Raw genomic sequence first — 121092 nt, 5'->3', positions numbered from 1 at the left:
CGCAAGAAAAAAACACGTCCGTTCACTTGGAAAGATGATTGGATATTTTATTTGTATTTTTATTTATTTTCTATTTTTAGTGTGGGTACCAATTAGTATATATAGTTTTATATATTTTAGTTCGATTTATCAATAATCAATTTTTGCGGACATGTAATTATGAAATATCTTACGAACTATTTCGTAATCTCATTATTTCATTTAAGTCCTCTTTTTTGCTTGGTGTTTTTCCTGTTAACTTTGAGCAATCAAGTTCTTCAATGCGAATACCGTCTAAGGTTCTTACACGACTAAATGTTACTTAAGGTTGTCCAGCAGCAAACAGGCGTGAGCCTATATAAATAAATGCATGATCAACTGCACAACCTTGTATCTTGTGAACAGTCGAAGCCCACCTCAGGATTAATGGGAACATCCGTCTGTCAGCAGTTCCATAGCCGTATTTTGCTAGAAACTGTAATGATATCTGCTTAATCAGGTGGATACCATTTGATCCGAAATCAACACGGACTGATGGAATATCCTCCGCGTATAGTTGGCCTCTGCGAAAATTTGGCCATATTGCCATTCACTAAACCTTTCGACACGTCAATGTTCGACCTTAACGTCACTTTAGCTCCTACAAATATTCTAAGTTCCCCTCCTGTCTTGTTAATATCATTAGGTATCACAGAATCTAATTCCTTGTTACCTAAATTTCGAATAGCATCAATGAGTTGGCATGCGCAGATCGCGCGCTAGCTCTGTCTCTCTTACTCGCTTACGGAGGATCTATAAAACAATTTATCAATCCTGACGATCCTAATAAGGAAAATTTTTTATCAAATATTATTGCATTGTCATCGGTCTTTGAGAAGTATGCAAAGTTTCAAATTTATGAAATAATTGGAAACCCTTGAAAATAGTGTTCAAAAATTCCGTTACGTACATACATACATACATCCCGAACTAATAAAAGCGTGTTATAAATTAGCTCACCCAATGGTTTAATTTGAAGCACGCCTTACCATTACAAGTCAAAAACTCAGTTTTTACGCTTTTTTGTGGCAATTTCCTCGATTCCTTACACTTTGACCATTCAACCTCTATATATGCATTCAAGAATATGATCAAGAATTCAGTCGCTGACATATTAGGATCATTCTCTATCCACCTAAAATTATCAGTCGTATAGGAAACTTCTGTCTTAGATGCAACACATAGTGGCTAAGTCTTCCGTTGTTTTTTTTAGTATTCCATATAAACAATTTAGTGGCTACGGTAATTACGTTATGAAATGAATACAAACCAGAAGTCGGAGCAATGGGAGTTGAGTATAGTAGTCCCTCTGCCTCTGTGGAAGCTTGGTTCGCAGGCTGGACACCGTATAATAATAATAATAATAATAATAATAATAATAATAATAATATAATGTACCATACATGGTATGTTCTCCTTCTAAGGAACACCTCAGAGAAGCAAGGATCCCAATGCAGTCAGGCTTCAGGAAGACCAACGAATGGATCTACTCGGATAGCCAAGTGGCTATTCTCACATTTTATGTCTAGTGGCAGAATGCAATATGACCCTTACAGCTTGCTTAACGCAATGATATTCAAATAACTTGGGACACAATGACATCGAAGGAAATTAAAAGCAAATAACTAGCCTGTATGAATGGTATACTGAACTCAGTAAATTTAGTCTATTTGGATCCTTATCCAAGACCATTTTAGAATAACAGCCAACAAAAAATTATCAAGAAAGAGCAAACACAGGAGATTACAAATATTGGACGAAGAATTTAAATTGGTTATCATTAGGTTCGCGATGGTTATACCACCTGGAGTCACTGCATAATTTTTGTATGTTTTAAATCTCGTTAATCTTAGGATTTTTCAGATGGTGAGGCTCAAATAGGAAGCTGGATCTAATTGGAGCATCTAGAAAGAGACCACCATTATACCTACCTACCCTACATAAAAATCAATGTTATTACTTCAAAGTCGACTTTTGATAGTAAGTATTAATTTAATTGGAATATAGTTGCAAGCTTATATATAAAATTGGTTTTGTAAAAATTGAGAAGGAATGGCAACCCTAATTATTATGAAATTAATTAGGTGCAGTCGTTGGCCCTTTGCCCAGGAATACCACGCAGCTCCTGGTTGAGTGTTCGTAATAATGGATATTTGCCACAACCGCAGTGACCGTGGAAGTCGTCTAGATCGAGTGCCCATATCATACCACCCCCAAGGTTCAGACGCCTTACAAACTGCGCTTTACGGCGAATGTCCGCGACGTCGTCATAGGAAACCCACTGGTCGGCTTTGTAGCTATATGGCCCAATGCGGCCATAGTCGTCTCTTATCACGGTCCATCCTCCGTTTCCAATTTTTTCACAAATCTCATAATAGGCAAGGAATCCACTTGCGCGGGAATATGTGCCCGCCTGCCCAGGCCCAATAGATTTGTCGTTTAGAGCTCTGTTTTTCTGGTTAGCTAGCGAAAAGGACTGCCCGTAAAGGGGCATGCCCATAACAAGCTTGCTTGCGGGAGTACCCTGGTCCAGCCAATAGTGGATGCTGAAATTGCCATTAAAGTTTGGATTTTCGTCGCCGGCGATATAGTACAGTGGAGCTACGTGGCCGGTTTGCTTATCCCAGTGTCCGTGAAAATCATACGTCATAACGGAAATCCAGTCAAGGTAGCGGGACAATGTCGGTACATCGTACCCAGCATCGACTACCGTCTTACTGGGCGAAACCGCCGCTGATAGTAATAGACCCTTTGTTTGAAAAGCTTCGAATAATTCTTTTACTAAGGCTACGAATCCCTGTTTTTCTAATTGAGCGCCCTTGGAACAATCAACCTGCCAGCACACAGGATACTCCCAATCCAAATCCAAGCCCTCGAACCCAAATTTTTCTAAAAATCTTAAGACGCTTGCGATAAAGCGCACTCGAGCTTGGGGATCAAGAACAAGGCGCGCATATTTGCTGCCCAATGAGTCGTTCCACCCGCCGATAGCCACCGTCACGCGGAGGCCTTTTTTCTTGTACTCCACCACCCGCTTGTAGAACTGATTATCGATGTCGGCCCATGAGTCGTGGGTCTTTATAGTCAATGAGTGACTGTCGAGTACTGCGAACCCATAAATTATATGGGTGCATAAGTTGGAGTCGATATCCTCGGGAACGTACTTTCCCTGGCCTGATCGGTACCATGCCCAGTTGGTAAAATAGCAGATAACTTTGAAATCTCTGTCACTACTTTGCGGCAAAGAAGTTGGCTTCTGACCCGAGGTGGGGTTCTTGCTAGGTGGGCTCAATGGTTTTTTAGTTGAATCGGGTTTTGAGTCGCCGTTGGTGGGCTTCGGGCGTTGTGCTAATAGCATTTGACTAAGTTGATCCTCCCGTACTGTGCAATTAGCTTTGTTTGACCAGTCGCATTTGTTTTCGTTCCAATACAGACCTGTAGGGCACCTGAAAAGAAAAATTTACAAACACAATGTATTAAGGAGCTTAGGTCCAAAATTGTTAGCAATCGAAGTTATTTGTCTACCCTTGTCATACCTTTGCAAAATGATTTATGATTTTCGCCAGAAGTTTGTAACACAGTGGAAGCGACAACTGTAAGATATGGCGGGCCGTCATATTATGACTTCACAACGTGCAATTGATAGCTCAAAAACTAAGAGCATCAGAGCATTCTCTGAAGTTTAAGCTTTGAGTTAAAAACACTTTGCAAGGGTAAATAAATTAGACTTTTAAGAAGGTACATAAACCTTTAAACGATGTTCTATAGTGGCGTAACATTAAAGGTAAATATGAACTATTATTGGTATGTAAAAATTAAGATGAGGTTAAATTCAGTTCTCTTCACGTCCCTACGTATTACGTTACAGATGAAGGTAGTAACTTGCAAATATCCTACAGTTTGCAAAGGAAAGTATGTCTATTAAGAGAAGTATACAATAATAGGACAGTAACACTGTATTGAAACCCTAAAACTAAAGTTTAGAATCCATTCGGATACAGAAAATATTTAATACAGTGATTCTTTTCAAAGAATCTACACTTAAATGCCTGTGACTTCATTTTCACAGGCATTGTACCTCTGTACTATATAAAACCTTTTTGTCATCAACCAAGTAGGTACTTAGCTATCAAAGCAGCCGGCATACTTAAGGACAAAACAGTACGAAAGTCAATCTATAAATTCCCAAGACGATCAGTTTTTCAGGCCACAGAGTAGAAATTAGCAAAATCGGGATAGGAAAGAAAAACACTAGGGCAGTTCAGTTTGCGAGACCTAAGAACATTAAATTTTTCAAATAATTCCTAGCACGGATGTCAAAAAATTTGTTAAAGAATGACCGAGCTTATATTCGAAGTAAGGCAGATAAGTGCAATGAACTAGCTAAAGGATGTCCCGACGTTTTGTGCGTCCTTTAATTGTATCGCAGAGCAGTATCAACTACATCACAAAGAATTACATACTACAGCATCTATGAATGGGCATTCTAATGCAGTGATTTGAAGCCGAATTTCACCCAGTAGCATATTAGACCATAAAAACTTCAGCTCCTGGCTCTAATCACCACAGTTATATACTAAAATTAAAAGATTTTTTTTTAACCGTCAAGAAGTTCGGGCAGCGTTTTCTCTCTGTAAAAACAGACTTTTAACGGCTGAATAATATTATATTTGAATTTAATTTAATTTTATACTTGAATTAACCGATCTAAACATGTGAACTTACATGGCAGTTGCCGTGGATATTTTTTACAATGCAATGAACTCATTTTTTACTGAATGTGTTCTGTTTTCTATCCGCCAAACTCTAATAAGTCTCCATGGTTTACTAATAGGTTGAGCCGACATAAAAATAGCAAATTTAGGCTGTACGCTAAATTTTCAATCACCTGTTCATGTAAACCAAAGATTACCTTCCTATTCTAATAGACTCCTCCTAATTATCTTACCATCCTAAGCCAACCGTAGAACTATGCTTGGCTTAACCTTTATTTAAAACCTCATTCATGGTGACGTGGAAAGTTCTAATTTGTTGAGTCAGCTTCTCTTTCACGTACCAAGTAGAAATACTAGATCCTATGTATATACCCTTAGTGTTGCACCACTGTAGAACCTCCTTTGAACTACATGAACCTTTTAGAGTGTTAATTTTCTTGGACGTTGATGCACTAAGGTCAGTACATTCAAGTGGCCCGTATGACACCAGGCACGTGCCTGTTTGGGTTAGGTGTTAGTAGGCGCGATGGAAAATATAGGACAGAATACGAGGAAAATTGAACTACCGGCGTGCTGCCAGATTGTTAGCTTGCATGCTTACTAAGTGTGTTAGTATTAAAGATTTTAATTTGGGAAGGGTATCTACGTTAGAGATTAGTGTGTACAAATCATTATAATTTGCACATAACACTCTAAAAGGTTCATGCAGTTCAAAGGAGGTCCTAAAGTGGCGCAACACTAATGGGATATAGGATCTAGTGGCTCTACATGGTACGTGGAAATTAAGCTGACTCAACAAGTCAGCACTTTCCACATCACCATGGATAAGGTTAAAAATAAAGGTTATCCCTAGCATCGTTCTACGATTGGCTAAGGACGGCAAGTTAATTAATAGGAGTCTACTAGAGTAGGAAGGTAGTTAGTTTGAAAATTATTAAGATCTGTTTGTAAATCCGACTGGCAGGCAACGTCGTTGTATTGCACGCAAAGCTTGACGTCATCCGCGTACATAAGTACTCTGGAGTTAGTCAAGACTTTGGGCAGGACATTTATGAACAATGTAAACAATAAGGGTCCCAAATGGCTTCCTTGCGGGACACCAGATGTAACCCTTAGAACATTGGATAAATTATCCTTAAAGAGGACCTTTTGCGTCCTGCCATTCAAATAACTAGAGAACCAATTAAGAAGATCACTTGGAAAACCCATTGAATCGAGTTTTCTAACGAGGAGAGAATGGTTAACAGAGTCAAATGCTTTACTGAAATCAGTATAGATTACATCTGTCTGACAATTATTATGGAAGCCCTTTATAATATAGGAAGAGAGCTCCAAAAGATTTGTTGTTGTTGATCTTCGCTTCATATAACCATGTTGACATGGAGAAATAACCGATCTACAAAGGTGCTGTAAGTGAGGGGTGAAAATGTTTTCAAATAATTTAGGGATGACCGACAACTTAGAGATTCCTCTATAATTGCTGGCATCCAATTTGCTACCTTTTTTGTGGAGAGGAATAATAAACGATTCCTTCCAAATAATGGGAAAGTGGGAGGTTTCTAAGGACAAGGTAAACAATTTCAGAAGGGGATAGCACAGGGCGTCGGCACAATACCTGAGCACACAGCCAGGAATTCCGTCGGGACCTGGCGAATAAACTGGCTTGACACGATGAAGATCTAAAAGGAGAGAGCTTTCGTTTAGGCTACGACAGAAAATTAAGTTCGATTTGGGTATGTCGTAGGAATAAGTCTGGTATATATACGAAGAGCTAGAATAGGTTGTTTGAAAAAACTGCGAAAATAGATCGGCTATTGCCTGATCATTATTTGCGGTAGTATTTTCAAATGAAAGCGAGGAAGGATTTGTTTTAGGTTTACGTTTAGTGTTAACGAAATTATAAAACTGTTTTGGGTCCTGTGAGAACTGGGCCCTACAACGAGTTAAATAGTTTTTATAACACTGCGCGCTCAGCACGGTAAAGTTTGGCCGAGCTGATAAATAAAATGAAAGGGCAGATTGAGAACCGGTGATTTTAAATTTAGTATACAGTCTAGATTTTTTATTTTTAAGTCGGCTCAACTCTTTAGTAAACCACGGCGGTTTATTCGAGCTTGGCGGATAATATAACGGAACACATTCAGTAAAAAATGAATTCATGGCACTGTAAAAAATATCAACGGCAACTGCCATGTCAGTGCACATGTATAGATCAGACCAATTGAACTCGTTTATAAAATTATTCAACCGTTCAAAGTCCGTTTTGCGAAAACATAGGACTTTATTGGCTGGACGATCAGAAATATTCTGTACGTCACACCCAATATCAAGAGTCACATCGAAAGTTGGATGATAAGGATCTTCGGGCTGCGTCAGAGGCGCCACCCTTGCTAAACTGACTCTCGCAGGATCAGAGACGAAGCAAAGATCGAGCAAGCGCTGTAAGGAATTTCGAACATGGTTGACTTGAGACAGCGAAATGTCAAACAAGCCAGCGATAAAGTCATGTTGTGTAGGTGTATGGAGAGTATTGGTGGAATTATTTGAGCACCAAATAGCACCAGGGATATTAAAATCTCCTAGAACTACCAACTGGTCTCTATCCAAAAGTCTACTGAAAACCATCTGAATAGCGGAAAGGTGATTCCAATAAATAGGAAGTTCCGACAGTGGAGGTATGTAGGAACAGGTAATAAAAATGGAGCTACCTTTGATAGATAGCTTCACACAGAGGAATTCAACATCATTACATTCCTCGAAGGTTAATAATTCTGACGTGAGTGAGGAGTCCACCGCTATTAGAACTCCACCCCCGCGTCTGATAGGGCGATCTAGCCGATATACTGTGAACACAGCTGGAAAAACTTCGGAGCTCAGAATCTCCGGCTTTAACCAGGTTAAGTGCAAATTATAATGATTTTAAGGTGTAGTTAAAGTAGAAGATAGGCATAATAGTTGGTGTTGTCATTCAAGCCGTCAAGTAGCACCGATCTTTAAGTAATATTTATACAACCAATGTAAATGTAATATAAAAGAAGGCATTAGCCACATATATTTGTGGGGATAAATGAGTCAGATCTTTGGGCAGATCGTTAATAAGTAATTTAAACAAGAAGAGACTCAAATGGCTCCCTTGCGGGACGTCAAAGGATAAGTTGAGATCAATTTAAGACCAATCAAAAACCATTGAAAGAGATTAAAAATTTTTGCCACGTTAAAATAAATCCAAACTGTTTTTGTCGGTGACCGGTATTTTTAAAAACATTCAAAGAACCGGATTATGATTATTAATGATAAGGCGATATAGGATACCCATGAATTGAATATTTAAAGGTTAATTTTGGTCTTAGCGTTTGCAATTAAAAGTTTTATTATCTTTTATAAGGTCAAATATGAAATAAGAAGTTTGCCATTTCACTCTCGACCTTGATCAATGGTTTCCAGAATTCAAGGGTTATTTCGGATATGATAGTTAATATAACTTTGTTTTCATGCGCGTTTCTCTCTGTTACACTTTACACTTTGACGATTGAAAATAGATATTTAACAATTCAGATGCAGACTTTTTGGGTATTGATACTCTTATACATATTTTTAGTAATTCAGTCATTCAGTCTTATAAGGAGCCCCCTAAGTATTAAAGGAAAGCTCCCATGTTAGGTAAGATATTCCCTAAATATTCTCTGCAACAAATAACATCACAGTTAGCATACGTACCGATGTTCAACTAATTCTCCATATTGGCAGACATAGTATTTGTTGCAGTCTTGTTCATGCGCGATGTAGTTTTTGCCGTCACAATCCAACGCCGAGATCGGTTGTGTAGGATTGGGTTTGGTCCAAGATTCTTGTTGTGCAACAGTTACGCCGTCTGAACTTGTGGTTAAAGTAGGTTTAATGAATATATTATGGTTGCCAACTGCGGGATTGATAGATTTTTATAATATATAGTGATGATGTATGTTCATGACCACTACTTACTTATTGTCAAAGGGCTCTTTTCAAGCACACACTTGGCATTCGGGCCCCCATATCCACGCAGTACACGGTTAATAGTTTTTAGCAAAGGATACGACTCGCAACCGCAGTCGTTCTTAAAATCATCTAGATCCAGTGCCCATATCATAGCTCCTCCCAGATCCATAGCCTTAACGTACTCGCTTTTGTGTCGGATCATTGCTGCATCATCAAAGGAAACCCACTGATCTCGCAGATAAGCGTATGGGCCCATCCGGCCCCTAGCGTCACGTACGACATTCCACCCTCTCTGGCGAATATATGAGCAAATCTCATAGTACGCCAGGAACCCTCTGGCCCTGGTAGCCTCTCCAGCCTCCCCACCACCATAGGTGGGAGCATTTAGATTGTGTTCATTGGCCTGTGCCAAAGAAAATGACTGTCCATACATAGGCATTCCCAAAACGAGCTTTTGCCGGTCTGCTCCATTCGCTATCCAGTAGTTTACGGAAAAGTTTGCATTAAAGGTGGCTACTCCGTCGGGGTGCTCGTACATGGGTGCTACGTGGCCAGTCTGCTTGTCCCATTGCCCGTGATAGTCGTATGCCATTATGGCAATCCAGTCAAAGTACTTCGATAACTCAGCCACTTCGTATCCGGCGTCGATTACCTTTTTATTAGGAGAAACTGCAGCGGATAGTAGGAGGTTTTTAGGCCGGAAAGCCTGCGACAATTCCCGAACCAGTGCTGTGTATCCTTGCTTTTCATCATCCGTTCCTTTTTTACAATCCACCTGCCAGCAAACCGGGTATTCCCAGTCAAGGTCGAGTCCATCGAAACCATACTTTTCAATGAATTCGATGACATGTCTAATAAATTGTGCTCGGGCCTTCGCGTTTCTCACCAGTCGCGAATATTTATCTCCGGCAGAGTCATTCCACCCACCAATGGCCACAGTAACTTTTACTCCCCGTTTTCGATGCGCCACAACCCTCTCATAGAATTTGTTGTCCAGATCAGCCCAGGAGTCATGTGGTTGAATGGTAAGCTTATCTCGGCTTAGAACAGCAAAGCCGTAGACTATGTGGGTGCACAGTTCTGGGTCGATATCCTCAGGTACGAACTTCCCGCCCCCCTGGCGGTACCAAGCCCAGTTGGTAAAGTAGCAGACTACTTTAAACTGTGTCGATCCACCAGTACCAGTGATCGGGACTTCGGCGGCTTCAATTTCAAAATTAGCTTCTTCGGCGTTGTCTTCTTCGGCCCCATTAATGGCCTCTACCGCCATTTCCATCTCTTCCTGCGTTTCCTCCAATTGACTCTCAGTTCCGATCTCAATTGATGTAGTTCCACCTTCTTCTGAAATGGCTTGTTCCTCCACAGACGCCTGCTCTATAGAAGAATCTACGCCAGCTATTGAGGTTAGGTGAAGTTTAAAACCGGATAGAGAAATGTTGAACTACTTCTTATCGGCTGAACTCACGTGTTGGTTCGTAACCACTTGGCGGTTCCTTTAGAACATCGTGGATCTGTCGTAGCAAAGGATGCACACCATCACCGCAACGATTGCGGAAGTCGTCGAGATCTAGAGCCCAAACCATTCCGCCGCCCAAGTTCAAGGCTCGAACTAGTTGCGACTTTTTCCGGATTATGGCTGGGTCATCAAAGGATACCCACTGTGTTCCCTTCCGCGCATACGGTCCCATGCGACCATGTACATCCTGCACAACCTCCCATCCTTGATGTTTGACGCGATCGCAGATCTGTATAATAGTTTATATTTTGTTATTAAATATTTATTTTATCAATATATAAACGTTTGGTCATATTACATAAAAGCAATAGGGGCATGTCCAAATGTAAATATTGTATGTTATAAAGATTTCTAAATCTGAATATTTATTTAATAGATTATCATAAATTTTAAAACATTGTTTAAAATTCTGTAAATTAATTATTATTCGGGTTATATGGGAATATTCTAAATAATTACAAAGTAATTTTAATTGTGATATAATTTCCTATTAATTTTTCGATCTTTACAATGGCAGCTATAAATTGAAGTCGTGCCACATAATTTAAAAACAAACTAACAATTCTACAATTATAAATAATAAAACGACGAAACTTAAACTTTTTCCTAGAATACCATCATCTAGAATACCATCAACAGCCGTAATGATGTTTATGAATATCGGACAAATATGTACATATATATTTTAAAATTATCTGTCTTACATTCACTACGAATCATAATCATTTACAGTTAACTTTCTACATTATTTTACAAAAGAATATGAGTATGTAGACCAGTGTTGCCAGTCTGTCCTTTTTGAAACTGCTTTGTCCTCAAAATTTTGGAAACATCATCTACCAATTTATTTTTATTTTGTCTTTTTTCATCCTTTTTCTTGTTTTTTAATGTATATGCAATTTATTATTTGTAATTATGTGGCATTGCTTTCATATCGAATTTTCGTCTTCGATAAGCTTTTTTGAAGCCCTGTTTTTTTTTTTTTTTGTGTGTAATCGACAAAACGTATTGGTATCGAGATATTGCGCTAAAAATTTAAGATGTCCAAGGAAATATACAAGCAAAAATTTCACACTTCGTGGTTGCAGGAGCCTTTACTTGCGAATTGGCTAAGTCGCAATGCAACGGATTCGAATAGGAGGTACTGCAAGTATACTTTGAACCCAAAAATTGACATGATTCGCGCACATGCCAAAACAAAAAACACACGCAAAGTGCAGTTCCATTTGCTCAAGAGAACAAAATTTCGTTCAAGCCAATCGCGACATCAGAGTCTCGCAGACAGGAGGGGGCAATGTTTTGTGCACAACATTCTGCTATTAGTCCCGTTGGCCATCTGACCGAATTGCGCCAAAGACCTGCATTAATTAATTTCTTTCATTTAGATTTTAGTTACGTCGAAACAACGCATGTTGCAACAATATACATATATGTATATGTCGGCGAATGGATATACCATTCGTATACCAGCGTATGCAGAATGCTAGTTCCTGGAAAGTTTGTCTTACGCGGAACTTTGGCATTCTTGGTTCTATTCTATGATTGGTCCTCTTAGTTCGTTGTGGCGCGACACAGCTGCGCTGTTAGTTCCCTTTTTCACAGGAATCGTTATAGCGAGGCGGCAGCGTCGCGTCGCTGTCGCCGTGTGTGGTTCGAAGGCAGTTCTTAGGCAGAATGATCGGGCAGTCTTCAGCGATCGTCAGCCAGGAAAGTCGAAACTCACTCCGCTCGAAAATGGAACGCGACCATGACTCGACATCAGAAGTGGGATCGGTCCTCAACCTAATACATTAGTTGGACCATGGCGTGTCATCATCGAACTACCAAATCAAAATTTAATCGAACTTGTGCGAGAAATTAAAACAACAGGTCCTGATGCAGAACAAAGAAAAGCTAAGTACAAAGTTTTCTGGTAAAAGATTGAATAATATTGTTATGTTAAGAGGCATTGGGAGTAATGGAATATGTAGTACTGTACAAGTTCTAAGTAACGTATGATACAAATTGATAATAATTATATTGAAATTTTGTTTTATGTAATAGGCGACGATCACATGCAAAACGATATCGTCATTGGACGTGAAATACTAAAACAGGGTTTTGATATTGTCATTTCATTAGACAAATTTACGATTTCAAGAGCCAAAATAATTAATTTGTGAGCCAGCTGATATTGATACAGAACTTGACAGAGAAAATAAAATAAAACTAAATTCATTGTTGGCAAAGTACTCAAATTGTTTTCTCAAAGGAATTCCATGCACTAAAGTTAAAGTAGGTAAAATGAAAATTAGATTGATCGATCCTAGTAAAACTGTTCAGAGAAGGCCATACCGATTAAGTCCATGCGAGCGATTTAGTTCGAGGGAAAATTGAGGAGCTGTTGAGGTGTAATAATAAGGCCAAGCTGTTCACCTTATGCAAGCCCTATACTGTTAGTTAAAAAGAAAAATGGTTCGGACAGACTCTGCGTTGACTATATAGAGCTAAATTCAAACACAGTGGCTGATAAATATCCGCTGCCACTTATATAGGATCAGATAAAGAGACTTCGAGGAGTTAATTATTTTACGTGTCTAGATATGACCGGTGGATACTACCAAATTCCTATGGATGCTGATTCTATAGAGTACACAGCGTTTGTGACGCTAGATGGTCAGTATGAATTTGTGTCTATGCCATTCGGGCTTAGAAATGCGCCTTCTGTTTTTCAATAATTAGTAAGGCGCTAGGGGATTTTGTCGAATTCTTATGTTATCGTGTATATGGATGATATTATGATAACTACCACAACATTAGAGGAAGCTTTTGAAAGATTGGAGATTGTTTTAAATGTTCTGACAGAGGCTGGATTTTCGTTTAATATTACAAAGTGTTCCTGCCTGAAAACATCGGTGCAATATTTAGGCTTAAGTGTCAGTGCTGGAGAATTCGTCCAAACCCTCAGAAAATTGTAGCGTTAACAGCCCTTATGCCTCCACAATCTGTAACATCACTTAGACAATTTATTGAATTAGCATCGTATTTCCGGCAGTTTATTAGGGGTTTTCGCAGTTAATGAAACCGTTATATTTCTTAACTTCTGAGAAAAATAAATTTAATTGGAAAGCAGAACATGAGCAGATACGGAAGAAGGTTATTTCTATACTTACTGATGAGCCAGCTCTTGTTATTTTTGACCCAAATTATCCAATTGAACTGCATACAGATGCAAATTGCAGTGGCTACGATGCAATTTTATTACACAGAATTAATAACAAACCCCAGGAAATAGAATATTTTAGCAAAACAACTTCACCTGCAGAGTCAAGATATCACTCGTATGAGTTAGAAACCTTAGCGGTCGTAAACTCCATTAAACATTTTCGACATTATTTGTTGGACAGGAACTCTACAGTTTTTACCGACTGTAACTCATTGAAGGCGTCAAGAAATAAGCAAGATTTGACTCCTAGAGCACAGCGATGGTGGGCCTTTTTGCAGTCATTTACATTTGATATTCAATATAGAGAAGGGAAAAGAATGGCACATGTTGACTTTTTGTCGAGAAACCCTATCGCACCAGAGTCCTTTGCTGTAAAAGTAGTTGAAGAGAAGAGAGTTAACTTGGCTGAAATTTCAAGTAATTAGCTAATTGCTGAACAACGTCGAGACTCAGATATAGCCGAAATAGTAAACAAATTAAAAGACTTTTCTCTTGCTGAAGATATTGCGAAAACTTATGAACTAAGGGCAGAAATTCTCCACCGAAAAATTCAGAGAAATGGCAGAACTCGTTGTTTACCGGTGGTGCCGCGTGCTTTTAGATGGTCCGTCATAAACGAAGTCCATGAGTCAATTATGCTTTTAGGTTTCGAAAAGACACTTGATAAAGTTTACGATTTTTATTTGCTTGATAATATATCAAAATACATTAAGAAATTTGTAGAGAATTGCATCACTTGCAAAATGTCGAAATTACGTTCAAGAAAAATTCAAGCTGAACTGCATCCAATCCCAAAAGTAAATATTACTTGGCATACTATCCACATCGACATAACAGGGAAATTAAGTGGCAAAAGTGACCAGAAGGAGTATATTATTGTTCAAGTTGACTCGTTTACCAAGTATGTCTATCGTAGTCATACTCTTAAACTAGACAGTGACAGTTGCATAGAAGCTGTAAAGTCCGCTGTTTCGTTTGGAGTACCAAACCGAATAATAGCCGACCAAGGAAGGTGTTTTACAGGAGCAAAGTTTAGTCAATTTTGTTCTGATCAGAAAATAAATTTGCATTTGATTGCCACCGGTGCTAGTCGAGCTAATGGCCAAGTGGAACGAACAATGAGCACGTTGAAAAATATGTTAACGGCGGCTGAAACGGGAATACAGTCTTGGCAGGATGTGCTAGGAGAGGTGCAGTTAGCAATTAATTGTACAACTAACCGAGTGACGAAGGCAAGTCCTTTAGAAATGTTATTGGGAAAAGTATCAAGGCCGTTAGGATTACTTCCACCTTGTGACATAGAAAACGAAGTTAACCTGTCAAACGTGAGAGCGCAAGCTAAAAAGAATATTGTATCTACAGCAGTGTATGATAAAGAACGGTTTGATAAAAGTAAGGCGAAAGTACGTAGACACAATGTTGGAGATTTTGTTTTACTAAAAAACGAGGAAAGGCATCAAACCAAGTTGAATCTAAAATTCAAGGGGCCTTTCGAAATAACAGAGGTATTAGAGGGTGACAGGTACTTTTTAAAGTCATTAACCAGTAAACGAACTTATAAGTATGCGCATGAAGATTTAAGAAAGTTACCAGAAGGGGAAGTACCCGAAGAGCTGAATGTGTTTGATGACTATAATAATGAAAATAATGAGAATATTGAGAATGTTGAAAATGTTGAAGTTATTGATGAAAGAGAAGTGCCCCAATAAGGGTGGCAAAGATATATTGTACTGCTGGCCAAAGGAAATGGCAGAGTACTTGGATGGTGTAATGTAAGCACAAAAATGAAATGTTTGAAAAGAGAATGTAAAGAGACAGTATCGTGGCCTGAGTGGACGATAATGAGATAATGTAATATTAATGTAAGCACAAGTGCAAAATAAGCTGATGTTTGTTTTGATCATGGCGTGTGGTGCATTAGATATTTGGAATATTGAATTGAGTTAAAGAATTGGATTAAAGAAAAAGAAAAGAAGAAGTCTGTATGTGTGAACATGAAACATAATTTTTGAAGACCTGAAGTATTAAAGAAACCCAAACAGAATGGTAATGTTTATGCTAAAGTTTGTTTTAAGAAAGTTTGATACTATTTTGATAAGTTGACATTAGTTAAGAAAAGTAAATTGGATTACTCGAAATATTTGTTTAAATTAATGAAAAGGGGGCAAAAGAGAAACGTTCAGTTACTTATACACGAGGTCGTGTTAGAGTCAGTATGGCCGTGTCGGCGAATGGATATACCATTCGTATACCAGCGTATGCAGAATGCTAGTTCCTGGAAAGTTTGTCTTACGCGGAACTTTGGCATTCTTGGTTCTATTCTATGATTGGTCCTCTTAGTTCGTTGTGGCGCGTCACAGCTGCGCTGTTAGTTCCCTTTTTCACAGGAATCGTTATAGCGAGGCGGCAGCGTCGCGTCGCTGTCGCCGTGTGTGGTTCGAAGGCAGTTCTTAGGCAGAACGATCGGGCAGTCTTCAGCGATCGTCAGCCAAGAAAGTCGAAACTCACTCCGCTCGAAAATGGAACGCGACCATGAATCGACATATCTATACTATTATATAAAGAGGTAATGTAAGTTTGTTTGTTTGTTTGTATGAATTGAATAGGCTCCGAAAGTACTTGGCAGATTTGAAAAATTCTTTCACTGTTGGAAAGCTACATCATTCCTGAGTGTCATAAGCTATATTTCATTTAAAAAAAAAAATAGGCATCCTTACTAAAATTAAGATAACGTATTCCAAGGTGTTAAAAAAAAAAACAAAAAACTACCTTACATCTACCGCCCTCTACAGGCAGCCAAAGCATTTCCTGTCAAAACATTCAAAACATATTGAAATAAGGAATTGGAGATAAAAATTTTATTTTTTTGTTCAGGTTCAGTAAGAAACGAAGTCATGCCACCCAAGAAGTAGAGTTTGGGTCATCGTAATCGTAATACAGAAGCAAAAAGACGTAAGATTACGAATATAACTGACGAAGAACGGGCCTCCATCCGAGAGACTGAGCGGCTGAGAGCAATGCAGATGCACAAGGAAGAATCAGCAGAAAGACGAGCAGATAGGCTTGAGAGAAAACGATTAAGAGTTAGACAGTCGCGTTCTGCAGCAATCGATTTGATTCACTCTCAAAATAATGAACGCGATAGGGCAAGGGTAGCTGAAGCGCGTTTACAGCTTGCAGAAGATCAGATATAATCCAACTATTGATTACAGCTCGAATCGAATGTCGTTATTGGCCGGATGCATCAGGTCTGCATATACTGTCAGGCCTCTTAGATTGAATCAGACGAAACTTCGGTCCGAGGAATATATCCATTTGCGGGATGCTGTGATGAATGCTGCAACTCTTTTGAAGGATGGCAAAACTGCTCATTCTACTTTTAAACTTCCACTATCCGTCAATCTTGAACAACAATCTACATGTTCAATACGCAAAAATGGACCTATTGGTAAATTACTAAAAGACGCCTCATTGATTATGTGGGACGAATGCACGATGAGCCATAGAGCACATATAGAGGCCGTGAACAGAACCTTACAGGATCTAAGGAACTCCTCTGCAGTCATGGGCGGGATTACTTTTGTATTTGCTGGAGATTTTCAACAGACTCTCCCCGTTATTAACAGAGGCACGCGAGCAGATATCATCAAGGCATGCTTGAAATCGTCTCCCATATGGACTACGTTTGAAACATTAAAATTAAGGACAAATATGAGAGCTCATCTTCATGGAATCACTGATAGCGATTTACCACAGCAACTGCTAAAACTTGGGGAAGGAATTTTTCCAACTCCAAATTTAAGCGGTCATTGTGACATTCTTCTGGATGAGTCTCTAGGCCAAATACTCCATAATTTGGAAAATTTAATAGATTCTGTATACCTTGATATCGAGAATTTGCACGAAAGAGACTTACATTGGCTGTGTTCTCGGGCTGTAGTATCACCTAAGAATGATACTGTCAATGAAATAAATAATCTGATTGTTCAAAAAGTCCCCGGCCAAACAAAAACATACAAATCGATCGACACTGTAACGAATATTGAAGATGCAGTCCATTATCCACAGGAATTTTTAAATTCGTTGAACCCTTCTGGACTGCCACCCCATGAATTGACGTTAAAAATCGGAATCCCAATCATGCTTTTAAGAAATTTAAACCCTCCGAGCATGTGTAATGGGACGAGGCTGCTTATTAAGGAGTTAAAGGACAATTTAATAGTAGCAAATATTATCACTGGCCCAGCAAGTGGTCAACTAGCTCATATACCGAGGATACCGATGATCCCAACTGATCTGCCAATCCCATTTAAACGGCTCCAATTTCCGGTAAAAACATCTTTAGCATTAACAAGTCCCAAGGCCAAACCTTCGAATTAGTAGGGATCGATCTGCGAAATATATGTTTTACTCATGGTCAACTGTATGTTGGTCAATCGCGAGTCGGAGCCCCTGAAAATCAATTTATTTTGCTGCCACAAAATAAAACAACATCAAATATTGTTTACAGAGAAGCACTAACTAAATAAATGTAATGAACTCAATAATTGAAAAAAAAAGGATGAATATGTGTCATATTATTATTATTATTATGAATGTGTTAAAATTGACTAATCTAAATGTAATGTTTAATTCCCGTGCGAAGCAGGGACGGGCCGGCTAGTATATTATAAAGTGTCTGAAATGTATCTTCAAATGATAGGGTCAAGTGCAGCAAACGAAACACGAGAAGATAACAATAAATAAATTGAAATTCAAAAACTATGTTTGTTCTTTTTTTTTTTGTCTTTTTATAAAAAAAAACTATCCGTTTTTTGTCCTTTTTTTTTACAGATCTGTCATTTTTTTGTGTTGAAGCGGTGGAAACCCTGATGTAGACTGATGTTGAGACATGCATGAATTCAATAAGCTTTTAACAACTTAAAAGGCTTCATAGACATTATTAAATTTTAGCCGCCTAAATGTCATACTTAATAGTATTTACGATGTTAATGTAGTTTGTGTGCTTAAAATGGAAAATTCAAAAACCTTTGGGTATGCTTTAAAATCATAAAGGAAACTTAAAAGTATATATAAATATTAAGTTTTTTACAGATCTTAACGTTTTATGTTATATTGAATAAATTACCTCATAATAAGCAAGAAATCCTGCAGCCTTGGTAAATTCGCCAGCATGACCGGGTCCTGGAGCTTTAGCGTTTAGTCCATTGTTACTGGCATTCTCGAGAGTAAAAGATTGCCCGTATAGAGGCATACCCATAACAATTTTTCTTGACGGGGCTCCCTTTGCGATCCAATAGTTTAAGGAGAAGTTCTATAGAATATCAGAAGATACATTTATATTAACTACATTAAATATTAAGAAATGCACACGCCAAATACCAACCGCATTAAAGTGATCAAAGTCATCGTCAGGATGATAGTAAAGAGGTGCCACATGTCCAGTTTTCTTATCCCATTGCCCATGAAAATCATAAGTCATAACAGCAATCCAATCAAAATAACGAGACAGTTCTGGTACGTTGTATCCAGCATCAATAATTTTCTTGCTGGGCGAAACTGCGGTAGATAACAAAAATCCACGGGGACGAAATGCTTGGGAGAGCTCCCGTACCCACGCAGTGAATCCTTCCTTTTCCTCTGCAAATCCCTTGTTACACTCTGTTTGCCAACATACCGGGTATTCCCAGTCCAAGTCTAGTCCCTCGAAGCCATACTTGTCGATAAATTCTAGAGCATGACGGATAAATCTAGCCCGTGCCATCGGACTCCGCACTAGCCGGCTGTACTTATCGCCCTGAGAATCATTCCATCCGCCGAGTGCCAGACTCACCTTGATACCCTTTTCCTTGAGCCCGGTCACTCTCGTATAAAAGTTGTTGTCAATGTCTGCCCAAGAATCATGAGTTCGCAGAATTAACTCAGAGTAGTCCAATACCGCAAACCCGTACACTACGTGTGTGCAGAGGTCTGTGTTAATGTCATCTGGCGTGTAGCGACCTAAGCCCTTGCGGTACCAGGCCCAGTTGGTGAAGTAGCATACTATCTTATAGTAACCATCCAGCGGCTGTAGCACTGGTTTGTCGGTGGGGTAGGTGGGATGCTGAGTAGTGGTCGGCTTTTGGGTGGTAGGTGCTGGCTTTACTAACGCTGGAGGCATCGGCTTCGTGTTTACATCTCCACCCATGCTGGTAGCGGAAATCTGATTACACTTGGCTGCTGCAGGCCAATCGCAGTTACCGATTGCTGTGTTGTAGTGCAGTCCCGGTGGACAGTCTGCCGCCTGAAGACGGTTCCACAAACAGAATAGATACTTGGAACAGTCGCCAGGATAAGAGACACGCACCTCTCCGTTGCATGGATCTTCCTCGCTAGATCTAGTGGCTTGAATAATTCTTAAGTATTTCTTACTTGTTACGCACTGCACGTTTTTAGGCCAGTCACAGGTTTTACGGATAGCATCCCAGTGCAAATCTCCGCCGCATTCGCTTGGCGCTAATACTCCATTTACACAAATATAGTACTTTGCGCAGTTCCTGTGGGTATAGTATTCGCCTTCATTGCACCGTGGCGATGGGGAAGGTCGTGGACGGCGTGTCGTAGGGTTCGGTGGTTTGGTCGGGACATTTCCTGCAACTTGTACTCCCGACGTGGGCTTTGTCGGTTTCTTATTGGGCTTTGAAGGCCTGTTTGGTTTTTCGGAAGTTTGAATAGGGCTGACTGTAGTTGTTTTCTGATCCTGATTCGATAAACATTTAGTTGAGGAAGGCCAATCGCAGCCTTTAGCCTCATTGTTCCAGTGCAGGCTTCCAGGACAAAATTGCTGTCTCATCTCTCCTTTTATAATGCATTGATAGTATACATTGCAATTCTTTGAATCTGGATAAAACTCGCCGGGCTCGCAGTTTGCGGCTTGTACTACCGGAAAGATCTGTGCTTGCACGGGTATAGAAGTATGTGCCGGTTTTGTGGTTGTCCTCGTTGTTTTGCTTGGTCCACTTGCCATTGTGGAGCTCCACCAGTTGGTGCTCGGGCTTTCAGTAGTTGTAGTCGTAAGCCTTTTGGTTGTACTTGTAAAGGACGGCGGTGTTTTCGTTGTAAGAATAGTAGGGACGTGGCTGGCCTCCCAGTTTGGCCTGAATGTTGTGTGCTCGTGATTTTGCCCAGATCCCGCCGAGCCATCGCTGCTGATGGTGGTCATTTGTGGAGGCAATGGAGTGCTCACTGGAGGTGGACGCGTACAGTTCTGTCGTTTGGGCGCCTCTAAATGTAATCGCCCAAGTCCCCGGTTTATGGCCTTCAACAGTGGGTAGGACTCACTGCAGCAATGGTTACTAAAGTCATCTAGGTCAATGGTCCACGCGGCTACTCCGGCAAAATCGTTTTTGACTGCATACCGAGCCTTGGCCTCAACACTAGATGAGTCCTCGTAACCCACCCACTGATCATTTAGCATAGCATACGGACCAGATCTCTTGTTGACATCTCGACCACTAAGCCACTTCAGTGTTGTGACACGGTGGCAAATTTCATAGTATGAAAGCATTCCCGGTTGCTTAGTTGATTCCCCGGCTTCTCCGGGCCCCGTAGCCGGAATCCCTTCGCCAACCAATTTCTGTCTACTTTTCTCTAGTGTGAAGCTTTGACCATAAAAAGGAATGCTTAAAACGAGCTTTTCTCTCACAGCGCCCATTTTCACCAGAAACTGCATTGTGTAGTCTGTGTTGTACTGCGGATATTTTTCTGACGAATGACCGTAAAGCGGACTAACATGCCCTGTCTGTCGCTCCCAAGCTCCATGGTAGTCATAGGTCATCACTGTCATGTAATCCACTATATCAGAAAGGGCTGGAAGTTCATAGGCTTCCGTTATGATCTCTTTATAGCCGGATATAGCTATTCCCAACTGAAGTTTTGGATTAACCCGCAGAAATTCGTTACGCAAGTCGCGAAGCAACTTTGTTAGGTTAGGCTTATCACTGGCAGGTCCCTTGGAGCAGTCACTTTGCCAGCATTTTGGATAATTCCAGTCCATGTGCAGACCGCTAAATCCGTGACGCTGTAGAAAGCCGGCCGCACTGGAAGCGAACACACGCCGCTTGATTTCATCACCAGCCAGACGAGAGTACTTATCGCCACTAGAGTCCGTCCAACCGCCCAGTGCAATCAATACGGGTACTCCTAATGTAACTACTCGGCGATAGTATTGGTTTTCCAAATCCACCCAGGGATCAAAATCGCGAATGGTTAGATAATCGGGGTCCAGCGATGCGAACGAGTAGATGATGGCCGAGCAAAGCACTGGATCGATATGCTCTGGTACAAAATGACCATCGCCCTTTCGGTAGAATGCCCAGTTAGACATGTAGCAAAGAACTTTGGGAGCCATGATGATTTTTTTGTTCTTTATCTGCGCCAGAGCCCCATAGGCAACTTCGGAGTTTTCCACTCCCAACTGTGCTAGCGCGCCGTAAGATAGTTGTTCCTTAAAGGGATCTAGTTCATCGATCATCTCTAGGTGTCCAATATCCACGGCTTTTAAAAGCTGTTGATATGGAGAGCCAGTTCGGAAAGGCTGTGGATGATATTCATCCGATGCTCCGGAAGCAATAAAAGCGGCGTATTTATCGGATATTGTCCATGGATCCGGTTCTAAAAGCTGCTCGGGGTTAATTTCGGTACCCACATCTATATCTCTGACGTAGCTTTCCAAGTTTTCGTCATCATCGAACTTTGGCACTGCTTCTATGGAATCGCGAATAAATGAACGTCGACTTGAAGATTCCCTTAACTGAGTAACGGTCCTTTCATTTAGAGTCGGAACACTTTCTACGGCTGTGCGTAGCGGCAAGAATGTATCGCCAAACGTGTGATGAAATCGACTTAAGGCCCCTACTTCATCCTCTAAAGGGATACTTTCTACAGCAGAGCGGACGAAGGCAGGTTTGTAATTTGGGGACACATGAATCTCTGGTGCATCAATGCGAATGTGTCCGATGACTGCTGATGCGTAAAGTGTTACCCCGAGCATCTATTCAGAAATTTTTTTTTTTTTTTGGTTAGAGGAAAATATACCTTTGAAGTAGTATGAATTATCAAGCTTACTCACCAGCAGTCTACACAGCGTAGCAATCCTACGCATATTTTGTAGCTTAAAATTTTCTGAAAAGAAAATAAAGTAAAGCGTATTGTATGATTTTTTTATATTTTTGTGTGAAGATACAATCAGAACTAACGAACAAGGCTATATATTTTGGGTGTCGGACATGCTCCGCCTGACTCTTGCATGCAAGCTATAATACCAACATTATATTTATTAACACATTAAGCCGATATACAGGTGAGCCTCATCAAAATATTTAGTATGTGTATGGCTTTCCAAAATAATATATTAGATTTTGTTATATTAATTGTTTTATACACTAACAAAAAAATATTAAACTAGTTTAAATTATTTATATATTAAGGGAAAGCCATTAAATTAAATAAATCCATTTGAAATACGGAAAATATAACTTTCCTAACAACAATTAGTACTTTTGGCAAAATTGTAAACTCGTGGTTTTGGGACGATTCACTAGTTTGCTTATACCTTAACTAAAGGCATATTTATCGCAATCGTTCTTGTTACGTACATATTTAATTAACCCATCTGTTGTAAAATCTTCTGTTAATTTGAAGGCCAACTGGTTTGAATATTTATTTTTAAACCTATTGTCTGTGAAGTGAGACCGTTTACATTTTTGGTTCCATTCCAAAAGAAATGCATCGATGTAACCAGGGACGACGCTCAGAGTTTGAAGAGTCAAGACGCAGAAGCGCACTTTATAATTTGCGAGACAATATAGTTAAATAAAAAATGAAGAAGTATTTAAGTGCTCAAGTGTTCATTCAGGGGACGTAAGAGGTCTTTTGACCTCGATTTCAATGGCAATATAATTAAACAGGTATTTCCCCAACACCGTCTAATGGAGGAATGGGATCGAAGTTTATGGTATTACGGCCAAAACTAATTTGAGTCGCATCAGTGTCTTTCAAAACAATCCTTCAGTACCATTCATCAATAGTGTTGTTGATGATTTATTAATAAATGTCCACACAAAGTACTGATGAATTTTACATGGGCATGTCTTAAACTGTCATCAACAATTAATCAACGATTCATCAACATGTTATATAAAATTTTAGGTCGAAAAAAATTGGTTTGGCTTTTTTGTTGCACTTGAAGAATATGATTTGCTGTTAAATGAATAAATTAGTTTGTAATTTTCAATTTAAAGTTTTAGTTTTTCCTCACTGTCGACGATCGAATATTGCTTGTGGGAACTAGAAATGTGGAGCCGTTTAAGGCAAATCCAAGTGACTCTCCACAACTCCTTTTATTCGCAGTCCTAGAGAGACTGGTAGCGCAGGCAGCGCCCTACGTATCAGCTGAGGAGTCGCAGGCAGCGACGTAGAGGAGCGCGGTCAGCGCCGAACACAATTCAAGTCGCAGTCAGGGAGACAAGGAGACGCGGACATCGTCAGTTGAGTCGCACTCAGCGATAAGGAGACGCGGACTGTCAGTTGAGATGCAGTCAGCGACAAGGAGACGCAGACAGCGTCAGTTGAGGAAACCGCAGTCAGCGGTTAGGAGGCTCGGACAGCGAAGGAGCTGCAGCAGTTAAAGCCCTGGGAAGCGTGCGCACCGCCAATTGTAGTTGGCGCGCACAGTGTAGCGTTAAGGCGGCCGCCATTTTGAAGCGGTAAGCCATTAGCCACATCGATCGGGAAGACCCATATAACGGGGTCGGGTCGCTGCCCTTTAACGGTGTCTGTGGGTATAGCGCGAACTGCACGCTGCCGCCATCTTGTAGTGTGCCGCCATTTACAACAATTTCTGCGCAGACAGCACATGGATTCGCTCTACCGGCTGTGAACAACCCCAACGTGGCACCAGCATCGCCACTTGTCTGAGTCCCCACCTTGACGACGTCGAATGGAATCCAAGGAGCATAAGGGCCGAGAAAACCTTCATTTAGAGCGCAGCCCGAGGAGTGGCCGATCTTCAGGTGTGTGTTCAAGAAGACGAAAAGAGCGTATTACTGAACGGATTTGGAGGACAAGCAAAGGTTGTTGAAGACGCTAACGCTCGCAATGCAGTGAAGTCGCTATTGATTCATCCAGGGAACGTCAGCGACGTGAGCAGCTGCGCTTAAGGTTTGGCCGACCGGAGCAGCTACTACGCAATCAGATGAACACCGTGCAAGAAGTGCAATCAATTTCGGAGCACAATCTAGCGAAGATCGTTCCCTTCGCAAACCGAGAGTACGCAAACGTCTTGTGTACCGTTTTGGATGAAGAGGGAAAGAAGCCGAGGCGTCGAGTTCTACATGCTAACATCGACCAAAACAAATGCAATCAACAGGATAATCGGCACAGATGTTGTCTAATCTGTGGAGGAAACACGCAGTTACGAATTGCAGGGAACTTACTGGAACTTCGCCATCGGGCAGGTGGAGCATTGTGAGGAGTCATCGACTCTGCTTCACATGCTTACGAAGTGGGCACATGACTAGATCCTGCAATGCATAGTGGGTGCTAGATTAATGACTGCCCCAAGTTGCATAACCGTCTGCTGCATGGCGCAGAGGTGGGTTCAGTCACCACAACGGAGGGAACCAGCAGTCAGCGGTTTCCAGACGCAGCGGACAGGTCTTTGCGACGAGATGGTTACAGGGACCACGAGGTGAACCAGCAGTAACGCTGTACGGAGCTGGTCGGACGGTGAATACGTTCGCGCTCTTTGATGAAGGATCCTCCGTTACGATGATCGACGACGAACTACGGAGGAATTTGGGAGTACGAGGAGAGTGCCGACAGCTAAATATCTAATGGTTTGGAGGCATTCAGAGAGACCACCAACGTAGTGATTCTGAAAATAAGTTGAGTTGGAAAGTCCACTCGCCATGTACTAAGAAACGTGTATGCCATTTCGAACTTGAGTCTACCGATGCAGACGGTAAGTCGGCAGGATGTCCAGGATGTGCATAAGGATGCGCGTCTGCCGATGAAGCCTTACTGCAACGGGGTGCCGGAGTTGCTCATCGCCTTGGATCATGGACATCTGGGATTGACACTGAAAACAAGGCGATTTGCCAGAGAGGGAAAGTATGCAGCCGCAACCGAGCTAGTCAAGGTTGTATAGAGGACTACTTCGATTTGGAGAAGCTTGTGTCAAAGACACCACGGTGAGAGTGGGGTATCGCTACCAAACGGGATTGCTCTGGATGGACGACCACGTTAAGCTGTCACAGAGCTATGAGATGGAGTACAAACGGCTGGTTAACGTCAAGAAGAAGATGAAGCGCAATTGGCGCAGGAATACTGTCTGATCATCAAGGATTATGTGTCAAAAGGATACGCGAGGCGGTTGGAGCCATATGAGGTCGCGGAGAAGAGTGACCGGATATGGTTTTTGCCACATTTTGGAGTCGCAAAACCAGACGAAGTGTGCCCCGATGAGAAAATGTCGATCCCACGGCTGAAGCTACAGGCAGCACTTCTTGTGCCCCTGATGAAGAGGAGATGCCCAGTGAGTTTGCTTAAGTTGTGCCAAATGATTTTGTTATCTCATTCCAGAGGTTTTCGAGCTTCAGTCGCTTGGTTACAACCACAGTGTGGGTCTTGAGGTTTACGCTCCGGTGTCGTAAACAGAAAAGCATGCTCGAGGAATACGGCCTTACTGCAGCAAAATGTCAGGCCGCAAAGAACCTTGTAATCAGGCAGGCTCAACTTGATTCTTTTCCCGATGAGGTCGATGGAATACGGAAAGGCTGTCCCCATGTCGAGCGATATTCGAGGGCTGGTGCCCTACGTGTATGACCACGGAATTCTGCGAGCTTATGACAGAATTGATGCCGCACTGTGCGTGCTGTACAGTGCGAGGAGGCACGTAATACTGTCACACAGGCACAGTCTTACGGAGATGATTGTCAATCACTTCCACGTCAAGATGAAGCATTAAAACGTGGATGCGGGGATTGCGGAGATCCGGACGAGATTCTGGGTTACGAAGATAAGGCGTGTGATGAAAAAAGTGATCTCTTCGTGCAACGATTGCAAGTTGCAGCGAGCGCGGTCAGTGCCACCGATAATGGGATCTAAAAGATATACTGAAAGCGGGTGGATGGCCATTCAAATACACAGGATTGGACTAATTTAGGCCACTGTTGGTGAATGTTTCCCGTCACAAGGAGAAGCGTAGGGTCGCCTTGTTTACGTGCTTGACGACAAGGGCGATTCACCTGAAATTGGCACATGACCTTTCGACGGATTCCTGCATCATCGCAATTAGGAATTTCATCTGCCGTAGAGGACCAGTACACAGACTGAGCAGCGATCACGGCAAGAACTTCATGGGAACAGACAGGGAGGCCAGACGCTTTGGAGACGTGTTCGAGATCGAGAAAATTCAGAATAAGCTGTCAAGCAGAAGCATTGAATCCATCTTCAACTGCCCAGTGAACCCGTCTGAGGGAGGAATATGGAAGCGAATGGTGCAGTGCATCGAAAGAGTACTGCGTCATACCCTAAAGGAAGTCGCACCAAGTAACCATGTATTGGAGAGTTTTCTTATCGAGGCGGAAAATCTCTTAAATTCGTGTCCGCTTACCCATTTGCCGGTGGAAGTGTGTACGGGTATATTTTTATCGCTATTGTTAACCGCCAAAATTTGCCATTTTATTGTCGTGCGAGAGTACACACACTGCGGTGAGCGCGTGTTAGAGTTAACTGGAATGTAAATTTAAGCTTAAGTTTTATTGTCCATAGAATAAAACGTACGTGCTTCATATCAAACTGTCGGCCTCGGGCCGATAGTCTTACCTTTTGGTTTGACGGGAACTAGAGATGTGGAGCCGTTTAAGTCAAATCCAAGTGACGCGCGATACTCACATAAAACACTGTTTTTAATATAATTCCACAGTCAGCTTTATAATTCCACTGTTTTTAATATAGTTCAGCTGGTTTCCATAAATTCCACTATTTATCATATGCATTTACTGCTGTAGCAAAAACTCTCACACAATAAGAGGAATTTCACAATTTAACGTTTTGCCAGATAAAATACATATATTCATCCTAACTTCTTCAAAATTTAAAATTGATTTATTATATCCTTGCAGAGTATTATAATTTCAGTCAGAAGTTTGCAACGCAGTCCGTCTGTCCGTCTGTCCTTCTGTCCGTCTGTCCGTTTCTACGGAAACAAGGCTCTCAGTTTTGAAGCTATCTGAATAAAACTTTGTAGTTAGCCTTCTATATACTCTCACTCGTATAAATGTCGGAACGGCCCGGATCCGACGACTATATCATATAGCTGCCATAGAAATGATCGGAAAATTTTTACAAAAAAAATTATAACATTTTCAGTTTTCAACAGAATTTAATAAAATTTAAGATATAGTCATTTCATATTATTCTACAATTTTGTGTACAATTTTATGAAAATCGGACAACTATATCATATAGCTCCCATAGGAACGATCGAGAAATTAAGACAATTAAAAATTATAACATTTTCAGTTTTCAACTAATTTTCATCAAATTTGAGATATAGCCATTTTATATTAGTCTTAAATTTTGTGTCAAATTTTATGAAAATCGGACGACTATATCATTTAGGTGCCATACAAACGATCGTTAGATGTGGAGGAAAATGCAAATCAGTGAATGAAAAACTGCAAATATAATATGTATAGGTGAATGAAATGAAGTCATAGAAGTTCTATCTGCAAGGGTATAAAAACTTCGGCAAGTCGAAGTTAGCTTCCTTTCTTGTTAAATTAATTTATTGAGAATGGTAGAGTGCAAGAGATTCTACATGCTGATTTTTACTGATGACAAGCCTATGTGTTTCGGCCTCGAAGATTAAAGAGGATGCATCCCACGGATCTTCCAAGAAGGAAGATTTCATAAACACACTTCAAACTTCCTGCCTACACATTTCTTACATCCTTTAATTCCATTTTTAACCGTTACACTTCTGTAAATTTCCATTGAACTCCTCCCGACCCTATTGTACAATTTTCTACACTATAGTAAAACATACAATAATTCAATTTATTAAATATTAAAAAAAAAAAAAATCAAATGCTTATTTTCAGCAGTTGTTGAGCTAGTAGTTGAATTTAAATGTATATGTCGATCAAATTTGGCGACAATTAAGGTAACATTCTGTTCCTATTTAGCGCCCTTTTCAATGTAGCAATGTAAAAACATTGTGTTTGGCTACAATTTGTTTTCTCACATGCCTTTGTACATACCACTTGCTAGAAAAACTATAAGTAAAGAAGGGGTTAATAAATTATATTTAAATTTAATGGTATATAACGTCTTAACTTCTTCCACCTCCCAGCGACAGAGTTTATGTCGGAGGTTACCGTAATAGTGAAAACTATCGAACTCCCAAAGATCTACTCAGATAGTCAAACAGTCTTTAAATCTCTTGCAACAGCAATGACTACATCCTCATTAATGTCTACATTTTAAGAGGCACTAAAAAGACCAGCAAAAGGCAACAACTTAGGTACCCGGACACTTTGCAATTGAATTATAGGATCGAATTGGAAATCGATCAAGTTCGATATATTTATATTACTATATTTTGGTGAAATACAAATTTTTAAAATATCATATCATTAGCCAAAAATAAAAAACTTTGCGTAGGAAAAAACAAAAAAAAAGTATCTTATTTGATTATAAAACGTGATGAGGGAAAAACGCTTCGGTGGCATTATTATAAAGACACCCTCCACCGTGCCAAAAGTTCTTTCATTTTTGGCTGCTGAAGCGTATTGTTAGTTATTTTTTTACTGGCGTGCTGACTATCGATCTGAAGTATTCGCGAGTGCTTAAAGTGAAAAGAATAAGATCTTTTTTGCAGCTTGTACCGCTCGACGACCCCAAGGAAGAGAGGGGCAGGCTGAGACACGACGCCGGCGCAGCGAGCTACATTGAGCTAAATCCCAGAACAAGGGCAACCCTCATCGCCCCGCTCAGCAGAGCCAGAGAGGGATTATTCATTTAAATTTATGCGACTAAGGGATAATAAGTTGCTGACAATAATCGACCTTTGCGGGCGTAGACGTCGATTTCGGCAAAGGCTACATACTCAGTCTCATGTAATTTGATCGGCCGTTTTGAACTCGCCACCGCGATACGCCCTAGCCAATGTGTAGTTAAGTTGAGCCCTATATCGACAAATAAATGTGAAAAAGGGAATTTTCGAGTTTCGAATTTTCGGAAATTAGAGTAAGAAAGAATAGAAAATATAAGTTAAGTTAATTAAAAAAAACTACGGCAAAGATAATGGAAAAATGACTTATATGTAAATGAGGCAAGGAGGATTATTAATTCGTTGTATTTCTGTCTATTTAGAGAAAAATCAGACTAAATAGCTCGAGCCGAATGCCGTCGCCCTCTTGCAGTTTTCCTCGGTCTTTATATGGGCAATTCTCCAGAAAGGTCCACCGCGGGCAAAAACTTAAAATTGCTAAAAAACGAGTATTTTTAACATGGTTACATAAAAAATTGGTCAGATTGATCAAGACTGAGAATTTTTCATTTTCCAAAATAAATTTCGAAATAATAGATGTAAAACATTCGTAAACGCAATTTATGTTATTTTTATCAAAAAAAAAGGCATGTTTTGTTTTGATGCCAATGCCTTAAACAAAATCATTTTGTTTTTACTTTTTCTTTCTAATATCAGACAGAGAATCCAAAGAGTCCATATAGAATTCAAAGGGACATATGCAATTACCAATATTCGTACAGTTTTAGTTTGAATTATCGCGACCGCGACTAAAATTTAATTTAAAAAATAACTACTTTATATTTTAAAATCAAACAAAATAAATTGTTAAGAGAATTCATTGCATAACTCATTAAAATTTAGTGTATTACAATTTTTCATCACGTTTCTCTAAAATCAGAGCTTAAACTGGTTTCTTGCAAATGTAACTTCTGTTTTTGTCGCGTGCGAACGCGTTACATTTTAGTGTATATCTTGAAAGCGAACAAGGATTTAAAATCGACCTTAGCACTAATTATAGTGCTAACCAAGAGCTTTACGCTGCAATTTTTGTAAAATTAAAATAAAGTCTTGGCACATGTTTTTTTTTTATTTTGAATGCGTACAAATGTCGCATTCGACACCAGAGAATTGCCCATATCCTCTTTTATGGCGTCCCCTTTGGATGTAAATTTCTTTCTTTGCATGGGATGTTTCCTTCACCCTTTTCAGCACTTTTGAAGAAAGCGCTTTCGTTGGTGGAGATGTGAAAACGGTGAGTGTTGCAAGTACACTCTAAATAAATTTGGATAAGAATAATTTAATAGAAGAGAAAGAATAGCCCAAATTATAAGCCGTTAACAAATGAAAGATTTATTCGAACGAACGGCGGAAAGCGAAGAGAGAAGGGGAAAATAAAAGAACACCCGATACATTAGGCGATTGCGCTTAAGGCTGCTAAAGCTGAGAGCTTTTATGCTTCTCCATATCAGCTTATTTTTGTTGTAACATGTACCTATCTACATATGTATGTTAATTTTCAATTAACGTAAACAGCGAAATCAAGAAATAATACCAATTCGACTTGCCTTAAGTTTCCTTTACCAATATTTCTTATGAATGCCCGAAACCGAGTTGTAAGGTGTTTACATATTTATTACTTGTATGTCGTCGGCAGTATTTAAAATACAATTCATTGATGATTCATACACAATTCATCAACAAATTCATCAATGTTTCATCAACAATTCATCGATGTTTCATCAACAAATTTCATCGACGGCCGATGGTACTGCCGACGACTGCCGTCTAGACTACCGCCTTAACTGTATCGTGGGCAGAGCGTCGACTCGGTAAATGTCGCAGTCGGCAGAGCGTCGCCTCGGTAGAAGTCGCAGTCGGCGAATTGATTGATGACATGCGGTACTGCAGGGTATAAAATATTGAATTCATACATACAAGAATACCTCTATTTCGATATTCTCAGCACACACAAACGAAAATTTGCTTACAACATAATAAAAGTTGGTTGTCGGTTATTCTTATTTTCAAGGACATCTAGTGAATGTAATTAAATTGAAAAAAATGAAAAAATAAGCACAAAATGTGTTCGAAAAAAATTTCATAATCTACAAAAAAAAAGGTTGATTAATAATACTGAAATATTCGCCATTATTTTTAAAACGCAAAAAAGAATTAAAATAACTAAATACCAAACTGCCAATTATTAAAACTAAAAATAAAGTTTTAAGTTTCTTTTTTTAAGTTGGACGTTGATGCACTATGGTCAGTACATTCATGTGGCCCGTATGAAACTAGGCACGCGACTGTTTGGGTTAGGTGTAAGTAGGCCCGATGGAAAATATAGGACAGAATACGAGGAAATTGACTATCGGCGTGCTGCCAGATTGTTAGCTAAACTGTTGTTTACTAAGTGTGTTAGTATTAAAGACTTTAATTTGGGAAGGCTAACTACGTTAGAGATTAGTGCGTACAAATCAATATAATTTGCACATAATACTCTAAAAGGTTCATACAGTTCAAAGGAGGTTCTACAGTGGCGCAACACTAATGGGATATAGGATCTAGTAGTTCTACATGGTACGTGGAAATTAAGCTGACTCAACAAGTCCGCACTTTCCAAATCACCATGGATAAGGTTAAAAATAAAGGTTATCCCTAGCATCGTTCTACGATTGGCTAAGGACGGCAAGTTTATTAATAGGAGTCTACTAGAGTAGGAAGGTAATCTAAGGTTTGCATCCCAATTTAAACCGCGTAGAGCGAAAAGTAAAAAGTTCTTTTGAAACGACTCAATGCGTTTACTATGGACACCGTACTGAGGGCTCCAAACGCAGCATTCATATTCTAAGATAGGACGAACTAAGGAAGTATATAGTATTTAGTAACATAGGGGTCATTGAATTCATTCGACCACCGTTTAATAGATGAAAGCACACCCCTGGCTCTATTCACCATAGACGAAATATGATCAATAAAGTCAAGTTTTGGGTCCAAGCGGACGCCCAAATCATCAACAGAATTAATTCTTTCCAAAGAGCAGTTTTCTAACAAGAAGAGAATGGTTAACAGAGTCAAATGCTTTACTGAAATCAGTATAGATTACATCTGTCTGAAAATTATTATGGAAGCCCTTTATAATATAGGAAGAGAGCTCCAAAAGATTTGTTGTTGTTGATCTTCGCTTAATAAAACCATGTTGACATGGAGAGATAACTGATCTACAAAGGTGCAGTAAGTGAGGGGTGATAATGTTTTCAAATAATTTAGGGATGCCCGTTTTTGTTAGAATACTTATGTTTTAAAAAAATTACTTTTTTCATTTGAGCTAAAATTCTCGCAAAGCATTAAGAGACCCAAAAATATTTCAGTAAAGTTTAATTTGGTAAAAAGGGATAAATTTTCACTTTGTGAAAATGTAAAATACCTTAACAAAAAATCAAAAAAAAAAAGTTTAAAATTCAAATGAACACACTTTTCGTATAAACAATTAAAAAAATAGTTTAGATAGGAAAGAGTGTAAAATGGGGTAAATATTTCTTTGCAAACAATTTCATACAAAACAAGAAAGGAAGCTAACTTCGGCACGCCGAAGTTTATATACCCTTGCAGATAGAACTTCGATGACTAGGAATCCATACAATATTAATTATATATATTTGTGTTAAACAACAATGAAGTAATACCTGATTTAATTTCATTCACCTATACATATTATATTTGCAGTTTTACATTCACTGATTTGCATTTTCCTCCACATCAAACGATCGTTTGTATCGCACCTATATGATATAGTCGTCCAATTTTTTATAAAATTTGACACAAAATTTAAGACTAATATAAAATGGCTATACCTCAAAATAAATACAAATTTGTTGAAAACTAAAAATATTATAATTCTTAATTGTATTAATTTCTCCATAGTTCCTATGGGAGCTATATGATATAGTAGTCTGATATTAATAAAATTTTACACAAAATTGTAGAGTAAATAAAACGACTATATCTCAAATTTGATCAAATTCTGCTGAAAACTGAAAATGTTATAATTTTTTTTGTAAAAATTTTCCGATCATTCCTATGGCAGCTATATGATATAGTCGTCCGATCTGGCCCGTTCCGACTTATATACGAGTGAGAGTATATAGAAGGCTAACTACAAAGTTTCATTCAGATAGCTTCAAAACTGAGAGACTAGTTTGCGTAGAAACGAGCAGACGGTCAGACGGACAGAAGGACAGAAGGACAGACGGACAGACGGACATGGCTAGATCGACTCGGCGGTTGATCCTGATCACAAATATATATACTTTATATGGTTGGAGGTGCCTCCTTTACTGCATTGCAAACTTCTGACTGAAATTATAATACCCTGCAAGGGTATAAAAAGGTGAGGGATAAATGTAAAACAAAAATTAAAATACAAATAATAGTAATTAATAAATAATTTAACTATTGCAACTTATTTCATTTTATTTTTTATTGTATGTTATTATCGTATGTTTGAGTTGCGGCCGAACCAAAGCGGAATAGTGGAAATATTTTTTTTAAGAAATGGCGTCAGATTTGAAAAATAAAACGACTATTTTGTTACTGTATGTTAAGCTCGAATCATGTTATCTTTCGATAAAGTTGAGATTTTTTTTTAACACAGGGGTTTTATGTATTTAGTTGTTCTCATTTAATTGAATTTTTCTTATTTCAAGCCCATATTCCTCGTACGGTTATACAGATTTTGGCCATAACTAAAATTTCATTCATGTGTTGTTAAAGTACATTTGTTGTTGTACTCTTGTACTGTGTCTTCACTTATTGTATAAAAAGGAACTTATTTCAAACGCAAACAAATTATAAGGTGGTTACTTGCATAAACTATTTTAGGTAGGGTCGAAATTCATGCTTAATAAATGAATAAAAATATTTAAACCTATGTAATACGGAAAAATCGAATCCCTTCGACCACCTTTTAATAAAGCCCTGCACACCTGTGGTTTTGTTTACCATGCGATAAATATGCTCCGAAAACGAAAGTTTAGGACCTGGTCGGACACCTAGATCGTCAACAAGGGAGATTCTTTCCAAAACGCAGCATATATGTAAGCATATAAGTGGTAAACAGGCGAATGACTCGGGAAAATGTCATCAGTTTGCATTTGGAGCTGTTGAGATGTAAAGAGTTAGCATGACACCATGCCTGAAAGTTGCTAAGATCCAATTGTAAGTCTGACTGGCATGAACTATCCCTATACTGGACGCAAAGTTTAACGTCATCAGCATACATATGTAAGTTCTCTAGATTTTGTTAAAACCTGCGGCAAGTCATTGATAAACAGTGTGAATAACATTGGACCAACGTGGCTACCTTGAGGGACGCCAGACGTGACACGGAGGCTATTGGATAGATCATTTTTAAACAGAACCTTTTGAGTCCTGTCACTAAGATAAGTCGAAATCCACATAAGATCACCAGGAAACACTAAATAATCAAGTTTCCTAACATGAAGAGAGTAATTAACCGAGTAGATCACATCGGTTTGAAGGTTACGTTGGAAGCCATAAATAACAAATAATGTAAGTTCCAAAAGATTTGTTGTAGTTGATCTTCGCCTCACAAAACCATGCTGACATGTAGAAATTACGGATCTGCATAAGTGTTACAGTATTTACATTCTCGAAGAGTTCAGGGATTGCCGACAACTTAGAGATACCCCTAAAGTTACTGGCATCTGATTAGCTACCTTTTTTGTGGAGAGAAATAACACAAGATTCCTTCCAAATAAGGGAAAATTCTGAGGGTCCTAAAGATAAGGTAAACAGCTTAAGAAGGGGGAGACACAAAGCCTCCGCACAATACCTTAGCATGCAGCCTGGTATTCCATCGGGACCTGGTAAATATATTGCAATATGTGGAATTTGACCCGTTTTCGTGGCCAAAATTAAAATTTTTGAAATTATTAACATTTTTTAATGCAGGTTTCTTATATAATTATGGTTATGACTATAGGAAGCTATTTTAGAAAAGTGGGCGTGTCAACGCCCCCCTCCGCCCACAGAAATCGAAAAAAATCGAATATTTAAAGCAATTTTCAAGTTAGAGACCCCAATTTTGGAACACAGGATGAATTTCTTATTTTAAATGTGTCCTGTAAATTTGGTTCAGATCGGATAATAAATGTAGAAGTTATTTAAGAATATCATTTTTTTTGGTTTTATTATTCTACATATTAATTATTAACTTCATCATTGTCATCAATTTCATTATTATTATAAAAAAATAGGTATTGTCGTCTTCCCTAACGTCGATATCAGTTTTAACGGTTAAGAAAACCTTATATTCTGCGGAGTTTGATTGTTCCACAATATATTTCCGGAGAAATTGAACCTCCCTTGCTTACGCCACACTACTAGCAGTTCTGCATTTCTGACCAAGATGTTGCTTCCTAATAATTCAAATTACGCAAAAGACCGCAAAAAACGCACAATGAGCCTATATATTTTGAATTCAGAATTGACAAACCTACAACATGTATATGGACACTCGCTGATACAATTTGAACCTTTTTTTAAAACCCTTTGGAAAGTTCAACTTTATTTCCAAAAGTGACAAATGGACACCACTTGCTAAATGTACAAATTTTTAGAAAAATACGAACGGAACACGCAACATATTAGTATCAACACATAGTAATAACCTGAAGAATTAATATTCAGTTTGAATTAGGTTATTTAATGATTTTATGTCAGAGATATGCCAATTTGAAACTGCACCGCAAAGTCAACTTATAAGACAGCCCGTGGTGTTCGCTTGCAACAGCTGACTTTAACAGCTGTTATTTTAACATTGAACTGTTAAGTTAACATTTTGGGTATGTAACATAGCAGTTTGATCAATTCATAACATGGTATCATTGAAAATACGCAAATTTGGATACTTGCGAAAAATGAGTTTTGGCCACGAAAACGGGTCAAATTCCACATAGTGTATTGGCTTAACACGTTGAAGATCTAAAATAAAATAGCTTTCGTCCAAGATGGGACTGAAAATTATGTTCGAATTGGGAGCAGCAAAAAGAATATACAGTATGTCAAGAAACTGTTTACACACTGAAAATTTTAAATATTTTTTGACTTTGCATGCAAATATAACGCTTTTAGTAAGGGTTTTAAATTTTTTTTCAATGGATATATATTTATTGGATAATTGGATCCATGCAAAGTCAACAAATATTTTTTGAATTTTCAGTGTGTAAACAGTTTCTTCTGACTTGAAGTAGAAAAGTTATATCACTAAGCAAGAAACACATAGAGGTGTCAAACAGTACCAAAAAGTACTATCACAAAAACGGCCAGAGCACCCGAACGATATGTCTAGAACCCCAGAGTGCCTTCGGCTTTTTCGAGTTCGAAGCAGTCGTTCGAAACCGAGCACAACAAGAATTCACTTTTCAGTGGCAGATCGACCGTGGAAGGATGAGCAGGGGTGCGTTTCTTTGCGCTGTGCTCTCGTTTCTTTGTATATGTGGCGCAAGGCTTCAATGCCTTAACAATAAATGGTTTTTTTTATCTTAATTGAATTTTGTACGCACAGTTTTTCTTGCCCGAAAACATGGGTATTTTTTGATGTGTACAAGCGCTCACACGTTTGTATGCGTGTGCAAATTTCTGTTCGCAGAGTCTTTTTCATAGGTTTCGGACGGCCACAGTCAGTAGGCCGAAGCGGCGGCTCACTTGCTTATGACGTCACAGCAATACTTAGCCAGCGCTTGCATTGGGGGACAAATTATTTAAGTCATCTAACTATAATTACCACTTATTTTAATTTAATTTTTGTTTTTCCTGACAATATATTTCCCAAAAGTCATTTTGTTGATGAATCATCGATGAATTGTTCATGAATTTGTTGATGAATTGTTGATGAATCATCGATGAATTGTTCATGAATTTCATGAACAATTCATAGATGATTCATCAACAATTCATCAACAAATTCATGAACAATTCATCGATGATTCATCAACAAAATGACTTTTGGGAAATATATTGTCAGGAAAAACAAAAATTAAATTAAAATAAGTGGTAATTATAGTTAGATGACTTAAATAATTTGTCCCCCAATGCAAGCGCTGGCTAAGTATTGCTGTGACGTCATAAGCAAGTGAGCCGCCGCTTCGGCCTACTGACTGTGGCCGTCCGAAACCTATGAAAAAGACTCTGCGAACAGAAATTTGCACACGCATACAAACGTGTGAGCGCTTGTACACATACACTCACCAGAAAAAGTGTGCGTACAAACTTAACGCGCAACTTTGATTTTAAATAAAAATAGTTCTATGGAAGATATTGACTTCAATTTTTTTTTAAATTAACGACACATCTATTATTAAAAATTATAGCTAGTCTTTATTTATTTCCGTCCACAACTTTTTTATTTAAAATTAAAAAACAAAAAATACCCATGTTTTCGGGCAAGAAAAACTGTGCGTACAAAATTCAATTAAGATAAAAAAAACCATTTATTGTTAAGGCATTGAAGCCTTGCGCCACATATACAAAGAAACGAGAGCACAGCGCAAAGAAACGCACCCCTGCTCATCCTTCCACGGTCGATCTGCCACTGAAAAGTGAATTCTTGTTGTGCTCGGTTTCGAACGACTGCTTCGAACTCGAAAAAGCCGAAGGCACTCTGGGGTTCTAGACATGGTAGAATTATACAAGGTAGTCTCGTCGGCAAAAGCACTCCGCTATTCATTACTCACAACAAGTGCGAGTGAGAGGAGTCTGCGTAGTAAGTGCGAGTGAAACGACAAAAGAGCTTTTAGTTTAGCCCTTAGAGTCCATGGGGGTTAAATTGTTCATACATAGTAAAAAGAGTTGAAGTGTTTTATAACTTAATTTTTAATAGTTTGGAATTTGACATTAATATTTGTTTCATTGTTCTAGACATATCGTTCGGGTGCTCTGGGGCATGATACAATTATACAAGGTAGTCTCGTCGGCTGCCTAACCGTTCGGCTTATTTTCAGTGCGTTCGTGTTTGTCAAGCAGAAAGGTTGTGTGCGGACGATTTTTTTCTTACTATTAACCCTTGTGTGCGATGTCGTTCTGCTAAGAACATAAACATTAATTATAGATAAAAAAATTTGAAAGCTACTTTTTAGATTCCGATATATTTTAAAATTAAGAATTTAAACAAAAAAATAGCTTTTACAAAAACAAAAACAAAGATTAATGTTCAAATTCCTAATTTTAAAATATTCGGAATCTTAAAGTAAAATTTTTTAATCTAAATTAATGTTTATGTTCTGAACAATTAACCCCCATGCACCATCAAGGGCTAAACTAAGAAACATCTTTGTCCGTTTCACTCGCACTTTCTCGCTGACTCCACTCACTCGCACTTGTTGTGAGTAATGCCGAACGGTAGTGCTTTTGCCGACGAGACTACCTTGTATAATTGTACCATGGTTCTAGACATATCGTTCGGGTGCTCTGGGGTTCCAGGCTCAGCCGTTTTTGTGATAGTACTTTTTGATACTGTTTGACACCTCTATGTGTTTCTTGCTTAGTGGTTATATTTTAGGCTTGTTAGTTCTTTGTTGAACCAAGGCGGGTTATAAGAGACCAAAGGATGGGTTACCGGAACACTTAATGAAAAGAAAGAGTTCATGGCACTGTAAAAAATGCCCACGGCGGTTGCCATGTACAGATCGGACCAATTAAATTCGGATATTAAAGTACTTCGGTGTTGGTAGTCAAGCTTTAGGTGTATTAAAGTCCCCCATAGTTGGTCCCTATCTGAAAACCTTTTGGAAACGGCCCGAATGGCAGAAAGATGTTTCTAATAAGTTGGCTCTTTAGACGATGGAGGGATAAATGAACAAGAGATGTACATAAAGAATCTTTATAATTTAAAATTTTCCCACTGTCTGTCAGACATACTATATCGATTTCGCCAATTAAGATTGTTTTGTTTTTATATTTCTGAAGAGTCAGCAAAATTGATTATTATTTTGCTCATCGCTTTGTTTACACGTATGATTGTACTTGCCGAATGGGAACAAAAAGCACTGAATATTGGCGGTGTTGTTGATGAAACATCGATGAATTGTTAATGAATTTGTTTATGAATTGTGGATGAATCATCTATGAATTGTTGATGAATCATCGATGAATTGTTGATGATTGTTAATGATCAACAGTTTGTATAGTCACTCATCGATGAATCATTAACAACACCGCCTTGACTGTTGATGAATTACTGATTACTGGTACTGCAGGGTATGAAACATAAAAACTTAATTTGGGTATATTAATGTTATCACAAAATGTGATATCTCTAGATATTGATCTTTGTTTATGATGCTGATCAAGAATTTATATACTCAATGGGGTCGAAGAAGCCTTTTTCTGTCAGTTCCCTGCAGTACCGCGTGACAACAATAGGCCACAGTCATCAACGCGCCGACTGCGATTTCTACCGAGGCGACGCTCTGCCGACTGCGACTTCTTCTACAACCCTCTGCCCACGATACAGTTACGGCGGTAGTCTAGACGGCAGTCGTCGGCAGTACCATGGCCCGTCCGTTGAAAAATTTGTTGATGAAACATCGATGAATTGTTGATGAAACATCGATGAATTGTTGATAAATCATCGATGAATTTGTTGATGAATCATCGATTAATTGTGGATGAATTTTTATTGATGACAGCCTAGGACATGCCCATGTTAAATAAATCAACAGTTTGTATGGCCTGTCATCGATGAAAAATCAACAGCACCCCCTTGACTGTTGATGAAACGTTGATGAATTACTGATGACAGGTGCTGCAGGGTTATTACAGTCGCGGTTGACACTAAGCCAACAAAATAGTAACGAACTATTTTTCCCTAAAACTCACACGCTAGAATTCGTTGTTAAATTTTTTTAATGAACCAGTAAATTCTTTTATTTCCGTTAGCTACAATGATTTATTACAAAAACATTTAAATCGTCGGGGTTCCATCGATGTTTTATTTTAAAGTATACAAAATACGATGAAAATACGATGCAAATATACAAATATATTATAAGATTCTTTATAATATGAAGGTTGATCTTGCCACGATCGAACGTCCAATAAAGAGAAATTGGGAAACAAATCGATGTTCAGGTAGCTGCCACATTCAAAATTTGTATCGAAATTTCCTATTGGTATATACATACATACATAAAGAATCTTTATAATTTAAAATTTTCCCACTGTTTGTCAGACATACTATATCGATTTCGCCAATTAAGATTGTTTTGTTTATATAGTTCTAAAGAGTCAGCAAAATTGATTATTATTTTGCTCATCGCTTTGTTTACACGTTTGATTGTACTTGCCGAATAGGAACAAAAAGCATTGAATATTTAATTCTGACATAACGCAAACATTCTCATTCTTTTTTCTTCAATTTGTTTTCGTTGCGCCAATTTATGTTTCGGTAAATATTTAAATCGACATAGAATTGGGTTAATCTTTTCTTAACCGGTTTTCGGTGTTGTGTGATGACAATTGTTTCTCCCTCCGGTCAGTGTACGATAACAAGATTGCCGATTTTATTTAAATTCAAAAATGTAACCTACGGCAGCGGTGCGAAAAAGACGTTGGACAAGTTTTGTGGTAATAGTCTTGCGTGCTTGAGAAGAGAGTCGTTGGTAAAATAATTCGGGTTCTGACTGCTTGGAGTTCATTGAACGCCATGATGAGCAACTCAACCGGCTTTCTTATCCTCCTTGTGGGTTGCGCAATATGCGTCTGGTTTATTGGCTTTCTTCGTGAACAAATTAATAAATATCAATATGCTATTTGGATAGTATTACTTCTGTACCAATATTTATTGAAATCCACACAGCAACCTTGACTACTTTGGGGCACTATAAAAAACCTGATGGTAATCAGGCTTGGAGCTAGTTGGCTCATCAGTAGATTACACATGCAATTCACGTTCTATTTGGTTGTCAAGTTTGATATGGCTGGCAATGGGACAATATTATATTAGCACCGGTTCCAGAGTGGCTATTTACTTCACGTATTAAATGTAACAACACATTTCAAAGAATGAACATTCCCAGACTTGACCCGTACTTTCTTGATTCACTCACTCAGAACTCAAATTCTCCGCAGCGTTTATTTAAATAACTTATATGCGTGGGACGTGCTCAACCTCCAGCATGCGCGATCAAAACCCAACAGTTGACGAACGAGCTGAGGACTCTTTTATTTATACTCAAAAAAAAACGAAAAAAAAAAAAAAAATAAAACAAGTATGAATGCTAAAATCTAGGGCTCTCGACTATGCGATACCCAGTACCCAACACTTTTGTGTTCTCCATTAAAAACAACACTGTTTTTTCAGAACCCATATAATGTTTAACATAACAGTTCCAATGACAGGTATAGATTTAGTCAACAGATCAGTAAAAACAGGTAAAAAAAACTACGATTGAGTGTATTTGACTGTAAGGTACGAAAAGCTATCTCTCTCTTCGAATCAACTTTTTTTTCTGATGCGGCTGCTTAAATAGAGCCCAGGTTATGCGAACAGCTGATTGGCATACAAAACCGACATACATATATCGCTTTTTAAGTACAAACTCCAATTGATATTCAATTCTGCATATACAGTATGTCAAGAAACTGTTTACACACTGAAAATTCAAAATATTTTTTGACTTTGCATGCAAATATAACGCTTTTAGTAAGGTTTTTTAATTTTTTTTCAATGGATATCTATTTATTGGATAATTCTTAATGATAATATTCAAAAACATAAACAAAACAATTCAATACTTAACAAAAAATTAACAAAAAATAACTTTTCACATATTTGACACTGTCAATATGTCATCAACAATTTATTAACTGCGATTGCGACTGCGACTTCTACAGAGTCGAGGCTCTCCTCAAGCGGCAATCGTGCCAAACACGACTCTCTCGCGCTTTCATTTGATCTCGGGTGATGAAACATCTCTTGCACTCTGCTTTTTCAATAATATAAGTAGGATGGGTGCTTTTAATTGCGTTTTAAGACATATGTTATATATGAATATATATATATAAGTGTGAAAATCCAATTATTGCGTGAGAGTTTTTGGTACAACAGGGCAATCCTCTGGTCTCGAATGCGACATTCGTACCCATTCTAACTAAAAAATAACATGTACCAAGACTTTATTTTAATTTTAAAAATGTTTCAACGTATAGCTCTTGGTTAGCACTATAATTGGTGCTAAGGTCGATTTTAAATCCTTATTCGTTTTCAAGATATTCACTAAAATGTACTGCATTCTAACGCGACAAAAACAGAAGTTACATTTGCAAGAAACCAGTTTAAGCTCTGATTTCAGCGAAACGTGATGAAAAATTTTATTACAATAAATTTTAATGAATTATGCAATGAATTATCTTAATAATTTATTTTGTTTGATTTTAAAATATTAAGTATTTATTTTTTAAATTAAATTTTAGTTCAAGTCGCACGCGACATTTTAGAAAGCTATAATTCAAACTAGACTGTACGAATATTTGTGATCGCATATGTCCTTTTGCACTTTATATTGACTCTTTGCAAAAGTAAGAGCAAAATGCTTTTGTTTAAGATCAAAACAAAATATAACTTTTTTTTTTTTTATTAAAATAACATAAATTGCATTTATGCGTGTTTGACATCGATTTTTTCGATATTTATTTTAGAATATTAACAATTTTTTAAGCCTTGATCAATTTGACAATTTTTTTATGTAACCATGTTAAGAATACAAGTTTTTAAGCAATTTTAAGATTTTGGCCGCGATGGACCTTGGGCCTTTCCGGAGAATTGCCCATATGATAAATAGTGGAATTATATGGAACTTTGTGGAACTATGTATATTATAAACAGTGAATTTAAAGAGGTAACCGTGGATGATGAATTACTGATGCATGGTACTGCAGGGTACAAATGGTCGTTGCCTTGGTCAAAAGGAAATAATTTTTTTTCTTATAAAAGGCTTAAAATATTTTGACGTATTAGTTCATTCGTTTTTGCAAAGATGGACTTTGGATAATTTTTCATTTCTAAGATGATTGTAAGATTCAATTGGTTCGCGCAAGACCTTTTTTTTGAGGTTGAACAATTCAAAAACTAATTTCTGCAAAATATGTTAAACAAATGTGCACTGATGCCTCTTAAAAATTGTTCCAAGTTTTTGCAAAAGTAATACGCATTATTTTATTTTAAAATTTGATGTAGATTTGCTCGGGAAATTTGGAAAGGCGATAATTCGAATTTCGAACCGTTCCACTAATGGTAACCGCATATTTCATTTCCATTTTTTTTTTTTTTTGACTATTTGATTTTAAAAGGCCATACATTTGTTTTAGAGATTGGTATCAAAACAAAACATGCCTTTTTTAAATTTGTCCATCAAAATTATAAAAATTGTTTTGACTCCGCTTTGCCATCGACGATGTCAAACATTTTTTTAGAAAATGAAAAATTCTTTGAAATATTATCAATTTGACCATGTTAAAATCATCATTTTCAAGAAGTTTTGGTTTTTTGGCCGCGGACCTTTCTGTGGAAATGCCTGTATTTTATTGAGATGTTTTCACTTTAATAAATTTTTTTATAAGGCCAGCCAGTCTCCTTGTAAGCAAGCCTTTAGAAAGATTCTTTAGATGCTTTTCCAATGCCCATATGTATTAAAGAAAATGAAATTTCAATGGTATATACACATTTGTTATAGTATAGTATAGTATATGTATATGTAGAATGTAGTATAGTCTAACTAAATTTTAGAGGAATTTTTGCACTTATTCGACAGATTACAACACACGACTTTCAATACAATTTTAGGTCAAAGGCAAGCTTAAATTTAAACTAACCGTTAAAACTCTTTTCTGGGAAGATGTCTTCTGGCTCTACTAAATTAAGGTGACTGAACAGACCCGATTTAATAGCAGGTATTACTTCATTGTTTTTTAACATTAATATATATCTTTTATATTGTATGGATTCCTAATCATCGAAGTTCTATCTGCAAGGGTATATAAACTTCGGTGTGCCGAAGTTAGCTTCCTTTTTTGTTTATTATTAAAACTTATAATATCAGAAATATATTTGATTACATAAATTACACAAAATTGTAGAATAATATGAAACGGCTATATCTCAAATTTGATGAAAATCTGTTGAAAACTGAAAATGTTATACTTTTTAATTGAATTAATTTCTCGATCGTTCCTATGGGAGCTATATGATATAGTCGTCCAATTTTCATACAATTTTACACAAAATTGTAGAATAATATGAAATGGCTTCTTAAATTTGATTAAATTCTGTTGAAAACTAAAAATGTTATCGCCACCGCGATTGTCAGTCTTCCGACAACAGCCACCGCCATTCTCATTCCTCTCAAATTTATCGATCGTTCCTATGGGAGCTATATGATATAGTCGTCCAATTTTCATAAAATTTTCATAAATTATAGAATAATATGAACTGGATATATCTTAAATTTGATCAAATTCTGTTGAAAACTAAAAATGCTATAATTTTTTTTGTAAAAATTTTCCGATCATTCCTATGGCAGCTATATGATATAGTCGTCCGTTCCGACATATGTATATACGAGGGAGAGTATATAGAAGACTAACTGTAAAGTTTCATTCAGATAGCTTCAAAACTGAGAGACTAGTTTCCGTAGAAACGGAAAGACGGACAGACGGACATTGATAGATCGACTGATCCCGATCAAGAATATATATACTTTATATGGTCGGAGGTGCCTCCTTCACTGCGTTGCAAACTTCTGACTGAAATTATAATACCCTGCAAGGGTATAATAAATACAAAATTATATTAACTTTGTTACATTTTTTCCGGCATTACCAAATGCAACGGTTTTGCCTGTGCATACAGTTTAAGTTTTGTTTTAAAGTTTCATACACCCCACCCTAAAGTAAAAAATTTAATTTAAATATGAGACGTATTTAGCAATAAAGATTGAAAAGAGGGCGTGAAAAGCTTCATAAAGACTAAGGTCATGAATTTGAATCCAGTTTCGGAATGATTTGGGTACTTTTTATTTTTGTTGTTCTTATTATTATTAATTTTTTTTATTTATTTATTATATTTATTTTTAGTTGCCTTATAATTTCAATTTAATTAGAAATGTCTTTAGACTGTAGTCAATGCACTGCACAAGCAAATCAAATTCCTATTGAGACGATTGATTTTCCAAAAAGTCCTTTACCTTGACAACATAATCGATTGTATTTTTCTTATAAAGTACTTAATTTAAGTAACGAACAAAGCGTTTGGTACCGGGGGTTACACAGTTGAGTCCATTCGACTTTAACTTTCCTATTAGTTTAAAACTTTTGCCGCAGTAAAGGACACACACCGCAGTGAAGGGGACACCCCTTATAAAGTAATTACGTATATTCTTGACTAGCATCAACAGTTCAGTTTATCAACAGCAAAAATTGTTGACTAACTCAATTACAATATTAATTCATCACCAAACATCGATTATTTTCACGAATATATGTATTTAAACCCCTCAGATGTTTTTTAAGATTTTGCATATAGAATAAGCGTCAGTTTTGCGTGTCTGCAAGGGTAATGTGCCAATGCGATTTAATCTTGTGCTTTCATTGCATCTAAAATTCTTTAAAAATGTAATGTTTTTCCAGTACCTTCACGTGTGTATTGCATGTCCAGTACATATTCTTCTTCGTAAGCCGATCTTGAAGCGTGGCTTAGTGGTTTGAACAAAAAGTATTAAATTTCGACAAAGCAGAAAAAGCTTGAAATTATAGATATTCAAAATGTATGTGTAACATTACCGGGCTTTTGTTGATTTTCTTGGGCTATTATATTAGTTTCCCCACCGCTTCTACGCACTTTGGCATAAACATAAACGTTACTTCGAAGTTTTAATATTATTATGTAATATTTTCAATATTAAAAAAGTATAGCTATAATATTAAACGATAAAACGAAAGGATTAAAAAAATAGGGTCTATAGGGTCTATACATTGTCGACATAAATATTTATACTAGTATTCATTTAGCTTTTCAACTTTTTATCTAAATACCGGTGTATTCAATAAATCAAAAAAGCAAAAATCATGATCAAAGTATACTAATGACTATAAATATACGAAAAGACAATTTTGCTATATTTTTTTGCTGATAAGCGGAATAAATATTTGGCCATCGCGTGATTAAGTTCTTTCAGAGAAAGTGCGAAAACTAAGCAAGATCCCCCTCAACAATGAAAAAGCAAACTGTTTAATTTTTAAAATGGTTTAAAATGAGCTGAGTACTATTATAAAAGCAGAAATTGTGACAAAATATAACTTGGGTTTTTCCGTAATAAATATCAGTAAGGAATATAATTTGCCACGGCAAACTGTTTATTATGAAATCAATAAATATAAGAAATTTAATTTTGAAGTAGAATAAGGCCACAGGTACAGAAGACTTGGTCCCGTTGTTGGGAACCATGCATCATGCAGATGATTTATTCTCCAACAGGTCAGCGCTCCGTTCTAAACTTATTACCAGGTTTTTTATCAGAAGATGGTGTGGAAACACTTGATTTGCCACCACCAGATGTGGTCGCTTATAAAGTAAAATAGGAGAAACGAAACGATTACAGAGGTCCCAAATAATTCCCCTAAAATGCCTCAAAACTTTAGAAGATTCCGTTCCGAAACGCCTCCAAAAGATCATAGACACCAGAGGAGGAAATATTTGTTATTAATTTGCAGATTAAACGAAATTTGTATTACATAATGAGAACTAATCTTGTGATTTAACTGTACTTTTGCCACCTATTGAGTTTCTATATTTATACCCTTGAAGGGTATAAATTTCAGTCAGAAGTTTAGACTTTTTTGGTGGCACATGATTGTAATCATTATTTCAACTATAAAAATCAAATTTCCCTCCGCTCGGCATGTCCTTGCAGACATGCAGTACCAAACTAGAACGAATCCTCCGGCGTGCTTAACCGTTGCCCTATCATTGTTTTAATTTGAGCGCTTCTCCGGGCTTGCGCAAAACTTTTTCTTCGCCGAACAAATTGAATATGCTTTTATAACTACTTATACTTATACTTAAATATTACTTGCTGTCAATACTCCAAATTTTGCTCAAAATCCGTTTCAGCAATTAAAGCTCGCTTGTATATGTTGATAGATAAAAGTAAGGTCTTCTTTCTGGGGAACCTACCATGTAGGTCATAGCTTCTGAACACTCTGCAGACAGTTTCGGCGTACACTTGTGAGAATAGGGAATACCCACAATAAGACGGCTTTTCTGTGGCTGCAGGTTTTTAATAGTTATCGATTCTTCTATTAAAATCGATGTTTCTATATATTTTTAAACATCGATCAATTAATAAACTGAATCGATTCTCGTTCACCGCTATCACATTAGTATAAGAGAACAAATTTTATATTCCTCCAAAGGTTCTAAACTTAGGCAATCACATTTCGCCAAAATGGGGCGTAGTAAGTTTGCTTCGCCTAAAAAGGTACCAACATAGAAGGAAAACACATGTTACGGTCAATTAATTTTTATTATTTCTTTTTGTCAGGTAATGCAACACGGAGACTTTATCAATCGGATTCGGAAAACTCTGTACTATGGCGTGGAAACAGCGGACACTGACTTGAAAGTTGTTCCATCCCCCCTCGCAGAGTACGCATCTGAGATATTTTCCGAGCCCCATCGAGGACACTCTTTGCATCGCCTAAGTTGTGTGGCCGCTGGTAAAATTCAGGCAACACCATGTTCCCTAATTATGGCTCTCATTTACCTGGACCGCTTGAACACGATAGATCCGGGCTACAGCTGTCGCATTACTCCCCACGAGCTGTTCGTTGTATCGCTGGTGAGTAGGCATATTTACTATGTATGTCTATACAAAATGTATGTATGTATGTCTTCGTAACCTGTTGATTAATAACCTGGTAGAATAATGCACACTGAGTCACTCAACTAGCGTATGTATTCATGTATTTACACATACATATATGTACATACATACATTTGTAATACACAAAGAGTGCACTGTCGGGACTTTAATCGAAAAGTCAAGACAAATGTGATAATTTAGCTTCTATATAAATACATACATATGTATGTCGTCATTTCGTTCCGCTCATTTGTTCAGCTCTTTTTTTTTCCTTTTTCTTTCATATATTCTTGGAATGAATATTTGAAAAGAAAAAAAAAAAAGCAATGGCTTTAGCGAAGTTATAACAGAAAAGCGGCAAAGGCCTTAGTTTATGTATATGTACATTTATTTATTAATGAAGTATTAGATTCCCAGTATTTACGTATGTGTTTAACTTTATTATAATATAATACATTTTTACTTATTCTTTAACCTGTAAAGAACGCTGTGGACCGCAATTGAACATATTTTAAAATAAAAATTAAAAGTTTTCCGATTAATATTCGCAGATGATTTCAACGAAGTTTTATGCCGGCCACGATGAACGGTTCTTTATTGAGGATTGGGCTAAGGAGGGAAACATGACAGTAGACAGACTGAAGGAAATGGAACTAGAGTTTCTCTCTGCTGTAGTGAGTATTTATAATGGTTCCAAGCTTGAGTACACCTATACATTTTTGAACTAATTTTTAAATTATGAACATTTCTATCGGCAAGTTCTTGCAATCTAAAATTTCATTTTCTGTCAAAGAACACAAAAACCCCTTGTAGGAGAAATGTAAACTATTTATCAGTGTGGACTGCCGTCCACGTATTGACGATGATCACATAAAATTTGCCCTTAACTATATGTATATATACATACATATATTCTTAATCAGCATCAACAGATATAGTCATGTTCGCCTGTTCCACATTCTTTTGGATTTTAAAGATAACTGGTAAAACAACAAATATGCGGACTTACGGTCCGCAAAAAAATAAATAGATTAACTTTTAAAAAGGGGAATATTGACATAGCTTCGTCGACTTTCAACATATGGGCAATTCTCCAGAAAGGTCTACCGCGGCAAAAAACTTGCTTAAAAACTTGTATTTTTAGCATTGTTACATAAAAAATTGGTCAGATTGATCAAGGCTAAAATAATTTTTTCTAAAATAAATATCGAAAAAATCGATGTCAAACATGCGTGAACGCAATTTTTGTTATATTTATAAAAAAAAAGTCATAACAAATGGCATGTTTTGTTTTGATGCCAATTTCTTAAACAAAAGAATTTTGCTTTTACTTTGCTTTCTAATTTCACACAGAGAATGCAAAGAGTCAATATAAAAGGCAAAAGGACATATGCGATCACCAATATTCGTACAGTCTAGTTTAAATTATAGCTTTCTAAAATGTCGCGTGCGACTGGAACTAAAATTTAATTTAAAAAATAACTACTTAATATTTTAAAATCAAACAAAATAAATTATTAAGATAATTCATTGCATAATTCATTAAAAATTATTGTAATACAATTTTTCATCACGTTTCGCTGAAATCAGAGCTTAAACTGGTTTCTTGCAAATGTAACTTCTGTTTTTGTCGCGTGCGAATGCAGTACATTTTACTGAATATCTTGAAAACGAACAAGGGTTCAAAATCGATCTTGGCACCAATTATAGTGCTAACCAAGAGCTATACGTAAAAAATTTTTTTAAATTAAAATAAGTTTGAATACGTACGAATGTCTCATTCGACACCAGAGAATTGCCCATATATGCATATTAATATTTGCTATTTAAAAAAATAATGGTTTAAATATTATAAAAATCTAAGGGCTATATGAGAAGCTAGATAAATCACAAATATGATTTTCGGTATATTTATTTTTAATGAACCGGAATAGATTGATTTGAAATTTTATAATTGGAAACCGCAAGGCTATTCAAGCCGTCATATTCTACATCTAAACACTCGTCTAAGGGCATCTTAAGCATTTTAATCTGACACTGTTTAAAAGATATTTATTAAACAAGATTTTGGTAGGTCTTTTCCAAATTGCAACTTTTTATACTTAGTACCCATTGGGTGCCAGCTTACCGACCCACAAAGAATATATATTCTTAGTCCTGTCTATGTCCGCAGTCAGTTCGAGTATATTAATAACGCTACAAGTTGAAACATCTCTCTTCATATAATGAAAGGTATCGTCTGAAGATTATCTTCGTATCATTCATATAGGTTCAAAAATTTGTAGAATCTGACAGACGAACATTGAAAGATAAACTTGGCTGTTGATGCTAATCAAGAATATATATACATTATAGGTTCAAAAATTACTTCTTCACTGCTTAGCAAACTTCTGGTAAAAATAAAAATGAGTTGCAAGGGTTTAAGTTCGAAGATACTAAACAATTTTTTTTCTTTCTGTTCAGGACTGGAATATATACATTTCTAACGAGGACTTCTTTGCCAAATTGAACAGTGTGGAAAAAACGCTGGCGGAGAGGGAAGGATTACGGCGAGGCTGGCTAACGTACAGTGAGCTAATCCAACTGCTTCCCAGCTTTGAGTGGACGAAATTCCTGGCAAACAGCTTTTCCGTTCTGGCGCTGAGCTATGCAGCAAGTGTGATAACATTAGCGAGTGCTTTTTTTATAGCCAGCCAGGTTCCAGGCACAATGTGGCACCGCCGACCATCTACAGCTTCACCTTCGGTAACCACTCTGACTCTTGGGGACGCAGCGGGTACATCAACGGCTTCAACTTCATCGCAACCGGGATCTGCTAATAATTTTGATAACGTCTCTGATGTTTCGTGCAACGAAAGCTGGCATGCGCTGAACGTTGAAGAGGAATTGTTGAAACACGAACGAGTGTATTGCACCCAGGCAATACCAAATGAGACTGAGTACACGCACCGAATATTCCAATTCTCCGTTCCATATTTACCGTTAAGAAGAAACAATTTCGATAGTGAAATTTTGCAGGACAGTACTCAAAACTACTGGCTCAATATTAAATCACAGTATAGTAGCGATACCTTAAAAGAAAATTTAAATTATTTCATAACTGATAGTAACCGAATCTTGTCGAACTTACGCTGTCAGCAAACAAGAAATGCTTCTATGTTTTGGCAACTGCTTACCGAAGCAATGACTAATTCCTTATTGGTTTTGATTTAAAATAGTTGATCTATTTATATTGTGCATCTTAATACATAAATAAAGGTTCAATGACTCAGCAGTGCAGTTAAATATACTCATTTTTAAAATCATATTTTTTTAAACTGGTCACTTTAAAGCTGATTTAATTTTATGTATTCTGTATGAATAAGCTCTCTAACTGGAAAATTCAAATTTTATTGTTGTCTACTTTTTAGTTCACATGTATTTTCTTATTATACCCTTGCAGGGTATTATAATTTCAGTCAGAAGTTTGCAAAGCAGTGAAGGAGTCATCGCCGACCATGTAAAGTATATATATTCTTGATTAGCATCGACAGCCGAGTCGACCTAGCCACGTCCGTCTGTCCGTTTCTACGCAAACTAGTCTCTCAGTTTTGAAGCTATCTCAATGAAACTTTGCTGTTAGTCTTCTATACACTCTCACTCGTATATGTGTCGGAAGGGGCCAAATCGGACGACTATATCATATAGCTTCCATAGGAACATAGGAAATTTGGGATATAGCCATTTTAAAATCATATCATATTCTACAATTTTGTGTAAAATTTTATGAAAATCGGACTACTATATCATATAGCTACCATAGGAACGATCGAGGAATTAATACAATTAAAAATCATAACATTTTCAGTTTCAAATGATTTTTATCAAATTTGAGATATAGCCATTTTATATTTTTCTACAATTTTGTGTACATTTTATAAAAATCGGACTACTATATCATATAGCTACCATACAAAAGATCGTTAGATATAGGGGAAAATGCAAAACTGTTAATGTAAAACTGTAAATATAATATGTATAGGTTATGGAAATGAAAGCAAACAAACAACTTCATTGTTTTTTAACATAAGTATATATAATTTATATTATATTAATATTTAGTCATTGAAGTTGTATCTGCAAGGGTATATAAATTTCGGCGGGCCGAAGTTAGCTTCCTTTCTTGTCAATTTAAGAGTAAAGCCAATAGGATATGGTTAGAATTGTATAGAGGGCACAAGTTTTTAAGCACGTTTAATAGGCACTTTTCAGTGTAGCTTGGTAAGAGGACAGTCCTTAACTTATTGATTGTTTTTATCTCAATATAAATACATATTTGGTAAACTATTATACATATAAATTAAATTTAAGTGAATTGATTTTCTAAGACTTTGATTATAGTTCTTTATAATTTAGCTTGGCCCATTAGGCGACTCACAAATTTAAAGAGTTAAAATCTAACCAAAAAAAATTTTTTTTTCCCAAATACGTGTTTACGTAATACATGACCAGATCGTAGAACTTTTCATTCAAATTGACGAAAAACCAATAAGAATAAATTATTTAAATTGCATGTTAGGCAATATAAAGTATTTTAAAATAAAACCATCGTCGTCGATTTATGATAACTTAAAATAATGCCGCATCTAATTGGCCAAAATAGCCCAAACCTCTAGCTTTCTTTACTTTAGTCAGTCGCAGCATCTAGCTTCTCTGACGGTTTTTCTTCCATGAACCATAAGGGACACATTCCAAGCAGACATCCCACTGTAATGCCAACAATACGACCCTGGAGGAAAGAGTTTTGTTTTAATTATTAGCTTATTTCGATGGCTCTGCAGTTTGACCTACAATACTGGATGATCGCTTGCTGGACTTCAGCTCGAATTGGGCTGGTGTCAACTTGGGCTGCTTCAGGCCCAATATCTGGCAGCCGTTTTCAACATAGGTGGCCATAGTGATGCCTAGAATATCGCTTATGGTGTTACCAAGGCCAGCTGCCGCCATTGTTGACAGCGTTATAAAGTGACCCAAATAGTATTCAATGTATTCGCCCTAAGAAAGCAAACGTTTGTTTAAAATTATATCTTAGTGTAATCTAATTATAATTAGAGCATACATACCGCCATTATCATGATAAAGTTATCAAGAAACCCGAAAGCGATAAAGGGAACAGCATTCACAAAAAATACTAACAAAAGTTATTGTCGAAGTAAATATGTATTTATTAATGAAATCCTTATTTGACATGTTACTTACTACTGTATAACTGGCTAGCTGTGGGAGCTGCTGCAGATTCGACTGGGAACAAGAGAAAAGTATGCATTTAATGAAGAGCAAATATTGTAGTGTAATTTGTCTCATTAGAAAACATTTTTGCAGAGGGCTTTGGGTTAAGTATTTGCTGATTCTCAGTCATTACCCATTTTTCTTCTCAGCCAATCATCGGGCACAGCACAAAATGTCCCGGCAATAACCTGACCCAACGCGGGCTTGTTTGATAGTCGTCCGAAGCGAGTGCGCCAACTGCCAACGGCCAACTGACCTAAGAAAACCACGACGATGGTTTGATGTATGATGATTGTGGTTCAGACAGGAGTGTTTGTTGTTCCAGTGTGGTTATTGTTTATCATTAGTGTACAGCGATGTAATCAAAATTAAGTGGGAAAAATGTAATCATTAAATTAATCAATAAATGTGTTAAAACATACAAATGCGATAAAATGTTTTTTTTTTTCTTTTAAATTCCCATCTAGGACAGCAAGAATAATTATTTGGCCACCTTGTCTGAAAACTGATTAGCACCTTCTATGGGTGTGGTCACAGATAGTAATCTCTAGTACTGCAGTTTGATACCCGCCCAACGCCGTAAGTAGATCAAGTAGAAATATTTGCAAAGAGAAGCAGCCGAACACCAGCACCTGGAGGTGGCGGTGACTACTAATGCAGTATTAGGTACTACTAGTAGACACTACTCATGATGAGCAAATTAGGCCCGTTCCGACATATCCTACCTGCAATATATAGAAGAATATCCAAAAAAGTTCTATACAGTTTCTAAAATTGAGAGACTAGACGGATATGACAACTCGGCTGTTGTAACTTATCAAGAATATTTATACTTTTTAATGTCACTATATGTCTCCATGCACACTTTTGACTAAAATTAAATTATTTTTGCGGAATTCAAGTTCAACTTAAGATTTTTTGGTCGTAATAAGAGATAAGCCAATCAAAAGGTAGAATACTAGGGGACATTTATACATACAAGGGTTTTTTTTTTCAAAGTCGATTGGTTCAGGTGAAATAAGAGAGAAAGTGGAAAATAATTCAATTGGAACTCTTCCTGGCATTATAATTGTACTAAAAGATAGAACACAGGGAAGAAGGCACTTTGTATAGTATATACAATTGTTAAATACATACATATTTAGTGTTAAGCATCAACACCCGATTTGATCTAACCATCTTTGTCTATCAGTGTCTACGCAAACTATTTACTTAGTTTTGGAATATATTGAATAAAACATGTCAGATAATTTTCATAACTACATATACATATGTGTTAAAATCGTTAGAAGACGTTTTACTATAATTCAACAATAACAAATTTTGTCAAAACAAAGTAATTAGCATTTTTAATGCTTTCCGTTCGAAAAATATTTGCACACAATGTGATGATAACAAATCATATCTGTTGCAGGCAATCGAAGATTATTTTAAAATTTTCTCACGCCTATTTCACAATTATAATAAAACCGAAACGCTGCTATAACAATAAATTTTTGTGTAGTTTTGGGTTTAATAAATAATGATAAATAAATCCTTTGCAGATTGAAGAATAATATAAAATGGCTATATCTCAAATTTAGTGAAAATATGTTGAAAAATAAAAAGATATAATTTTTTTTTTTTGGAAAAATTTTCCGATCGTACCTTTGTCAGCTATATGATATAGTCGTCCGATCCGGTCCGTTCCGACATATATAAGAGTGAGAGTATATATAAGACTAACTGTAAAATTTCATTCAGATAGTTTCAAAACTGAGGGACAAGTTTGCGTAGAAACGGACATGGCGAGATTGACACGGCTGTTGATGCTGATCAAGAATAAATGTACATATGTATATACTTTAAATGGTCGGACTCCTTCACTGCGTTGCAAACTTCTGACTGCAATTATAATACCCTGGAAGGGTATAAAAATAATTATTGGATCTGGTGCAGTCGTTTTTTGAATGTTTAAGTAAAATCATATAATAAACATTTTGTTTGTTAAACATTAAAGTTAAAATGTTAATCAAAACCCTAAAAAAAGGCAGGGGCATACTTGCTTTGCGGAGACGACTAAGGTCGTTAGTTTGAACTGATCCGCAGGTCCTTTCACATCGTGGGTTCGAACCGAACCGCCGGTCATTTATAATTATATTACTATTATAATTTATTAAAACCCATGTTAAAGAAAGGAGAAAAAAGTGGTCATAACCACACTAACTCCAAACATTCTAATATACATATTTGTGAAGATTATATAAAAACTAACAAAAAAGAAGTTAACAAATAATTTAATCAGATTCGTTTGCGTCACTAAAGCATCTAGCAGCCTTATAAATAAAGACTTACATGCAGAATCCGTGCAAAAACGAATCGGTTGATGAATTTCATCAAAAAAATATATTTATTATAGAGCCGGAAACGATCCTACACTGTATATAATTTTTTTCAGAACCCACCCACACTGTGTGGTGCAATATCATATGAATATCCATATGTACGTATTCACATACATGCGTGTTTGTTGGGGGCGGTTCTTGTATTACTTCAAGTTTGTCAGCCGATGGAGTTTGAAATGGAGAAAAAAAAATAATACAAATAAAAAAACAATCGCGGTCATGGCAATTAATCTCACAATGTTAATTTTTGAAAAAGGCCATACTATATTATTTCACAGCCCAGCGAGTATACGAATCGGCTATAAAAGCTTGAGCACCCCATTTGGAGAGGTCAAGTTTAGTCGAATTGTGGAAGCATAAGCCTAGCAACATGCAACGGTTACCGATAATTTTCTTAGCAGTCTTGCTTCTTAGCGTCGCCATTTTAGTGCGCGGCTTCGACGAAAAGGAAGCCATGGCCAAGCTAATGGAGTCTGCCGAGTCCTGTTTGGGCCAAGTCGGTGCTGCTCAAAGCGATTTGCAGGACCTGGTTAAGAAACAACCTGCATCCACCTATCAAGGCAAGTGCCTGAGGGCATGTGTAATGAAGAGTTTTGGGCTACTCGACTCCAGCGGCAAGCTGGATATCGAGGCCGGCCACGAGAAAGCAAAACAGTATACAGGGGATGATCCCACCAAGCTTAAAATCGCCCTCGAAATTGGCGACACTTGTGCTGCCATCAGTGTGCCGGAGGATCACTGCGAGGCCGCAGAGGCCTACGGCATTTGCTTTAAAAGCGAGGCCACCAAACATGGACTAATGTAGACCGACCTGCAGCCCCCAACCTGGATCAGCGCTGGTCCACTCCCAAGCCACGCACGTACTACGTATGTGCTACAGTTTATAAGATTGTTCAAAATGAGTTGTTAAGTGAATTAAAGGCATTCCAAAAATTACTCACTCTCGTATAGTTTCTTCTCCTTATCGGCTTCCATCTTTCCCAGTGCACAACGGAGATTGCTGCGTTCTTCTTCGTCCAAGTTACACAGCAACTCCATAGCCCGCTCCGTTGACAGGTGCGTGCTAAACTTTGAGTAGTTTCTATGTGCGGGCGTGTAGTCGGAGAATGACGACAGGAACAACAACTGCGACCTAAATCTTGAAGATATCATCGAGGTCTCCCTGTAGCGCATTAGTTGTCTCAACGCAGCATAATATTGTCGCATTTTAATTTCGTGACGTCAAACACAAACGACAACCTTGCAGAGGGGCTATTTAACAGTATACAATTTTATGTATCGAGACGTCGTTTGGTGATGTGTTGAAAGTAAACAGCTGATTAAGTGAGGTGTACTAGGTGAAAAATAAATAATTCACCTTCGCGCCCTTTTTAAAACGAAAAATAATTAAATATGGCTGAGTTTTTTGTGTTTTTTTATTAGTTTATAATTTTTAAGCGTTTTCTATAAAATTCCGTGAAACTAGCACCTGTTTGCTTATCTTTCAAATATACACCAAGTTATCGATTCAATTTATTCGATATGTCAAGATATCGAATAGAATTGACTTAACTTTTTATCCGATACTTGTAGTATTTTTAGATCGTCAGTCTAAACTGTCGTTAGATTGCAGTTGAAAAAATCGCTTTGATTGATTATTTTGTTTTTTGGAACATTAAAACATCGATATATCGACAGCACCTTGTCAAATCTCAAAACGACAAATTTCAAACGATTAATGTCTAGGCTATTAGATTCCTGTGGCTTACAGTAGTCTCTGGGGATTTTACCTGTCATGTATCACTCACAAATTGCTCGCTTCTTAGTATCCTGCCGAATAAAAACCGAGCAATTACCAATTCTAGTATATTTTGATATTAAGTTTTCCACTTGAAACATTATTTCAACGATCTTAGTATAATACTAAAACTAATGCCCACCGGTTTGAACAGGGTATAAGCGATCCAATGGCTTAAGTTTAAAAATCGATACCCTTTACAATAGAAGGCCCTACAATTAGAAAAATCGCCTAGACGGCATCACTGATTTAATAACTCAATTTTGTTTTTATATAAATTATTTTAAAAACTTATTATGTCCAGGTTTAGTGGTGCACTACAGCTGACAGATATAGACGACTTTATTACTCCCTCTCAGGTTAAGTACACTAGTGATTAGAGTGTAAGTCGGTTATTTGTATCTAATGACCCCGTCTCTATCACAGGAATGTATAAAGCCAGTGACAATAGATAAGACAAAATCAAAAACTGGGGCTAAAATCACAGTGGAAGGAAATGGTTATTATGAGAAAACTGAGGTTGGTCGGTGGTAACGCTAGCCGCTTAATCTAATTATATATTTTTATAATGGTTACCTTATGTATTTTAGAGCGGCAAGAAAAAACTTCAGAAGTTAGAAATTACACTTCAGGACTGTTTGGCATGCTCTGGCTGCATAACATCTGCCGAGGGTGTGCTAATTACGCAGCAAAGCCAGGAGGAACTGCTCAAGGTGCTAAGGGAAAATACCAAACTGAAAACAATTGATGGCGCCAGCGAAAAGGTACAAACAGTCGTTTTCACCATATCTACGCAACCCATTTTAAGCTTGGCAAATCGTTATCAAATCGGAGCAGAGGAAGCTGCACGGTACCTGTCCGGCTATTTCCGAAGTTTAGGTGCCGACTATGTGTTGTCCACCAAAGTAGCCGACGATCTGGCGTTGCTTGAATGCCGGCAGGAGTTCGTAGAGCGTTACCGCGACAATGAAAATCTGACAATGCTGAGCTCTTCGTGCCCGGGTTGGGTGTGTTATGCGGAGAAGACACACGGCAACTTCATACTGCCACATTTATCTTCAACCCGGTCACCGCAACAGATAATGGGTGTTTTAGTAAAGCAGTATCTGGCCGAGAAGCTGAATGTTGCTGGGTCCCGCATTTACCATGTGACCGTGATGCCCTGTTACGACAAGAAGCTAGAGGCTTCACGAAAGGATTTCTTCAGCGAGGTGAATGCGTCTCGAGACGTTGACTTTGTAATTACTTCAGGTAGGAACTAAGATGTAACTCTTGTGTAATTTTATCTCAGATTTATATACAAAATCATGTTATACAGTTGAGATTGAACAGATGTTGACAGAGGATGAGCACTCTTTGTCGCAGCACGAGGCGGCAGATCTGGATTGGCCTTGGTCTGATAAGACGCCTGACTCCATGGTATGGGCGCATGAGTCGACGCTTTCTGGTGGTTACGCCGAACACATATTTAAATATGCTGCAAGCGAGCTCTTTAATGAAGACATGCCGTCCGGAGATATAGAATTAAAACCGGTCAGGAATCGTGACTTCTTTGAGATTGTTCTTGAGAGAGATGGCAAAGCCGTGCTGAAGTTTGCCATTGCTAACGGTTTTCGCAATATTCAGAATTTGGTACAAAAATTGAAGCGTGGTAAAGGAAGCAATTATAATTTTGTAGAGGTTATGGCTTGCCCTTCCGGCTGCATTAACGGTGGTGCTCAGGTCCGACCAACCACTGGACAGCATGTGCGGGAGCTAACTCAAGAGCTCAGGCAATTTTATAATAAGCTGCCTCGCTCCGTTCCCGATAATGACGTGTCAAAGCATGTATACAGCAACTTTCTGGACGGCGGTGCCCACACAGACAAATGTCACGAGCTGCTACACACTAGCTATCATGCTGTCGAGAAACTCGGTACAGCTCTAAATATTAAGTGGTGATAATGTAATCTATTTTCAACGTTATTTTGAAGTTTATTATATAAAATGTTTTCTGCCCTTTATGATTCTGCGGTAGTCAGTGTAACGCATGATTTTGTGGAGGGAAATCATCATTGCGCATGTCCAACCTATTTGAGAGCACTTGCGATTGGAAGCGGCAGCCGCAACGGCTGATTCCACTGGAATGCGGCTTGTTTCTTCCTGCTGCTTCTAACTGCAGAAGGAGCACTTCTGGCCTGATTGAAAAATCAATCGTTTGAAATAAGTTTCCTTAAAAACAAAGTTATATTCGTTGACATTTGTTGTTAAAAAGAGTCAGAGGTGGTCATAAAAAAAATAAAAATAAACAGGTAGGGCTCATTGTAGGCTTTGCGTAGCTAATCCGAAATTTTATAACATTTAAATTTCATATTTATTTCTTGTAATAAGATTTAATTGCTCAATTGTAGTACACACTACGATTGTAGGACTATTTGGATGTCGAGATGCCATCCCCGTCATCACATCCGTATGGCCTGACAGTGGACGATATAGCCAATCAATATGGAGCAGCAACTGCCACTATACACAACTCTGAAGCCCGGCAGGCGCCAGCCGCACGGCGGCCCCTTCCAGATCGGGAGTACGCCTTGGAGTACTTCATTAAGTTTCCGAAGAGCTGTGTTGAGAACGACTTGGGGTTGGCCGACGCCAACGAAGATAACGTACCAATTGTAATACTGCTAGGCTGGGCGGGCTGCAAGGATCGATATCTAATGAAGTATTCAAAAATTTATGAGGATAGAGGGTAAGTCCAAGGACTCATCGGCTGCTCCACATACTCATATTACTCAATAATGTGTTAGCCTGATAACAGTGCGGTATACTGCACCAGTGGACACATTGTTTTGGAAGCGCTCTGAAATGGTACCTATCGGAGAAAAGATTCTTAAGCTCATTCAGGATATGAACTTCGATGCCCATCCCCTGATTTTTCATATATTTTCAAACGGTGGTGCCTACCTATACCAACACATAAACCTAGCCATGATCAATCACAAGTCTCCTTTAGAGGTCCGAGGTGTGATTTTCGACTCGGCACCAGGCGAGCGTCGAATGTTGGGCCTATACCGTGCTATCATAGCCATATACGGACGGGAGAAGCGCTGCAATTGCCTCACTGCGTTGGCCATCACTCTTACTTTGAGCATTATGTGGTTTGTGGAGGTGGGTGTTAATAAATACCGACATTATAAAAGCTTTTCCCATAATCTATTATTCATCAGGAATCCTATGCGGCATTCAAGAATCTGTTCGTGCACTCGTCTCCGATCCATCCCAGTCCGTTTTGCGAACTGAAAAACGAGAGCAACAAGTTTCCACAGATGTTTTTGTATTCCAAGGGCGACGACGTTATCCCTTACCGAGATGTGGAAAATTTTATTCGACTTAGGCGCGAACAAGGAATCGAGGTATCAGCGGTGTGCTTTGAAGATGCCGAACATGTTAAGATATACACTAAGTATCCAAAACAATACATTCAGTGTGTCTGTAACTTTATCAAGAATTGTATGGCCATACCTTATCCCCTGAAGGTGCTACCTGATTCTAAGGCCAGCTTATCGTCCTCAGTAAATCAAAATCGCACAAATTTGAAGTATGATTAAATGGAACTGTCAAAATACTCAAACGAACATAAAAGTAAAGCTTTCAAGCAATGTCACTATGGGAATTTCCAAACGCTTTATTGTAGAATATAATTTAAGAGCTCTTTCAATAAAAAAAAAAATAAAATAACAAATAATATATATATATATATATATATATATTTGAAAATTTGGAAAACAGTAAGCCAGCGACATTGTTTAGGGGTCATATCTAGTGGTAAAGCAAAAAAATTGTATACAATTTTAATTGTATTGTATAGCGATCACCAATAGATTCAGGACACATATCACAACTGCTGAATGCTGTAAGTTTTTTACAAAGTTTTCTCCCCTAAAGCCACGTGAAGGAAACCATTCTCCAAATCCATCTCGGTAAAATATATTTGTATATGTATATCACTTTTTGCAGCTTTTCTACCACGTCGTCGATTACAGTCTTTTTGTTTACCAGTACAAGGCGAGTGCTGTTTAAATTACTTCTACAAAATACATCCACACTTCCTTTTATACTGGGGAGGAACCTAGGGATGAGTATTTCTATTAACATTTTAAATATACAACTGGTTTGGTTCCTCACAACTTTTCTCCTACAGCGGGAGAAAATATTGGTATAAATATTCATTAAGCATTAAAACTCCATATAAAAGTGTAGCGAAAAGAAAAACTACTTTCTAATTTTTCGCTCGAGCGGGTACTAACGTACGAAAAATGTTCCAAGCAAAAAATTTAAAGCGTTGGCATTCTGAACTAAATAAATAAATCAAAACTATTTTTAAAGCCAAGATGGACGGAGAGTAAAAAATAAACACATTGCTCGCATGGAGCGGTTCTGTAGGCGGCAAGAGAAGGTTGAAATAAGTAAATGCCGTAATGACAACTTCCATAATATGAGTTTTTTCAAATTCGAAAATATTCGGTTGGCACCTGTTATTTGTCTTAGATCTTTAGCGAATACATTAATAAATATTTGAATTAATATTAATTTCACTTAATAAAGTTTACCAAAAAACAGCTGGCTTTAGCTGTCAGTGTGACCCTTTTGGTGCATTTTCTTAAATTTTTTTTGTCCCACTGGTTACCAAGCGAAATATATAGGCATATTCTTCAAGCGGATTTATCCTACATATGTTAGTAACTGGCTTAACACAATATTATAATTGTCAAACCTTACGATTCCCTTAATATTACCACTATGCGTCACGAAAATGTGTTTGAGAATTCCTTGCAGTTTAAGGTTCCAACGTTACTTTCATCTATTTTATAAGTGCATATGTACATATTTAATCCGTATCAGTTGTTTGGTCATGTCCGATACATAATGAATTTTTTAATTTTGAAGAAGATATTTTTGATATTTTATTTAAAAATTAAGATTTCCTTTTTTTTTATTATTTATTAACTATCATATTGAGATTATTGTGCAAAAATACAGCCGGCGGATACAGCCTAGCTGGTACATGTACAATCAGTGAGACTTAAAGGAACACAGTTTAGGGAACACATAAAGCGCATTTGCATTTCGGATTATATTTAGTAATCTCGCAACAAGATTTTCTTTAGGCAGGGGAAATACGGAATGCATCTATGAAAGGATGTTGCGTATTACGCAACTTTCTAATACAAACTGGTCTTCTTCATAATGCGCAGGAACTCTTCCTGATTAACCTCGCCATCGTTATCCAAATCGGCTTCGTCAATCATCTCTCGCAGCTCTTCATCTGAAAGCGTCTCGCCCAGTTCCCGGGCCACACGCTTTAGATTCTTAAACGAAATTTTGCCAGTCTCGTCGTCGTCGAACAGCCGAAAAGCTTTCAATATTTCTTCTTTCGTGTCTTTTTCAGCCATTTTCGTAGTCATTAAGTGAAGAAAGTCATTGAAGGCAATGCGCCCACTGCCGTCTTTGTCTATTTCGGCGATCATTCGTTTAATTTCTTCCTTCTTGGGTTCGAAACCGAGGGCACGGATAGCCACCTTAAGCTCCTTGACCTCGATATAGCCGCTGCATTCGTTGTCGAACAAATCGAAGGCCTCCTTAATATCAGATTTTTGAGTTTCAGAAAGCTCAAACTTGGGTCCCGATTTCTTCCGGCCCTGTTGGGTACCTCGCTTGATGCTGGCTGGTGCCACTGACGATCCATTTGCCATGCAGGCAACATTCGTGGATGGCTCCATTTGTACAACTGACTATGTCTGGTGTCCTATTAAATATAAAAGAAAATAATTTGTATTTCTTTTAACAGTCTATAACTTTTTAACTTACGATACGTAAACTTATCGTCACGTCACCAAATATGTACGCCGACTCTGGCCAAAATGTCTTGCGTATCCTTGGTATTGTGGTAACAATGGGGTGGTGGCCAATGGCTTAAGTGGTGTTGGTCTTTACTCAATTGTTTGCCCGTTATAAATAAACTGCAATACCAGTTTCCTGCGATTTGATCGTCGCTACTGGTTTCAAGAAATTTGTTTACGATTTACTAATAACAATATGTGTACTTTTTTGTGCGCAAGGTAGTCGCCCTAGCCAAAATTGTAGAGCAGGCTAAATCTAGGAGCATTGCCAAATAAAACTATCGGAGTTGTGGATTCTTAATACTGCAGGACTAGAAAGTTACATGAATTGTCCTTTTGACTCTTAATAATGCAAATAATCGTTCAATGTTTTATAGAGATGGATAAACATAGTAGAGGTAGAGAAACATCGATGCGAACATCGATGACATTGATGTTTTCGAAACATCGGCAACATCGATGTTTTTCTAATACTTCTGAGTTCCCGCTTCATCGTGCGAATATCAAGGAGTTTTCAGCTGGAAACTTATAAGTGAGCGTCGCACGCGACTATCATCATATCTTGAAGAACTATTATTTTCTTTGGACCATGTATATATTGAAACATTGATATGAAATTTGTTTTTGCTTTTAGTTTTTATTTACAAACTAAGGATAGGACAATATACCAAAGAAGTGAAACACAAATATCATGAATAGTGTCTTTTTAATTTGTTTTTCGTTTTTTTATTTTTTTAATAAATCATTAATAAAATGGATATTTTATGTTGAAAATTTGACTTTTAATTTTTAAACATTACAAATTAAAATAAAGTTAAAATACACTAAAATAACTGCCAATTTTTTTTATTTAAAACATCGATGATTTTCGCCGACTATTGACAATTTCGCGACTATTGACTTTTATTTACAACATCGCTAACTATGTAAAATAAAATGTAGGACTTATTTATGTATGTTAGTTTATTAATTATTTTATTCAAAGCGAAAAAATATTATTTTATATTCAAACACAAAACTCAGTCGAAAGACAAGGTGCATTTGTGCATTTTCCTATATAAAGATTATTTTTTATTTTTCTGCTTAACGTTCATGATACATTATGGCGTCGTAAAAATATTCTTTTAAAACCAATCGTTATCGTCCGGCTCCCGCCAACATTCATTTGATTTTGCTTATAAAATAACAAAAAATGTTTAAATGTACAAATTAGTGTTATTCATATAATGAATGCGGAACTGCCGTCGGCAAAGCAAGCTTCACTGGCAGTTGTAGGTGGTCACAGGGGGGGGTGGACGTCAGGCTCACTGTTGGCTGCTGGCCGGTTGGCCTTAGATCTCCCAATGATGAATTAGGAAGATTATGTTGGGAGGGTAACTTCCCTCCTTTTACCCGCTGGCCTAGGGACTCAGACAGGTGATGAATAATAAGGTTTTAACGACAGCTTGTCGGAGTTGAGTTTGTGAGCAGTGGCTCTTTATTGAATGAATGTCAAATTAGAGCTGAATATAAAGAATATACTTATAAAATATGCAGTGTCTGCCGTCTGTGCACGAGCATCCGGCCCATTGCTGTGTCAGCAGTTTGGCCGGAGCGTTATTATAATGTTGACTATGGTCAACGAATCAGGTCTGGCTGACCACAGTTAACTACTCCCCCCTCTAAGTTAAGTCCGCCCTCGGCCGTCTGTAATCTGCCTAATTTGACCTGCGGATTTCCTTGCCTTAGTAAAATGGGAAATTTTATGATAAAATGTAAAATGTTAACGGACAGCAGAATTTTTACAGACGAGGCGGACAAAAGATCCCCTATAGGTGTGTCGGTGGGTTCCTCAAGCCAAACTGTTTTTAAGTCTTCATGATCTAAAATGTTCGGACTAACAATATTAATTTTTGCTAGGGTTATTGCGAGCATTACATTTTGTAATTCCGTCATCAACATGCGGTTTCTAGCAAGCAGTGTCTCGTATAAATGTCCAGTGTCTACTTGTGAGTTTTAAGCTGATCTCAAGATTGAGTTGACGGTATAGGTAAGCTGATTAATTTGGTTTTGGACTTTAGAATTTTTTTTTGAATCTGTCATTGCTTGACTCGAATAACTTCAGTGCAGAAAATCTGATTTTCTCTAGGTCACTGGCATCCGGTGTCCCTGCTACGACCTTTAGCATTGATCCTATGAAATCCAAGGTCCTAGCTACTCTGTGATGAACTCTAACAAGTCCTGGAGGTGTACGGTGTCCACGCTCAGAAGCTTCTTCAAGCGGAAAAATGTCGATCATGTTATTTGTCTCCTCTATTACGCGCCCATATTCTGAGAGGTTTGCTGTATGTGTGACGTAAGCGAACTCCTCCCATACTAGGATTTCACCATCCACGATGGGGATGCACCTGGCCTGCGAATAATAAGTAACGTTGGCCGACGCCAAGGACAGGAATATGCATAGTGTTGGTCCGATCCTGTGAAATTAAACTTTAGCTATTTTAATGCTTATAGAGGGTTTTCCAACCATCAATAAAATGAACTTAAATCAAACTATGCCAGTGGCTATAAACCTTGAAGTGGCTTGAAGGTGTAATAAACTAATGAATAAAAAACATAAAGGACATTGTTGGTTGCATCATTTAAGATTGTCCTTGTGGACCAACCTCCCCTTAATGAGGACCGTGGTCCCCAGGTCCGCTTCTACGGCTCTCTCCTCACACAAGGGTGTGAGTTTATTTTCCAGCCTTCTGTTGGACTTTACCAACACCTTTTCGCCGACTTCGAATACTCTGCATTGTCGGGAGGCATTTTCCCTGGTCCTGAGCGTGTAATGATCTTATTCCGGACCTCCGTCTGTGGGTCATCGTGCTCTTGCACGATGTCCACTGGTCGTTTGTCAACGACAGAGTGAATTGACTTATTATATTTGGCGGTTGTCAATAGAATAATTTCCACAGTATCAGTTATCCCCTTGTCGATCTTTAAGCACCGAGCAAGCTCCAAGAGGGTGCTATGAAAGCGCTCCACTTGCCCATTTGAGACGCTATGGAGTGCCGGTGCATTTGCAATGCTAACGCCAAAATGGTTGTCAAGAATGGCTGAGATAGTATGTGAGTTTAACGAAGGTTCGTTATCGCAATAGACTACTCTAGCCCTAGGGAAAAAATTCACGATTTGTAGTATGGCTGGTTTAAGATCTTCGATTGTCCTAGAGTGTACATGTTGCACAACTGCGAACTTCGAAAACTTGTCGATGCAAGTGAGGAAGTATTTTTTGTCCGTGGAAAAAATATCGATATGCAGCAATTCTCCCACATGAGAGAGGATCGGAGTCTCGCCTAGCTCAAGTTTTTTTGGGTGCCTATCGTACTTGGCTTTCGCACATGTTTTGCAGCTTGCTACGATTTCGGTAGCTAACTTGGCCATCTTTGGAAAATAGTACTCGGAGAGTACCTGCTTAACATTTTCTTGGGCCGATCTGTGAGCCCTATTGTGCTCGACGGTGAGTATTTCCCGTCTCTCAGGAACTGCAAAAATATCCGTTACACGGTTTTTGCAGTGCCAAAATTTGGTGGCTGGAAATTGCCGAACCAATTGGTCCTGTATCATTGCCAGCGTGTGCAAGTCACAATGAATGGCGTTTACGACCTTAGGAACGATTATGTCTGCGAGTTCATCAATTAATGACTCTTTGCAGGAGAAGTTAATCGCATGCTGTCTCTTGTTTCCAAAGAGGACGAAGCTGCGTGTTAACGGAAAGCCTGCCTCCTCCAGAGTTATCTGGTTCTGGAAGCAATTCAGGGGCTTATCCATCGTTTCGATTGTGTGTGTCAAGGAGAGCTCGCTGTGAATGGTGGCTGCACACGATTGAGCTTCTTGCTCCACCATGACGTTAAGTTGTTGCCGTGACAATGCATCGGCAACCAGATTTTCCTTGCCGGGTTTGTAGAAAATCCGCGCCCCTGACTCATCAATGCGCTCTTTCCACCTTTCAATCTTTGCATTCGGATTGGATTCCGATACTGCAAAGGTTAGAGGCTGGTGGTCGGTAAAGATGTTGATATCTTTAACCGCGTTCATATAATGTCGTAGCTTGGCCAATGCCCAGATTATGGCTAAGAGTTCCCTCTCGTTGGTGGCGTAGTTAACCTCCCTGTCTTTCAATGTCCTTGAGATCATTGTTATTGGGCGTCCCTCTTGGGACAATACTGCGCCAATGCCATGGGCCGAGGCATCTGTCGTTAGATCAAATGCCTTTTTGTAGTCGGGGTACCTTAGCATCACGTCGTCGGATGCCAAGATATTTCGTAGTTTCTGGAACGCTTGTTGTTGCGCCTCAGAGAACTGAACCGGAATGTTTCGTGACCTGTGTCTACTAACTGTTCCGTTTTCCCATTTCAGGATGTCCGATATAGGCCTCGCTATCGCTGCGAAGTCCGAAATTCTTTTATGGCCTTTACCTTCTCTGGGTCTGTTGTAGCACCGTTACAAGTGCCTATAAACCCAAGGAAGCGATACTCTCGTGTTCGCATCGTACAAGCTCTTAAGAACCCAATCTACGTGCTTGATGTGAGAGTTTTCGTCTTCCGAAAAGATGATTTTGTCGTCAACGTAAACAAAGCAGAACTTGCCGATATGTTCCCGTAGAATGTCATCGATGGTCCTCTGGAAAATGCTGCCTGCATTTTTGAGACCAAACGGTAGTCAGCGGAACTCATATTTCCCCCCATTCACTGAGAAAGAAGTTTTTTCTCTGTCGCGCTCTGCGAGTATGATTTGGTGATAGCCAGACTTGAGGTCCAGCGTTGAGAAATAATTAGCATTACCTAGGTTGCCTAATTTCATGTTAATATTTGGCATGGGGTACTTGTCGGACACGGTTCTCTCGTTTAGCTTGCGAAAGTCAATAACTAGTCGCATTTTCCGGTTGCCATGCTCATCGGTCACTTTTTTATTCACAACCCATATCGGATTGTTGTAGGGGGATACCAACTTCTGAATTATCCCGTTTTTAAGCAGATCTTCAATCTCTTTGTTGACGAAATCCGTTGCTCCCATGGGGTACGGGAATAATTTCGCGTATAAGGGCTCCTCACTAACTGTTCTGATGGTAGCTACCACCGATGTGTTGTAAGGCAAAGCCTCGTTGGGGTTTGCGAAAGCCTTTTTTTCCTGGTCTTCAGCATTTTCAAGAACGAGTCTTTTGCCGATGGTGGTGCATCTGAGCAGTTCACGCTGGTGAAGCTTACGTCAGTGCACGTGTGGAAATTGATTTTCTCTGCCTCGGTGCCCCAATTTAGGCTACCGGAAGCTAGGCATAGCGTTGCTCCTGCCTTTTTTAATAAGTCAAGGCCGATTATTCCATCAAAGGAGGATAAGTCCGGTAGTAGGAAGAACGTACTCTTCAAATTAAATAATGACACAAAGAATTTCTTTGTGACTGTCGTAACACCATGAAGTGAATGAATGGTGAAGGGGGAATCGACGGGGCGAACGCCTTTTAAGCCTTCGTGAGGTCGGATGAAATTTTTCGACGCGCCCGTGTCGATGAGGAACTTCATTTCTTTCCCCGCTACTCTTCGTCTGATGACGGGCAGAAGGGATTTTCCCCTAAAAATTTAATCATTTCTAAATCATATTCGGAAATGGCGTCATCGTCGACTTTGGCCACCGCGCTGGAAGCTGCGGCTGCGTACGTACCCTCGGCCTGATATACGCTCTGAGCGATATGATTAACTTTTTGTGAGGGCCTGAACGACCGGAGGGGGCCGGCTTCCCGTTTTGGTAAGCCTGTGTCTGGGTAGGTTGTCTCATCCTGTATCCATCGGTTCCTGGGTATTCTCTTGCGGTGCAGAATGTACTTGCGCCCTGTGCTGTTTGTTAAAGTGCAGGTTTTTACCGGCACCGAACTGCTGATTTGCGTGGAAAAAGGATTTTTCTTGTTGACGATCTTGTGGCTTTGCGGTTTGCCTACTGTTTGGTTTGGTCGCTTGTCCCATTGTGCGGGAGAGCGGCGATCAGCTGGTCGCTCTCTCGGTGTTGGATAGTGCATACGAGGGAGAAGGGATGAGAGGATAAGAACAGTCTGCATTTGCGAACGTCGAGGAACGCACGCCGCCGATATAACGCCGTACTATTACCACACACACGCCTGTATATAGAAGGTTAAATTAAATATTGAATTTATTCGTTGAGTGTTTGATCTTGCCTGGGGAACCCCTCTTACAATGACCTCTTGCTAATGATACAAGGGGACACAACTAATCATGGTGGCCCATGAGGGGAACCTGCAAGTTAAAACGTTAAATTTTGCAATTTAGTGTGTAAATAGATTCCGTTAGATCGCGGCCGCGTTAAGTTTGCAAGTCAGTTCGGCAAATTGCCTGAAAAGAGGAAAGCAATACATAGGCGCAACAACGGCGGTTTTCGGAATTGTCGAGACGATTTTCTTCTGCGCTTATTCCCGGCCTCTCGAAACACGGGAAAGGAAACGACGATACATAGGCGCCGCAGCTGCAGGTCACGGAACTTTCGAGACGCTTCTTCTTTATTTTCGCTGCTTCTGGAGGGTGGAATCTTGTGTGCAAACGGAGTAAGTGGACAAGTTGCGTACGAGACAAGAATTTACCGAATTTTCAAATTACATGATTTTTGGGTTGGTGAGTTGCGCTAAGTTTGTTTTACGTTCGGCAGCATGAAATCTGATTCGGAGGCTCCGACTTTGGAGCAGTTAGCAAATTTGCAGGCAAATCGTTACCAATCTCTCAAATCGGTCTTGCAGAATTTTAAGAAGGATTCGCAATCGAGGAAAACAAGAATTTATCCAAAGAAGCGTCTGGAACAAATGGAAGAAATTAGTAACGCGTTTCGGGAGACGGATTCCGTGATAGTGAATCTAGAAGGGTTTGCGGACTCAAGCTATGCCGGGAAAAGTTTCCTGTCGGAATTCGAGGAGCTCTATATGGACGCCTATTGCGCCATCACGGAGGACTTGGACAAACTTGGATCCGAGATTCCGGCACCGCCGCCCCCAACAGGTGGGGGCGCCGACCCGGAAGTGCGACTGAACATGCCACAGATGGCAGTTCCCAAGTTCTCCGGTGAGTGTGTGAGCTGGCCAGGATATTATGACGCCTTCATGAGCCTCATACACAACAACAACAATTTGAGTAATGTTCAACGGTTACACTTTCTCAAAGAGTCGTTGCCACTAGGGCGCGATAATGACATCCGACAAATGCAGCTCATGGAGTCAAACTACGCCGTGGCGTGGAGAATGATGATTAAAAGGTATAATAATCCTCGTCTCGTCTTTTCTCACCACATGAACGCTATCTACGCTTTGCCCAGGTTGCAAAGAGATAGTACAGAATTAATAAGATCGATGTTAAGCACGGTCAATGTTTGCCTGGCTGCATTCTGCCGCGTTCAAGCCTTGGACGGCGAATCGCAGCACTGGTTGGCGCATTACGTAGCATCAAAGCTGCCCAAGGAGACCCATAACGCTTGGGAGCATCATCAAGGAAGCGGCGCCGCCGTTCCGACCTACAAGGTATTGGAATCATTTTTGAATGATCGGCTGATCATAATGGATGCGATTCAGAACCGAAGCTCGTCGTACGACTCCAATATTGGCCCAGGATCCACCGACCCTAGCAAACGAGTGCGAGTGCATAATGCACAGGAGCGCTTAGGACGGGCGAATAGCGCCTGTTACCACTGTGGGGGCGACCATATTCTGCGTCGTTGCACAGCCTTTCTGGCCTTGGACTGTTATCAGAGAAAGGATATAGTGAGCAGAGCGAAATTATGTATCAATTGTTTGAGCAAGTCACATGCGCTGCCGCGCTGCACCAGCAACAAGAGCTGCCAAGTATGTGGGCAGCGCCATCACACCCTGTTGCACTTCCCAGTAATGGCTCAGCCGGTCCGGCCTTCAAGGCCGCATCTTAGTGCACCCACAGCCACGGAGAACATATCTCAGCAGAGCCGGCGGTCAATTTCGAGTCAAAACCCAAGCGCATCTTACAGATGCCATTCGGCAACGTCGCCGAATGTTTCTTCGAGGAGCGTACTTCTCGCCACTGCTCGTATCACCGTGCGAAATCCGGTCAACGGACTGCAAGCCATCATTAATGCTCTCATTGATCAAGGATCTGAGGCAACTATAGTATCTGAGCACGTCGTACAGTCCCTGCATCTGACGCGGGCCAGTACCCGAGCGTCCATTTTTGGGGTCGGCCCCGGGGTTGGTCGTCGTTGCAAGTATACAGTCAATTTCGAAATCGGCAGTATTATTATCCCAACTTTTTCTTTAGAGGTCGATTCAGCCTACGTTCTCCCTTCGGTTACTTCCTGCCTGACGAGTCTTAGCTTCACGCCACAGCGTTGGGATCATATTCGAGGGCTCTCGTTGGCAGATCCTCACTACTCCCGGTCGAAGCGAGTCGACCTCATTCTAGGAGTGGACATGTTGGCGCAAATAATGTTGCCAGACACCAGGATCGGACTGCCCGGCGAGCCCTTAGCTCAGAATACGCACTTCGGATGGATTCTCTCTAGACATGCAGAAGGCGTGAGGGAATCAACCCAGTTGCGCTGTCATCGAGTGCTTTTGGACACCGAGGCATGGCTGAAGCGCTTCTGTGAGGTAGAGTCAGTCCTAGAACGCCCTTCGTTATCGGAGGGGAACCTCTGGTGCGAGGCCTTCTTTCAGAAGACTTACGTACGTCGAGGGGATGGCCGCTATATAGTGCGGTTGCCCTTCAAAACCTATCGGGACCCAGCCATGGTCCTAGGAAGATCTCAGCAAATGGCGCTTAATCGGTTCCTACAATTGGAAAGACGCCTGTCCATCAGTCCAGACTGGTGGAGCAAATATGTGGATGAGATCGAGGAATACTTCGCGCTCGAGCAAATAGCGCCGGCTGTGGGCAGTGAAAGTAGTTCAGTAAAGATTACTTCCACTAATATGCATGTAACCTCTTGTGTACTCCCACATCACGCTGTCTTCAAGAAGGAGCCTCAGTCGGCGGGGGCGATAAAATCCGCGAGCATGGAGTTGCGGAAATGGTCCAGCAATGAGGCGAGTATCCTGCTCTCTATTCCGTTGGAGCATCAGTGCAGTCAGACACCTTTAAACTGGGACACCACGGATCCTATCAAGGCGCTAGGAATGTATTGGCTTCCAAATAAGACTGTTTCAAATTTCGGATCAATTTTGAGATACCGGATAGCTTAGCCAAAAGGATGATTCTATCGAGCATAGCAAGGCTGTTTGACCCGCTGGGTCTCATCGCGCCGGTCATCATCTCGGGAAAGTTAATACTGAAGGACGTAACTATGGCGAAGAAAACGCATGCAGACGGAACTCTGGCAACTCTGGATTGGGATGACGAGGTTCCTAATGCGCTTGCAGAACGGTGGCAAGCGTTTCGGGACGGCTTGCTAAGGATCGGCGATATTAGTATACAGCGGTGGATTCATTATTCTCCTGGAGCCATAGTTTTGGCTCAGCTTCACGCGTTTTGTGACGGTTCGTCGACATCCTATGCAGCTGCGACTTATTTAAGGCTCCAGCACCAAGATGGAACGTGCTACGCCTCTTTGTTGGCCGCAAAGTCAAAGGTTACTCCTACCAAACCCTTCACCATACCTAGGACGGAGCTAAGTGGTGCCGTACTGGCCGTCAAGTTGGTGAAATGGTTAACCGCGGCCAGGTGGATAAATGACCTCCCAATCCAGACCTTTTACTGGACGGATGCTACAATTCTTCTGCATTGGCTACACGGGGACGTCAATAGATGGAAGATTTTCGTCGCTGACAGGGTCGCCTTTATTCTGGATCATTCTGCGCCATCGCAATGGGGGCATGTAGGGACTAGCGAGAACCCAGCAGACTGTGCGACAAGAGGGCTATCTCCGGGTGAGCTAGCGGGCTACGGCTTGTGGTGGCGAGGCCCGGAGTGGCTTACACGCTGTCAAGGTGACTGGCCCTCGACGAAGGTCGGTCAGGCCGACATGAATGATGCCGCCCTAGAGGCGAAGACGGATAAAGTACGCGTTCACCACACAGTCCCGCTGCCATCGTTGATGGAGAGATTTTCGAGTTTCACCCAGGCCGTGAGAGTCGTAGCGTACGTAATTCGGTTCAAGTCCAATACTGCCGGAAAAGGAGAGAGGCGCACCGGTCCCCTAGGCATCGAAGAGCTCGACCATGCTCTATTCGCTATCGTGCGCATCGTCCAAGGGGAGTCTTTCGCATCGGAGCTGACCGCAGTAAAAAATTCTAAACGGCTGCACTCCAGAAGTAAGCTCTCGAGCTTGTCACCGATCTTAGTAGAGGGCATACTGCGAGTAAGGGGGCGATTGCGCCATTCTGGTCTGTCGCACGAGCGTCGCCATCCAATAATCATTCCAAGCTCTCATCATTTTACACAACTAGTAATACGCTATTCGCATATCTTGACTCTGCACGGAGGTGCGCAGCTAACTCTGGCGCACACTCGCTAACGGTTCTGGATACTAACAGGAAGGCAGGCGGTGCGATCGATTGTACGGAAATGTGTGAGGTGCTTTCGGGCCCGGCCAATTACGTCGGCACAGCTTATGGGAGATTTGCCGATACACAGAGTGAACCCCCCTAGTCGGCCATTCCTGGCGACTGGAGTTGATTACACAGGCGCTATAGAGCTGAAGGCAGCGCGGTTGCGAGGAACTGCCGTTTATAAAGGATACATCGCCGTTTTCATTTGCCTTGCAACAAAGGCAGTGCATCTAGAAGCGGTGACAGGCCTCACCACGGAGCATTTTCTGCTAGCTCTGGGAAGGTTTACCGGTCGGCGAGGGATCGTTCAACATCTCTACAGTGACAACGGAACCAACTTTGTCGGCGCGGACAATCTAATGAAGGCATTCTACGGTAAGCTTCAGGAGGACTATGAGAAGCTCATAGCCCCCAAGCTCGCTTCGCAGCGGACCACCTGGCACTTTAATCCTCCGCAGTCGCCCAATTTTGGCGGGCTGTGGGAGGCTAATGTGAAGTCGGTGAAACATCATCTCAAGAGGGTCATTGGGGATCGAAGGCTCACCTATGAGGAGTTGTCAACGGTGCTCATAAGCACCCTCACAGCTGATGCAGATGATCTCGAGGTGCTCACACCGGCGCATTTTTTTATTGGGGACTCCATGCTGGCGCCTCCGGAATATCGACCTCAGTCCAAGTCCTTCGTGGAGCAGTTTCTAGTCCAGCAAATGATGATAAGGCATTTCTGGAAGGCTTGGAGTCGAGACTGGCTAGCCAATCTGCAGCAGAGACCCAAGTGGTGTCAGGAGACTGAGGGCATTCAGCTCCACGACCTTGTCATCATCAAGGATGACCGATTTCCGCCGTCGCAATGGCTACTGGGGCGTGTCGTGGAGTTGCACCCAGGGACTGACGCGTTGGTCCGGGTTGTAACGCTTAAAACCAAGCAAGGCCATTTAAAACGGTCAGTGTCAAAACTTTGTCCGCTGCCGATATGTTCTTAAGAGCTCTCACTTTGCGCACCCCAACCATAATGAATTGTTTCTTGCGCACGTTCCTTGTCTCATTTCTCCATACTAGATTCTACTCCGCCTACCACCATGCAGGATCTGGACAAGCGGAGATGTTTCATGCTCAGTCTAGCATTGGCGGGCGGCATGTTTGGTTTGGTCGCTTGTCCCATTGTGCGGGAGAGCGGCGATCAGCTGGTCGCTCGCTTGGTGTTGGATAGTGCATACGAGGGAGAAGGGATGAGAGGATAAGAACAGTCTGCATTTGCGAACGTCGAGGAACGCACGCCGCCGATATAACGCCGTACTATTACCACACACACGCCTGTATATAGAAGGTTAAATTAAATATTGAATTTATTCGTTGAGTGTTTGATCTTGCCTGGGGAACCCCTCTTACAATGACCTCTTGCTAATGATACAAGGGGACACAACTGTTCACCTACGATCCCTATCCTCTTGGCTTTTTGCAAACGAAGTTGCGAAGGTGTATCTTTCGAGGTTTGATTCCACCTCTTGAGCCAATGCCAACGCAGTTGGCAAGTCTTTCGGCTTCGCCGAGAAAAGGACATCGGCAAGACTGCGTTTGAGTCCCCAAATAAATACATGGAGCGAGTCATCCCGGAACTTTTCGCATAGAATTCTTGCCTCCGACGCTTCGTACGACATTGTGGCTTTCTTAGTAAGCAAGGTGAGCTTTTTCTCAACCTCGTCATAATATTGTAGGAAAGTGAGGCTTCCCTGTCTGAGGGTACCCATCTCCTGCTCGATGACTTGAATATGGCGTTTGTCACTATATGTGAAATCGAGGCGGTCTATGATCGCATCGAAATTCAATATAGTGCCAAACGAAGATAGCACCGCATCGGCAGGGCCTCTTATTTTTCTCCTAATTATTACGACCGCCTGGTAGTGGCGTGAGAGTAGTTTCTAAATATGAAATATGCGGCTACTGCCGCCTGCCGCCAAGAGACATACGTCTCTTGTGCTCCCGTAAATTCGGGCAAGCATTTTACGGCATCCAGGGGCTCGTTGCACTGGACGTCGCCTGTGATGTACACCTGCTACCTCCTCCAGGGCGGCCCTCTCCTCGTCGAATCGGCGGCATTCGAAAACTATGTGGTACACATCCTCCGCAACTCCAGAACCGCACTCCGGGCACCCATCCTCGTCGTCATGGCCGAACCTCTTGAGGTAGCTACGGAAGCAACCATGTCCGCTCAAAACCTGGGTCAGGTAGAAATCCACCTGCCCATGCTTCCGCTCCATCCATGCCACTAGGTTGGGGATCAGCCTGTGCGTCCAACGCCCTTTCGACGAGGCGTCCCACTTTTAGCCGCGCTCTTCGCCTCGGCCTTAGCTCCGCCTCGTGGTCCTTCGTGACTTCGCAGCGCACACCGAACCTCAGCCTTCTCACGGACCAGCTCCCTCAGGGGGACCATGCCGGCTATCACCAAAACGGCGTCGTCCGAAACCGTCCTGAACGCGCTCGCCACCCTAACAGCGCACAGTCTGTAGGTGGCCTCTACGCCCCGCATGTACGATTTCGTCGCGGCTGCTTTTGCCCACACCGGCGCCGCATACAAGATTTGGGATGTTACGACGCTCGTCAGCAGCTTCCTGGTGATCTGCTTGGGCCCTCTGGTGTTGAGCAGTATGCGGGCGAGACTTCCTGCCGTCCCGCTGGCCTTCTTCTGGGCATACTCCAGGTGCTCCCTGAATGACAGCCGTGTGTCGATTAGGACGCCGAGGTATTTGATCGCCCTCTGCGATCTGATCGCGGTTCCACCGACCCGGATCTCGCCGTTTCCACCGCTTTCCTGCTCGAGATCAGGATTGCCTCCGCTTTGTGCGCCGCTAGTTCCAGGCCAGCGCTCGTAAGCCATGCCTCGATCGTTCCGATCGCTTCGTTCGCCAAGTCTTCCGCAGCGGTACGCTCCTTGGCGGTTACGACCACTGCCACGTCGTCGGCGAACCCGACAACAGTAGTGCCACTGGGCATAGGTAGTCACAGAACCCCGTCGTACATGGTGTTCCAGAGCAGGGGTCCCAACACGGAGCGCTGGGGGACTCCGGCAGAGACTTCGTACGCTCTGGAACCCATAGCTGACGCCACTACGAGCACTCTCTCACTAAAGTAGCTCCTTACTACTTTTAGCAAGTACCCTGGGATATTCAGGGCGACGAGGGACTCCAAGGTTCGGTTCCAGTCCGCGGTGTTGAAGGCGTTCCTTATGTCCAGCGTAACCACGAGACAGTAGCTCTTGGAGCCGCCTTTCCACCTCGTACCCGCGATGTCCGAGCCAGCTATGTCCTTGACCAACTCAATGGCATCGAGCGTGGACCTCCCTTTCCGGAAACCGAACTGGCTCGGGGAGAGACCTCCGGACTCCTCGATGGCCGCAGTTAGTCTGGCTGCCACGATCTTCTCGAACACCTTGCCAGCGGTGTCGGTCAGGCAGATTGGCCTGTAGGAGGATGGCTCACTCGGTGGCTTGCCCGGCTTGGAGAGCAGCAGCAGCTTCTGCCTTTTCCACCTCTCCGGAAAGATTCCCTCCTCCAGGCACTTGGAGTACAATGAGGCGAACTCCCTCGGGTGGAGTGCTATAGCTATTTTCAGGGCCCTGTTGGGTATGGCATCCGGCCCCGGCGCCTTCTTGTGGTGCACGCTCCTTCCCAACCGAATCACCTCCTCTTCCGAGACTTCGCAGGCGGGGTGGCGGCCCGCGCTCGGCTCCACGGTCACCGGAGCTCCACTCGGGAACAGCGCTCGCACGATGACATCCAGCTCCTCGGGGTCCGATGGAGCTGTGCTGCCAGCTCTCAGGCTCTTGACCACCATCCGGTACGCTCCGCCCCAAGGGTCGTCCTCCGCCTCGTCGCAGAGCTGCAGGAAACGGTCCCTCTTTGCGCCTCTTATGGCCACCTTGAGGGCCTTCCTCGCAATTTTGAAGGCCTCGCTGCACTCCAAGGCTCGCGGAGAGCCGCGCGCACGAGTCAGCTGCCTGCGGGCACGGTGGCAGAAGGATCGCAGATCGGCGATCTCGTCGCTCCACCAGAAGACTGGCCTGCGACTTCCTCGAAACGACCCTCTCAGCCGCATGCTCTGGTCGCATGCATGCTCCAGCGCTGCTGCCACATGGTTTGCCATCCCTTCAGCTCCACCCGGCTCCGCTGTTACCATGCCTTCCAACACATTAGTAAAAGTCCGGATGCACAACGTGTCCGGCCGGTAAGCTTTATCGGGCCGCAGAGCCGAACGGGAACCTACCTCAGGTACTCCGACGGAGCACAGGATCGCCTCGTGGTCGCTCCCGCTCCCATTTGGCAGAGTGGGAGATTGCTCTGCTCGCAAATGTGTGGTCACAGAGGCGGCTCCCGTTCTGACAAACGTGTGCCGCCCCCCGTTATTTAGGAGGACGACGTCTGTCGCGGCCAAAGCTTCCAGCACCACGCGTTCTCTGGCGTTGGTCAGGACCGATCCCCACTCCTGGGCCCAAGCGTTGAAGTCGCCTCCGACTATGACGTTGGCCCTTCCACGTAGATCGCTGCTGAGGTCCTCAAGGATCCTGCTGAACGTCTCCAGCGGGAGGCTAGGCGCCAGATAGCAGCTATAGATATGGAAGCCGCCGACTTCCGCCCTCACGAATCCATCTGCTGCCAGGATGTTGGACATTTGCCGCAGGCCGTCGCCACAGAGCCACAAGGCCGCCTTGCCAGAGCGGTCCTTGGCCAACTCTCCACCGTCTCTAACCCTATAGGGCTCGCTGATTATGGCCACACCCGCCCCTACCTCGCACACCGTCTGCGTCAGCAGGTCCTGCGCAGCCCTGCAGTGGTTCAGGTTGAGCTGGATCAGCTGCATTCGGGTCTTGAACGGACGAGCCCGCCATTTGTGCCCGGAGTCCTTTTTCTGCCCGGCTGGTGGTTCGCCTCTCGCTTCGCCACACTTAATGCAGCAACCGCTTTTGTCCACCAGGCTCTTACACCTGATGGCGATGTGCCCAAGTTCCAGGCATCTAAAGCAGCGAGGGGGGCCTTCGCGCTCTCGGACTCTACACCGGGGCCATCCTATGCGGACCTCGCCTCGCCGCCTAACCTCCGACGCCATAGAGCTAGGCAGGCTGAGGACCGCCGTTTTGTTTTCCCCATACCCGGGGCGGAGGCTTCGGATCCTCACTGCACCTTCACTCAGCTGGTATTGGTCTGAGAAGGCTGTCGTGAAGGCTCGCTCTCTGTCGTGATCGCGTCGAGGTTACGAATCTCGAAGACGCAGACCTTCGACTCCTCCGTCAGCGCTCGCACTTCGGCCACGTCGCCGAGGACCTGAGAGATGCTGACCTTCATGGACTCGGCACTCTCGTTGCTCCCTCTGGCTACCTCCAGGAGCAAGTTGCCCCTGGCCGTCCTACGCACCTTGCCTCTACTATCACCACGTCGGGGCGAGCTTTGCGGGTTTGCTTCTTCCTCCTGACCACGGTGCTCCACGAGTCCCCGGCGTTCGCTGGCACGGGATCTGGTGATCTTGTTGGTCCTGCAGCGTTCCCTGTCCCGTACTCTGTTGCCCGAGACTTTGCTTGGGGAGCTCGTTGGGCATTCCGGATACCCCTCGCCGTAGCTGCAGGGGCTGTAGCCTGGACTTGTGGGGCTCGCGTCCGCCCTGGGACTTCGCTACTCGTCCCCGCGTCTGTTGGCTGGCTGAACCTCTCCCTGCGGCAGCCGTTTGCTGGGCCTTGCTTACGCCAGGCTTGCCGCCAGGCGCGGTCTGAGAGCACTTGGCGCAGACGCTCTCCCGAGCGTACGGCTCCCTGGGCTCCTCAGGTCCTTCGGCCGCCAGCTCTATGCAAGATTTTAGCTTCCGCATCTCGTCAATCATCGACTTCATGGCGATATTTATGTGGCGAACCTGCTTCTCGTGGACAAGGCTGTGAAGCTCGTCCAGCAGCTTTCCGAGCCTGCAAGCGCTCTCGCGCGTAAGCGCCCGCTCCTTGTCCTCCTCGGTGTCGGATGGGGGCTCGACGGCGAAGCGTGGGAAGCGTGCCCCTGGGACCGCTTACAGAGCTGGCCGGGTCCCTGCCTCTCTTGGCCGAGTCTGCGGGATCGCCGGTTTTACTCCTCGCCGGCGCCGGGGACGCCGCGAGGGGTGGGGATCGGGCCATCAAGCTGCTCTTCCTGAATGCAGCAGGATCCCCCTTGTCCATTACCGTCTCCTGGCTTGGTGCAGTACCTACCAAGGCGGCCAAGTCAGCCACCGCCTCGACGGGGTGTGATGGAGTGTTGGGTAGGGCCTCCAGAATCCTTGCATTAGCCGTGGGTTTCCCCACGGGTGATTTCCACTTTTGTGGCTGCCACCTGAAGTATTTATGTTAAATTCCGACATTCCAGTAAAGGGTGCATTGTCGCCCAATGCAAGGCTGCATTTTATACCTTCTGCCAGGTTCTTTGGCTGCCGGCCACTATGGCACAGGCGCAGACTAGGTAGTCGCCCACTGTGGGTCAGACGCTACCTGGGTTTGGAATTTATGTGCAGCTTACGCCTGCTGCCAGGCATTTACCACCGCCGGCCACTATGGCACCGACACGGTTCACGCAGCCGCCCATTTTTGGACCGACGCTGCGAGGGGGTTTGGCCCAAACGGCCAGTGCACTTTCGGGGTCCCACGTTGGCCAGGAGTTTCCCCGTGACTGAACAGGTGGGAGTTATACCGCTCCTGCTCGGTCGCCAGAGCCCCGTTTGGAATGGTGAGCCGCGTAGCGGTGGGGATGGCAGTTGGTCAGATCCTTGACCTTTGTCACCCTCAGGCCTCCCAGTGCAGCTTAGGGCTCAGGTTTCACACACTTCCCCTTACCTCTTGCCAAGGATCAAGGGCAGCAGCCCAAAAAAGTATGCTACTTCCAGCATATGCAGAGCAGATGTGGGTGTCGCAACATGGAGCTTTCTACAGCGTGAGAAAGGGCTTGAGCAGAGGGCTTGACAGCGCCACCTGTCGCTCGAGTAGCCCGAAACCACCAGTGGCAGCGGGGGGGCTGCCAGACCGGGTAGGTTTCTGGCACCCCACAACACTAGACCCAGCTGATCTCGCCAACAGCTGACGTGACCAGCGAAAAACTGCGGGGGCAGCCACGTTTACCTCGGGAGAGGCGACTCGCGAAAGCAACAGAGGCAACAACAAAAACATCGGGGGAAATGCTCTCACCACTCTCTCCGTCGACTCGGATCATTGGAATCCGAGGTTTGGTTCTTCCGGATCCTCCGCGGACGCCTGGGACCCGGCTCTGCACGTGAGTACCGCCGCCAGCTTCACGCAGCCTGCCAAACACAAATTGCGGGAGCACCACCGCAGTGCAACCGCACTCGCGACTTGCACAACTTCAACCCTTCAACCCTCCGCATTAGTAACGATGTATGTATGTGAGCTCGTCGAACGAAGCTGCCGCCTTGTCAGGCAATGGCAAGGTGAGGGATGTGCGGGGGCTGAGCTTCCGTTACGATAAACAATGAAGTAAAAAACAATAATTTTGCCACATAAATGCATATGCGGCCGTATCGGGTTCACAGCAGTAGACTGCGAAGCTAATACCGAGAATTTCTATACGAGCGAAGCGACATATAAAAACTGAATTAAATGTCTGCTGAGTACACCATGCGAAAAAATGTTATCTGGCCGGCGAAATTAAAACGCGCCGTACCACAAACTATGAGCGAAAAAAATAATTTTTAATGCGCCCTATTTTTACTGGATAATTGTGTTGTTAAATAAATTTTTTCCGCATTGAAAATAATGTGCGATAATATTATAATATTTATTTGTTAAATAATGGGGGTTTCGGGTTAATCTCCTCCACCGGATAAAATAAAAGAAATGAACACTAAACACCTTATAGTCGTCACATTCAATATTGGGATTTTTTGAAAAACCCACTTCAGACTTGTTTATTTGTATCTTTAATATTTTTACACTGGTCCGAACTATGGAATTTTTTATAGAAGACATAAAAGGTTTGACCGAAGGGCCCACTTACATGTTCTGTAATTGTGTGTTTATTAATTGGAACGGTTGCGATTTTCCCGCGCCGCTGTCACTTGTCAACTTCCAAGTTGATATCGATCTGTCCGGTAGGGTAGTTAGATACCACTAGTTGGGCGCCAATTAGTGTTATTGATATAATGAATGTGGAACTGCCGTCAGCAACGCAAGCTTCACTGGCAGTTGTAGGTGGTCACAGGGGGGGTGGACATCAGGCCAACTGTTGGCTGCTGGCCGGTTGGCCGTAGATCTCTTTATCCGCTGGCCTAGGGACTCAGATAGATGATGAATAAAAAGGTTTTAACAACACTTGTCGGAGTTGAGTTTGTGAGCAGTGGCTCTTTATTCAATGAATGTTAAATCAGAACTGAATATAAAGAATAAACTTATAGCTAACAAAAACTCACAGCGGCCACGCAAATATGCAGTGTCTGCCGTCTGTGCACGAGCATCCGGCCCATTGCTGGGTCAGCAGTTTGGCCGGAGCGTTATTATAATGTTGACTATGGTCAACGATTCAGGTCTGGCTGACCACAGTTAACTTACATATACGTGGAAAAAAAGCCCGACCTGCCGGCAGCCATTACTGACCGGCGCCAAACCAGAGCGAGCTGGAATAGTTAGAAAAATTAGTTTTGTTATTGTTATTTGTAAGTGATCTTCTTAATTGGATCTCTAGTTATTTGAATGGCAGGACGGAAAAGGTCCTCTTTAAGAATAATTTATCCAATGTTCTAAGGGTTACATCTGGCGTCCCGCAAGAAAGCCATTTGGGACCCTTATTGTTTATATTATTTATGAATGACCTGCCCAAAGTCTTGACTAACTCCAGAGTACTTATGTACGCGGATGACGTCAAGCTTTGCGTGCAATACAATGACGTTGCCTGCCAGTCGGATTTACAAACAGATCTTAATAATTTTCAAACTTGGTGCCGTGTAAACTTATTAAACTTAAATGACTCGAAATGCAAGCTAATGACCTTCTTTCGTGTCATTCCGAAGCTTGCTACTTACACGCTGAACTGCTGCTCTTTGGAAAGAATTAATTCTGTTGACGATTTGGGCGTCCGCTTGGACCCAAAACTTGACTTTATTGATCATATTTCGTCTATGGTGAATAGAGCCAGGGGTGTGCTTGGATTTATTAAACGGTGTTCGAAGGAATTCAAGGACCCCTATGCCACTAAATCCTTATATACTTCCTTAGTTCGTCCTATCTTAGAATATGGATGCTGTGTTTGGAGCCCTCAGTATGGCGTCCGTAGTAAACGCATTGAGTCGGTTCAAAAGAACTTTTTACTTTTCGCTCTACGCGGTTTAAATTGGGATGCAAACCAAAGATTACCTTCCTACTCCAGTAGACTCCTATTAATAAACTTGCCGTCCTTAGCCAATCGTAGAATGATGCTAGGGATAACCTTTATTTTTAACCATGTATAAGGTGATGTGGAAAGTGCTGACTTGTTGAGTCAGCTTAATTTCCATGTACCATGTAGAACTACTAGATCTTATATACCACTAGTGTTGCGCCACTCTAGAACCTCTTCTGAACTGCATGAACCTTTTAGAGTATTATGTGCAAATTATATTGATTCGTACACACTAATCTCTAACGTTGTTACCCTTCCCAAATTAAAATCTTTAATACTAACACACTTAGTAAACATGCAAGCTAACAATCTGGCAGCACGCCGGTAGTCAATTTCCTCGTATTCTGTCCTATATTTTCCATCGCGCCTACTAACACCTAACCCAAACAGGCACGTGCCTGGTGTCATACGGGCCACTTGAATGTACTGACCTTAGTGGATCAACGTACATTAAAGAGTGAAAAAAAATATTATAATATAATTATTAATTATAATAATATATAAATAAAAAATATTAGTGTGTTTATCTTGCCCTTCGTGTGATCGTATCCTGGGTCGGGGAGTGGTGCAACACATGCGCTGCGATCAATATGGGAACGGGGAAGAAGCCAAATATTAAACTCTCGTTCTTGAACCCGACCCTTGTCTATTTCTCTTGGAGGTCCAGCAGGGATACTAGGTGAAAGAGAGGGAATTCATTTTTGTTAGCCAATCGTGGCCAATTTGCGGCCGAGTAGCTTCTCCTCCGCGAACGTTTTTGGTCCCCGATAAGAGGCAGCCTTGGCGCAAGCGCATCCCTGACTGAGGCCACGTTTTCGCCGTGGACGAGGTGGCGCCTAATAACCTTATTGTTACCTTATTAAATTTAAGATACAGAAAATAGTCGATAGAAATTAAAGCTTATAATGAAAATGGAGTAAGTCTTTACCTGGGGGAGATGAGCCGGTCGCCAGGCCGCCTGGAGTAAGCTCCGGCCCGCCGGAGATGGGTGATGCCCCGAAATGTGGAGGAGGCATCACTGGATGGGTGGGCGCGTCGTGGCAGAACCAACCAAGCCACAAATTCGACCCAGCAGCGTATTTTTTTTTGTTTGTTTACTTTTTGTTGTGATTAATGATGACACTTGCACTTGAGTCCGAAAAGTCCGATTAATTCGGTATTTTGTGATTGTGCGGACTGCGGGCATTGGGTCGAACCCAGCCCTGGGCACCCTGAGCTAGCCCGGCGTTGCCCAAGGAAGGGGAGTTCCGTCACATTTAAAAATTCCAAGGTTACGTATCCGAATAGTCCTGATATTTACAAATCTTAACGTTAGCAATGTCTTTCAAATGTGGAGAATTCGTGATGTTCCTACAAATAGCTTTAAAATTAATAATACATACATACATATGTACCTAATGGGGTTGAAATCATTTCCAAGTTGTAAGATTCTGAAAAAATTATTAAATACAATGCGAGTATAAGTTGTTTTTAACTGCACACTTTTGGGTCTTACTTTTATCCATTATAAAACAAGGGTATAAAAAAATATAACAAAACCCGGGGAAATGGCATTTGACCTAGGACTCAGTTTTCATTTATTATCAACTTACTACTTTACAGTCAAACATACAATAATTTTGCAGGAAAAATAATAATGTTTACACACTTTTCTGCCTTTCAAAGGCACATAGATCTAAAATCATTTTCTAGCGAAATAAAATAACATTGAATATTTATTAAGTCGTTGAATACTTTTGCACGACTTAAGAAATAAAAAAGACAATAAGTTAACTTAATATTTAAATTCACTCTATACTTGAGGGATTGCCATCAAACAATTGGTGCATTAAGGTAAGTCTTCCGTTTATACGACAAGGGTTTCGTGCTTAATCCTGAGCCATCAATAAACTTTTCGAAGTCGGCCAGGTTCAAAACCATCTGCTTTGACCTGGCGGGTTCCAAATGCGACTTGCCAAGAGCACTGGCAATATCCTCCATTCTTTGATCCAGTTGCGAGTACTCTTCTTGTTGGAACGCCTCGTCTAGGTTGTATTCATCAGCCTTGACAGGCATTTCGGGATCTTTTACTTCTGGATGGCTGCGATCGTACTCCGCATCCAAATTATACCAATCAAATTCCGCCTGTATAGACATCTCGCTGGATGGACCTGGCATTGCCCTTGGCACAGACTTCGATGCTGGGGTGTTGGAAAGGCTCTTGCTTGTGGATGGGGAGTTAGGCAAGCTGATGCGCTTTTTGATCTCGGCTAAGATATAAGGCACATGTTTTCGTTTGTATTGCATGGTTGACCGGGAAAGAGATTGCGAATGCTGTGTCATTTGCAACGGCCTCTGAATCTGTAACGCGGCTTTGGGTTTTATCTGAGTATCCGAGTCGGACTGCTTGGGCGCAATGATAGCAGCCACATTGGGTAACTTTGGTATGTCGGCCAAAATCTCCTCAATTTCATCAATCTTGTCCGAAGGGTTATCATCTGAATGGTTTCCATTGGTTTTTATTTTCGTTTGCGTTGCCTGTCCCTTGACATATGTCTCCTGCTCCACTGCCGGAGGTGAGTTAGATTCCTGCGCCTTGTGCACATCAACAACGATTTGGACACAATTCCTGGTTATGCCCACTTCGGATATGGAGCAGTAATCTGGTTCGGAGGCTGTGATAGAAGCTCCGGAATCGCTTTCGTTCTTCTGCTGCCCTTTTCCAAAAAGCTGGGGCGACTTTTGAAATTTTAATAGGTTTGCTGGTTTCGGCGGCAGAGCTGGCGGCAACTTCAGACATGTTTTTGAAATGCCCGAACCGGCTGTCTTTTCTCTGCTATTTGTGGTGAATGTGGCTGCCATATCCACATAGAAATTAGATGCGCGCTCCGAGCCAATAGGCTCATACTCGTTGCTGTAAATACTTCCATAGTTAAGGGCATCGTTCTTTCCATCGGTGGTCATAGAACGGTAGCTTGAGATATGAATCTGGCGACGCACTTGCGCCTCTTGGTCGTTGAGGAGTGGAACATGTACCATGCTGTTTTTAGTGGAAAAGTGCACTCGCTTACGTCCATTTGAAACGGGCCGTCTCCCCAAGGAGCTTCTTCGTGGCAAATTGGCGTTCGATATGTATCTGCTTGCTAAGGCTGACTTGGGCACAAGATCAACCATCGTTTCTTCCATGGACTGCTGAAGTAGGATTTGGTTAACGCATTCCAATACCGGATTTACTGCGCCACGACCGTAGGGCTTAGCTGCTAATGTCGACGACTCCTCTTGGTCCGAAGCGCTGGCGTACCAGTCATCGGTAGTCGTCTCGTAGATCTGTTTTGGGGACGCTTCTGAAAAGTCAGCAAAGCGTCGTTGAAAAATTTTAATGCTGCCTTGCGAGATCGTATTTTTCTTTTGATCGTCGTCGGTGTCGTCCCCTCCCTGCGTGGGAGATAATAAATCATCCTCCTCCTCCAGATGAAAGGTCACCAGAGAACTGCATGGTGGTTTGCCTTGATCTAGCTCCTTGTTGCCTTGCTTGCTATGTTCGTCAATCTCTAGCGGCAGCTTAACATCGTTAATTCTCTCCAAATCCCGCACGTAGTTTTGTAGCTGCTCGTAGCTCGTCTGCGAGTCCTCATGACTAACACTACTTGTGTTTTCCTCCGAATGTTGCTCCAAAGCTGGGTTTTTAATATGCATTGACCGTGAACGCATATAGTCCCGAAAAGTGCCCGCCGTGCGCTTGCTGGTGTATCGCACGCTGCGTCTGACGCCGCAGAAAGACGATGAATGTGTATCGTCGCTAGAAGAGTCCAGCTCAGCTATAATTAAGAAACAAATAAAATACATCATTAATATATGAGCTGTGTAGTAGTATATGAGTATGCTTGTTGTTTGACCCCTAAATCTTTGTGCGTCGTACTTTGTGAAATACACACAAAGATCTTTTTCTCGAAAAAATCTAGTCTTTAATTATAATCGCCTAATATATCGTTTTTCAGCATGTTCAACTATTGGGTTGGCAAGAAAGTCATATTTATATCAGGACTTGTAATTAATCAATTATGTATTGGCCGTTTTGTTCGACCACTAATGATCATCTCTCGGGCTGCTGCATAATTCCGCGCTCGAAGAACTTTTGATCTTTTCCACCAAAGAATTGAGACAAGTGGTTTTCGACAGCCTCATCTGAATCAAAGTTTTTACCATTCAAAGAGTTTTGAAGAGAGCGAAACAAAAGGTAATCTGAAGGTCCTAAGTCCGGACTATAAGGTGGATGTGGAAGCACTTCCCAATTCAGCTCCGTTAATTTTTTCCGAGTGACCAAAGATGTGTGAGGCCTAGCGTAGTCATGGTGAAAGACTATACCCTTGCGATTAGCTAGTGCCGGCTCCTTTTCCTTATTTTTTTCCTCCAAATTGGATAGCTGGCGACAGTACACATCTGAATTGATGGTTTCGTTCCGTGCCAGCAGCTCAAAATGCACTACACCCTTCCAATTCCACCAAACAGACAGCATAACTTCCCTCTGATGGATATCGGGCTTTGATGTGGCTTGGGGTGGCTCATCTTTCTTGCTCCATGATCTTTTTCGTTGGACATTATTGTAAACAACCCACTTTTCGTCGTCAGTAATGATCCGCTTCAAAAAATGATCGTTTTTAATCAGTTGCAGCTGAGAAAAGCAGATGTTGATACGCTTAGTTAGGTGAATTTCCTTTAAGTTATGCGGAACCCAAACATCGAGCTTGCTTACGTAGCCAAGTTTCTTCAAATGGTTTTCAACCGTTTTATGCGACACACTGAGCTTCTCTGACATCTCCCGCGTTGAATAACGCCGGTTTTCATCCAGCAAAGCCTGAATTTGTTCGTCAAAAACGGCCGATGGTCGACCAGAACGTGTGGCGTTTTTAACTCCAAAATCTCCAAGCCTGAATTTGGCAAACCAGCGCTGACATTGGCGATCACTCATGGCATCTTTACCATACACGTCGCACAATTTTTCGCGAGCTTCGACCGCTTTTTTCCTTTTCGGAAGTAAAAAAGCAAAATATGCCAAAAATGCTCACTTTGGTCCTTCATGTTTAATTTGCTATAGCTTCCACAAATGTTATCGAATAATTACCAAATTTTCGTCGATAGTACCTAAGACAATAAGCTTTAAAACGATACTAAAAAGTTTGACCCTGGTGCTCGGTCGTAAATAAATTAGATTCAAAACGATTACTAAAAAAAACGACATGACTTTCTTGCCCACCCAATACATTGTTTAATAGGTCCCATGTCTATCATTCGATTCCCCACAAGAGTATTATATGGGATTCTACGTTCCGGAAATATTTATATTTATAGATAAACACATTCTTGTGAGGAAAAATGCACATACAATGTGGTAGTTATAGCTTTTAGAGATTTAGTCTTATAAACCAACAGATCTCACCCTTTTTATTATTGTTTATTAAATATCACAGCCTTTTTTGACCGACTTATTGTTTGAAAAATAAAACCATAATTTTTTGTACAAAAAAGCACACTCTATATCTTACCCTTGGTGCATACGGAAAATTCCTCTCTTTTCGTGCTCATATCAATATCATAGAATTGCTTGCGACAATTATTGCATTGGAGTTCCTTTAGTACTAGGCACTTGCCGTGATCCACCCACTGTTCGTCAATCACGCCCTCAACACGCTGTTGGTCCTTAAGCCGCTTTCGCAAGGTGCGGGTTAGTCGGGTCAGACGGCAAATCTCGGCGTCCCTGTCCAGCATCCTCTGGTTGACCGACTTCAAGTCGTTCTTAAGTTTAGCTTCAAATAATATCAGCGACTTAACTACGCAAGCCAGCTCCTCGGTGCGGCGTCTCTTCTCCTTAGCTAGCTCACGCTGCAGTCGCTTGTTCTGCAAGTCGTAAGCGGAGATCATCTGAAGTAGTCGACGTCGCTGAAATGTCTCTGATGTAGGCATCGTCTTCAATGTCACTCCGCCACCGCTAACAGTGCATGAGGAACTCGAGCCAGAAGAACTATGCTGAACTTTATTTTCACTTCCGCTCTCACTGCTTTGCATACACATCAGCGACTGAGATTTGTTGTCCGTGCCCTATGAAAGAAAATAAGGATTTTACACAAATAATAAGAAAAAAAGTTTTTATACCCTTTCAGATTGCAATTCGATCACTAGAATTATAATTTTTTTTTGTCAAAAAACAAAAACTTAAGCCTTCTTTCATTACATTAGGAAATAAATTCATCCAAAAATGATGATAGAATTGGCAAACTGTGCATTTTCATTTTTACCAACAGCATGATGACATGTGACTTTCATCCTCAACTATGGAAGAACTCACAATGATCCATAAAGCCAAAGACAATTGGTGCCAGCCCTTACAAAATCTAAATATTACTTCCGCAACATAAAAATAAAAAATTAGCGTCATATCCACAGCAAAGAAATTTCGAAGTAGGGGATGCATAGATTTCCTCTCCAAATGTAGTCAAATTAAAGCTAGCATACCCCATGATAGGGAGTTTAGACTGACACTGAATATGATCACTACCCTACAGTACCTGTCATCAGTAATTCATCAACGTTTCATCAATAATCAAGGGGGTGCTGTTGATTTTTCATCGATGACAGGATATACAAACTGTTGATTTATTTAACATGGGCATGTCCTAGGCTGTCATCAATAAAAATTCATCAACAATACATCGATGATTCAGCAACAATTGACAAATAAAAATGTTTTAATACAATATGGAATTCAATAATAATTTCTTGTCGGTCAAAAATTCCTTTTGGGAAATATATTGTCAGAAAAAAAAACTTAAATTAAAAAAAGAAGTAATTATAGTTAGATAACTTAAATAATTTGTCCCCTAATGCAAGCGCTAGCAGCTAAGTATTGCTGTGACGTCATAAGTAAGTGAGCCGCCGCTTCGGCGCACTGGCTGTGGCCGTCCGAAATCTATAAAACAGACTCTGCATGCTGAAATTTGTATACATATACACAGAAACGAGAGCGTAGCGCAAAGAAACGCACCCCTGCTCATCGTTCCACGGTCGATCTGCCACTGAAAAGTGAATTCTTGTTGTGCTCGGTTTTGAACGAATGCTTCGAACTCGAAAAAGCCGAACGCACTCTGGGGTTCTAGACATATCGTTCGGGTGCTCTGGGGTTCCAGGCTCAGTCGTTTTTGTGATAGTACTTTTTTGTACTGTTTGACTTCTCTTTAGGGATGCAGAAACATCGATGTATGCATCAATCGATGTTTTCGATGTTTAAAAAAAAAACATCGAGTGACACATCGATGTTTCTAAAAAAAAATGGAATTTAACAATATGACTAGATTTTATTCGAGATCTGTGATATCAGAAATATCAATAGTATTATTGAAATGTGAATTCTTATTGATAAATAAAAGCTTGTTCACAGAGCCTTGTCCTGCGGTCACTAATACACTCCTGTTCATAATTATACGACACCTATGAAATTTTTGTTTCAGCGGTCGTAGGAGAATGGAAACACACAGTAGATCAAAATAAAGTATGACGAATAATAGCACAAGGAGTTGTGCACAAAATGCGCTATTCGTATCCTTGCTTGCATCACTCGTTTTCAAGTAACGGTAAAAAATGCACACACGCCCTGATTTAGGCTACCCAGAAATTGTTTCAAAATGATACGACACATTTCAATTATTGCGGCTAAAGAGGATGGTTTAGTGTTTATTGGGTTTTTTATAATTTTGTTAAATATTTTATTCATTTTTTAATAAAATGCCGCATGGTAGCTTATTAAGCGAAGGAGAGAAGGGAAAAATTAAGGCGTATAACGAGTCTGGCTTTAATTTTAGCCAAATATCCCGGCTGATGGGTCGAACACGCTGTATTATTACCAAATTTTTGAAAAATGTGGATGGGTACGGTGTCAGGCGTAGCTCTGGAAGAAATCCGAAGCTATCTGATCGCGACAAACGTCGAGTATTTAACAATGCAAGCAATTCTTTTTCATCGTGAGCCTCACTTTCTGCGTGTTGCAGTCGTCCTGTGTCCCGTAGGACTATCTGACGAACATTGCTAAGCTCCGAAAATATTGTAAGAGTAGTTTTTAAAAAAATTCCGATATTAAAACCGCAGCCCAAAAGAGCACGACTTCAGTTTGCCGAAAACAATTAGGAAACAAACTGGACCTCAATATGGAATTTTAACTCAACTTTGGTTATAAAGGTTTTTGTCAATATTTCACATTTTAGATAATTTTTTCTGATAAGAAAAAATGTAATCTTGATGGCCCAGATGGGTTTCGTCCTAATTGGCTTGATTTGGGTAAGGATTCCCTTATGTTCCTAACATGCAATTTTGGAGGCGGATCAGGTATGGCTTGGGGAACCTTTCATGCTGTTGGTACGCTTGAACTGTGCTTTACAAGCTCAGAAATTAAAAGTCCAGACTACAAAAATGTGTTACAAGATCGTCCTCTGTAATTTTCGGATCAGAATAAGGACCAAAATTATGTCTTTATGCAGGATAATGCGAATGCAAAGAGACGCAATGGTTCCTCGATGACAATAAAATAAATGTTTTGGATTGGTCGGCTTGCTCTCCTAACCTTAACCCGATTGAAAACATCTTGGGTATCTTAGCCAGGCGAGATTACGCCAACAACAACAAATTTCAGACTGTTAAAAGTCTCAAAAATGAAATTTTAAGACAATGGTCTCTCTTGGATCAAAATATCTTAAAAAACCTTAAAAATTCAATGCCTAAAAGAATTTTTGAAGTAGGAAAAGCACAAGGCGCCGTTATAAACTATTAATATTTAGTTATAAACAATTAAACCAATAAAATATTAGCTGTAAACAAAAATAATGAAATGTGTCGTATCATTTTGAAACAATTTCCGTGTAGCCTAAATCAAGGCGTGTGTGCTCTTTTTACCGTTACTTGAAAACGAGTGATGCAAGCAAGGATATGAATAGCGCATTTTGTGCACAACTCCTTGTGCTATTATTCGTCATACTTTATTTTGATCTACTGTGTGTTTCCATTCTCCTACGACCGCTGAAACAAAAATTTCATAGATGTCGTATAATTATGAACAGGAGTGTAGTTTGTCCAGCTTTGCTGAACACTCTTTCCGCTTCGCATGACGAGGCTTGTATAGACAAGTATTTGGCTGCTACCAATTTTAAAGAGCAGTCATCAGTACTCATCTATAAAAAAATGGTTATTTAGCATTTTCCGCATAACAATTTTAAAGTCTTTCCTTCCAATATTTTAGAGGGTCTTCATTTTCTCCAAGGTTTTCTTTTTCGGAGTTGTGTGAAAAAACATCGATGGTGGTGACCCAGCCATCGATGGTTTCGATGATTTGCAAACATCGATAACATCGATGGTTCACTCGGTGTTTCTGCACCTCTACTTCTCTTTGTATTTCTTGCTTAGTGGTCAAACGCAACTGTAGAAGACTTTCACATACGTTTAAATGAACAAAAATATAAACCCATAACCTTAACCCAAGAAATACAAACTGGCCCTCCATTGTCTGCAATCGGCCGATCAACAATAAAACTAGAGTATAAACTAATTTTGTTCAATATACTCCCTAAACTAATTTAGACATATTGATCCGAGCAATGGGGAAACGTATCTGTTAGTAACTTTTAAAAAATCCACAGAGTTCAATAAAATATGTATGTACATGTAATACTGGGCATCGTAGTACATAGGAAATACGAGTAATGTGAATTTAAGATGTAATGTTTAATCTGAACGCTTACTGGGTTCATGCTTTGCTTTCTGGCTGGATAGTCATCAGAGGTGTGAGTGCTTAACGAATCCAGCGGACTGAGTTTCTTTAGGTTCTGGTGCCGAATTGCCTTGCTAAGTGTTTGTCCTTCGCAACTAGTTTTCCTGCCCGGTTGTTTGCCCTGTACCACCTCGTAGATTTCGCCATCGCCATGGGTGCGATAACTCCCGTGGAGACAGTCAAAGCCTCCGCGGGCTGATTCTTGAAGATTTGAGTAAAGTTGACTACTGTTCCCTTTCTGACATATTAGGGAATCGTAGGAGCTGTTAAGGAGCTCGCTCCGGATGAATTTATCGATTAACTGGCTGGAATACTTGGAACTAAGCTGGCAGAAAAATTTGCTACCTGTGTCGCTGAGGTTACTGGTCGAACGGCGGTGCTGCTTGACATCCACTGCTGCCTTTTGACTTATATGAGGTAGACTGTTGGTTTTCTTTTGTTGGTCAAGAGTTGCCTGAAGATCATGCATTTGGGAGCTGATAAGTTGGCTGAACATGTTGGCTGGGATTTCAGAAAAGCGTAGTCATTTTTTGTATAACGAGCTAGTGCATATAAAAACGCTTCAATTGTTCTGCCTTTTCAAAAAAGTACTGAAAGTATAAGAAATGTTAAGAGTTTATGAACGGAGCCAAATTAAGATATACTTAATTGTTATCACTGTTTGCACAGGGAAACTACTATATACATACATACATTGATACATGCAATATAAGAGAAAGTTCTTTTGCTCTTATCATTGCTTTATTTTATATAAATTTTTCCGCTATTTCATCGACTCTAGCTGGACTGTAAGTACTAATATTCTCTCACACAGTCCACAGAAAAACTGGTGACTGGATTAAATAACTTAAGAATTTTTTTTTTCATCCATTTTGTATAACATTTTATTAGTACAATCAATGAGCGCAATCTATGAAAATGTTTTAACTGGCTAAATGTTACCTACGAGACCAACCAAATTTAAAATAACCCAATCTAGTTAACTAAAATATTTTAGGGAGTTCTTTGGTTACTTGGATATTTTAATTGTTTCTAGTCATCGTTGTATACGAAATTTTGACTGATAAGAGGATGAACTCAGAGTAGGACCGAAACACAATTCAAATTTATAATTTAAAGCGGTTCATTACATTTTTATATAGAATAAAATGAGAAATTTGCTGAAAGGCAAACCTTATCTCTGTCTAATTAGTATATAAGGCTATACATATGTATGTTATTGGCCTCAAGAGGGTGTTTCAATATGACAACTTATAGTGATTATATTGAAGAAAGTTAAAATTATGCTAAATTCACTGGGAATATAGTTATAGTCCCCCCCCCACTTTTTACAATATATCACGAATTTCCCAATTTAAGATCGCTAAATCTAGAGGGAAAATAACTTAACAAGCTACATTGATTATTGTACATCAACATGACGAGAATACGTTCTTTACGTATGGCTTCCTGCAATGATGTAATTGGATTACAAAAATTAGGTGGTTGGGAAAAAAGAAAAAGGCAGGCAATTGTTGCCGTAAACCTTCTCATTATTTAAGTACGGTAAGGAAACAGCGAACACAGTTTTAATGCAGTGAGAGAGAGAGCAAGAGTTGAATAGCCCAAAATGGCGTATGAAGAATGAATGGCCTTGCCAGTTAGCCCAAGGGCACATTTTCAGGCTTTCCAAAGCGGGGTGCGAAAATGAATTTCCAATCATCTTGACCAGCATTAAAAGCAGAGTCGATCTAGCCTGTCTGTCTGTGTGTTAAAGCTATCTGAATACTATTTTGTAGTTTGTTTTGTCCGAACGTGCCAGATCGACCGACTATATCATATATACCATTGGGTGTCTAGATAAAAAAAAAAACACGAATGGAAGCTAACTTCGGCACGCCGATGTTTATATATCCTTGCAGAGAGAACTTCGACAACTAGGAATTAATACATACATACAACATATAGATATAGATATAGATATAGATATAGATATAGATATAGATATAGATATAGATATAGATATAGATATAGATATAGATATAGATATAGATATAGATATAGATATAGATATAGATATAGATATAGATATAGATATAGATATAGATATAGATATAGATATAGATATAGATATAGATATAGATATAGATATAGATATAGATATAGATATAGATATAGATATAGATATAGATATAGATATAGATATAGATATAGATATAGATATAGATATAGATATAGATATAGATATAGATATAGATATAGATATAGATATAGATATAGATATAGATATAGATATAGATATAGATATAGATATAGATATAGATATAGATATAGATATAGATATAGATATAGATATAGATATAGATATAGATATAGATATATAGATATAGATATAGATATAGATATGGAATTTAATAATTTTGTTTAATTGTTTTGTTTGTAATTATAAATTTTTTTTTTTCAGTTCTGGTTTTTATAAAAGCGTGTTTTTTTTTAGTTTTTTTAAACTAGATACTAACAATCGATTGTATGACAGATTTTTGATATATTCGCTTGATTTTCATAAAACCAAAATCAAAATTCTTTAATAATATGAAAGGGCTATATCTCAAATTTGATAAAAACTTGTTGAAAACCGAAGTTATAATTTTTAATTTTATAAATTTCTCGATCGTTGCGAGGCAGCTATTTCGTGAACGATATCATTAAATTTTACACAAAATTGTAGAATATTATAAAATAGCTATATCTTAAATTTGATAAAATTCTGTTTAACACTGAAAATGGTGTAGTTTTTTTTTGACAAATTTTCCGATCGTTCCTGTGGCAGCTATATGATATAGTCGTCTGATCTGGCCCGTTTTGACATTTGTATGCAAGATTGAGAGTATATAGAAGACTAACTACAAATTTTCATTTAGATAGCTTAAAAACTGAGAGACTAGATTGCGTAGAAACAGACGGACATGGCTAGATCGACTGAATGTGATTCTGATCAAGAATATATATACTTTATATGGTCAGGAAGAAAGTCGCTGGTGACCTGCGGCGACGCCTGGAAAACCGAGGATAAAGATAAAGGTCGGAAGCTTCTGTGACTGGATAGCGTGCGGCGAAATTCGGTTAAAGGGGCTCCTTAGGAGTAGGCGTCGACAAGCGAGAGCTGTCGTCATAAAAAGATGACTTGACATCAGAGAGATAAACCTTACCCTTAGCGGGCGAAGAAATTTAAGGTTTAAAGTTTTGGTCTGTTCCTGCATAGCAAGCTCCTTGAATAGGTCGGAGGGCATAAGTAACGTTAAAATCCTGGCTGACCTTCAGCATACGATGATTATTAAGAGCACACTGCAAGACTAGGCCAGATGGTTGTGCTGGATTCTTAAAACCTATACCTGGCCAAGAACGTATGGATTTTTCACCCTAGCCTCTTTTTTGAGATATTGCATCCAAAACTATTGCTGCCAAATCCAACTTGGGTCGCACTCGGATGTTCCAGAGCAAGGATGCTGCGTAGAATATCCGGAGCGGAGTGGTACATACGCAACTATATGAATATGCTCACCAAATGTGCTAGGAAGGGGACTTGTGTCTTGAGTAGACTAAGGAGTAAGGAGGAGGATCACCCTCTGGACTTTCATTGAAGGAAGATCTTATAAACACAGATAAACATCCCCTTAAACACAATTATTAGCATTCCCCCTTTATTTACATTCTGTAATACCTCTTTACCATGATTTGATTTATGTGATAGTCTCTGTAGTCATGGTATCGTTGTAGTTATTAAGCTTATAGCCGATACCATTACATATTATTTTTAGCATGAAGGTAATTCCACAGGAAAAATGTACATTTTCAGGTTACATATGTATGTACATATGTAGAAATTCTAAAGCTTTCAATTCGAAAGCGTATTCTCAGGCGATATCTTGCGACGTTTTTATGATGTCGACGAGTAGTCTTTATAACAGACCCACCCACTTTTTAAGTATCCAAGCTTTGAGTTTTGAAAGAAAATGTCTTTTTTTGTTCTTCACTGACAGCAAAGCATAAATATGTACATATGCACATATTTTCCCGCTTTTTCCTGTTGCAAATTTTTAGTTTGAGCTTATTTTCCTTATTTTTAATACGCTTTTATTAGTTCGGGATACATATGTATGCAACGGAGCCTTTAAACACTATTTTCAAGGGTTTCCAAATATCTGATAAGCTTGAAACTTCTCAAGGACCGATGACAATGCAATAATTAAAAAAAAAATTGCATTATCCTGATTGGGATCGTCAGGATTGATAAATTCTTTTTTTTATAGAGCGTCCGTAAAGGACTAAGAAAGACAGAGCTAGCGCGCGATCTGCGTATGCCAGCTGGACAAGCAGAACATGATTGCTCAAAGTTAACAGGAAATACCCCATGCAAATGAGATTACGAAATAGTTCGTAAGATATTTCATAATCACATGTCCGCAAAAATTGATTATTGATAAATCGAACTATATTACAAAAAAAAAAAAGATATAGTTTAGAAAATTAAAAACATACGATTTTATAGGTACCCACACTAAAAATAGAAAATAAATAATAGTTTAAAAAACTAAAAAAAAAAGTTTTTATAAATAACCGAACTAAAAAGAAGAAAATAATTTATAATTACAAACAAAATTATGAAATTCAGAGTAATATTATATAATTAAAAACAAGATCACTAAATTCAGAGTTAAAAGCGTGGGGTGCATCTATAAACAATGTTACTATTATTCTAAGGGCAACTATCTGTAAGGGGAGAATTATAAAAATATATAAATATCCTACAAATAACAGTTTCACTGTGCAATGCTTTGCCAAGTACATGTTTACCTATTGTTACAAACCATTATAAATGTATTTCTGTGAACATAAAATATAAAAGAAAATCTCTTATATTTACAAAAAATTATTAGATTAACAAAAACAGTGCAGCTGCAGAATATCTCGTCACGTATGTATTTAAACGTTGTGCTTAGTAACAGCATTATGTATATCACTCAAATGCCAATTTCACAGCAATAGTCGAACTGAATACATGTTAAAACAATGATTGATATAATTAATTACAGAAAAAAAATAACAGGTACTTGGCACGAGATACTACCGTGTCTCCGGATACACCCCACGCTTTTAACTCTGAATTTAGTGATCTTGTTTATAATTATATACTATTGCTCTGAATTTAATAAATTTGTTTGTAATTATAAAATATGTTCTTCTTTTTAGTTCGGTTATTTATAAAAGCGTGTTTTTTTAGTTTTTTAAACTATTATATATAATACAAAAAAAAAAAATTTGAAAAGTATTACTAACTTTACACAGCTTCAAAAAATAATACTAACAATCTTAAATAAAAAAAAAATAATGAAATAAATATTTTTGCACGCGGCAATTTAATAGTAAAGGCTTACTTAAGTAATTTCATCAAATGTGCTGTGCGGAGGTACAGATTCTTCGTTTTCAAAACCCAAAACGTAGAAACCTGTAAAATTGATAACATAACATACATATGTCATGACATATGTCATATAACATATGATAACATAATTCCGAGATGTAGAAGCTCAGAATAAATAGGCCCTACGGGACTGTGTTTGCAGGTAAAGTCAGTAACACGAACTATGTACATACAGAGAATTTCCCAAAACAGTTTCTGACGATACTGTCCTCCGTGTCCTAAAAAGGGATGCATACTAAAGTAGAGTCGCCCGCAAAAAGCCTCTGATCTCGGAAGTCAATAGGCAAAAGCCCAAAATTTTTGCCAATGAGCACATTACCAGGCACCCAGATTTCTGGAATAAGGTAATATAATCCTATGAAAGCAAATTCTGTATATTTGGAATCAATGACATAGTCTTGGTCTGGAGAAGAACCGGAAAAGTCTTTAATAAAGAAAATTAAGTTGTCACGGTAAAGAAAGGAGGAAGCGACATTATGGTGTGGGGGTGTATGGCAGCAAGTGGCGTGGGAAAATTAACAATTATTGACTCTGTTATGGACCAAGGTATCTGTATACCAATTTTGGTAGACAATTTCCCAGAAAGTCCTGTAAAATTAGGGTTGGAACATGAATATTGGTTGCAACGGGACAATGATACGAAGCACACAATACAAAGCTTTACTTTCTATTAAAAGTTAAAAATCAGTCGCGAATACCTCCACAGAGCCCAGATCTTAGCCCAATTGAGTATTTGTGGCATCTCTTGGAGCGGAAGATCCGGAAACATACAATAAAGTCGAAAAAAATGCTTAAGGATGTCATTGTGGAGGAAAGGTTCAAAATAACAGGAGAGGAGCCAAAAAATCTGGTGGATTCCATGCCGAGACGCCTTACGGAGGTTGTACACAGGAATGGATACCATACCAGATATTAAAATAAATATATTATTAAGTTAATAGTATTTCGTCAGCTGTACGCAGACTTTTGCGGGGTCATTTTTTTAGTGTTCAGTTTAAAATTAAAAATAAAATATAAAGCATTGTTTCATAATTCTAAAAAAATACCTCATTGAAGACAATTTAATTAAGAGTATGCTAGAAAAAAATTGGTCTAAAATGTTAATGATTAACTGAACAGTTTGTGTTTAAAGTTTGAATTTGAAATTTTTTTTGGGGTGTACGCAGAGATATGCGGTTGAGTGTATGTATGTATGTTTGTAGAAATATGAGTCTCTATGTCTTAAATTAATATTAGCTTGTAGCACATTTAGTTGTTTAAGAAACGAGATTAGAGAATATCTCCGAGCACTTCGTGCATTTGCTTGCTTTAAAAGAATTAAGAAAGGTTAATTACATGCTTAAAATTACTTGCCTACTATTTGACTTAATTGTTGTTCGTTTGACGTCGAAGGCACATTTGTTGCTCGACCGCGCTCTTCGCCGTCAGTAAGCAGCCAAGCAGAAAGAAGAAAGTCAGTTTCACCACTTTCATTCTTGGTTGTTGGTTTTATGTTTTTATTATACCCAGTTTCGCATCACTACAAGCATTTGCTTTATGTTGTGTTGTGAATTTCTTACCTACCCTGCAGTACCGCATGTCATCAATAGGCCACTGTCATCAACCGTCATCAACGCGCCGACTGCGACTTCTACCGAGGTGACGCTCTGCCGACTGCGACTTCTACCGAGTCGACGCTCTGCCCACGATACAGTTACGACGGTAGTCTAGACGGCAGTCGTCGGCAGTACCATGGCCGGCCGTTGATGAATTATTGATGAATTGTTGATGATTCATTGATTAATTGTTGATGACAGCCTAAGACATGCCCATGTTAAATTCATCAACAGTTTTATGGCCATTCATCGATGAATCATCAACAATACCGCCTTGACTGTTGATGAATCGTTGATTAATTGTAGATGACTGGTACATGGATCGGACGAAGATGAATTGTTGATGAATGTTAATGAAAGACTAGGACATGCCCATGGTTAATTCATCAGTAATTTGTATGAACATTAATCGATGAATCATCAACACCGACTTGACTGTTGATGAATCGTTGATGAACGGAACTGCAGGCATATTATAAATTATACATACATACAATGTTGAAAATAAGTAATAATGATACAAACCGTAAATAGGTATATTTATTGTATTTACAGTTTTGCAGTTATAGTTTTAGATTTAGATACATACTTTTATTTACCTCTATATTTAGCGATCGTTTAGCTTATGATCTCTACAGTATTTTTCAGTAATTCAAAGCTGGTGATACAGTTTATCAGGTAGTAATAAGGGAACAACCACTTATATAATCAGAGTTGTGTAAAATTTAAATCAAAATTCCGAAAATAATAAGCAATGGCCAACAATTTCAAAGTACATATATGAAAATATAAACAGCGAAGGTATAATTTGTATACCCCTGCAGGGTTCTATAATTTTACTCAGAAGTTTGCAACGCAGTGAAGGAGACATTTCTGACCCTGTAAAGTATGTATATATTTTCTTGATCAGCATCTAGAGCCAAGTCTATCTAGCCATCTCCGTCTGTCCATTTCTACGCAAACTAGACTCTCAGTTTTTAAGCTATCTGAATGAAACTTTTCAGTTAGTTTTCTACTCTTACTCGTATGTAAGTCGGAACAAACCGGATGGGATGTCTATATCATATACATAGGTGCAATAGGAACAATCTGAAAATTATTAAAAAAAAAAAATTGTAACTCTTCCAGTTTCCAACATATTTTCCTTAAATTTAAGATATAGATATTTAATATTATTCTAAAATTCGGTATAAATTTTATGAAAATCTATCTACTTTATTATATAGCTGCCATAGGGAACGATCGAGAAATTAATGTATAATATTATTAATTACTAAATAAATAAAAAAAAAAAATATATATATATATATATATATATATATATATCAAAGTCGAAAAAAATTTTTTAATGACCCGCCCTATATATATATATTAGGGCGGGTCATTAAAAATTTTTTTTCGACGTTGAAACGCTAATAGGGCTTAAAAGCTGTGTACACATGTCCAGAATACGTGTGCAAAATCCGATTGCTGTGCGACGATGTATATATTATATATGTATATAAATATATATTCAATATATTTTAGTCAAGTTTGAAGTATATCTCTTTTACATTATTTCAGAAATTTCTATAAATTTTAAAAAAATTTACGACAGCCGAGAAACTGAATATATGGCTGTCAAAGAAACGATCGTTAAATCTTGAGAAAATGCCTATTTGTGAATGTAAAACTGTAAATATATTATGTATGGGTAAATGTAATTAAAAGACGAATTATATTGTTGTCTTTTAAAAGAAATATATATGATTTATATTATATTAACTATTTATGATCGAATTGCAATCTGCCAGGGTTTACAAACGTCGACCCTAGTGAGCTTCCCTTCTTGTTTGTTTTATATTACCAATAAATAAAATTGTCAAAAAAATCAAGACCTACCCCAATAAATTTTATAGAATCCTAGTCAAGGTAAAAAACAAAGCAATTCTCAAATCAAGTTTTTACTTTATTTATTTATTTTACCATTTAATGATTATTTTTAAATAAATATATTTTTTAATAATTTCATCTATTTATTTACAGTGACGTGTACTAATAAAATCAATGCAGCACCAAGTCGCTGCAGAAATACAAAATAAATTTATAAAAAAGAAAAACTTAATTTACGTGCATGGATATTAATGTTTTACAGTCTCTGGGATCTTTTGACTCACACGGACGGACAGACAAACGTGCCTTAACCGATTCTGTTCTAATTGTTAAATTCATTTTCGACTATCTTTTTATTATTTGGGTGTTGGGTCTATAAAAAGATTTGGGTTAGACCTTATAAATTCAAATTGTTTGCTCATTCGATATTGTTAAAGCACAGCTTCTTTATTGCCCAGGGTCATGCCGAAATATAAATTAAGCGAGTCATTTCAATTGACTCTTAAGGAATAAAATAAAAAAAAAAACAAGAAAGGAAGCTAACTTTTGCACGCCGAAGTTTAAATACCCTTGCAGATAGAACTTCTATGAATAGGAATCCATACAATATAAATTATATATATTTGTGTTAAAAAACAATGAAGTAATACCTGATTTCATTTCATTCACCTATACATATTATATTTGCAGTTTTGCATTCACAGATTTGTATTTTTCCTCTACATCAAACGATCGTTTGTATGGCACCTATATGATATAGTCGTCCATTTTTCATGAAATTTGACACAAAATTTAAGACTAATATAAAATGGCTATACCTCAAGTTTGATGAAAATCAGCTGAAAACTGAAAAAGTTATAAATTTAATTGTATTAATTTCTCGATCGTTCCTATGGGAGCTATATGATATAGTAGTCCGATTTTCATAAAATTTTATGCAAAATTGTAGAGTATAGTAAAATAGTCTCAAATTTGATCCAATTCTATTGCAAACTGAAAAAGTTAAAATTTTCTTTGTAAAAATTTTCCGATCATTTCTATGGCAGCTATATTATATAGTCGTCCGATCCGTCCCGTTCCGACATATATACGAGTGAGAGTATATAGAAGGCTAACTAAAAAGTTTCATTCAGATAGCTTCAAAACTGAGAGAGTAGTTTGCGTAGAAACGGACAGACGGACATGGCTAGATCGACTCGGCTGTTGATCCTGATCAAGAATATATATACTTTATATAGTCGGAGGTGCCTCCTTCACTGCGTTGCAAACTTCTGACTGAAATTATAATACCCTGCAAGGGTATAAAAAAAAAACAATTTTCCGCAGCCTTTCTTTTAGAAACACTCAGATCAGCAAATTTCCTTTTGGGTTTGTGTTATTTCTCATCTGTTTTTTCTTCTTCAAACTTATTGTAAATCATTTAAAAATTATTTTATATGTTATATGTTTTTTGTTTTTCTTTCTATTTCAATTAACCAAAAAGGGGCATTGGAGATTTTTGCGATGTTCAGATCCGTTGCCGGCTTAATATTTAGCTCAACGAACGTTTCTCTCTATTTCTTAGTTGAAATATCTTCTTTTTGCCTTTGTTGCTTGGCCTGCTTGACTGAAAACTGGTTTTAACAGTTTTCAATGTATGTTATACTTATAATTGTATGCTCTAGAGGAGTGGAAATTGTTTCCCAAAAACACAACCGTAACTTTGATTTGATTTGATTTCTTTTTTAATTACATACATATGAATATAGGTAATGAAAATGTTTTAAACAAACCTTTGTTAATATTGTACTCTTGGATACTTTGTTTTAGATCTTGCATTTTCGTGCATTTGAAGATTTTTGTCGATATACATTTTTACACTTTTTACAACAATGTACAATTTCTCGTTTTTTCTTTCGCTTAACTCATTTCAGTTATGTGGGTATTCCCTTGAGCTCTGCTAATTTCTTTTCGAGCCATATTTATTTGTCATTTCACCTTGCTTTCTTGGTGCTATCTTTGTATTTTACGAGCTGCACGCTGTATTGTATATCACGAAGGCCCGTAGTGTCACACGGTTTCAATTCACGGTTTCCCGTCTAAAGCACCACCATCCGCAAGCCACTACCAACACGGTCATCTGTCGTCCAAGAACTGAGTGGGCCAAGTCTTTGTATCTTTTAGGCCTCTCTGAACCTCTCTTATTCTAGTTTTTCTCTTCTCAGACAGTTGGACAGCGATATACGGCGAGATATAGCGAAGTAATTTTTTATTCCTCACGTGGTAAGCGAGAGATTCAGTACCTGAAGTTTTCGCTTCCCCGATCATTGAAAAAATCCTAACAAGTCATGTAGGAGATTCAAACAATATTTTATTCATGAGACGTTTATGGCAATGGTTTCGCGTCATAGTGCGGGACCTATTATATAAACTACGTTCCTAAAGTTTGCCTCCATATGTACATTGAGTACACATACATATTTAAAAGGAAATTAAGTGTTCAAAGATTAAAAAGCTGAAATTGTGTTTTAAAACATATGACAAATTGTAACGCAATTTGATTAGGTTTCAGGTCGTATTTGAAGAAAGATAGGTAATGGATTTGCAATATTTATTTATTTTTAAATATATTAAAATTCATAATAGAAAAGAAAGACTTTACTATTAGATATTCGTTTCCTAATGATAAAAAATATAATAATAAATAAAATATATAATAATAAATATATATATATAAATAAATATATAATAATAATATGCTCCAATATTTGTTCTGTTTGCTTTCCATCCAAATTCGTTTACCATTTTTGGCATTCACTGGAAAACGTAAACAAAGATGATAGGGAGCTAGTAAAATAAAGATGGTGCCTAAGCAACAAGAATACCCAAACAAGTCGTCGGCGGGTAAAACTCAGTTTGCAAGCAGTGAGAGAAAGCGAGGTAAAGGGAGGCCGTTTTAAAGGCCTGTGCGAAAACACGAAATTAAAAATACTAGTAAGTTGGATGGAGTTAGAAGATTCCCGACGGCACACTTTTATTATTTTTCAAACTTCTTGCAAATAGAATAAAAATTTAAAAAAAACAAGAAAGGAAGCTAACTTCGGCACGCCGAAGTTTATATACCCTTGCACATAGAACTTCGATGACTTCCTGGATTCCTTCCATACAATATAAAATATATATATTAATGTTAAAAAAAAAACAATGAAGTAATACCTGCTCTCATTTCATTCACCTATACATACATATTATATTTTCAGTTTTACATTCACAGATTTGCATTTTTGCTCCACATCTAACGATCGTTTGTATGGCACCTACATATGTATGTGATATAGTCGTCCGATTTTCATAAAATTTGCAACAAAATTTAAGACTGATATAAAATGGCTATATTTCAAATTTAATGAAAATCTGCTGAAAACTTAAAACGTTATAATTTTTAATTGTATTCATTTTTTGATCGTTCGTGATATAGTAGTCCGGTTTTTTTTTTATAACTTTACACAAAATTTAGATTAAAATAAAATGATATTTGATGAAAATCTGGTGAAAACTGAAGAAGTTATAATCTTTAATTTTATTAACTTCCTTTATTTCTTATAAAATGGCTATGTATCAAATTTGATGAAAATCTGTTGAAAACTGAAAATGTTATAGTTTTTAATTGAATTAATTTCTCGATCGTTCCTATAAGAGCTATATGATATAGTCGTCCAATTTTGATAAAATTTTACACAAAATTGTAGAATAATATGAATTGGCTATATCTCAAATTTGATTAAATTCTGTTGAAAACTAAAAATGTTATCGCCACCGCGATTGACAGTCTTCCGACAACAGCCACCGCCATTCTCATTCCTCTCAAATTTCTCGATCGTTCCTATGGGAGCTATATGATATATTAGTCCGATTTTCATAAAATTTTACACAAAATTGTAGAATAATATGAAACGGCTATATCTCGAATTTGATGAAAATCTGTTGAAAACTGACAATGTTATACCTTTTAATTGAATTAATTTCTCGATCGTTCTTATGGGAGCTATATGATATAGTCGTCCGATTTTCATGAAATTTTACACAAAATTGTAGAATAATATGAAATGGCTTTATCTCAAATTTGATCAAATTCTGTTGAAAACTAAAAATGTTATAATTTTTTTTGTAAAAATGTTCCGATTATTCCTATGGCAGCTATATGATATAGTCGTCCGATCCGGCCCGTTCCGACACATATACGAGTGAGAGTATATATGTAGAAGACTATACCCTGCAAGGGTATAAAATCCCGACCATATGCCTCTCGCTCTCACTTGCAGCTCCTTTTCATATTTTAAATTATAAGTCCCGCCTTGAACAGGAAAGTGCGGAAAAGATGAATTCAGAAGTTCAGAAGAGCTGATACTGTTAATATAATTAAATTAGTAAAGGTAAATACAATATATCGGCTGTTGGCATATTTATTATTTTATAAGGAAGATAAGAACCTTGAAGAGAAATATAAATTTGAAAGATATATGCCAGCAAGGACAAATTGGGATAACTTCATAGCTCGACTTACCGATCTTAAAGATCTACATATACATATGCTCCAGAAACTTTCATATACATACTGGAATTCGATCCACATGTGTCGAATCATCCGAGTTCCTTGTACACAAAGCTGTCTTATTAAGACGTCTGGGAGGTGTCCAAGGGAGGCACGACCGCTAGAATGCATGCCAATGCAATCAAATATTAACCAAAAACCAAGCATTAAATGTTAAACTAGAGGTGGAGAGCTATCGATGGCACTATCGACACTATCGATTGTTTGGCGCTATCGCACCGCCATCGATGGCAGCCCTGCACTATCGATAGTTTTGCACGCGGCTTATCACATCACAGAAAAAATAAAGTTGAAAGTGAAACGCCAAAATATAGTGAAAAGCTAAAGTATAGCTGAAAGTAAAAATCTCCTAATGCTCTTTTTAAAAAAGAATTAGTTTTGTACTTCTTTTCCGCTCGAATACACAGTTCGACGATGTACTTTTTATACAATCCCTAATCAAAAAAATAAATAAATAAATTAATTTTTTATTTTTAAAGAGTTAAAAATATAATAAAGTTTTGTTCAAATTTCATTTTATAGCTTTTTTTACATCTAAAAATTCAAAAGCATAACACTACCGATAGTACTATCGACACTATCGATGGTTTGAGAAAAATAATCGCTCACTATCGATGGCGACGACTATCGATAGTTCTCCACCTCTATGTTAAACGTGTCTTAAGTAGCCGGGCAGTGTTGTCAACTCTTCAGGTCATGAAAAAGCTAAACCAACTCTTAAAAAAAGCTAGAAATAGCTAGAAAATTTTAATGATAGCTAAAAAATAACGCTAGAGTACTGAAACAATATTTTTTATTAATTATTTAAGTATTTTTGCCAACATATCAAGTTTTTCAATTATCTCCTCTTCTGCAGCTGAATTTGAATTTTTTCATATTTTTATTTCGAGAAGTTTAGGAAAAATTCAATAATTATAAAAATATACTTTGACACTATATTTAAAAATAATTACGCATTCTTTGTACGGATATATATATAAGAATTTTTTCGGCAAATCGAAGCTCAAAAATCTCATAACTAAGCCAAAACTCCATTAATTTCGATACGGAAATCAGTTATGTAGTAGTTTTTAATAATTTTATAAGTCTGCATAGTCAAATTAAAATTTTAAAATATTTAAAATTTTGTCAATTTTTCAAAGTGTTAAATGTTCATTTTAACAAGAAAATTTTTGAAAAAAAAATGTATCAAAATTTTTGTTCTTTCCTATATGCCCAGAAAGATTCCCTTTTTCTTGCTGATCAATAATATATATGACTTATATGGTTGGAAATGACTCCTTCACAGCGTTTTAAGCTTCTTACTAAAACGACAACAGCATGCACGGGCTAAATATGAAATTCCTTTAGCTCCCACCCCTTTACGGGTTCGTTTTTCTTCTCCTGCTTTTAAAACGCCAATATGGCGTCTCGTTCTCACTATCGCCCACTCTATGCTGCTAAAATGTTGCTTTCCTTTTGCTCTTCTCCTGGGCATCGTAAAACATAAAAATACATGAAGTTGGCACAGGTTCTTAAAAAGCTCAAATTACGCATTTTTTGCTTGAAAAATAGCTATAATTCCCGCTAGCCGCTAGATCACAATTAATTCCGCATTTAGGTTTTGAAAAACGCCAGATCAAGTGGGAAAATAGCTACATTGGCAACAATGTAGCCGGGTCAACAAATTATGACCGAAACATTTCCAAAAAGCCTAAAATCTAGGAAAAAGAGAAATAGTTTTACCCTTAAATTGATTAAAAGATTTGGATTTACTTTTTGGTAGAGAAAAAACATTGAAGAATCTTCAATTCGGCGTTATCTACATTCTTTAGCCAAAATAGTTGGTAAACTATTCTTTATAGGTCCTAGAAGTCTTCAATAATTTGATAGTATTTTGATGAGCCACAGCAGTTCAATCAGCTGCTATCTGGCGGTGGCTCTCTGTTAAAACAAGAATAAGAAAGAACAAGAAAAAATAAATAAAAATAAAGAAAAAATAAATAGGTGAATTAGAACAGTACATATTTTGTAAGTGCACTTAGAAAAATCAGGTTCATAAAGTAAAGATACATACTTTTGATACACATGCAACAGGCAAACTTAAGCACGGTATGGAGAGACAATAACCGTTTTCACACAGTGAGAGAGAGCGAGAGGCAAATAGTTGAAAACGGCTGTTCGTCATTAATGTGAAAATGGTCTTAAGTTTCAAAAGAGCCGGGTCAACAACATTTCCCCTTCAAAAGTTACGAAGAAGTGGTGAATAGAAAAAACTTTTTAGCGGTCGCTAACAGTTTTACCCTGACCATACTTTTATTTTAATGATTTCAATTTGTAACGGTCCTATTAATATAATTAGGCTATGGTCACACTATGAGTTGAGGCGCGCTCTTTCGAAAGAGCATTTTACTCTCTCGAGGAAGCGCCTTTATGAAGAGAAGAACAGACAAAAGTAAAAACCATTATTTTAAAACAATATGGAAATGAATAAAACAATTAATAAAATAAAGTTATTAACATTAACATTCGGTCACAATCTTAGAAGTGGGATCGAGAAAAAATTTTCCTTTGAGCATAAACTATACGACAAAAATGGATTTGGACATAAAAGTCTTATTGCCAAAATTCAGGCCCTAAAATAACGAAACCAGGACAAACTGCATTGTTTTGAAAACCCTGGACGGATGCTTAAATCGTTTGCAAACATAAGGTTGCTCCTGAAGGAAAGAAAATGTCAAGGAGACTCGTTGCTATAACTGCAACGGGCACTGGGGAAGAGCGTGTACTAAACCTAAGAAGACCCCTGGGTCTTGCCATGGATATGGGCCGATAGATTATTTCGTCGGAAAATGCCCCAAAAACAAGAAGAACAATGTAAGACTATTCAAAATTTTTGTTTATGGAAACTCTAACCAGCCAATTATTACAGAATGCTTGATCGATTCAGTAAACCCAGTATCTTTTATAAAACATTATTAAGTACCCAAAAACCTTGGATTAGACCCTCAAGAGAACCACATTATGGATTGAATAAGAGTAGACTATGAATATGGGAATATGGAAAAATGTTATATTTCATTATGAAAGAAGAAATAAAGATTTTGTTTAATTTAACTGTTGTGGCTGACGATTCAATGCTCTTTAATGTTGTGCTGGGCGGAGGTTTTATGGAAACTTGCAATTTAAAAATTAATTTGGAATCTTTAAAAATGAAAGTTAAATGGAAAAAGTTTAGGTACAGGATTAGATGGAAAAAGTTTATAAACAGGTTTCGATGGAAAAGGTTTAGGTACAAGGAAAAGGAAGGTTAGGTTAGGTTAGGTTGAACCGGACGGCCCTCCTGAGGGGGATAATCATAGGCCACTATGGCCCTTATTTATCCGTATTGTGTTTTACATGAACCTGGAGAATCTTACGCGGTGTTAAAGTCCCTTAGGACCGCCGTAGTTTTTGCGCAAGCAAGTAGTTCACTTGGCGACCTCTTGGAAGCATCTGCTAGTGATGGCAGTGCTGGAGCACCTATAGGTGTTTTACTCTTGCCTGCGTTAGGGCTGCGCTCTTTGCACATGATTTGAGATGTTTTGCAGGTTGCGGAGTCTCCAACTCGCTTTGAAGCGTTCTTAGAGAAACTGGGACGTTTTCTGTTCTATCTATAGCCAGTCCGACCCCTTACTTTGCAAGATCCTCTGCGATTTCGTTTCCCTCTATGCCCTGGTGGCTGGGAACCCAGTAGATTCACACTGACATTGTCGTGCTCAGGATATCTAGTGCGTCCCTGCTTGCCAGTACATTTTTGGAACTGACCGCTGACGATTGCATGGATCTAATCGCTCCCTGACTGTCTACGAACAGGTTTACCGCCTCACATGGGCGGGCTATTTCCTGCGCAAGCTCTGCCGCCTTCCTGATGACGAAGACTTCCGCCTGGAATATGCTGCATTGGCCTGGTAGCTTATATGACAACCTCGTCTCGGGGTCTGTACAGTATATGCCCGCTCCAACTCCTCCTTCCATCTTGTAGCCGTTAGTGTATATGTTGAGGTATCGAGCATGGTCCTGAACCGTTTTTCAGTCTTCAGGTTAAATGAATGTTGATGTTTTCACATCAAGGCAAGTTCTAGGCGTCATGTAGTCAGATACACTACTCATGGTTCGACCAATTAAGCTGTGCCCATATCCTTGTGTCGACATGTTTCCTAGCGCTACTAGGCGTTGTGCTGCCTTTCCAGCGGTCAGTTGCGCGTGGATGTCCAGGGGATTGATTCCAATTATAGTCTCTAAAGATTTTGTGGGGGTTGACCTCAGCGCCCCAGATATACTGAGCAGTGCCTGCCGCTGGGTTTTCTCCATAAGCTTTTTGTAGGTCCTCTTTTCCATGGCTTGCCACCACATTAGGACTCCGTATAGCAGTGTCGGACGCAGGTGAGAAGCCCCATGTGCTGCTGACCATCTTCTTGGATGCATATAGAGCAATGGTGGCGTTTTTCACCCTCTCTAGTACAGTGTGGTTGTATTTATTTTTGGGGGTATCCATGGCGGTACCTTGTATCTCTTTGTGACAAGAATAAGGTCCGTCTTATCTGCATTCATACTGAGTCCTAATTTTTCCGTCCACTCACATATCTCCCTGAGTGTTGATGCCATGATCGGGCTAAGGGTCGAAGGACAAACTCCCGTGAAAATTATGCTTATGTCATCAGCATAGGCTGTTATCTTCAGGGCCTTCCTTTCGAACCTTCTGATTAGGTTGTCGACCACTAGATTCCATAGGAGGGAAATAGGGATAGGACTCCGCCTTGCGCCGTGCCTCTGTGCGCTCCTTTCACCATGGAAGCGGTGCCCCAATCTGGTTGTACCCGTCAGCAACTTAGTAGGTTTCCTATCCAAATCCTATCTGTGCTTTTAATATTGAATGCCCCGGATATGTCTACGAAGACTCCGAGCGCATATTTCTTGTTGTGCAGGGCTCCCTCAATGGTGGCTACTAGCGAATGCAGCGCCGTCTCCACTGATTTCCCTCTTGTATATGCGTGCTGGTTGGTTGACGGTGATCTGCCCACATTGTTTCTGATGTATAGGTCCAGCAGCTTATCTAGCGTCTTGCGTAGAAAGGAGGTGAGGTTTATCGGCCTGTAGTCCTTGGGACTGTCTATGGCCCAGTTAGTTCTTCTAGAGGATATGAGAACATTTGGAAGATGCTCTTCCCTGGTTGTTAGTACCTGGTGCTTGTAAGCATCGCTGATCTCTGTGCAACCTGAGACGTGCGCGTGAATTAGTGCTGTTAGGGCCCCTTTGCTGCCCTCAATGAATTTTCATTGAAACCGTATGTACGATCAGTGGCTGGTCCTTTGGGCCGGGTTCTACCAGACTCCTGAGTTCTTCCGGTGGAGTTGGCCTATCGTGTGCCATGTAGCAGGAAGCTACCAGTAGGCGCTTCTTGCTTTCTAGCAACACCACAGTCAGGTCGTCTGAGCTGTAATGAGATGTAAGGTTAGCTTGAATACCCTTCCGTACGAGTACGGCGGTTCTGTTCCTGCTTACCGATGGTGTGTAGAACGCGTTATAGTTTGAGAATTTTAGTCCGGCGACGGCATTGCCCGAGGCAATCCATTGCTCTTGGACTAGACCAACATTGGCGGACCCTGGATCCATGGAAATTAGGAGTTCCGCCGACGCGACCTTGTTCTTATGGAGATTGGGCTGCAGCACCGTTAGGGACATGGGTACCGGGCTCAACTCCACTCGACGGGTTGACCACTATCGTCAGGTCACCGTCTTCCTCCTCTTCGGACTCATCCATCGTCAGTTCCTGGGCGGAGTCGATAATGGTTTACAGACCTAGGTCCTTCTCCACCTCGCCTGCCTTCAGGGTTAGGTCATCCTTATACCCGGGATGGCGCAGGTATACGCCCCCATGCCCCACGCCATCTTCCCGTATCTGGGATATAAGATGTCCTTTGTATCCTTGTTAATCTGGAGAACTGCGCATTGGGTCACGGGCTCGTGATGTGCAGTACCTTCCGGTCTGCGGTTGGAATGCCGGGATTCTGACGCTACAGCAGCTTCAGCGCTCGGTCCCCTTAGATAGTAATGGTACCTTCGCTTTTGGGATGGATGGGATTAATTGCCTGTCCACAACCTCCAGCTTGGCCCCGTCCCACAACGCATCCAACCGGCCGACCCCATTGAGCCACCCGGCACCATCGAATATGGGCATGGGCACTACAGGGTCTTCCTCCATCCTTGTGACTAATGACACCACGAGCCGCGCATGCACTGTCCTCCACCGCGCCTAGGTCATCTTTCCATTCTCATCGCTCCTGGCAATGAGTGCCACGATCAAGTGTTGTTTGGTCACCTCACTGGCCTTCGCGATTATCTTTTTCTTATCTTATCTTTTCCTTTCGATTTTTCGCCTTCAAGGGGGGGGGGGCCTGTCTTTTATGGCACTCTCGGCAGAGCGTTACCGTTTGGTGGCAAGCATCTCCTTCACCTTGTTGGCGAAACCGGCCGTTGATGCCATGTTAGGAAGTTTAGCGAAGTGCAGCCTGCTCTCTTCGATCTTTCGCTCGGCCCAGTTAAGCTTTAGCTTCTCCTCTTCAGATAGGGCAGTTTTTTTCCGGAGCCGGCTCTGGATTCGAAGGGCAGCTTTATACTGTGCCTTAGCCTTCGTTCCCTCGTTTGAACGCTTCGGCCATGCGCGGGGAGCTTTTTTTATTTTTCAAAGAGATGGACTGACACGAAAGCAGTGATACTTTGCTTTCGTTGCAGTCCATCTCTTCGAAAAATAAAAAAGTAGAATGAAACTTAATGTTTTGAGTTAGAGACTTTAGTCATAATTTACGCGTTTAAGAGATTTAAAACATATTTACTGGTAAAACGGTCAAAATTGTGACAGATTGCAACTCGATAACTTTAACGCTCAATAAAATCGAATCAAATCCAAGAATAGCACGGTGGTCTCTAAAGTTGCAGGAATTCGATTATGAATTAAAGCACAGAGCATGTAGACAAATGCAAAATGTAGATGCTTTAAGTAGATGCAACAGTATTATGATGGTAGAGGCAAGTACATTCGAAACGTATTTGTTAATTTGTCAGTCAAAGTTGTAAAGTCGTAAAGCACATTCAAAATTGTTTCAAGTTTAATTGTTTAGTCTCCGAAAGTGGGTAAAGGAGATGGATTTGTACATAGTATACCAAAAAGCAAAAAGCCTTTTGAGATCATTCATATAGACCATTACGGACCTGTAGATAGATCGAAAAAACATATATTTGCTGTGGTAGATACTTTTACAAAGTTTGTTAGGCTGTACACAACGAAAACGACGAATACAAAATAAGTGCGTTGACAGATTATTTTCAAGCTTATAGTAGACCCAAGTGTATAATATTAGATTGGGGGAGTTGTTTTATGTCTGGTAAGTTTGAAGTTAAGACACAGACGGCCAATTTGAACGAATTAATAGAAGTTTAGGACCTATGATTGGAAAATTGACGGAGCCGGAAAGGGGATTACATTGGGATAAGGTTATTAAAAAGGTAGAGTTTTCTATGAATAATAAAATTCATAGCAGCACGTTAAGGAAACATTATTTGGAATAACAAAAAAAGGAAATGTTTGTGATGAGCTTAAGAAAAAATTAAAAGACAAAGAAGAGGTAGAAGAGAAGAGGTACAAAGAAAGTTTTAAATAAAGAATGAAAAATACAACATTGCGAAAAATAAAATTGGAATATAAAGAAAGAGATTATGTTATGGTGAAGAACTTTGATAGCACTGATACCTTCAAGAAAACTCAGACAGATATTTGCTTAAAGATATGGACGGGCTTCAGTTGTCTCACTACCCATATTAAGGTGTTTTGAGTGTAAATAATAAAAGACATTGGATAAAACCAATAATAAAATATAAAGATTGTAACTAATAAACAGTAAGAAAAAAAAATTAAACAATTTTAAATATTGCAAAAAATTTTAATAATGTAAGTTATTAAATACCAAGGCAGAGATAGAGGGCTATCTCAATATCAGGACGGCCGAGTGCCGTCTAAGATGGCTATGGTCACACTATGAGTTGAGGTGCGCTCTTTCGAGCGCCTCTACACTGCTGCCAACTTTTGACCAACAAAAATTTGCTTTTAACGGGAAGATTGAAGAAAAAAGCTAAAAAAATTTTTTTTAAAATTACTAAAAACAAGAAAGGAAGCTAACTTCGGCAAGCCGAAGTTTATATACCCATGCAGATAGAACTTCGCTGACTAGGAATCCATACAATATAAAATATATATATTAATATTAAAGAACAATGAAGTAGTACCTATGTGATAAAGTCGTCCGATTTTCATAAAATTTGACACAAAATTTATAAAATGGCTATATCTCAAATTTAAATGAAAATCTGCTGAAAACTGAAAACGTTATAATTTTTAATTGTATTCATTTTTTGATCGTTCCTATGGCAGCTATGTGATATAGTAGTCCGGTTTTTTTTTTATAACTTTACACAAAATTGTAGATTAAAATAAAATGGCTATATCTCATATTTAATGAAAATCTGGTGAAAACTGAAGAAGTTATAATCTTTAATTTTATTAATTTCTTTGTCGTTTTTATGGCATCTGTATTATATGGTAGTTCGAGATTCATAAAATTTGACACAAAATTTTAGAATAATATAACATGGCTATGTATAAAATTTGATTAAATTCTGTTGAAAACTAAAAATGTTATCGCCACCGCGATTGTCCGGCAACAGCCACCGCCATTCTCATTCCTCTGAAATTTCTCGATCGTTCCTATGGGAGCTATATGATATAGTCGTCCAATTTTCATAAATTGTAGAATAATATGAACTGGCTATATCTTAAATTTGATCAAATTCTGTTGAAAACTAAAAATGCTATAATTTTTTTTGTAAAAATTTTCCGATCATTCCTATGGCAGCTATGTATATCATATAGTCGTCCGATCCGGCCCGTTCCGACACATATATGAGTAAGAGTATATAGAAGACTAACTACAAAGTTTCATTCAGTTAGCTTCAAAACTGAGAGACTAGTTTGCGTAGAAACGGACAGACAGACATGGCTAGATCGACTCGGCTGTTGATCCTGATCAAGAATATATATACTTTATATAGTCGGAGGTGCCTCCTTCACTGCATTGCAAACTTCTTACTGAAATTATAATACCCTGCAAGGGTATAACAAATGTAGAAAAAAAGAAAAAATGTCAACAAAAATAATAATTAATAAAGTTAATTTTTGTTTCAAAGATTTCCATCATTTTATCAATATCCTATTAGTCTTTCTCATTTGTGTATGACCTATTAGTGCCTATCATGTGCAGATATTTTACAGACACTTCATAGTCGACGCAGGATTTTCCGATCCGATAAAATAAAAAGGAATACAGGATATCTTTTGCTTGATATAACACTTTACCTAATGCTTAATGTTCCTTAACTTGGATTCAATTAGGTTAACCTGGCTAAAAACCCTTTCTATTTACGCGTCTGACCAGGGCAAACGCAATTTTAGGATGGAGCCAGTTGGCAACTCAAAACATCTGCGGTTTCCAGAAGCTATAAAGTGTAGCACCTCAACCCAAAATTTGTTTTTTGTCCCTGATGTTGTCCCACTTGATTAAATTGATGTTGTTGTATCGATCGCCACCTCATTATCTGGTTTTGTTCGTAAGTGACTATCGTAAAGCTACCACTTGTTTTATATTTTGTACTTAAGTGTTAACAATACAAAAAAAAAAGTCGGGAAAAAGCCAACTCAATTTCTAAAAAAGCCAGAATTCCCGCTGTTCACAATTCAAACATTTTTTCCGCAGTTAGCCTTCAAAAAAAGTTTTGAAAAAGAGGACGTGTAAATGCAAAGAACAGACAATAAGAGACAAAAGTGTAAAACCAAAAGGAAAATATTAGAACAATTAATAAAATAAAATTATTAAAACTCAGTCACAAATTTGAATTAATAATTAATTTCATTTGATTAAAGTTACTTTTTTTTTCTTAAATTGGACGTTGATGCACTACGGTCAGTACATTCAAGTGGCCCGTATGACACCAGGCACGTGCCTGTTTGGGTTAGGTGTTAGTAGGCGCGATGGAAAATATAGGACAGAATACGAGAAAATTGACTACCGGCGTGCTGCCAGATTGTTAGCTTGCATGTTTACTAAGTGTGTTAGTATTAAAGATTTTAATCTGCGTTAGAGATTATTGTGTACAAATCATTATAATTTGCACATAACACTCTAAAAGGTTCGTGCAGTTTGAAGGAGGTTCTACAGTGGCGCAACACTAGTGGTATATAAGATCTAGTACTTCTACTTGGTACGGGGAAATTGGGCTGACTTAACAAGTCAGCACTTTCCACATCACCATGAATAAGGTTATAAATAAAGGTTATTCCAAGCAGCGTTCTACGATTGGCTGAGGACGGTAAGTTTATTAAGAGGAGTCTCTTTGAGTAAGAAGGTAATCTTTGGTTTGCATCCCAATTTAAACCGCGGCCCAGTTAAGCTTTAGCTTCTCCTCTTCAGATAGGGCAGTTTTTTTCCGGAGCCGGCTCTGGATTCGAAGGGCAGCTTTATACTGTGCCTTAGCCTTCGTTCCCTCGTTTGAACGCTTCGGCCATGCGCGGGGAGCTTTTTTTATTTTTCAAAGAGATGGACTGACACGAAAGCAGTGATACTTTGCTTTCGTTGCAGTCCATCTCTTCGAAAAATAAAAAAGTAGAATGAAACTTAATGTTTTGAGTTAGAGACTTTAGTCATAATTTACGCGTTTAAGAGATTTAAAACATATTTACTGGTAAAACGGTCAAAATTGTGACAGATTGCAACTCGATAACTTTAACGCTCAATAAAATCGAATCAAATCCAAGAATAGCACGGTGGTCTCTAAAGTTGCAGGAATTCGATTATGAATTAAAGCACAGAGCATGTAGACAAATGCAAAATGTAGATGCTTTAAGTAGATGCAACAGTATTATGATGGTAGAGGCAAGTACATTCGAAACGTATTTGTTAATTTGTCAGTCAAAGTTGTAAAGTCGTAAAGCACATTCAAAATTGTTTCAAGTTTAATTGTTTAGTCTCCGAAAGTGGGTAAAGGAGATGGATTTGTACATAGTATACCAAAAAGCAAAAAGCCTTTTGAGATCATTCATATAGACCATTACGGACCTGTAGATAGATCGAAAAAACATATATTTGCTGTGGTAGATACTTTTACAAAGTTTGTTAGGCTGTACACAACGAAAACGACGAATACAAAATAAGTGCGTTGACAGATTATTTTCAAGCTTATAGTAGACCCAAGTGTATAATATTAGATTGGGGGAGTTGTTTTATGTCTGGTAAGTTTGAAGTTAAGACACAGACGGCCAATTTGAACGAATTAATAGAAGTTTAGGACCTATGATTGGAAAATTGACGGAGCCGGAAAGGGGATTACATTGGGATAAGGTTATTAAAAAGGTAGAGTTTTCTATGAATAATAAAATTCATAGCAGCACGTTAAGGAAACATTATTTGGAATAACAAAAAAAGGCAATGTTTGTGATGAGCTTAAGAAAAAATTAAAAGACAAAGAAGAGGTAGAAGAGAAGAGGTACAAAGAAAGTTTTAAATAAAGAATGAAAAATACAACATTGCGAAAAATAAAATTGGAATATAAAGAAAGAGATTATGTTATGGTGAAGAACTTTGATAGCACTGATACCTTCAAGAAAACTCAGACAGATATTTGCTTAAAGATATGGACGGGCTTCAGTTGTCTCACTACCCATATTAAGGTGTTTTGAGTGTAAATAATAAAAGACATTGGATAAAACCAATAATAAAATATAAAGATTGTAACTAATAAACAGTAAGAAAAAAAAATTAAACAATTTTAAATATTGCAAAAAATTTTAATAATGTAAGTTATTAAATACCAAGGCAGAGATAGAGGGCTATCTCAATATCAGGACGGCCGAGTGCCGTCTAAGATGGCTATGGTCACACTATGAGTTGAGGTGCGCTCTTTCGAGCGCCTCTACACTGCTGCCAACTTTTGACCAACAAAAATTTGCTTTTAATGGGAAGATTGAAGAAAAAAGCTAAAAAAAATTTTTTTAAAATTACTAAAAACAAGAAAGGAAGCTAACTTCGGCAAGCCGAAGTTTATATACCCATGCAGATAGAACTTCGCTGACTAGGAATCCATACAATATAAAATATATATATTAATATTAAAGAACAATGAAGTAGTACCTATGTGATAAAGTCGTCCGATTTTCATAAAATTTGACACAAAATTTATAAAATGGCTATATCTCAAATTTAAATGAAAATCTGCTGAAAACTGAAAACGTTATAATTTTTAATTGTATTCATTTTTTGATCGTTCCTATGGCAGCTATGTGATATAGTAGTCCGGTTTTTTTTTTATAACTTTACACAAAATTGTAGATTAAAATAAAATGGCTATATCTCATATTTAATGAAAATCTGGTGAAAACTGAAGAAGTTATAATCTTTAATTTTATTAATTTCTTTGTCGTTTTTATGGCATCTGTATTATATGGCAGTTCGAGATTCATAAAATTTGACACAAAATTTTAGAATAATATAACATGGCTATGTATAAAATTTGATTAAATTCTGTTGAAAACTAAAAATGTTATCGCCACCGCGATTGTCCGGCAACAGCCACCGCCATTCTCATTCCTCTGAAATTTCTCGATCGTTCCTATGGGAGCTATATGATATAGTCGTCCAATTTTCATAAATTGTAGAATAATATGAACTGGCTATATCTTAAATTTGATCAAATTCTGTTGAAAACTAAAAATGCTATAATTTTTTTTGTAAAAATTTTCCGATCATTCCTATGGCAGCTATGTATATCATATAGTCGTCCGATCCGGCATATATATGAGTAAGAGTATATAGAAGACTAACTACAAAGTTTCATTCAGTTAGCTTCAAAACTGAGAGACTAGTTTGCGTAGAAACGGACAGACAGACATGGCTAGATCGACTCGGCTGTTGATCCTGATCAAGAATATATATACTTTATATAGTCGGAGGTGCCTCCTTCACTGCATTGCAAACTTCTTACTGAAATTATAATACCCTGCAAGGGTATAACAAATGTAGAAAAAAAGAAAAAATGTCAACAAAAATAATAATTAATAAAGTTAATTTTTGTTTCAAAGATTTCCATCATTTTATCAATATCCTATTAGTCTTTCTCATTTGTGTATGACCTATTAGTGCCTATCATGTGCAGATATTTTACAGACACTTCATAGTCGACGCAGGATTTTCCGATCCGATAAAATAAAAAGGAATACAGGATATCTTTTGCTTGATATAACACTTTACCTAATGCTTAATGTTCCTTAACTTGGATTCAATTAGGTTAACCTGGCTAAAAACCCTTTCTATTTACGCGTCTGACCAGGGCAAACGCAATTTTAGGATGGAGCCAGTTGGCAACTCAAAACATCTGCGGTTTCCAGAAGCTATAAAGTGTAGCACCTCAACCCAAAATTTGTTTTTTGTCCCTGATGTTGTCCCACTTGATTAAATTGATGTTGTTGTATCGATCGCCACCTCATTATCTGGTTTTGTTCGTAAGTGACTATCGTAAAGCTACCACTTGTTTTATATTTTGTACTTAAGTGTTAACAATACAAAAAAAAAAGTCGGGAAAAAGCCAACTCAATTTCTAAAAAAGCCGGAATTCCCGCTGTTCACAATTCAAACATTTTTTCCGCAGTTAGCCTTCAAATAAGTTTTGAAAAAGAGGACGTGTAAATGCAAAGAACAGACAATAAGAGACAAAAGTGTAAAACCAAAAGGAAAATATTAGAACAATTAATAAAATAAAATTATTAAAACTCAGTCACAAATTTGAATTAATAATTAATTTCATTTGATTAAAGTTACTTTTTTTTTCTTAAATTGGACGTTGATGCACTACGGTCAGTACATTCAAGTGGCCCGTATGACACCAGGCACGTGCCTGTTTGGGTTAGGTGTTAGTAGGCGCGATGGAAAATATAGGACAGAATACGAGAAAATTGACTACCGGCGTGCTGCCAGATTGTTAGCTTGCATGTTTACTAAGT

General features: G+C 39.3%; 11 protein-coding genes and 1 pseudogene across 24 annotated transcripts; 7 read left to right on the top strand and 5 right to left on the bottom strand.

Moving 5' to 3' along the window:
• Positions 1–1990: 1990 nt before the first annotated feature.
• Positions 1991–47685, bottom strand: Cht10 (Chitinase 10). Of its 3 annotated transcripts, XM_086841242.1 has the most exons (9): positions 27296–27557; positions 27084–27202; positions 22539–22591; positions 18816–22460; positions 18558–18743; positions 10174–10453; positions 8715–10103; positions 8451–8652; positions 1991–3464 (listed from the first exon to the last, which is right to left on the bottom strand). In XM_086841242.1, exons 2-9 carry the CDS (start codon positions 27085–27087, stop codon positions 2099–2101), a joined length of 7125 nt encoding a protein of 2374 aa, XP_086697368.1. In that variant the 5' UTR covers positions 27088–27202; positions 27296–27557; the 3' UTR covers positions 1991–2098. The 3 variants fall into 3 exon arrangements, with proteins under 3 accessions (XP_086697368.1, XP_086697370.1, XP_086697369.1); XM_086841244.1 differs by lacking the exons at positions 27084–27202; positions 27296–27557 and adding an exon at positions 47651–47685; XM_086841243.1 differs by lacking the exons at positions 27084–27202; positions 27296–27557 and adding an exon at positions 41633–41798.
• A 210-nt stretch (positions 47686–47895) lies between these two features.
• On the top strand, positions 47896–54135 carry LOC110176568 (protein CNPPD1). Its single transcript, XM_020942959.2, has 4 exons — positions 47896–48058; positions 48122–48418; positions 48994–49116; positions 50906–54135. Exons 1-4 carry the CDS (start codon positions 48026–48028, stop codon positions 51653–51655), a joined length of 1203 nt encoding a protein of 400 aa, XP_020798618.2. The 5' UTR covers positions 47896–48025; the 3' UTR covers positions 51656–54135.
• On the bottom strand, positions 48813–57603 carry LOC110185059 (transmembrane protein 65). 4 transcript variants are annotated; one of them, XM_020953735.2, is made up of 7 exons: positions 57452–57603; positions 57036–57345; positions 53844–53966; positions 53681–53722; positions 53545–53612; positions 53273–53476; positions 48813–53210 (listed from the first exon to the last, which is right to left on the bottom strand). In XM_020953735.2, exons 2-7 carry the CDS (start codon positions 57298–57300, stop codon positions 53109–53111), a joined length of 804 nt encoding a protein of 267 aa, XP_020809394.1. In that variant the 5' UTR covers positions 57301–57345; positions 57452–57603; the 3' UTR covers positions 48813–53108. The 4 variants fall into 4 exon arrangements, with proteins under 4 accessions (XP_020809394.1, XP_086697374.1, XP_086697373.1 ...); XM_086841248.1 differs by lacking the exon at positions 53844–53966; XM_086841247.1 differs by lacking the exon at positions 57452–57603 and having other exon boundaries at positions 57036–57438.
• Obp28a (Odorant-binding protein 28a) lies at positions 54154–57030 on the top strand. The gene has a single exon (XM_020953737.2). The coding sequence runs from the start codon at positions 56465–56467 to the stop codon at positions 56897–56899; it is 435 nt and encodes a 144-aa protein (XP_020809396.1). The 5' UTR covers positions 54154–56464; the 3' UTR covers positions 56900–57030.
• Positions 57573–60031, top strand: LOC110185103 (putative cytosolic Fe-S cluster assembly factor GL21135). 2 transcript variants are annotated; one of them, XM_086841245.1, is made up of 5 exons: positions 57573–58230; positions 58298–58390; positions 58462–59122; positions 59190–59816; positions 59889–60031. In XM_086841245.1, the coding sequence occupies exons 1-4, from the start codon at positions 58168–58170 to the stop codon at positions 59810–59812; spliced, it is 1440 nt and encodes a 479-aa protein (XP_086697371.1). In that variant the 5' UTR covers positions 57573–58167; the 3' UTR covers positions 59813–59816; positions 59889–60031. The 2 variants fall into 2 exon arrangements, with proteins under 2 accessions (XP_086697371.1, XP_020809451.2); XM_020953792.2 differs by lacking the exon at positions 59889–60031 and having other exon boundaries at positions 59190–59874.
• On the top strand, positions 60006–61592 carry LOC110185104 (transmembrane protein 53). 2 transcript variants are annotated; one of them, XM_086841246.1, is made up of 4 exons: positions 60006–60162; positions 60242–60599; positions 60658–61018; positions 61078–61592. In XM_086841246.1, exons 2-4 carry the CDS (start codon positions 60298–60300, stop codon positions 61456–61458), a joined length of 1044 nt encoding a protein of 347 aa, XP_086697372.1. In that variant the 5' UTR covers positions 60006–60162; positions 60242–60297; the 3' UTR covers positions 61459–61592. The 2 variants fall into 2 exon arrangements, with proteins under 2 accessions (XP_086697372.1, XP_020809452.2); XM_020953793.2 differs by lacking the exon at positions 60006–60162 and having other exon boundaries at positions 60169–60599.
• A 1355-nt stretch (positions 61593–62947) lies between these two features.
• LOC110185061 (uncharacterized) lies at positions 62948–64182 on the bottom strand. The gene is made up of 2 exons (XM_020953738.2): positions 63719–64182; positions 62948–63656 (listed from the first exon to the last, which is right to left on the bottom strand). The coding sequence occupies exon 2, from the start codon at positions 63628–63630 to the stop codon at positions 63073–63075; it is 558 nt and encodes a 185-aa protein (XP_020809397.1). The 5' UTR covers positions 63631–63656; positions 63719–64182; the 3' UTR covers positions 62948–63072.
• A 6244-nt stretch (positions 64183–70426) lies between these two features.
• Positions 70427–72973, top strand: LOC147644703 (uncharacterized). The gene has a single exon (XM_086841268.1). It carries the CDS (start codon positions 70427–70429, stop codon positions 72971–72973), a length of 2547 nt encoding a protein of 848 aa, XP_086697394.1.
• Positions 72974–72981: 8 nt separating this feature from the next.
• On the top strand, positions 72982–74244 carry LOC147644702 (uncharacterized). Its single transcript, XM_086841267.1, has one exon. It carries the CDS (start codon positions 72982–72984, stop codon positions 74242–74244), a length of 1263 nt encoding a protein of 420 aa, XP_086697393.1.
• On the top strand, positions 73603–75518 carry LOC147644701 (uncharacterized). The gene has a single exon (XM_086841241.1). It carries the CDS (start codon positions 74341–74343, stop codon positions 75259–75261), a length of 921 nt encoding a protein of 306 aa, XP_086697367.1. The 5' UTR covers positions 73603–74340; the 3' UTR covers positions 75262–75518.
• A 9697-nt stretch (positions 75519–85215) lies between these two features.
• Positions 85216–116623, bottom strand: LOC110185089 (uncharacterized). Of its 7 annotated transcripts, XM_086841231.1 has the most exons (7): positions 112497–116623; positions 106926–112428; positions 104155–106768; positions 99614–101599; positions 93426–94044; positions 89190–89742; positions 85216–87464 (listed from the first exon to the last, which is right to left on the bottom strand). In XM_086841231.1, exons 5-7 carry the CDS (start codon positions 93948–93950, stop codon positions 85480–85482), a joined length of 3063 nt encoding a protein of 1020 aa, XP_086697357.1. In that variant the 5' UTR covers positions 93951–94044; positions 99614–101599; positions 104155–106768; positions 106926–112428; positions 112497–116623; the 3' UTR covers positions 85216–85479. The 7 variants fall into 7 exon arrangements, with proteins under 7 accessions (XP_086697357.1, XP_086697356.1, XP_086697361.1 ...); XM_086841230.1 differs by lacking the exon at positions 99614–101599; XM_086841235.1 differs by lacking the exons at positions 93426–94044; positions 99614–101599.
• On the bottom strand, positions 112642–113731 carry LOC147644700 (uncharacterized; annotated as a pseudogene).
• Positions 116624–121092: the final 4469 nt, after the last annotated feature.

The sequence above is a fragment of the Drosophila serrata genome, unplaced genomic scaffold (assembly GCF_035046125.1).
Source record: "Drosophila serrata isolate PLE 108 unplaced genomic scaffold, ASM3504612v1 contig_112, whole genome shotgun sequence".
Taxonomy (NCBI): domain Eukaryota; kingdom Metazoa; phylum Arthropoda; class Insecta; order Diptera; family Drosophilidae; genus Drosophila; species Drosophila serrata.
This window is presented reverse-complemented; position numbering and strand designations above follow the sequence as displayed.

Coding starts and splice junctions, on each gene's coding strand:
- LOC110185089 (XM_086841231.1), bottom strand. CDS start 93,950: ATGTTCAGCCAACTTATCAGCTCCCAAATGCATGATCTTCAGGCAACT. Junction 89,743..93,425: donor GAAAGCAAAGCATGAACCCA/GTAAGCGTTCAG, acceptor TTTCTTTCATAG/GGCACGGACAACAAATCTCA. Junction 87,465..89,189: donor ATTTTCCGTATGCACCAAGG/GTAAGATATAGA, acceptor TCTTAATTATAG/CTGAGCTGGACTCTTCTAGC.
- LOC147644702 (XM_086841267.1), top strand. CDS start 72,982: ATGATTCTATCGAGCATAGCAAGGCTGTTTGACCCGCTGGGTCTCATC.
- LOC110185059 (XM_020953735.2), bottom strand. CDS start 57,300: ATGCGACAATATTATGCTGCGTTGAGACAACTAATGCGCTACAGGGAG. Junction 53,967..57,035: donor GGAGAAGAAACTATACGAGA/GTGAGTAATTTT, acceptor TGGTTTTCTTAG/GTCAGTTGGCCGTTGGCAGT. Junction 53,477..53,544: donor ACTTTATCATGATAATGGCG/GTATGTATGCTC, acceptor TTGCTTTCTTAG/GGCGAATACATTGAATACTA.
- LOC110185104 (XM_086841246.1), top strand. CDS start 60,298: ATGCCATCCCCGTCATCACATCCGTATGGCCTGACAGTGGACGATATA. Junction 60,600..60,657: donor AAAATTTATGAGGATAGAGG/GTAAGTCCAAGG, acceptor ATAATGTGTTAG/CCTGATAACAGTGCGGTATA. Junction 61,019..61,077: donor GCATTATGTGGTTTGTGGAG/GTGGGTGTTAAT, acceptor ATTATTCATCAG/GAATCCTATGCGGCATTCAA.
- Cht10 (XM_086841242.1), bottom strand. Junction 10,104..10,173: donor AAGTGGTTACGAACCAACAC/GTGAGTTCAGCC, acceptor TAACCTCAATAG/CTGGCGTAGATTCTTCTATA. Junction 8,653..8,714: donor AAAGAGCCCTTTGACAATAA/GTAAGTAGTGGT, acceptor TCAATCCCGCAG/TTGGCAACCATAATATATTC.
- Obp28a (XM_020953737.2), top strand. CDS start 56,465: ATGCAACGGTTACCGATAATTTTCTTAGCAGTCTTGCTTCTTAGCGTC.
- LOC147644701 (XM_086841241.1), top strand. CDS start 74,341: ATGGGAGATTTGCCGATACACAGAGTGAACCCCCCTAGTCGGCCATTC.
- LOC110185103 (XM_086841245.1), top strand. CDS start 58,168: ATGTCCAGGTTTAGTGGTGCACTACAGCTGACAGATATAGACGACTTT. Junction 58,231..58,297: donor ACTTTATTACTCCCTCTCAG/GTTAAGTACACT, acceptor TCTCTATCACAG/GAATGTATAAAGCCAGTGAC. Junction 58,391..58,461: donor GTTATTATGAGAAAACTGAG/GTTGGTCGGTGG, acceptor TATGTATTTTAG/AGCGGCAAGAAAAAACTTCA.
- LOC147644703 (XM_086841268.1), top strand. CDS start 70,427: ATGAAATCTGATTCGGAGGCTCCGACTTTGGAGCAGTTAGCAAATTTG.
- LOC110176568 (XM_020942959.2), top strand. CDS start 48,026: ATGGGGCGTAGTAAGTTTGCTTCGCCTAAAAAG. Junction 48,059..48,121: donor AGTTTGCTTCGCCTAAAAAG/GTACCAACATAG, acceptor TCTTTTTGTCAG/GTAATGCAACACGGAGACTT. Junction 48,419..48,993: donor AGCTGTTCGTTGTATCGCTG/GTGAGTAGGCAT, acceptor TAATATTCGCAG/ATGATTTCAACGAAGTTTTA.
- LOC110185061 (XM_020953738.2), bottom strand. CDS start 63,630: ATGGAGCCATCCACGAATGTTGCCTGCATGGCAAATGGATCGTCAGTG.